Source organism: Anastrepha obliqua, chromosome 2 (assembly GCF_027943255.1).
Source record: "Anastrepha obliqua isolate idAnaObli1 chromosome 2, idAnaObli1_1.0, whole genome shotgun sequence".
NCBI lineage: Eukaryota > Metazoa > Arthropoda > Insecta > Diptera > Tephritidae > Anastrepha > Anastrepha obliqua.
Window position 1 is genome coordinate 47,714,519 of NC_072893.1, and position 143,007 is coordinate 47,857,525.

Sequence of the window (143,007 nt, forward strand, 5' to 3'; positions counted from 1 at the left end):
CTTTTGTACCGATCTTCGGAGCTTTTACTCAGTTCAGATAAAATTAAAAAGAAACTGATATTCAGTTTTCGAATATTGAATCTGTATACTCTTAGTTTAATTTAACTTATTGTTCAGTATATACTATCCTTTGTAAGATTGTAAATATTATATACTGAAATAAATGAAATGAAATATATGGCAACCATTTCGTCGGCGTTTAGTTACTCACTTCGGCACGGAGGTCTAAAATACAACTGTGGCATTCATTATGGCTTACTGGCTATGTTAAATCCCCAAAGCAAAAACTGAAATATTACGGAGTGTAATAATTTGAAATATGTTTCCACTAAGCTCTTCTACGAAGCCTTACATTGATTTAATTTTAAGTCTATTATCATCATCAACATAACATCACAGTACGGGGTGAACCATTGCTTTCGTTACAATTCGCCTCCTCGTCACTCAGTCATGAGCTTTTCAGCTTAGCTCCACAGTCGCCTTCGATGTCATTTCTCCATCTCGTTTTCTCGGCCAGCCTCTTCTTCTGTCGCCTTGTGGATTTGTTTCGAAGATATGTTTTAGAGTTCTATCGTTGCTCATTCGTAAAATGTGACCATATCATCGAATCCTTTGCGCTTTGGCGTACCTGATGGCATTTACACCTCTGATAAATGTGTCTACTTCGTCGTTGTACCGAATGCGGTAAGTACCGTCTTCAAGTCGTACTGGTCCATATATTTTTCTCACAATCTTTCTTTCAAAACATTTTACTTAATTGATCGATTTCATTGGATTTCAGAACCCAAACTTCGCACTAAATCCATAGTTCCTGATTACTGGAAAGTAATCTCGACTTCATCAACTTTCTATGTCAACAGATGTATCTTTTTGTGCGCTCAGCAGACCTCCAAGATACCTAACTTCATTGACCATTTCAAAGTTATAGCTACCATTTGTACAGAGTTTGGCACCCGAAGTGTAACCAACTTCAGACCGCTCGCTGATGCGCAGCTGTCTGTTAGTTGGCTAAATGACAGCCCAGAGTATTGTTTACAACCGCGCGGATGCACGTAATAGTGTGATTGTATTAGATTTGGCTGAAAAATCACAGCCAGGGCTTGTTCATGAGCACGAGCACCTTACAGTAAATAAAGTTTTTGTTCATCGTATGATTACTCGTTACAATGATACTGGTAGTATCGCGAGATGGTCATCAAAAGACTGCAACGTCACGTGAAATGGTTCAAAAAGTGAAGAAACGACTTGAGAGAAATCCCCAATGAAAATATCTGACCGTAGCATCCGCCGCATCCTGAAAAATACTCTCAAAGTCAAGCCTTACAAGATATAAAAGGCACATGACCTCACACCAAAGCAACTACAAGTCAGACTTCACAGAGCGAAGGAGTTGCTTCGCTTGGCCAAAAGCAGTCAATTTCCGAACATTGTGTTTTCTGACGAGACAATTTGTCACATTGAGCATTCCCAAAACGATAGGTTTATTTGACCCAACATTCATACGAGAATTTGAGTCATCGATTGGCCACCAGGAGGCAGAACCCGCCACAGGTAATGGTTTGGGCCACTGTAACCGCAGATTGGCGCTCTCCAATCGTTTCCATTGAGCCTGGCGTCAAGGTAAATACGAAATATTATCGGGAAAGTATTCTGAAGGTTGCTTTTAAGCCGTCTCACAAAGCTCGAGTGAACCAAGAATAGCTAAAAAATAACGTTCCGAACTTCATAACGTCCACACAATGGCTCTTAAATTCACCAGATGCAATTCCATTTGGGCCCTTTTGGAGAGCAAGGTCCGAACTAAAAGATTAACCAGTCTCGAGGCCCTGGAAAAGCCCATTGGCCGCGAGTGGGCCAAAATACCTGCAAGTCACATTCGGGCAGTTTGCGATTCGTTTCTGGATCGACTGACCGTCTCAAGGCCATAGTCAAGACAAAAGGTGGTCATATCGAGCAAAAGTAATTTTATTCTTAATTTTGTGTTATTTTCACACATTTTTACTTTAAATTGCATAAAAGTAATTTTCCAAACTAAATTTATGTCCTTTTATGTGTTGCGTTGCGCACTGTACCTTCCGTATATTTGGTTTTTTCTTCGTTGATGATAACACCTACCATCTTAGCGGAGTCCTAGCTTAGTCTTTTAAATAAGTCAAATAAAAAATGCTAAGAAAACACCTACCATCTTAGCGGAGTCCTAGCTTAGTCTTTTAAATAAGTCAAATAAAAAATGCTAAGAAAACTCAAAACAAACTTTCTCTATGGAAAATCTAATACTTTAATTTGTGTCATGAATTTTTTTATATGAGTGTATATGTGCACGAGTACATGCATGTAGCAGGGTACGTATTAGTATATATAACCGAGTCACAGCGTACGAATATTAATGTAATGGAGAATTTGAATAATTTTGCTATTAACAAAGTCCCAAAACAATTTATATCCACACCAGACCACATTGGTCTCGGTGGCGTATTTACGGGTAGACCACGACTATAACAGTTTTTGCTTATTTATCTATACTACTCGTATATATGTATGTATATCGTCATAATTTTCTAGATACTTGACCTTTTCACATGCATTTTAACTGCAGCGGCAACAAAAGTTTTGCACTAACTACAAATGACCATAGAAATGCTTATATTCGTATATCGTGAAATGAAGTCATTTTGTAGTAAAGTTGACAATGGAAATACCCTACGATAGGAAATTCACTTTCAGCCACTTATTTGTGTCGAAAAATAAATTGGCTTTCCCATAAACGAGCCGTACCGAAATGGATTAAAACAAGCTGTACCTGAGTATCGGAGCAAAGTTTGGAGTACTGAATTACATAATATCGGTAAAAAGTATCGATTATATTCAAGTGATGGTGATGATTAATTGCTAACGTACCGATCACGCCGTAAAAAATAATTTCCATGGGTGTCGGTATTTCAGCTTTTCCCTTAACTTGTGTCCATGTCAGGTTTTCCTCTATACGATCTAGGTCATCTATTCCGTGCTACCTCCTTGTGTTGCCAGTGCAATGATATATTATTTTATGTAATTCTGAATGCACGATTTCGCGAGTTTTAGCAAGCTGTTCGGCCTTTTCTCAGCAATATCCTTCACAGAAGGAGGAAGCTGGCGGTTATTGCATGATAATGAACCATCTAATCGATCCCATTCTTGTGACTGATTTTTTGACTATGATAGAAATCGCATTTTAACCATCACTCACTAACCGTATTCGCCTGATATGGTTCCCTGTGACTTGTACCTATTCGGAAAATTGCATTTGGCCACGAAAGGAAAACGTTTTGCGTCTGTAGATGCCATCCAAAAGGCTTGTACCGACATCCTGAGGAACATTTCGGTCAATGACCTGAAACACTCTTTCGAAAAGCCTTTAGATCGCGCAAAATAGTGGATCGAGGGTCGAAGTTATCAGAACAAAGCTCCTGTCGTTTCTATTCTAGCTCAGTCTTGTTTATTCTGGACTTCACCTTGTATCATATAAAGCCTTAAGAGCACTGAATTCCTTCTCAGATTCTTTAGCCTTTGATTTATTTTAGTCTAATTCTAAATTTGTAAGATTCTTAAATGAACTTTACAGTTAATTTGATACTTTCAATCTGTAAAAATACGTCTCCTTCTAAATTAAGGAAGACTAATTTTAGTGTTACATTAATTCTCGTAGTTTAAGCACAGAATTGTCAATAGTTTGTAAATGAACAATTGTTGGATACGGCTTAAATATGTAAATAAATATCTGCGGACTTTGCATGACGACCGACTGGTCCAGGTCCTTGAGGCAGTCATTTCCTAGACATTTGAAACTCATTCTTCGAAGGGCACATGGACTCTAGCTCGTTCTGATCTCTACAGCTCCTGCGGCAATTGTCATGCGAGGCTCCGAGCCTAGCGACCGCTGGTATATCAGCACACATTTTTTAGTTTGTTTGATCCCAAGATTAAACACCAAAATCCTGCATTTTTCAATGTAGCCCAGTGTTGCATGCCTTAGTATGCACTTGATTAGCTACGTTTGACTTACGTTCTTTTATATCTGTACAATGTTTGAGCATTATGAATATTTCACATTTTAAAGGGCAATTTTTAATTGCATTTTGGTGAAAAATTTTATATAAAGCGTATCTGCGCTTTTTATCGAATATCAGATTTTCTTCTGCACTCAATTAAATTAATATACGCCGCATATATGCGGTTTGTAGGGAGCAATTGTTATCGGTATTGCCTTAAAAACTGCTGCGCATTATAAAGTAGAAAAAAAGTAGCGACCAAAAAAGTACCACTAAAGTGCAAGGCGTCGTTGCCAGCGCGTCGCCGTCGGGTGGCATACTAAAGTGAAACCTTCGAATAATTTAATTTGCTGTTGTAGTTTTGTGTTGGTTGTACATCACTGCACGCATAGCCATGTTAGGGCAGATCAGTCAAAAAATACCGATAGTTCGTACTAAGCAAAAGTGCCATTGAATGCCCTGAAAAACTCTTTCGAAAGCTTTAAAACCCAAAATTCTTTTCTTTTTTTTTTTTGGGATTTCCACGGACAGTCGTTCATTTCTCAATACTAATGTCAGGCAATACATTACCCATGGAGATCGCTCATTGCTTATGGAGCGCAATAAATACTTATTTACTATCAAGAGCTCTTGAGTCGTGACCCGATTGTCAGATTTTTTGGGCATTTATATTTTCATTTGTAATTTTTTTTTTCTACATACGCTCAAAAAAAAAAACATTTTTGTAAGTATTTTGAGTGTATTTCTGCCATGAAAAAGCTCCTCATAAAAATATCTGCCGTTTGGAGTCGGCTTCAAATTGTAGGTCCCTCCAACATAAATAGGAGGAGGAGCTCGGCCAAATACCCAAAAAGGGTGTACGCGCCAATTATATATATATATATATAATTAGTAAGCACCTAAAAGTATGCAATCTGTAGCTTCATAATTAGGCGTAAATAATTAAAAAGTTACTAAAGATCAACAACAAATTGTTAAAACAACTTTAAAAAACATAGTATTACTTTCTTTTGTTATTAAAATTTGTTTAAGCCAAAAAAAGAAGCAAGACAAAAATTTTGGTTTTTTTATTACTTTTATGTATTAAACTTCTTGGGTGTCTTTAATGGTTAAATTTATTTTTAATAGAGCTCAAAGTATCATTTGCTGTGGCATATTGGAAGAAAATTAAAAGAGGAAATAACAGAAATTTTCATTTTTGCTATGAGAAACAAATTGAGGGTTGGCTTCAAGAAAAACAATTTTTTTTGCGGCCGTCCTAATGTGCATTTTAGGGCGGGTAACGTTTTTTCTCGACTTTCTTCCGTGTCTAAATTATTCTAGTAGCAATTCTAGAATATTTCTGCAATAGATTTTTGTTTGGAATAAAAAAATATGAAGAAAAAAATTAAAAAGAAAAAATGATCAAGAAAGAAACAAATTTTCGACCATCCTAATGTGCATATTAGAGCGGATCAAAATTTGTGTCGATTTTTCTCCGTGGTTGAATTATTCTACTGGTAATTCTGGACTATTTCTGCAATAGCTTTTTGTTTGGAATAAGAAAATATAAAAAAATATTTTAAAAATATTTTAAAAACAATTTTTAAGGAAAAATTTTTAAAAAGAAAGAAAATTTTTCGTGTATTTTAAAGCAAGTTAATCCATCTGTTTTGATATGGATCGCATTTTTTGAGCCAATTTTTGTATGTCAATTAATTTAACATTCGTCTTAAGATCGCCTGCTACAGTAACTGAGCGGGCCGATTGGGAATTACTATTATTTAGTTTTCTATTTTGCTAATCAAAACTTTAATACTATTTTAATAGTTCTCAAACTCAACTCATATTTTTTTAGAAAAAAGTGTGTTCGGGAAGTTTGGATAAAAGAAATCCATTATTGATGGTTATTTTGCTCAAGAACCCCCGGCAAAAGGTGTCGCAATGCAATTTTGTTTGCACTATTTAATTATTTTATAGAAGAAAAACTAATAAATCATAATTTCTTTTTCATATAAAATTAATTTTTTGCAATAAGTTTTGTTTGAAATAATTAAAAATACATAAAAAAATAAGAATTTTACTGAAAATAGAAAATGAAACTATATAAGTATAATATCGCGTGCTACAAGATCTCAACTATATTTTTTTAAAACTTTTAACCATTTTTACAATGCATAACTTTTCGTAAGTTTCTGGAATCTTTCTGTTATCGTCAATCAAAATCAGTGTTGGCCAGCAAAAGGCAACTGTTGGTGGGCCCACCCTAACGAATACCCATATTTCTGTTTTTCCGCTCGTTTTGTTTTTATTTGTTATTTGTTTACTTGCCGGTTTTTATTTCCTTTTTGTCGCCACCACGAAACTACGTAATAAAATGTTATTAATGCATTTTGAGTTTAAACATTGAAGGCGCGCGCTCTCTGGTATGATACTTTCTCATTAAGGTATATGAAACTGAGTTGCAAGGAGAAACAATTAAGTTTAACTTCTCTGTATGTGTAGTGTGTAAAATTTGTGTATTCGAATATGGGAGAAATAATAGGAAAATGCGTATAACCCTCAGCAACTATTTGAATCAAATTTAAAGTTAATGCAACTGGAAATTTTTTTGCACGTGGTAAAGTTTCCCATGGTAAAGTATTCGCAGAGCTCCCTTTGATAACCTAAGTGTGAAATAAGCCACCTCACTATGCCATAATACATCTGATACTTGACCCAAAAATTAGTTTTGAGTACTCAGAAAAACAAGTAGACTCGAAACATAATTCGAATAAAGCCAAGAGCTTTTGATGATTCTAATGGTTAATGAAAAAAATAAAGCTGTTTTGAAATACTATGAAATTTTAAAAATTTTAGAGTTGTTTGCATTAATTACTGCATACTTTCCATAAGCTTTAACTCCAGCTTTACGTAGGTGAGATGCCTCGAGATATCGTCCATATGGGAATATGCGAGTGTACCGCCGATTTTCAGTGCCACATTTTTAAGATGAGAAGTCATTCCGGACGAGTTTTTTTAATGCAAGTTTTCTAAGCACCCCGAAAATATTTCAAAATGTAAAAGAGTTACTTTTTGCAATTTTTTGTTATTGTTTCCCCTATTTTATGTGCGAATTTCTCAATTATGAAACGTTTATTGGACATCCCCCTGAATGCAGAAATTACTTAAATGCGTGGGTCGTTTTAAAAGTCCGTACAAAAATAAAAACTGCTTAATTGTTTTGGGCAAACATTTTTTTTATTTTTCTATAAATTCTCCTTCTAGGCTTATACACTGCGTTCAATGCTGGTACAGTTTTTTGAACCCTTCCGAATAATAGGAATTGTCCAAGTCCAAAAAATAGCCAATCGCTTCTGCAATCTCCACCTCGTTTGAATAATATATAATATTTATCCCGCGAGTCATTTCTTCAAATTGCGAATTATTAAACTAAATTCATTACACTGAGGGATCCGTGGGAGCCAATTCTGGAGAATAGGCGGGATGTGAAACGAATTGGCACCCAATTTCCATTAATTTTGTGACCACAACTGCTAAGTCGCGACTACAACTGGTGCTTTGTCATGATGAAACGAGAAAATCACTCGACTTCTTCGATTCAAACGAATGCCAAGCACAAATAAATTAATCGATAGGACTGAAACTTAGTGTGCGCTCTTCCTAGAGGTGTTACTAACTAAAGTTGTGTCACCTCTCTGACTTCACACGCACTTTCCAAATGACCTTCGCACGTAATAAATTCGAAGTTTGCTTCAACATTTTTGATTAGTTGATTTCTAGACAACAAGTAATTTTATTACATAAATAAAAATAAAAAATATTTAATAATAAAATAAATATAATCACAAAAAAATTATTGTGGCCCATGAGGGGATCGAACCCGCGACCTTCGCGTTATTAGCACGACGCTCTAACCAACTGAGCTAATGGGCCTGATTGAACAAATAAATACTAAGAACAGTATTTGTATGTGGCCTGATAGCAAATATTTATGTATGGGTGCAGATTTTATTTGCAGGCAAATTTGATTTGTTCACATTACACATTTAGGTGCATACATATCAGTGTATGTTTGTATAAGCGGTGGCGGTCAAAATAACAGCAATGCGATGTATGTAAAGCTTTGACTATTTATTTATTATGATATACATTTTTTTTTACTTTTTTTTTATAAAAAGAAGGTTTATGTTATAATAAAAGCCATATAAATCAAAGTTTACATTTTTTTAATTAAAAAAATTCGACGAACTTTCATCAAATCTAAAAATTTTAGTCAAAGTCTTTAGAAAAATTCTTGGTAGGCAATTCTGCAGCCCATTAAATTAAATTAAATAGTACAAAGCTTAAGTGGCACAAAACTCGCGTTGATTTTTTATATATATATTGTATATTATATATATTTTTTTTTTTGACGGGGTTATGCATTTTCTTTCCCACAACGAATGCTCGAGATTTTACATATAGAAAAAAAATGCGCAATGCCACAAACAAACAATAAAAATAATACAAAATCTAGGGAACTTTCTAGCCAATTACACCAAAATTGAATGGGCCTCAAAACTGCATACCCAGAGTTTTTAGAAAAATTACATGAATAGAGTAAAAAAAATTAAATATTGATGTAAATAAATTTTATAATAATTCAGCATAATTTTATCTTTAGCACACTCTTATTTTTGCCATTCATTTTTTATTTAGAGGAGAGGATTTTCTTTAATACTCCGGCCAGAACTACACTATTTCTTAGTTCATCTCTCAAATTCTCTTAATGCTCGAAATACTCCTATTACTAAAGCCCAAATTGAGTTTAATAAAACCTCTAAATTTGTTGAGACAGATTTTTGATTTTCAAAAGATCGTGCATTGAAATTTTTGAATATTTATTATAAATAGTTTAATTGTCCTTTTTTCCATGTCTATTAAACTTAAAACGTGTCTACCTGGCCTATAAGAATCTAATATAGTCACTGGCTTAATAAATAAATAAATAATATAAATAAAGTTAGAAACATTGAGTTACATAGTTTTTGTTGTAATATGAACATTTATTATAAAAAATATATAATATGACATTTTTATATAAAATGAAAAAATTAAATCAAAAATTAATTGTCAAAACTTGCCAAAAAGTCGCTATTATTTTGACCGCCACTGTGTGTATATAAAAATATGCTAAACAAACGTTTATTAATATTATCTGCAAATTTTGCGATTAGAGTATAATTTTTTATACAAACAAATCGGTAGCTTATCACCTGGGTACTATACACAAATATCAAAGTGCTATAAAGTTATTTTACTTGCATATACAATGTATGATACTTATGCATCTGTGTGTACATACTTACCATTATGAAAAGATTTCAGAAGGTGTGGCCAACATCAGACCGTTAGCCGGCTCTCAGCGAATTTGAAGGAATCAAATGATTTGCTGACGTAACCAAAGATGTGGTAGCGGTTTGTTTACGACAAAACTTAGAATGCGTTGGTGATATAAGGAAGAATTAACGGAGCTATCCCAGAGGATTGCGCCCATCAGAGAGTGCGTGACGTCACTTTTGCCAAGGAGTGCAGTGTTGCCAACCTTTTGCTCTTCGCAATAAATTGAGTGCTTTTTTATACCCAAAATGCGAACATTTTTAACTTTAGTTTTTATTTTTTTTTTTTTAATTTAAAGCTACCTAAACTGTAATTTAAAAAAAAAACTATATTATCATACAAAAGAAGGCTCAAAAAGGTCACTCCGAGAAGATTTTACTGTTAATGAAAATTTTGTAATTCTAACCGCAATCGCGGGCAATGTGACCAGATATTAAAAAAAAGTAAAGCTAAATAAAACTGAGTGAATTATTGAACTAATTTTTAAAAAATATATATTTTGCAAAATTATAAACATAACAATTTAATTAGTACAGGCTAGAAAAATGTCATGAACAAAGAACTAAAACTCCGGGACTAAATTACAAAAAAAAAGCTATATCAAGTTACGAAAATGGTAATCTTGCCAATTGTGCTAATATGACGTCACTCATTGCCAAATTCGCTGAGAGCAAAGTAACGGTACCACGATAGGCGCCATCTCATTATTCTCTCCATCATGGGAACTATCTCCCTTATTACTTCGTTCCCATCTGAACAACGACTGATTGGAAAAGTGAAAGAATACGTGTGAATTCTACTACCGAATACCCGATGTTACTCTCACAATTTTGCTTCGGGTGGTCAAACCTTGTAATCTATCATTATTGCATACTCACACACATATACGCATGTCTTATTTTTTAGGCAATAATTATTTAATTTGTTGTAAAATAAATAAACCAATAAATCATTTTTAGCTTCCCCTCGTTTTATGAGCACTCTGCGCTTGAATTATTTTCAAAAGTTGGCATGAGATATTATATTTTCCGGCACAAAAATTCATCAGCATACAAATTTTTATAACCAAGAGAGAAAAGGTGTAAATAAAACAATTAAAAAATTTATTTATAGTATTATATTATCTTTTTCATGCATCTTTTCCTGCATTTGGTTTTTTTTTTGTTTTGCCTTTTTTTTGTAAAATTATGAAATACTAGCAAACCCGGCCCCCTTCGCTGGGCACACTAAAATAGAATAGATATGGTTTAGAACAGAAAATATATGATTTTCATATTATTTATTTTTTTATTCTTTATTCAAGCGCTTTGGCATAAACAATATTTTTTGTTTTTCTGTTTGTTTTTGAGTAAATATAAAATATAAATTGAAAATCAGGAAAAAAGAAGATTGTTTTTAAATTTCAAATCAACGCATATGAATAACTAAGAAACAATCGTCTTTTTTCCTGATCATCCATGAATTTTTCGTTTCAATTTATTTGTTTTATTAAGCATTGGAGCTTTTTTAACCATTATCCATTTATATTTTTCAAAAAAAAAAACGAAAAAAAATTTTTTTTCCACGAACACATAATTTCATTCGGATTTCACATTAAATTCTCAAATTTCGTAAGAAATTATTCACTGTTCCAAAATCCACTCCAAAAAAATTCACAAACAATTTTTACATGTTGCACTTACGTTTTTTCCTTATGGCATCCAAATCAGAAAGAAATATTGACACATTGTAACTCAGTGTGTCAATTTGACAGTTCAGTTCCGCCCCAAGCATTAAAAAAGTAAGCGACATTATGGCTGGATCAAAAGAACGCTGTACCCGTTGCCAGTGCTCCGAATTATGAAATATTCGTTAGCATATTTGGAATGCCGCTGAAATGGCCTCGGATGAAATAAATTTGGTTTATTCCGGTAAAGCAAACCTAAATGTAGTGGAAACGTGCCAAATTTAAAATGTTTTCAGTCCTTCTACGATTAGGATAGCAGTAAATTTATCAAATTATTTTAATTTGTCAAAACTACTTTCTCAGTATTTTTTACATTTCATGTGCAATTTTTTACATTTCATGTAATTAATGCGATCAGCTGAGTAAGACGTGTTTTTGTTTGTGCTCTAAGTGTTGGTATTTTTCTGAGACATTTACCAAGTGTTGCTGATCCATCAATGTATGTGTGTCCAATCAAGAAAACCTACATCTGCCTAAAAACATTTCTCACGCCTTCATCAGCTACATAGGTATATTGGAGAGAATGCAGAAAAAAAAAGAAGAGCTAATAGACTCAAACATCCAACAATTGACTGTAGTAAGGGTTCCATCAGAAGAGAGGGTAATGCAGAATATTGGCGAACTGACCATAACGGACATTGAGAAAAGAGTGGCAGATTCACAAATGTTTTGGCTCTTCGCAGTGAACTAGTTTCTGCTCAGTGCTTTGAAAGTAGTGCAGTATCAGCAGATGTAATTATTAACGGGATCCCTCCAGGAACTGATGAGTGTTTGCCAGAACTCTTCGCTAAGATTTACGGTGTAGCTCAACACAAACTTCCGCTTTGGCGTGTTGCTTTTCCGCTGCCTAGTGCAAAAGGCAATTGGCAAAAAAGCAGCAACAATTGTCCTATTGTTGCTAAACTTTTCTCTGCACATGTTCCCCAAGGCTCGATTGTGGGTCCGCTTTTGTTTGGACTATACGTCAATGATCTTCCAAACGTACTAAAATATCGTAATGTTCATATTAATGCCGATGATATTCAGTTGATGATATAGATGTCCTTTTGTGTCCCTCTATAAATATATTAATACCCTCAGCATTGACTTAGAAAACGTTAAGAAATGTGCGATAATGCGTTGCTTTTAAATCCAAATATAAAGGCTGTTTATGACCGCGTGTTGCTCGATGGCGGGCGAGATGCTGAGAAACAATTTGAAGTCGACTTTCTCTGTTTTTTCGTAGAGCTCGTGTGGCACCCAAGCTCCCATTTTTTTGGGAAATCCCACTGAATGAAGGTAATTGAGAATCGTTTTATGATCGCAGCTCATTTTTCCCGGCAATGCACGACTGGTTTGGCGACCGTTTTCCTTTAAATGTGATTTGAGACGTTCTTCATCGAATTCAAAAGGCCTTCCGCTGTGGGGCGTGTCACTGACATCACCGAACTTTTGAACTTTGCAATCCATTTCCGTGCTGTAGACCCGTCCATGATAAGTTCAAGCACTGCAAAATAACATTTGGTTGTGTGTTTGATAAACAAATAAATAAATAAATACACAATTTTAATAAATTATCACTGAGTCAGGATATGAATACCAAAATTTTCTCATTTGCAGCAATAGCTTAAACCATGTAGCTTTAATTTAGCTTTTCCCTGCATGGTACTACTCTCTACTCCCTCAATCATTTATCTCCCTTGAAAAACGAAATCAAATCTCCAGGGATTTGAGCTATAATGAGCCTCCAAACAATAACGAATATAAATACTTTACATATTCATAAAACCTTTATTAAAAAATTGATATGCATGCACAAACTTATGAATATATAAGTAAAATACACATCATACATACCGCCATAAATGGGTCACAAGCTCATAGGCCAGCTCACTGACACGCTACCCTCACTGCATTCGCTTTGTGTTTGTATGTATGCATAAATATTTGTCATATAAAAGTCAATTAGCGCCGTCGAGACGGGCCAATGCCAATTCCCATATTACAGGCTAAGGCTTACTAGAAATGTGGAAAAAATATAATAACAGATGCATGCATGTGTAAATTTGTTTGTGTGTGCGCTTTTATTTACCATCAAGATGCAGAAGAAGGGAAAACAATTACCAAAACATTTTAGGCAGCCAACCATTTTGCAGAAAATTCGCTGGCGCCCACTGTACGTGCAACGATACGCTTCGCAACAGTTCACTTGGGGGTCAAGTGGCACAAAAGTGTTCGCGCACAAGCTCTTGAGTGAAGGCGTTGTGGGGCGTGGATGGGGAGTTTATGGCTTTTGTTTGAAAACGATGAGTGTACGCAGATAAATGTGTTGTTGCTTAATTGCTTTTGAAGGGAATGTGTGTGGGCAATACAGTTTTCACTTGGATATTCATATTTGTAAGTGTGTACATGTGTATGTATATATGCGTGAGGAATATTGATCATTTGATCACGTCTGAGAAGCATAAACCTAGTTATAAGTGGATGGAAGGCTTGGTGATTTTTCAGTCGTTAAGATGCAGCCAGTGACTTCGCAAAAAGTATGTTGTTGTTGTTGTTGTAGCAGCAAGCACGTATGGGAAATGCTGCTGTAGTGGCGGTCGTTGGCCGGATATAAACCCGCATCGTTCCTGTAAGGTAGAACCGACTGTCCGCCCGGTCAATTGATGTCAAATTATTGGATCCGAATCTAGTTTTAACCGCTAAAACAATTTTATCGGATCATTTTAGTGCAAGTCGTTTTCCATCTCATTCAAGTCACGACATTTCGATTGAGATCTATCCGGCTATTTAGCTTAAAGACGGCCCCCAACTCTGCTATTTTAATATATCAGCATATCAGGGCTACAAGACCAAGAATTGGTTGAGATGATTCCTTGAGAGCTCACCAGAGTTTGCCCAGCGTCATTACTTTCATAAGCAGCTAATTTTTGCATCTTATGACCATAAAATCGGTATTAGTTTTAATCATTTGGTGAAATGTTTCAATTTGCATTGTCATGTTGTCCAAAAGATTCACACAGCTTCCCTGTTGACATGTCCGAAATAGAGTTAAGTCCCTACCAATTTGTGACTTAAAAACAGTCAATATGTAACATTTTAAGACATAAAATTCAGGGCTGTCAAAAGAAAGTCTGAAAGTATGGGTAAGCCAAGACGAGCTTAATCCAATGAAAGTTGTTCGCTGAAGAAGCACCTCAAAGTAAATGTTTCCCTGCTTTTTTTTTCATAAAGTCCAGTGATGCCGTAATAGTACCACTAGAGAAACTTAAAACAGTTAATTCTGAGTGATTGGCAACCAGTTTTTTTCCAATAGTTTTCGGAGAATTAAGGAAAACCAACTACAGAGAACGAATCATTCTTCATCAAGCCAAAGTGAGCTCTTACGTATCAGCTTACACCAAAGAGTTATCGAGCACTCGAAAGATCGAAACTATCAACCGCCTAATGACTATGATTGGGCACCTAATTATTTCTTTTTTCGCCAAACTTAAAAAACAGCGTATTCAACGTTTTCCAACCCCTGAAAGAGCTGGTGAAGGTTTTAAACAGCTCATTTTGGAGGTATCCACTTCTGAGTGGCAAAAGTGCTTTGAAAACTGGTTCAAGCGAATGTAAAAATGTGGTGACTGCCAAGGAAAATATTTTGAAAAACAATAAAGCGATTTTCATTATTATTTTACCTGTTTTTCCGTAGGCGCAAATCATAAAGTGCTACCTTCGTATTTGAGTACGGGGATCAGAAAAAACGTTGATGGAATTACGACTGGCTTTTTGTACCATTTAAGAAATTAGAACTGTAGATCTAGAAATTGTGTGAATCTAAAATTCAATAAATTTTCTTTTTAAATATTAGTCTCAAAAGGCCTTCAGGGGCTTCCAATTCTTATTATTTATGTGCCCTGATGTCTTTCGACAAATTGAAGGTTTTACAGTATTCTGCTGCTTCCGAGCGGTGGTTGAGCTTTTGCGAACAGCTTTTTCTTGCCGGATATGCACTCGGAGATTTAAATTTGACTTTCGAGCAGACTTTGTTAAAAAGTAACTTTGTTCTATTATTCTTATGTTTTCTATCCATAGCGAAGGTTCAACACAGAACTTATTGCCCGTATGTCATCCCAAAGCCTACTACAAGAGGTTTTGTAATTTTGAACCGTATCGTTGAAATAGCTTTTCCAAATATTATGATCTAGATCCTTCTATATGCGAATACTTTTCAAAGCTATTTCCACAATCTCTACTTCTTCGTCGAGCTGACAGTTGAAAGGGGTACATCTGTCTTAGCATTCCACAGCCTCCTATCTGATATGTGATCCACATACAGAAGAAATCTGACATTCATATACTGAATCCACCTAAGGGGTGTCATGAAAATCATTCAGATAAATCGAAAGAAGAAACAACGGCGGCATCGAAAACTCTGCCTGACAATATACTAAATTTTTCCGACATTTCTTCGCCTGTCCAGATCACAAAGTCTGTAGTCGGATAAACTTTTTCAATGAATTTTCCATATTTTTTTCCATTGAAATGACCAAATTGTACAATTTGTATAATTATTATTATTGATTGGCTATTTATGCCCTGCCACCTGATGAGATCTATTGTGCAGCCATGTAGCCTATTCAAACAATTTCAGGCTGTTAATAAATCCTATAACTGCTGTAGGCTTAATTTAATTAAAAGGTTTGAATCTATAACCGTGTTTCCCAGGTAATTTAGTCTGCGTCGTGCCATTGCTGGGCAATCGCATAGAACGTGTTCTGCTGTTTCTTGTGCCTCTTTGCAGAGTCTAGAGGAATCGTTTTCTATTACACCTATCTTTTTCATGTGATAATTAAATTTACAATGTCCTGTTAGTAGTTCACTGCAAAGTTTTATGTCCTTTCTGCTTAGGTTAAGCATTGCTTCTGCCTTTATCCGTTCTGGATCTATGAGTCTTTTCAACTGCCGCATGCCCGATTGGGCTCGCCAGTAGTCGATTAGGCCTCGTTGTTCCTGCTCACGTAGAAAGGCATTTTGACGGTCAGCATTGGAATCGTAAATCAACTTACATGTTTTTGTCTGCGAACCTTTGACGGTTTCGTAGGAGGCCCATGATTAGTGGATGGGCACAAAGTCCAGACACGTTTTTTCCACCATGGCACCAAGTCTGATTGAGGTTCCTTCTGGCCGGTGGAGATTTATTTGAAGACAGCGAAACTCCTCCAAGGGTACTATGCTTTTGGAGTGGAGCCTGGGACATTATTTCCTAGACTGGCCCTTCAGGCCCTTACCACCCTTTGTTGCCACTCCCCGCCCTTGGCTAAAGGATTTGAGCCCCGTCGTTGGCTTTTGGATGCTTATCCGTTCTCGAGCCGCTGCGAAAGTTGGTGGGACTGTGTCAAAAACTTTTTTTCTTCAAATTTAATGTGAATGATTGATATACAGCTGTATGAGCTTTACGACGACATATGTATGTGTAGACATAGCGCAGCGAATAAAGATCCAACGGGTTCGTTGGCTGGGTCATGTCGACCGAATGTATGCAAACGCTCCGGCTTTGAAAGTATTCGATGCGGTACCAGCTGGTGGTAGCAGAGGAAGAGGAAGGCCTCCTTTGCGTTGGAAAGATCAGGTGGAGAAGGACTTCATTTGGTGTGTGTAATTGGCGCAGGTTAGCTCGAGAAAGAAACGACTGGCGCGCTTTGTTAAACTCGGTCAAAATCGCGTAAGCGGTTATCGCGCCAATTAAGAAGAATAAGATTGATGTCAAGTTATCCGCCGGGGAGTACTTTTTCCAAAAACCTGCTTGGTGTTCTTTGATTAATCTTCTCTGGTACTCTCAAACCAATTTGTAAGTCTCTCGTTTAGTATGCCCTTTATATTCTCTTTGTATCCACTAAATTTCTTTGCAATATTTTTGCTACTACATATATCGAGTGCTTACTGTAACAAAACGAGCAAACAGCTATTTTACTCTTTGCAAGTGTGCCTTGTTGAACTTTATTAATAGTTTTACTTTTTTCTCATTGTTTCATTTATTTTAAAATTGCTTGTTGTCCTTTTGCAACAAATTGCCACATGTGTGAATGTAGGCACATACGAGTATCCATAAGTGTGAGCGAATGTGAGCGAGCGAAATACCAGCTCATGGAATTAATTACATAAAAATCGTTTGCTTCCAGGAAATGTATAGAAATAAATGTGCCCGCCTAGGTGTTTCTATGTAAATGGCTGCATGGTTTAAGATGTGCTTAGGTATTGTATTGTAGCTACAAACTTTTAGAATCTATGGATAATCCAGAGGGATGGTAATGGTCCCTATGACACATGCCTATGTTTGTATAGACATACATTATTTTTAAGCTCTTAAATGATGTTATCTATATGCAATAATTGAAGTATAGTAACAGTAGTTATTGAGAAACGTGATCATCATGATTAATTAATGGATAGTTTTAAATCCGTTCAAATCTCCGTCAAGATAGGAAAGGACATTTCCGAAACTTTTGATGACATGCGAGGTTTCAAACAAGGTGACCCATTGTCATGAGATCTCTTCAACTTTACTATGGAGAGTGTGGTTCACAGGCCGCTTTTTTACAATGAAAGTCTCCAGCTTCTTGCGTATGCTGATGACGTCGACAACTTCGGTCATACCAAGCGTTATGTCACTACCGTTTTACGGCTATTTGAAAAGAAGACCGGAGGATTGAATCTGACGGTAAACGAGGGCAAAACCAAAGATATGCTGGCATCCTGCAGGAAGTCGCGACGTCTTGTATCACAGATCGAAGTTAACAACTATAAATTCGACGTGGTAAAGAACTCCATTTATCTTGGTTCCCCTGCTACCAGCCACAACGATGTCAGACTTAAAATCAAGCGAAGGATAACTCTTACCAGCAGATGCTACTTTGTGCTAAGTGCGCAATTGAGTAGTAAAGCCGTCTCTCGACAAACGAAAACAACACTTTACAATACATTCATCATCCCAGTGCTACTCTATTGTGCTGAAGAATGGGCAGTCCAGCAATCAGAGGCAGACGCTCTTGGAGTTTTCGAGAGGAAAGTACTTCGCAAGACCTTTGGCCCTGCTCGCATAGATGTCGGTTACCGCATTCGAATGAACCACGAGCTTTACGGAGATATTGGCATAGTCAAACGAGTCACCCTGAAGGGACTAAGGTGACTGAAGGTGTTTGAAACGGTAATTAGCGGTCGACGGCGCAGAGGACGTCGTCGTGTCCGGTAGAAAGACTAAATTGAAAACGACCTGACTTCTCTTGGCCTAAGAAACTGGAAAAGGTATGCGGAAAAAGGAGATACCTGGCGAGACACGGATTGTTACGGCCAATTAAATGCGTTATAATTTAAATAGGAAAGTCAAGATGATTTCGAGTACACATTGAATTTTGGTATAATAAAGAGCAAATTTCGAGTGCCTCAAAAATCGGATTAGCTTTTGAATTTCTTTTTTTTGTTTGTGTTGCCATGATCATAAGATATGACTCACTAAAGACATTTAGCGGAAAGTAATGAATTTCAGAAAAATTTTGCCAATATTTTTCACCAGTATTTTAGCTATCCAATTACAGGTTTGACTTTGGCCACACCTTTGCATTCTGTACATCGTGATTTTTAAATGGTTTCTCTCCCGTACAGCTAAGTGAATGGAAACGCTTAAAATACATTCCGCTTCTTAAAGGTATGCAGCTAAAAATATATTTGAACTTTACGCACTCTACAGGTTTTTTGACTAAGCCGCCGGTTTCTTTTTATGCGCACACGCATCTGCACTCCCACCGCTTTCACCACATCCTCACGGAGCAGTTTTTCGGAATTTATGTCATACAAAAGAGGGTTGCGCACTAAAAAAGTATCTAAAGAAAAATTACCAGTTGGGAACTTCTTTGCGCCTGATCATCCGGACTTGGGTCGGGCGGTTGCGGGACTACATCAACTGTTCATGCGGCCAAAAGCAAGGCACAAAATTGTACCTGCCTACACATACGATTTATGTATACCAAGCCCATAAATGCTTTACCCTTTTTGTGACTTGTTTGCTTGTTGCCTTCATTTAGTTCTTTATTTCGTAGTCTCATGCGCAAGAGTGCTTTTTATCGAAAGCGCAACTAATTATGCCGGTGGTCGGTGTGATGTCACGGTGCAACATGAGGTTCAAGTCAAGTTCATAAATGATACGCGGCCATTGGTTGCATTAAAATACAGGATGAGGTGACTATTTTTTGCAGTTGTTGTTGCTACAATTCAGTTTGATGAAGTGGTTGCAGGCAGGTTGACAACAGTCGATGCGTTGGCCAGCTGCAATTGTAGGTAATGGCGTGTAATACATTTGCAAGTAAGACCTCTTCCTTTTAATCCAGTTTTTATTTTATTTTTTTAACTTTTAAGTTACCATAAATTTAGCAATTTTATTAATGTTGATGCCAGTTTTTTGTGATGTTGTTTTTTTTTTTTGTTGAGTTGTTTTTACACAGATCTACCAGCTTCTTGCATTTCACTTGCTGTGCGGTCGTTTGTCAGTTAGCCTGAGTTGGCGCGCCAACAATTATTCGAATATTTGCGGCGGCAGGCTATCGAATCAACCGCTCCCACTTGGCTCCTGTTACCTACTCTCGAAAACACACACAATTTCTCGGTTGTTGAACTAAATTAGTTGCTGTTTGCTTTCCCACTGACCAACCGCTTTCTCGTCCGTCCGCGCATTCCCATGCGATCTGTCGCATCAACGGGCCGGTTTTTGGTCTCTTTGTATTTCCCGATAGTTTGTCACTTATGTTCTTCTCATGTTGAATGTTGTTTTTTTATCTCTCCCTTTTTTTATTGCTTTTGTTTTTTAGTTCGTTGTTTTGATTCGTTTTTAATTGGCGGAGAGAATGTGCGGCGCATTTAGCCGGCAATCATCAACCACCAGCCAACAACAACAAATGATGAGCGACGACAATTGAGCCCAAGCGCATCGCTGCACCGCGCGTGCGATTCGTGGGCTGGCTATCTCGTGGCAAACCGCAACGCCTGCCAGCGCTGCGACATCGCCTTTGTGGCTGCTGCTGTGTCCGCGCCTCCTCAGCTCAACGCGTTCATCTGTCCGTCGTCTGCTTGCCTGCCTGCCTGTCCACTACAAATGTTATATTTCATGAAATTGCGCTTGACTTGGCACGCCGGCCACGGCAGCTGTCAACTATTGAGCCTCTGATTGTCTGTCTGTCTGTCTTGTGTTGCGCGCGCGCCTTCACCTTCATCTCCGCCCATGCGACTAGCGCCCAAACGGACGTCTAACTGGCAGAACAAGTGTTTTTATGTGTAGTTGGATTTTTTTGTGTGTGGTTTTTTTGTTTTTGCATATTTTTATTGTTATTACTTGTGTAGTTGTTGCCACAGTTGTTTTGGGGCTTCCTAGGCGCTTTTGAGCAAGTCAGCCGGCGCGCCCAGCGTAGAGAGTGAGTGAGTGAAGGCAGGCGGTATCTGTTATAAACCCCACCACTTCATGCTTGATGGTCCGTGGCACTTGTATGATTTTCATTATGATGTGTGGCTGTTGTTGCTTTTGCGCTAAGTTACTATGGTTTCTGGTGTTTGCTGTTGTTGTCGCTGCACTTACAGCTACTGCGATTGCCGGCCGGGCAGTCAGTAAGTCAGCCACCAGCTGATATGCGCGAGTCTCATTACATGCATACATATCGCTGCTGTCGCCTGCCTGCCGGCCGCAGTAATATGTAGCTTTTTTGTGGCAGCTGCTGTTGCTGCTGTTATTTGCTGTTTGCCTGGTATGCAACATGAATTATCATAATCATTTTGCTGCTGTAACTGCCATCTCAACACTGTGTTTGTCCAGTTGTTACTGTTTGTCTCCCATACAAAAAAAAAAAAACAATACAAAAAATTTAAAAGCATTGTTGATGCTGCTTGAAATACTCGTTGTGTGTATGTGTGTATTTTAGGTCGGGTGCTTGAAGTAACCGGCCACTTTTGATAATGAAAAGAAACACAAAAGCATTGTCCAATCAGCTGATGCTGCAGGCGGGAGCAACTCCTCTTCGTCACCTGGTGTTTTCCGGTTTCAGTGATGTGTTACGCATTTGGCGCTTATCTGCTCGTACAAGCACTTAGAATACTTTTTCCTTTTGTTAATACACTAATTTATTTCACAGCGGCCGCCCTAACCGAATGGATCGGTACATGACTACCATTAGGAAGTGTACAGGCTCGAAACCCCAGACTAGTTTGGGATTTCATTCAAACCTGAAAAGTCGTTCAAGCCGTGTTTGTATAAGAGGAGTAGCATCGTTGTTTTTGGTTAAGATGGTCTTTCCTCGAAATTGATTATTTTTAGTTCACTGGTCCGAGACGAGAGATAACTACGGCGCAGTGAATCCTTTGTTTCACGGGCTTTATAGCAAGTAGCGCCGTATTTATGGAACCAAATGTGCAACCGTGTGAAGATCACAAGCCTCAATTTTCGGCATCAAAAAGACGTTTATCAAGGCACGATAGCGTTCGCCATTCCCTGTTGCATTGACGCCAGCCTCGTCTTTGAAGAAATATCGGTCAACGATTCCTCTAGCCCATAGACCGCACCAAATGGTTGTTTTCTAAGGAATGGCTTCGGATTGCTCATCAGCTTAAATACGTCGATTTTGCTTATTGACATAGCCGTTAAGCGGCAAAATGGGCCCCATTCCTGTACACCATAAGTTGGCCTGAGCGCGCGATGAGCATTTTTCACAGAGCGTTGATTTTCGTAATACAATTGTACGATTTGTAAACGTTGTTAAGCCGGAAGTATTTCCATGATGAAATGTCAATGAATACTGAAAAAAATTATGTATTTAATTTCACAGTAGCCACGCTGGATCTGTCAAAAAATCCTATTGGAATCCTTTTATTTGCCACGGCGGCCACCGAAACCGAATGGATTGGCGTGACATGAGGCAACAAAATGGTAGAGAACGATTTTTTTAATAACGGTCGCCCCTCGACAGGCAATGACAAACCTCCGAGTGTATTTCTGCCATGAAAAAGCTCCTCATAAAGAACCATTTGGCATTCGGAGTCGGCTTCAAACTGTAGGTCTCTCCATTTGTGGGACAACATCAAGACCCACAGCACAAAGAGGAAGAGAAGCTCGGCCAAACGGAGCCAATTATACGAGTATAAGTATACTTAATTGTCAAATGGCATTGCACTATACCCAATCACGCATTCCGTCACTGAAAGTTTGCCATATTTCACTCTCGATATACTATAATATCCCGCTTTTCCAGTACTTTTATTTCTTCCTCCACACTCTATTTAACTTTAGTATCATCGCAGAATATCACATCATCCCAGTAGCTAACAGGTTGAGTTAAGAAGATTTGAGCGAAAGGTAACCGCTTTTCAAATATACTGTGCTGAGAGCAAGGACTTCTTTCGAGCAACTTGTCAAGTATGATTATACCTTTGCAAAACTTCGCCTACACTCATTTCTAAGCTCACTAACAAGGTTTCTCTTCGAAATTTGTATCGTGGCAGCTATTTTTCTCAACAAAATTCGTTGGTCGCTGTCAGATATTTTCCGTGGTCTTCCACTTGCATATTTTAGCTCCAGACAAACACTGAATATATTTAATAGCTTCGCATTGAGCTGTTTGAGTATTGGCAAATACATACCAAAAATACATAAATCGTAACTAATGATGCCTCCCGAAACAATTAATAAATCTCAGTAGATCAGCTGGGGCAATTAAATAATGGATTTCTGAGCAAGAATTGTGTAATTGAGTTGCTAAGCGTTGGCCAACAATTTTTTTAACAAATGTAAATATGTATGTATGAGTAGATGTAATAAAGCGTAAAATAGCGTGATAATTATCGGCTTAAATCAAATACTAATTGACAGATTTATCAACTAAATATTATCGAAACCTCTTAAGCTGAAAAAAACTAGATACAAATCATTCACAGCAGCAAGTCAACAAATCAGCTAGAAAAAAAGCATAGGTATTTCGATTGCTCAATAGTTGTGCGAGCAGAGCCAATTTGCAACTAATGGGTGACTCAAAATGAACTAACAACGTTTTCTCATTCTGAGATGGAAAAAATTCTGAACCCGATAAACAAAACCATTGCATTGAAATCAACCACAACAATTACAAACTAGATACATACACAGAATTTTGAATTTAACTTCTAAGTTAGAAAAAAATAAAAAAAAATGTAACCACTGCTACTACAAAGAGGAGATTTTTGAATGCACTTACCTTTGCTCATTTATTTTTATTCATATAAAATTGTTCACCTTCGAAAGTATGGCATTTGAGACATCGGAATGAAAGTAAACGATTTATTCGGAAATGAAAAACTCACAAATCGCAGCCTCCTCCTATTGATTTGCTCGTTATCGTTAAAATTATGGGGCTATACCACGCGAAAGACAGTAAAGACAATGGGGAATATAATCAAAGAACAAACTGAAAATACTCACGAGCATTCTCACAGGTTATTGCAGTTTGCGTAACCATCTGCATACACAGAGACTTCCGTCGTTTCTGCGACCAATCCATGGAGTCCACCTCCAGCATACCTTCTTTTCGAATGTGAGGCTATAGCACTTAGAAGTATGAGATATCTCACCCGGAAGAAGGGCCAACCTAACTCTATTTATGATTTACTCACTGAACTAGGCTTGGATGAAGTATTGTAATGAGTAGAGGCAAAAAGTCCACGAGGTCTAAATGTTAACCTCATTTTCATTCATTCATTCATCGTCTTGCTTTTCAAACCGAATCAGAATGCAGAGTGTATGCGAATATCTGGGCCTTCATTTGGAGCGTTTTCTATTTCTATTTTGGGCAAACATGAATTCAGATTGATCACGTGACTTTTGACTTCGATCTAAAGCTAGACGCGCCACAAAAGCTACAAAGGACTTGCCAAGCGCGATAGATGTTGACTAAACGAGGCTATTTCTGTTATCCGTGGGACCACAGTATGTGCCCGTCCACTTTACAGTGGCCAAACTTGTTCAATTCGGCTGTTTGGGCTTGGTTGGTGGATATATCCATAATAGTATCCACCATATATTATTCAAGAGCGCTAAATCAAGTCTCCCCGGTGACTTACACCCGACTGTTGTCTTTGTCTTATTGCCGTCGCGTGTTTTCCTTTTGACTAATTCATCCTCCCGTGGGGAACAAAGCAAGTCTCGTAAAATACTGTAAACTCCAAAATATTGGTTTGATCTTGGCTTGCTTTGGTAAGGTCCAGAATGAATTCTGTGGAGGCAGCAAAGTAAACTTGTTTTTCGAGGTTATTCCGTCGAACGGCCTTTACATGTCTAGGATGCAGGAGCCGACTGAGCTAATTAATTTTTAGCTACAATCACCAATTTTTAGCTGAAGAGATTTAAGAAATCTTCTCTGCACAAATGTATTATTAAAACAAAAATGAATTGAATATGTTTCAGTGGGAATATTTAGCGAATTCCCATTAGGTCTTACCTAAGATACGACCTACTCAAAGCATCGATGAGGCGGTAATTACTTACCAAATACCCTACGTACCAGTTTGGATAAGACCTATCTGACGCATTCACTGATTAGCAGGATACCTGTTCCCAGGTCAAATAAGGAGCTTGTGATATGCGGGCCTGAGAGCTTAGCCACTACGCGCAAAGACGATACTCATATAAGAGCTAATTCGCTCTGCCAAAAAATTCTAGCCAGATTATTCCACACACAGGCCCTCGCTGCTTTCCGACCGTTCCTGCTTGCAAGATTTACTCACTTTCTGATGCTGGCACTCATGAACGAGAGATGAAGGAGAATGCTAAAAATGCTTGCGGACTTATCGGAACGGCTTCTTTTGACCTATAATCCATGTCCCTTGAGACCTCTCGAAGTGACTTGCCCCAAATGTCCTATTTTGCATATGAAAAATATATTTGTTTTTTTTTCTCAATGTGAAACACCCTTTACAAAGTATTTACTATTAGTAATTAAATGAACTAAACTGTGCAGTAAGACATGCAGTCACCAAGAAAAAATTTTACGCCGTTTATTTTTACTTTTCTATTTAGTTTACTATTTTTTTCGTACGAATTTTTCTGTGTTAAACAGGGTGGTTCAAATATAATTATATCACGGACGATTCAGGCGATAACGATAATCGCTTTCAGGATCTACATTATTTCAGGATTATCTGCATAGCATTGAATTTTAACGACAACCCTCATTAGAGTTCTAACGCCGAACGGGCTAATTGACATCGCTAAGACACCCTATAACCCGATTACTGAACTTCAAAAGATCGATTGTTTGCTGATCAGTGTGATAAGATGTGCCATTCCTCTGAAACAAAGATCGTCCAAGTTCATATTCTCAACTTTCAAAGCTAATAAAAGGGCGCTCACCATGAATCTGTCACGGAAATGGCGTTCCTATGGCATTAAAAAACAAAACTGGCAATTGTTTTACAATATAAAAATTCACAAAAAACTGCCTCTGTGCAGGTATCGCCGAGAAGAAATACCTATGTTACTTTAAAAAAGGTTAAAAGCACCTAGCAAGGGAATACATCGAAATTTTATGCAGAGTTCTTTTCGAGTGATATGTCGAGTTTCCGAATATTCCTAGATAAATCAACAGGCTTTCAGCCACACTCTGACACAATTTTTATGTGCTCTAGCGAACAGCCAGCGCGATGTGAAAGAGTAGATTCAGTTTCTAGAACTACAAATAAGCCTACCCTGTAATTGTTCAGATTCGGTGCGACCTTTTCAGCATTCTGCAACTACTTAGATACTAGCAAAAGAACTTTTGTACTCCATACCCTTATACGAAAGTTGGTATTTATATTTCTGCCTTGAGTTCGTTTAGTGTAACATCTAAAGCTTCCATTGGCCATTTCTATTTGGCATATTATATTTTACCTTATTTGTCTCAAAAATTTTACCATAAAAATAAAATACAAAAATTCATTAATATAAAAATTCATCTCGGCAAAAAATGGATTTAAACCGTGCACATTTTCGTGCAATTATTTTCACAATTTTCGTCGGGAATTAGCAAGACAAGAATACATCGATTAACTAGAATTAAATTAGATTATGTGCCAAACAAGCATCATCATTTTTTACTATAAAAAACTGATAAAAAATTTTTTCGAGGTAGCTGTTTTCTCACCGACGAGTTACGTGTTACGAGTTATGATTTTGCGCGAAGTAATTGTGCAAGATCATCATGCCATATATCGTGTGATTGAGGCATCCTCCAGAGCATTAATATGACAAGCATCGAAAAGGTGTTGCATGATCACCCTCATCATTGTGACATTGTGAGCTGGACAACCCTGGTCGGGTCCTCGCCTGCGGCGGCATATGCCTCCAATTGTCTCGGTTTATTGTCCCAAAAAGCCTGCGTCTTTATCCACACCGTCAATCCATCTGAGCGTCGCTCGACGTCTGTGGCACTTTCCAAAGAATATTTGTTGGGGTGAGTAATCGGTATTAGCCCACAACATGTGACCTGTCATCTCCTACCTAGAAAGCGGCTCTTTAGATGATTGCACAAGGGGAATAAACGGCGGCCGCCATAAGGATTCTGTGGGCAATTTCTGCAGAAATTTCATTGTCATGATTTATGGTTACTCCCAAGTACTTAAATTCCTTCACTACTTCGAAGCCATAATCACGGATTTTGAGTATTGGACCCACATTATGTCTGACATAATCCGAAGAAGTTGAACAAAGCATTTTAGTTTTGGCTTCATTTATGTCTAAGTCCATATTTTTTGCTGCTCTTCCAATACCTTCGAATACTTCTTTCAAATTAGCCAACGATGATTCGATAATGTCTATGTCTAAATCCCTGATAACGTTTTCAAGAGCAATGTTAAAGAGAACACATAAGAGTCCAATCCCTTGCCGGCATCCGTGCAAGGCAGCGACTCTCGCAACAGTTCGTTTTGAACTCTTACGACGTTCCTTACATTCTGCATAGTCGTCCGCGTCAAGTGTATTAGCTTCGCTCGCCCATCGCTGAGAAGAGCTGGATTCCAATTATGCTGTCGTAAGCTGCTTTGAAATCTATGAAAAAATGATACGTCGTCATGTCGTATTCATAAGATTTTTTCAATATCGAAATACGAATTGACCAATACGAAAATTTGATCAATCGTTGATCTTCCTTCTTGTAATCCGGGATGGTAGCTACAAAGTATGCGCTTAGTATGCGGTTTCAGTCTAGCGTTTAAAATATATGTGGATATTTTGTAGATGCTGTTCAAAAGAGTTATGAGCCGGATCACCTTGGAATAAAAAGATGGGTCCCATAGCATTTTAAATGCACTCTGGAAACGCGACTGGACGCTTCGAAAACCGCCGTCAGTGCTCATTTTTCCATTGTTAAGCCTGAAATATAAATAGCAACCCTCGTAAATGTGATTAATGTATTAAGACCCTGGCGTCATTTGAAATGGTGTTTGAATGGGTGTTATTTCTATCTATTTAATGAAGTTCATATGAAGTTCATTCAAAAAGTTGTCAGCCTTCAAAAAATGGTCTTCACATGGAGCAGAACACATTTTAGAGAAATGAATTCCAATATTAAGTTATTTTTTTGTTTTTAAAGAAAACGTATTTTTCTGCGCCTTTGGCTGTAAACGCGAGTATTTGTTTCGCATTGTATTTAATTTTCATGTCTTTTTCTTAGATCTTTACTTATATGAAGGCACGTAATTGCGCCACCCTGTAGCATTCCTATTCACTTGCCATATTTTTCTACGAATCATTTGATATTTGTTACTACACTAAATTTGCATTTTTAGTGGTGCCACTACCACCACAGCAATGGCCACCGACCGCCGACCACCGGCCGGTCTCGAAGCGCGCAAATTCTCAGCATTACTCAGCTCACCTCTGTTCAGAGCAGTTCAATAAAACAGCAGCTAGTCTATGTTTGCAACAAAATCGCGTGCAAGCAACTATTCATTACATTTATAGTACCTGAATTTACATTTACATTTATGTGTGCACTGATATGCAGTCGTATGCAGAAAGTATGCAAGTTTACACATGTACATGCATGCATGTGTGTGTGTGTGCCTGTACGTGATTTTGGTGCATGATTTGACACCAATTTGTTTTTGTTCTAACAATCGATTTCAATTACTCGAACACTGTGGCATGCTTGTGACGTGCGGTCATTTGTGGCATTTGAATGTGATTCCAAGTTTATACAGGGTGCGCACGGTATTTGAGGGCAACTTGAGTATAAAACTATTTAGCTTTTATTTTGAGCAAAATTTAATGAAACTCACGAATTTTGTACACAACATTAACTTATTAAATACTCACAAAATCATTCAATAAAATTTCCATTTGCTGCAATAAGCTCTTCGATTGGCATACGGAAACGATTGCAAACCCGAATCAAATGGAGATTATTCATATTGACCATAACGGAATTAATTTCAGCCTTCAGAGAAGAAAAAGTGTTATCAGAATGCTGATTGGATTAGGTTGTGGGAAGTAGGTAGCCATAGGTAGGCATAGGTAGCCATAGCCACACTCGATGGCCCTAAGGCCCATTGTGATACCTAAATTCGATTTACATCCCCCAAGCTTAGTTGCTTAGATCCTTTTAAGAAGGTAAGTAGCCCCACCGGTAGGACATTTTGCAAATTTCCCAAGTCTTCAAAGAAATAATCGTAAGAATATTTGGTACGGCTTCTTCGAAATACAGAGCATCCACAGAGGAGGTGTTGTACCAACCCAATTTATTTTTCATCTTCCCAACTCTTGCAGAAGCCATTGTCAGGTACACCCATTCTACTGGCTAGGGTGCCAATAGTGCAGTGACCAGTTATAGCCCCTATGAGGACGCTGGTAGTTGATCTGTTGAATCCAAGCTAACAGTTTATTAGTTTATTTAGAGGAATACTTGTGTCCTCCATCACTTGCTGAAGCTCAGGATCAGAGCTTTTCTTTGCATACTCATCTGCTCATTCATTTCCCTCTACTCCATATTGGCCGGAAACCCAACTAAAGGCGGCATTGTGTTATTGGATAAGTGAGAGCCACCTCCTGTCTACGAATTTTCCAACTATTCAATCTTGTGTCGGCATCGCTTTGAGCGAAGGGGTAGAGTTTTGCTGACAGATGTGTGGGCTCACGGCTGTCTCTAGAACTCCGATATGTGGTATGCGGCAGAATTCACTCGAAATTATTGAGAAAAGAAGTGTAGTGGCATGATTTGTCCTATGTTGCTCACATCACCTAAAGCCATAACAGTGGCTGGAAGCTGCATGTGCATGGCAACAGCGACCTCTGTTGGATTGGAGCATAGCCATCTGTCATTTCTGCGATTGGTCTTTTGTTTGTTCTTGGTCTAATTTTGTTTAGAAGACGTTTAAATCGAATGGCTTCGCATAAACGGTCTTCTGTGTATAACGCAGAATTTATACCGACGATCTTCATGGACAATTCGACAGATAAGGCCCTCAGAAACTTTAAGATCCATCGCAAGAGCTCTCATTAATTTTGAGGGGTCCGCGTCATTGATCGCTTGCACTTGTTGAATAAATTCTGCAGAGCGGACAGTATCAGAACGTTCTTCGTGTTTTATCGTTTTGCAACAGATCTTGCATCGTCTCCTTATGTTTCCAATTGGCGACGAACCTTATGAACGAATGAACGGGCTCACTTAAGAGATTTCTAAATCGATTTGATTTGCACCTATAGCGTCTCTTCATTTCTTGGGTTAAGTTGTAGTCCTCCATGTCTTATCTGTTATAGCCACATATATGGATGTCCTCGGTCGCTGTAGCCGACTGGGTTAGTGCGTGACTACCATTCGGCAATGCGTAGTTTCGAATATTCGATATGAAACTTCAAATGATAGAAAAAGTGTTTTCTAATAGCGGTCGCCCTCGGCAGGCAATGGCAAACCTCCTAGAGTATTTCTGTGATAAGAACCATTTGCCCTTCGGAGTCGGCTTAAAACTGTAGCTCCCTTCATTTGTGGAACAACTTCAAGACGCACACCACAAATAGGAGGAGGAGCTCCGCCAAACACCCTAATTTATTTATTTTCGTTATGCATACCCTCAACTACCGTATGCACCCTGTATGTATGTTTGTGTATGGACGTGTGTAAGTGCGAGGGGTATTTGCATAAAATGTGCACAGCCTGAGTATTCATATCATTTTAATTAGTGGCTAGAGAGTGTAAAGGAAAATGCAATCAATTAATACGAAAAATTACTGCACGAATATTTGTTTCTTAATTTTTCACATTATTCTCGACACACTTGACATGCCTAATAGCCCCTTTTAAGCTCACCGAAGTCCTATTAAATTTGTGAACTCATTCATTTTAGCTGCACAATCAAATTAAATTTTCTTTATTTGCTTGTAATTATTATACTAATTAGCAAATTACGTACAACTACAACGTTTCTAAAACTTATCTTGTGCATTTCAAATTGAATTTACATGTGAAATATTTTTGGCAGCCAAACAAGCTACTTAAAAATTAAATTAAAATTTTCATATTGTTGCAATTTTTCTTGCTCGAGCTGATTAAACACCATCAATCATTTTGGTTGTCACTTGCACTTGTTCAAGCTATGAATGATGATTTTACGCGACGGAAAAAACACGTATTTAAATGCGAGGTATTTTGTGTATTAAGCTATATACATATGTATATTATAAATAATTCTTAATTGAAACACTTAATTTTTGTTCTTCTTAACGCAGGTTTGCAAATAATTTGTAGTTCTTTAACACAAGAACCAGAATCGCTCGCTGAGTCCGAAAATCCACATTTTTTTCTGCCAAGTAGTTTCGGTTTAAAGAAAAAAGGTAGATAATAAAGAATAAACGATTAAAACAAGTGATACATCAAATTAAAGGCAATTGTTAATGCAATATTTTATATTTCTCTAATAAATAATAATAATAATAATAATAATAGAGGCAATTTTTTCAAGGTATAGGATACCCGCATTACTGATATCCTTGAAACAATTTGAAAGGATCGTATACGTAAATTTATAAGTTTTCCTAGCATCTTCAAGGCGGTAATGTATGTCATCTGTCTATGAGCAGAGATCAACTTAGGCAGAAGCCTCCAAAATGAGCGAATTACCATTTTGAGCGATATTTAGGCGGCACTCGAGGCGTTGTCATCCTTTGCGCTCAGGGGTATAACTAGAACGAAGTACTCGGTGGATTGGTTAGAGAATCTGTGGTCTTGTTATTAATAGAGCCTTTCTTGTTATGGGACAACGCGCCATCAAGGAGAAGCTTAGAACGGACGAGCCAAGGCTGTGAGACGTGAGCTGGCACGAAATTATGCAGCTATTCCAAACGAAGTCCAGACGAAATCCTTACAAACGAGGTTCGGGCAAATCAAGGCTGCTCTAGGGCATTCTCACACGTCACTAAAGATTTCGCAGCCATCTGCACCGGTTGGGGATATGATCCACTGACTGCCGTCGTTTTCGCGATTAGTCTCCAGAAATTCCTAACACGTTCTTCTCGATTGTGATGCTTTAGTGCAAAGAATGCTGATATATCTCTACTGGTTACGATCGAAAGAAAGGCGCATACGCCCCGCGCAACTTAGCTGAATCTTAGGTTTATTAAGGGAACTGGGTTTGAATGAGGACGAAGTGCAAACCTCTTTTTCATTCACTCATGTAGTTTTATAATTCAAATTTATTATCTTCTTCTTCCTGATTGGCTATAACCTCTTACGCGTTTCTTTCTCGTGCTTACCGGCGCCAGTTGGACACATCAAGTGAAGCCAGAACCTTCGTACCTGATCGTTATTCGCTGCACTTTGTCTATGTCGACGTAAAACTCATACAGCTCTTTGTTCCATCGCCTACGATACTCGTCGTCGCCAACGTGCAAAGGTTCAAAAATCTTCCACGGAATCTTTCTCTCAAACACTCCAAGGAACGCCTCATCGGTTGTTGTCATCGCCCATGCTTCTACGCCATATGATAGCATGGGCATAATCAGAGGGTTATGAAGTGTTAGTATTCTTTGTCGATAGGGGACTTTACTACTCAACTGCCTACTTAGTCCAAAGTAGCACTTGTTGCTAAGAGATATTCTCTATTATATTTCAAGGCTGAAATTATTTATAAACAAAGTCTACAGTGACGTGGATGGCGATACACGAGTGCGCCGGTTATTTGTTTAATGGCTCTTTGTTTTTATGATCTACCTTTCTTTATTTAATCCAAAACCGATATCCCGAAAACTACAGGGTGAACGATATGAAGTGTTACCAACTTCACACTGCTTGTATCTGTAAAACAGCTCATGACATCAACGTCAAAATTATTCTAATGACAGTTGAATATATTGTTTATAAGCCATCGAAAGCATTTGCGTCTCAGTTTTTTTGAATTTTATTTTTTTGTGATGGAATTCAAACGTAATAGTGTGATTGCGTTATATTTGGCTGGAAAATCACAACCAGCCATTGTTCATGAGCTCAGTCACCTCAAAGTGAATAAAATGTTTGTGTATCGCACTATAAAACGTTACAACGAAATCCACGTCGAAGTGGAAGAAAAATGGCCAAAGAATTGAAAATATCGCAAGACAGCATTCGACGTATATTGAATAATGAGCTCAAGGTCAAGCCTACAAGTTCCAAAAAGTACACGATCTTTCACCCCAGCAAAACAAAGTTCGGTGCGAAAGAGCAAAGGAGTTGTTGCGCTTGCACGAACGTGGCGAACATCCTAACATTGCGTTCTCTGATGAAAAAAATTCCCAATTGAGCAGTTCATAAACACTCAAAACGATCGTGTTTACTTGACCGAACGTTCATACGAGAATTTGAGCCTACGTATGGCCACTCGAAGCAATTTCCCATCGCAAGTAATGGTTTGGGCCGCAGTGACGCAGTGGACGCTCTCCAATCGTTAAAAAATCGTGTTCCACACTTCATTTCGTCCACACAATGGCTTTCAAATTCGCCAGACGCAAATCCGATGGACTATTCCATCTGGTCCATTTTAGAGAGCAAGGTGAGGACTATAAAATATGCCAGTATGGATGCGCTGAAGAAAGCGATTATACGAGGATGGGCCAAAATACCTCAAGATCACATTCGTGCAGCATGCAACTCATTTTTTGACCGTTTGAAGGCTATAGTCAAGGCAAAAGGTGGTCATATCGAGCTAAAGTGAATATATATTAAAATTGTAATCATTTTTCAACAATTTTGTCTTTGAAATCAATAAAAACTAATTAACCCACAAAATAAAAACTTTTCAGATTCTCACACGTAATTCACGCACTGCTTTGGGGTTTTCTCTGCTTAATGGCCTCAAAATGTCGACCATTCTTTCCAAATTCCAAATTTTGCCCGAAAGTATCTCTCACAAACCTTCTATTGGTCCGAGCTGATCGCTGGCCACTCTAAAATCGATATCTATCTCGATAAAAGAAACTCCTTCGCTGGGCGCGCAGTGGGAATTGATCTAATGTAAGATTCAGGAACCACGGCCTGGGTTCCCAGCAAATTCTCTTAGACACCCTGAACTGCTTGCGCTTTACGATTTCCAAAAAAAATATGGTACAATTACTCCACTTCTGGACAACGTTTGTTATTTGTCACCAAACTTTATGCCCGGAACTTTGCACCCATAGGTTAGGTTAGTCCGGTTGCGTGTCTTGACTCATGTTGATATCCGCATTTGATTCACATCCCCTCACTAAGTTGCTTCAACCACTAAGATCTTTTTAAGAAGGTAACTAGTCCCTCCAGTGAGATATTTTACAAATTTCCGTGGTATTTAAAGAAATAATCGTAAAAATATGATATTTGACAAAATGCAAGGCATTCACACAGGAGCTGTTGTACCGACTCAATTTCTTGCACCCATGAACGATTCAAATTTTCCAAAAAAATCTTCGACAAGCAGTTGTATACGATTCATTGGCCTTAAGATACGCTGCGATTGCGAGCGCACGTTGTTCGTTGCGACATCGTGAATAAATAACACACACGCATAACGAAGCTGATGCGCTCCCCTCGCTGCTCATAGCTCAGCGTTTAGCGAAAAACTTTAAATTTAAAACCTAATTCAGCCACCGCAGCAAAGACTTCCCAGCAAAACCGAGAGCTGCCTACATCATTAGCGATCCCCCAACGAGATTTCTTTTATAGCGAATTTCACGGGAGTACATACTTATGACAGCAATCAGGACTGCCCAAATAAAATTCGCTTAGGACACAGCCTCTCGGAGGTCATACTTAATAAATTTATTTTCAGTCACAATTGGACTTTACTTCCGAATATGTTGAGATGTAAATGAGTTTTGATCTCTAGGCAAGACATTTTTTTTTAATTGTTAGGCACCGAATTTCACTGTTACACCATTCAACCATATCAGACGGTCTTGATTCTACCATAGCTAATGGAATTTTTCAAAAGATTATAAATAGTATTTCTATGTCGATTCACTCTAACTCTGATAAATGGGCAGCAATTAGATCTCTAATTCAAACCCAAATATTATATAATATTTGTGGCCAAAATATTTTGCCGAAAAACGTAAATCGACGTGGCACTTCTCTTCTTTCACGCTTTAAATTGCTTGGTTCTAATATAACCGCAGTTTGAGAGCCTCTCTGTGATATTTATAATTCAAATGTTGTTAAAATTTTAAATTTGTTACGAAAATCTTATTTGAAAAACCTATTTGGCTAACTCTTAAAAACAACATGAACAGTTTAAATAAAATTAAAACAAATATGAAACAAAAAAATGTAAATATTATATATTCATGTGTACTCATAAAATGTATATATTCGAACTAAGTAAACTAAGGAGCTTACGACAGCAAAGAAGGTGATTGCAAATATTTAACAATGAAAAAAGAGCTATTATAAAGGGTGGATCAACAGCTGGTTTCTCTTTATAAATCCCGAAAACAACACCGTTTAATGTTTTTTGATGATTTTTGCTTTAGTGGAGAAAATTTTTCGAATGGCGCTCACCGTAACTGAGCGGATTTATGCATGACTACGATTCGGTCCAACAAAATGGTGCGGAAGCACTAGTTGGATTCTGGAAGAATCACCACAAAAACCAACCATTCGGTTCCAAGTTCGAAGCCCACTAGGAACAATAAAAATCAAATTTTATAAAAAGTTGTTTGTAACATCGGTCGAAAGCAATGGCAACCCTCTCGCATTTGACATAAAAAAGCTTCTCATAAAAACCAAAAACCAATTCCGTTCCCAGGCAGCATAAAAATGTGCAATATAAAAAAGGACACCAGAAATCGAACAAGAAGTTTGGTAAAGCACTCAATACAAGCTTGCGCAAAATTATTTCTTAATTTTCTGTTTGAATGGCTTTCCTAGTAAATACAACCAAAAATGATAGTAAAAGTTCGAATCTCCTGGCATGAAACCGCAAAATGATAAAAAACAGTTTTTTCTAATAGCGGTCGCCCCTCAGCGGGCAATAGCAAACCTCCGAGTGTATTTCTGGCGTGAACAAGCTCCTCCCCATTTACCGTTCGTAGTCGGCTTAAAACTGTAGGTCCCTCCATTTGTGGAACAGCATCAAGACGCACGCCACAAGTAGGAGGAGGAGCTCGGCCAAACAACTAACACAAGTGTACACAGCAATTATTTATTTCGTTTTATTTTTTATTTAATGACTTTATGCCATTTAAAAATATTTTTTATATCTCGCTTCGTAATGGTTTTATATGGCCGTTTTCATCTCACTGTCGTCCGAAAATCTTCAACCCCGTAACTTTTTTTTTCAATTTAAAATAGAAAATAGTTACTGGGAGCCAGGTCCGGATTATAGGGTAGAAGATAAGTTTATATTAATCTCGTAGCCTTTAAGCATCTCTCGAAACCCCATCACTGCCCCTATCAAATCGTCGCTGCTTGTCAATCGATGTGTACATTTCAAAGGCGCCTAGTTTTATTCAAGTATAATTCCTTAAATTTGCTCTGCGCAAGTCCATAATTCTTTTACTAACTGCCACAATTTAGTTCTTTGGTCGACCATGACTAAATATTCAACTGTTTTGGGCATTTCCGTTAGTCACTGCCGTCAACTGGCAGTTCAGGTGATTGAGGCGACTTCTGGTTTAAGAAGCCGAGCTCATTTCTTTACCAGATCCGGTTGCAAAATCCCCAATAACCAATGTTTTTATTCAAAAATTTGTTTCGGCGTAGATTGAGACAATTTCCGTTCATATAGTTTTGTTACTTCTTCCTGGAATATCTAACTGATAACGAACAAAAGAAAAAAAACGGGTGTAATTTAAATCAGCAATAAGTTACACATTTAGTGTTACCAGGAATGAGATGATGAGTACTCGCTAAGTACCTTGGGTCGTAGTTATATCAGCCGCCACTCGCACCGTCCGAGTGCAAACCAGTTCTTCAAAAACATCTTGTTTTCAAAGATTTGGTGTAATCAAGAGGATATGAAATGGGGTTTTTGCTCATGTTTAAGTAGCTCCAGTTACCCGACTACCAGTTAACTAAGCGCATCAAAGAGTGACTGTTAAATAAGTCTTATGTGACCTGGAGAGCCATCTTACTGAGACCCAAGTTCAAATCGTCAATTTCAGCCCACGCAAATTTCGTTATTATGGCTGCAACTACCGAAATAACGTCTCAAGCCTGCTTCGAGAAAAATTGGCATATAATGACTGCACTCCAAAATCGAACCGCATTGACTTTTTGGCAGTCGCATAAGGATTCCTTGACCTAGACGCAACAACTGCGTTTGTAAATATCCATAGATAGCTGACGAAATGAAATTATTATAGAACTACACAGTCTCACAGTCTTTGGTATGAAGGCATAATACTGATATCCTACCACTTTTCTTGAGCATGAAAAAGATGTCAATATCAGAATAACAAGTAATGAAAAAAGAAACCAGCCGATGGATCACTCTTTGCATAGTTTAAGTTTGTATGTATAGGAACATGTAGATGTCAATACACTTGTGCAAACAAAAAATAGATATTCGAAAACAAAACTACGTTGTGGAGAGAGTGAAAAACGGACGAAAGCAGGCGAAACGCTAAAATTTACGATTTTTTGGATTAGTTTTTCTAATGTGGCATTTCATGAAATTAAATTTAGGAAAGTCAATAATTTGTAAGGCAGATCGCAAAGATGCTCGACTCTACATAAATATTTTCACGTATGTATCCATACATACAAACACATTCGAGTGCGCACGCCAGCGAAAAGTCACTATCCCATGTACTTATCGTTGTTTAACGTTCTGCCACATTCAACTGACACACGTCATTTGCTTTTGTCGCCCCGTAGTCACCTCCATGGCTATGTATGTAGCAGAATTATGTCCACACCTGCCTCAAAAACTTTTGCGACATCTCTTAACCAGCAAATCGTCGCATATTTTGTCGTGAGAAAAATTAAATTCAGTTGTGTAAACTTTTCGTAATCACGCACATGACTGCATAGGCATATTTACATGTACATATGTATATGTGTGTGAATATGTTTTTAACATTCACGTTGGATTTTCATTAATTTACCTGCGCCAATTTTCTACAAGCAATTGACATTGTTGAAATACATAGACGTGTTGGTTTGTACATATGCATATACAATATAAATAAATCTGTTTATGTGCCTTTCACCGAAATTGTTTATTTCCATTTTACTCTTCTTTTAATGGTTAACATTTTCAATTTTAATTTTAATTTTAATACTTGATTTGTGTTCATGATTCCGTTTGCTCGGCAGGATTAAATGCTGGCCTTCACTTGAAACACATACATACATATTTCGACATCAGCACAGCGAGTGCATTTCTCGTATTTTCGTGTTTAGAAATTATATTTCCAAATATTTAAATTAATAATTTTAGAATTAAATCATTTCAATGTATGCATATATGTAAATTTATGTATTAATATTTAATTTTATGACAGGTGCTTAGATAAACATAAATATTTTGAGAAATTTTCATCAGCCACTCATATGCCATAAATTATTTACAAGTACAAAATAATTTTAAGCAAGTATTTTCATATTTATTAAGTAGAACACAAGCAAGAAACACAGACAAATGGGAGGTAAAGGAGATAAATATTATATTTCGCCTGCTGCAGCAAATACCTACGACCCCCATGCCCGAAATCCCAGAAAACCTGCCTCTTCATCTACACCGACAATCCATCTGAGCGGCGAGCGGCCCATTTTTCAATGCTTGTGGCACTTTCCAAAAAGTATTTGTTGAAGTGGGTAGTCAGTATTATATATTTACTTATTCATTAATATCTAACAAAATTCAGAACAGACATTTAAGATATTAATTCAAAAGTAAAATACAAATTTCAGTATATTTAAGGTAAAAAGTGTAATACAAGGTGAAGTCCAAAATAAACAAGACTGAGGTAAAATAGGAACGACGGAAGCTTTGTTCTGATAACTTCGAGTTTAATTATTCCAAATAGTTCCCTCCGGCTTCGGTACACTGTTTTGCGCGATCTAAAAGCTTTTCGAAAGAGTGTTTGAGGTCATTCACTGGAATGTCCTTCAGGATGTCGGTACAGGCCTTTTGGATAGTCTCTATGGACGCAAAACGTTTTCCTTTCATGACCAAATGCATGGTGATTAAAATACGATTTCTAGTCAAAAAATCAGTCACAAGAGTGGATCGATGAGATGGTGCATTATCATGCAATAAGCGTCAGCTTCCTCCTTTGCTGTATTCAGGGTGAATTCGACGATTGCGATGCAACAACCGCTTCAAAACGCCAAGATAGGAAATTGCATTGTCGGTTTGGCCCGTTGGGACGAACTCCTTGTGGACAATTTCCTTGGAATCGTAAAAACAAATGAGCATCTACTTGATTTTTGACTTCTCGAAACACGATTTTTTTGGGTGGTGGCTGGTCTGGGGCCTTCCATTCGGCACTTTGACGCTTAGTTTCAGGTTCATGCTGGAAACACCAGGTTTCATCACCAGTTACAATGTTGTAAAGAAAGTTTTCGCCTTTTCTCGCCTCTTTAATGAGGCCTTTCGAATGTTGAATTCTGAGCAATTTTTCGCCCTCAGTTAATTTGTGCGGAATGAAACGTGCACAGACCTTTCAACTCCGATTCCATGAATTTCAACGATGATTTTGGTTAGTTTTTGATAAATTTGCGAACCCTTTCGATGGAGTTTTCGGTGATTACTGATTTTGGGCGGCCTATATGCTCATTGTCATTTGTGTCCTCACAACCATCTCGGAGACGTGTTAAAAACTCATGAACTCTGGCACAAGATAGGCAATCATCGCCATAAACTTTTTTCGTCAATTCAAATGTTTTGGTAAAAATGATTTATCGATTTTAAAACAAAATTTGATATTAGCACTTTGTTCGAAATTCATTTTCATACCGATCACACACACATACTGACACTTTAAACGCAATAACTTCGCTTCCACTGACCCGAATGTCGCCAAGCTTTCATTGCGAGTCAGTTAGTGATGTAACAATTTTATTTATTTTGGACTTCACCTTGTACAATTAGATATCAACATAAGAAACGATTAAATAGCTAAAAAATATATTCAAGATAAAATAACAATTATTTGCGAAGTATTCTTTTGATTTGTTACATAGAAAATAATTTTTTACTTGCATTTGAAATACCTCTTTGGCCTCAAAAAGGACCAAATCCAAAAAGGTTGAGGGAGTGGCGCACTAGCAACAATATAATGTCCTACTAAAGCCAACGCGGACAATCTGAAAACGACGAAAATTTCTGCAAGCAACATTAAACTGTATTCTTTCTAGGAGGTCCGGGCATTCAATTTCGCCATTAACGAGATAATTGATACTGCCTGAAGAAGGTATCTAAATAAAGGCAGCAGAATCTAATTTGGACCGAACAAATGCAGAGTATAATATCTTAAGTTCATGATATATGGGTCAGTGGAATGCGATGAGTAACGTCTTACAAAAGCGAGCATAGCAAGTGAATTGGAAACGGCATAATTTCAGTGCCTGATAAAATTGAGCTTAGAATCAAAGAAAATCTTTATCACATCAGACAAAGCAAGATATGGTATGGCAACAGGTATTAATGGGGTTTTGAATCTTAGAAAATGGAATTTTATGGCATTTTTCAATGTAAGGCACCAGGAATATAAATTATTCAGCTTAGACTGTAGAACGGTTGAATCACTAGAATTTCTTATTTAAGCATACAATTTTAGATCATCAACATAGGGAAGAAAATTAGCACAGGAAGAACATGAACAAATACCATTAATAAACAAAACAAATAACAAAGGGCCAAAAATACTACCCTGAGGTACACCAAAGGTGGGAATAAGCTATTTCGAAGAAACCTGTGTGTCAATGGTGTTTCAGAAACCATAAAATATGCTTCAGAAACCGTAAAAAGTATTTCAGAATAGTTAGTTGTAATTTAATACAAATATTGGCATTCCAGATACATTCGTTTTTGAGCAAAGACTCTCGTGACGTGGCAAAAGCGACATTTGTTGATAGCAATTGTGGTAAAACCATTCAACATTTTACCACTTTTCATACATATGTACTTATTAGATATGCCAATTGTTTTATAATTTAAATCTACATTAATTAAGTAATTACTTATTTAATTCTTAAATGGGCAGTCTGAGCAAACTACTTGTAACTTGAAAAATATAATAAATATAAAATAATAAATATAAAAATAATATAATATAATAAATATAAGGTGTGAATATAAAATTTCCTTCTTTGAGTACAATGTAGAATACTGAATAAAGATGAACCTGAAAATAGATGTCTTAAAGGAAAAAAGAAAAACCCAATATTAAATAGTTTTTTTTTAATTATTTAGAATATAAAAATTTTTTAAATGCATATTATATGAAATTTTAAATAAATGAGTTTCTTTAATGACTGAATTAACTTAAAGGGTCTTTAAACACCTGATTTGAATTCTATGAACAATCTTGGTTGAGGGAACAGGCCTTGCACGAATTACATAGTTCATTCTACCCGAATTGTACTGCATCTTTTTTTGTTAAAAAATTACAATGTGAATATTTGAAACGTTGAAACATCGCGATCATTTGACAAATTTCAAAACCTACTTTATGTCAATAATAACATGAAAATTTAAGCAATGCCTTATTGAGTATTCAGTTTTTATTTCGACTCCTTCAACTAAAAGGAGATTCTTAAAGCTTTACAAAAATATCTACGCTCAAAACTGCCATTACGTATATGAACCGCTGATATAAATAAAACTCATGCTACACAAAAAACAACAATCTATAAAATATGGTGCATATGCATTAAGGTGGGACATTAGTATATGAACATTTTTTCTAATATATATTTCTTTGTAATTTTTTTTTTATAATATAATTTTTTTTTTTTTTGTAAAAATACAAATTTTTGTTGTAAAAAACAATAAATAGAAAATATTTAAAAAAAAATATATATTTTTTTTTTAATTTTAGTGGCGTATTTTTTAACAATGACAATATCAATAGCATTTGTAAGAATTAATAAAACTCACAAAATATTACCTTCTTAGGATAATCAAATTTGGGAAAATAGACGAAATTTTACCCAGTTGTTAATAAACTTTACATTTCAAAGATTTTAATGTTTACGCTTGTAAGTTAACAGTTACGCTAAAATAAAAGCAAAGTAAAGTAATTATAATAATTTTAGTAATAAATAATACACACTGACGCGAAACATCATCCACACAGTAAACTTATCACTGAAAGTGCACCAACGCATCAACAACAGTAAACAGGTTTATAAGTTACCTTAGAAGACCCTGAAAATGCATATTTATAAATGAATGCACGTAGGTACATACACAATTTTGGGTAGGAAAAATTAGAAAGCTCTAAAACAATCTAAACATTTCCCAAGATTATTTCAGAAGGCGTCAAATGTATTTCAGAAACCGTAAAATAAATTTCAGAATAGCCAACTGTACTTCAGCAACTGTAAAATGTATCTCAGAATATTCAATTGTACTTCAGAAGCCGTAGCATGTGCCTCAGAATAGTCAGCTGTACTTTAGAAATTGTAAAATGTACTTCAAAATAAATATAAATATAATATTTGCATTCCAGCTGCATTTGGGCCGGTCGTTTTTCAGCAAAGGCGAGGCAAAAGCAATAGTTGTTGGTAGCGATTGCGGTAGAGCCCATCAACATTCTACTACTTTTCATTCCGATGCACTGCCGTTATTAGATGCGCCAGTTGTTACATAATTTAAAACTGCATTTATTAAATAATTATTTCATTCTTAAATGGACATTGTGAATAAACTATTTCTATGTGCTCGTAATTTGAGAAATTAGTTACCCTATTGGAAGATTTATAATTTGCAAATGTCGGCGTACGTCAATCATATTTAAAACTTGTGAATTAGACAGTTGCAGTATACAAATGCACGCAGTTACGTGCATAATTTTGGAAAGTGAAAATGAAAATGTTGATTTTAAGGTTTTTTTTTTCAAAAATGTAATTTTGACCTCTTAACATACGATGAGGCAAACAACATTTTGCATTGTTATTTCTGGAATAGAAAGCCAACTGTCTGCAGGTCTGCCAAAAGCGATTCACAAAAAATTTCTCACCACCCTAATGTTCAAAAAGGTCGCCTGTCTATTCCAATAAGTTGCATGCAACAGCTACCAGCTCAGTCACATGAGGTGAATTTAATATCCCCTAAAACGCTCATGTAATCTTACCAGTTAGTATTAGAGAGGACGAAAGTGAATCTAAAATTACATACACACCTACATAAGTTTCATATATTGTTGTTGCTACCCTCTTGCATGGTTAAAAATAGTGCCTTAGCCTTCCCCTACAGAACTCTACGGCATTGCTGTTGCTCTCGTATGACTAGCGAAGCGTTAAATGATTCCGACACATTGCTTTACACCAACAAATATAAAAACTGGAAAATGCTTGCGCAAACATTGTTATTAAATTTTTTCAAACGAAATTATTTTTAGCTATAAAAATGGAGCTGGCAAGCGAATACATAGTTGTGGAATGGACAAAGGAGTATGATATTGACATTTTTTTAAGACTTACCAATTCGCTTTAGTACAAGCGCTCAATATAAGCGCTCATGGAGAAAGCAGGATGTGTATTCGTGTATTTTATTTTATGTGCATATGAGCGACGGGCACGTGGTTTCGACCGCTCCCCCGTTCAGCATTCGCTTGTCGGTTGCCGAGGTCAACGTGAGCATTTTCACTTCGATTGAAAGCGTTCGAATGTTCTGCCACTCACACATTGTAAGAATCCAATTGTGAATAAATCCATTTAATTTTGCATTCATAACCCAAAGAAATTTCTATTCAACTAATAGGCGAGCGAAAACTTAGTGAAGTGAATAACTTCTGTCGTTTTGAATAGCAATAAATCCAGGAATGGGTAGCAATGCGGAAGTGGACTCGTAGTTGAAAGTGGCAACACAATTTTGGTTAGTTACAATTTATTTTTATATTTTTCACTCCCACAAGTGTCGTCAGTAGCACGAGAGTGTGCGGCTGTTCTCTCTATTCGACAAGTGGGATTGTGATAACAAGATTAATGTCGACGTTTCTGAAACTTCATATGCAAAATAACTTAAATCATGACAATGAAATTCTTAGTCTCATACTTTACCCCCAAAAGTCTGCTCAGTGGCAAGTTTTTGTTTTTGTTTTAAGTAAGTGTCCTATGGCGAAGTTTTGGCGCAAGTTTACACAGTCGTACACTTGCATAAATTTTCAATTCTCAACATTTTTGGGCACTCAAGATTTTCTTTTGCATTTACATAAATCTACAGTTGGTGCCAAAAAAGTAGCAGCATACTCATCAATTATTTATGAAATCAGCTTTTATTTCAAAATTGTGGCAAAGAAGGAAAAATATTGGATGCTCATAAAAAATTGCTAGTATAACTGCCATGAATTTCTAATATTTTAAGGACAGTTGCTCAACAAACGAAATCGCATGATTTCGTTTTGTTAATAGTCAAAATTATGACAGTAAAATCTACTTCTTAATATTAGGGGTGTTCATCTAAACATCCAAGTGAACGTTTGCTCTAACATGCTCAGTGATGGTAAAAATTCCTTACTTTTCCCTACGCTTACAAAAAATTTTCCCTACAAAATTCCCTACATTTTTTTCTCCTTTGTTTACACTATAATGAGGCACTTGCCATGTAAAAATTTAATTATTTGCTTAAGTTTTGGACTTGGTGCTGTTTTGACACTTAAAAAACAAATTTTATTTCAAATATATATAAATACACATATTTATTATATTATAAACACATATGTATATAAAGAAAAATTCAGCAAAAAAACTAAAAATTAGACTTTTTTTATTACATTCAGTTCTGTTTAAAACAAGACAAACTTAAAAATAAAACATAACAGAGTTTTTAAACTAATATCACAAAAGTTACATTCAATTCATTTTCTAAGGCTAAGTTACTAAACAACAAAATTCAAAGGTTGTATTTTGTACTCAATGGCGTTTGGCTAAGGAACATAGTTTCAATATTAAGAATTCATGAGATACTGCACGTGATCATAGACTTCTGCAGATACCATTTTCTTGAAATGAGATTGCATTGAAATGTGCAGCAATCTTGGCTTTCGTATTGCAAAAAAAAGAACGGATAATGCAGATCGAAGTTAAAACTTGATGACTGTGCTTATTCCTTTTTTTGTGCAAACATCTGTTACGATAGAAAAAATTCTCTCGGAGTTTGCATTACCATGAGGTAAAGCTAAAGCGAACTTCCCTAATTTAGCCAAAATAGGAAAAACAAAATTGTCATTGAAATTTTTAAGTTTACAGACTTCAATTCCCTTCTTTAAAAGGTTAGATTTTTCGTCTTCAGAGAAATTGAACTGAAACGTTCTCCACTCTTGTAGGGGAGAGTTGACATCCACTCATACTATATATTTTATAAATGTTCTCAAATGTGAGATCATTTCTGTTTCCCTTTACCGCCATTGCAACTTCTGGATTTGAATAGCTCAGTTTTGAGCGGAAATCTACTTTGTAACTCTTCCAAAGCAGTAATATCAAACTGTAGCCAATCTGTTCTAATTTTGTTTGCAGCCGTCTTTGGAGCAGTTTTTAGGAGCACGTTACATTGCCGCAGCTCAAAACTTTGTCGCACGCAGCGCATTTGCATTTGAATGGATCGTTAGCCACAGCTTCCATCTACACACTAAAATTGTCCGATACTTGCATTGTTTTTCCTGGTGTTGGTGTTCCTCCGAAGAGTCAGTCGAAGAAGAGGAGCTCATTTCTGTAAAATACATATATAGTATGCCTTTTAAATATAAAAAAAGCTAAAACTATAATAAAATAATTGCAAACTTACTTCAAAAGTGAAAAGCACCAGAAAACGCGAGACAACTAACAATTTTCGCGCTAAGAAAAAATCGCGTTAGCGTTAACGCAGAAAAAATGGCAATGTCGCCATATTAACGCTTTTAAAAATATGCTGCCATAAAGAAAAAAAAATCTGGCATGAAATCTTACTGCGAATTTTTATTTTAAATGAACGTTTTTAATTTTTCCCGGTATTTTTTAATTTTTTCTGCCCTTCTTGAAAATTCCCTTCATTTACAGAATTTAAAAATATCTGCCCTTCTTTTCCCTACACCCACATTATTCGATAAAAATCCCTGTAGGGAATTTTCCCTACATTTACCATTACTGAACATGCACCGTTATATGAACGCACTTCGAGAAATATTTATAAAACTCCATTCGACAGAGTTGCTTTAGGCATTTGGTTAATTTTACACGCTGAAATCCTCGCTTAGACTTACAAAATTTCCGCAAACCAATTCTCATACAAATTTTGGCAATTTTATGAGGTTGAAGTAACTCATAGTAGCTCATAAAGCATTTATATGCTTACATGAATGCTCTTATTGGAAGTATGACTACTCTCAAATGAATAGCATCACTTGTGTCCACATAACTAAGTAATTTTACCTTTCTAAATTATTCGCCATATTTTTCGCACTAAACTTTTTTCATAAATTGGTTATAAAAATATAAATCATTTTCTACAAAAAATTGTATAAATCCAAGTTACAAAATTGGTGCATAAAATAGAAAAAATTAAAATAAAAAAAATTGTCGTTAAAATTTTCAACTTCAATTAAAGTGTAAGTTTGAGATCGCTCAAAAATCGCGTTTATTTTTTAGAATTTATTTTGTTTTTTTGCATACGATGCTGAGAATTTTCTTCACATATTCGGAGGTATTTTTATAAAAAATGAAAAAAAAAAAATTTAGCATGAAAAATATTGAGAATGTGAGCACAAGTGTATGTGCCTAAAAGTAATGGGTGGTTTTGACCATAAGAACTTAAGATGATAATAAAAATCAGAAATATTTTTGGAATACATTTTTTTTATAACCCGGTAGATAATTTCATGACATTTATTTTTTGAATATGATGTCCGGCATATGTCTGCATGGTCCATTCGAGCAGTTCAATTTTGACCGTATGGCATCAATGGTGGCTTAACTATTGCATGCTGTATGGCAAGTTGCTCCGCCTTGTTGGAACCATATGTCGCCGATGTTTAGCTAATTAATTTTTGGAAAAAAAATCAGTCAGCATGGCCTGATAGCGCTCCTCATTTACTGACGGTAGCTATTTTTTATGACGAGCTTTTTCATGGCAGAAATACACTCGGAGGTTCCATCGCTATTAGAAAAAACTTTTTCTTCCTTTAGGTGTTTCACGGAGATTCGAATCAACGTTCTCCGGACGTTAGTATTAAGAACGTGTCATAATTTTGCAAAAAAGCTTAAACGGCTTAGGCTTACAGTTTCCAGCGAACGATTTATGAACCATTGCAATAATTCATTAAAATTGCCCAGAATTACCCCGATTAATGTATAATCGCTGTGCAGTAAGGCATTGGGAAAATTCATTTAGAAATTGTGTTCCTCGAAGTGTGCTATTTCTACATACATAACTGTACATATTATGTGAATGCCTACGCATACTTACTTATGCTTGAGCTCCCTCAAATTCATAATTCTGCCAGCAAAATGCGTAAAGTTTATGCTTTCATAGCGTCTCAAACAGGAAACGGAAGTGAGTGAATGCGTGTCACAGTCAATGGTGGTTGGGTTTTTGCGGTCCTTAAACTTTCGAGTAAAGACAAAATGCGAAATAATAGACAATGGAGATTAGCAAAAAGAAGTACGAAAAGTAGACAAAAGTAAATAAATAGTTGTGAAAATTTAATTGAAAATTCAGCAGTGCCACTTGTAAATACAAAACAGTTGAGTTGATTTTGTTTTCGCATTGTCAAAATAAGATTTTTCCATTGCATCATTTGTGTTAATTCTCTCGTACATATTTTATGACTATCACAAAATAATTTTTGACTAGGCTATGTATGACAAATTCTTTTGCTCCTTCAATCATCTGTGAACATAAATCCGGAATATTTGCAGTAATTTTTTACTATCTCTAGACACATTAAAATACAACAAGGTATGCCCAATTTTTTCTTTTTTTTGTGTGAACCGGGTTCTTCGGCTTCGAAAAGAGTTTGTATCCAACAATCGGCCATCATCAGTTATTGGGATGCAAATATATTTTGTTTTTGGATTACTTGCAAACTGATAAAACAATAAATTATGAATATTATTGTAAACTTTTAGAACAGCTGAAGGAAAAAATTCATGAAAAAAGATCCAGTTTGCAAAAAATTCATTTTAATCAAGACAATGCACCGAGTCATAAGAGCACTTTGACAATGGCTAAGATCCTTGAATTAAAGTTCGAATTGTTGGAGCATCCCCCGTATTAACCAGATTAGGCCCCTAGCGACTCCCATCAATTTTCAGACCCAAAAAAACTTCATGCGTGGAAAACATTTTCCATCAAATGATGAGGTCATAACAGCTGTGGAAATGTAATTCGCAGCCCTTCCATATTCTCACTTCAGGGATGGAATTCATAAATTTGAATCTCGTTGGAACAAGTAGGGAGACTCCTTATATACTGAATAAAAAAATGTATTTGTGTTTTTCTTATTGAACCGCAAAACTTGTTGAATAACCTAGTATTATGTTTGGAATAAATAAACAAACAGTGATTTTAAATGGAACTTTTCCATGTGAATAACCTTTAAAATACATAATCTCATATTATTCCTTTAATATGAAGATTATTTTGGTAATTTTCTAAATTTGCATAATTTGTTTGAAATTTCTACGCCAGCTGGTGAGCAAAGAAACTCCGATATGTTAAATATAGCCCTGCAGATAATCCTACATAGAGAAGCACAGCAGAGCAAACTAGGCTAATAAATCATTTAAAGAATTACGAAATTTTGTGAATAAAAAATACATGTATGTGTATAGTATGTGTGTATATGTAGAAATACAAATGTATATACAGAAAGAAATATATGGACACACTAAATTTATATACATAAAAATCGAGTATCTGCTCGTTCATTTGCCATATTGGCAATCCTATGTCGTTCACCCTCTTGAAATGAATATTTCGTGAATTCCCATTCAGAAATTAATGTGTACTATATGTTTTAGTTATTATTATTATTATTATGAGTGGACTTAGCACTGCTATCTGCAAGATCTATTAGGCACCCTTCATGGATTCAGAGTGTTTCTCTGAACCCAAATTCCTCATATAAGATAAATAGTATAGGGTTATTTATTAAGAGGTGTTATTTTGATATTCAAAGAAAAATGCTATTTTTTTAATATAAATGGTCGGATGTTTATTTCATTATAAAGAGGAAGGTATAGCGTTAATAGTGGAAAATAACATCAGGCAAATGACCACCACGCCCACGCTTACAGGAAAATATCCTTTTCATGAAATTTTCCATAACCGAATTTCAAAGTGGCTGCCCTATATCCTCGATAGCCTCAATAATTCCATCTTTGAGGTCTTGAATCGCCCCTGGGCTATTGGCGTAGACCTTCTCTTTCACGTGGCCCCAAAGAAAAAAGTCACGAGGTGTTAAATCACAAGATCTCGGTGACGAATTGTGATCACCTCTTCGAGGGATAACACGGTCCGGAAACTTTTCCCGTAAAAGATCAATGCTTTCGTTGCTTGCGTGGCACGTAGCGCCGTCTTGTTGAAAATAAACATTGTTCAGATCAATACCATCTAATTCCGGCCATAAAAAATCGTTAATCATCTCTCGATAGCGCAATCCATTCACCTATAATACCTATTATGAAAAACCCCTATATTTGTATGGTATGGTAAAATATGTTTACCCAGGTGTTTGTCCCGCTTATGCTTAACCTTCAATGCCGGTTGTGATGCCACCACATGTTTGGCGGTTTCATTATCTTCACTAAAGAACATGTAAGTTCCATGGAAGTATATTCCCTGATTTGTAAGACATCAATTCAATCTTTAATGAAAGACCTGTTAAAATCACTGTTATGATCATCAAATTATTCTTATTTAACCCCATACAATTTGTGAATAGGTTGATGTTAAAGCCAACTATCATTGATTTTGATTGCGAGAAATCCGTTATATTTTTCCGGTTCGATCTTCTTAGCTTTTCTACTTTCTGAATACGAGAAGAGACATTACCCTTTCCTAGGCCATAAAATAGCTCTGTGTCTATAAATGAGGAGGCTGCCCCTTTGCTGGCTAATTTATGTGTCATAATTCCTATGTGGCCTAGAACCCATTGGATACGTACTTGGTTGTTCTAGTCTGAGATATTCAACTTATTAAGGCATACCAGCACAAGTTTTGATCTAAAGTGGACAAAATTGTGACCCTTATTGCTACCAGCTCTTAGTAAGGGAAGCTTAGCTTCTATTGTTATAGTTGCGTTTTAGGTTAAAGTGAGCGCATCCTTCTGTTGTGCAGGCCTCTGTTTGAAATATATTCTATTCCTGTTAAAGTGAGCGCATCACTCTATTGCGTAGGCCTTCGTTTAAAATATATTGTATTCCTGCCTAGCGCTTCCAAGTATATTTTCCCCAAGTATTAGTTAAATAAAAGGAACTGTTTTTTTTACAAAGAAATCGCTAGGTGGCGCTAACGTCCATTTATTAATTTGGGGAAAACGGAATCCATTATTTTTCGGTAAATTTTTGTGCAATGGTTTAGAACTGTTTCATGATCGATCTTTAGCTCCTAGGTGATGCTAAGACTACTTCGATTATATCTGTGATTTTATCGATATTTTCCACATTATCGATATTTGCTTTAACATCAAAAATGTCTGATCGGAATCGACGAAATGAAAATTTGCTGTGAATCACCATAAACACGGTTCACAATTGCAGTGGCCTGGCCTGCATTTCGCCTTTATTAAAAAAAGAATTCCAGATGATTCGATAGATCTTAACCATCGGAATTAACCGCCTTTCTAAAGTGGTTTTATCAATATTTTTTTATGGACATGTTAGAATACGTATCCGTGATTCTAACGGTAATCAAAAATCTACTTTTTATAGCCTAAAACTTAAAAAGCTCTTAGGAAAAAAAGTGTATGAGAAAAGTTTTGGTTGTTTTACCGCGCTGTTTTTCAAAATATTAAAGTGCAGTTTTTAAGATTTAAAGCAGCTCTTGATTTTTTAAGGCAGGGAGGTAAAAATTCATGTTACCTATACGAGTATAAATACTTTCTCAATGCTAACCCACTAAAATTGATTTTTAAATTTCAACCTTTATACAAACATTTGAAAAATTTTACAACTTTTCACTTAATTTGTTTACTTTTTAATCAGAATTTAAAAAGAATTGGGTACGCAGTTTTATAGGGCTTTAAATTTAAATACAACAAAGTGCTAGTTTCAGTTGCTAGAAAAATCCGTTCTTTTTTTATATATTTTTTTTCTTGTTTTTCCATTTAACAAACTCGAGAAATATGTTTTTAAACAGAGAAAAAATCGTCAAAAATTAACAAGAATTTTCAACAACTTCAAATTGGTATTTTATTATACTAATATTTAAAGGGCTATAAAAGGGTATACCCAATTTTTTTTAATTTTGATTAAAATTTTGTATGAAACTTTATCGAATTTTCATAAATCTCGTACAAAGTTTGAAGCTTCGATTTATATGACATTTATTATAAAATGAACTATATCTTTATTAAAAAAAAAAAAATAAATAAATAGTCAAAACTCGGAAAAATGTTAAGGTGCTATATTTTTTTCGTGGACTGTAGATGTAAATATACAGCAATTAATACTAAATACACATCGGAATTTTATATAGGGTGTTTTTTAGCTGCATGAGAACTATCGATATCGATAACTATAATTTGACAACTGAGAATGGCAAACTGTGCTTACAACAAGCTTTGGCAAGTCATCATGAACCCATTAACGCCAGAATAACGCTTGAGTCAAACCACGTCAAGTGGGCCCCGAATTTTCCATCAAATTCCCGATTTTAAAATCAAATGCATTTTTGGATAGAGAATTTGTCACATAATAATTGCTGTGAATAGTTCTTTTTTATTTCGCTTTTTGTTTATGTTATTAGCAATTGAATTTTTTTGCATGATATTCTTGTAAAATCAATATCTCAGAAACTACAATTGATAATTTGATGAAATTTATTTCGGTTACCGAAAAATGTTTACTCTACCGATTTAACGCTCCAAGACTGTGTATTTGTTGAAACAATAATTTTTAACAATAATTTTTATGAAAAATCGCAATTATTTTTGCGTTCTTCACGCTCTAAATGGACAATATTACAGTCAGATTAAGCGCACAATGCTCACCTTTAATAATCTGTAAAAAAAACTTTGTTCATCCAATCCGTTCTGAAGATATCGAATTTTTTGTCAAACTGTGTAAAGTTTTGATGCGCAGTATAGTCTGGTGCAACGCGACGCGCTTCGCAGTTGGCCTTGCATTGTCCCATGGGATCATACGCTAAAACGTATAGCACTTAAAAAAGACATACAAAAGGATTAAAGATTCAAAAATAAGGTGTTTCATTACTAGAATTTTTATTACATACATCCATATCTACATGAAAACATACAAAATTTAATTAGTAATAATAGTCTCGAAACAAGATGTGTCCTCGGAGAAGATTTTACTTCGAATCTTCTTGTTACATGCACGTTCGAAGTGATGAAATTGCCGCTTTTTTTTTGATAGCTATTGCCTCATTGAAGCATTTGGAAATTTTTTTTTCATGTGCATCATGATCTGTTTGCGAAAAAAAACAAAATCTATCGACTTAAACGCACCTTTGGCCCACTCGAAAAGAGCTTTAGCATCGCGAATATGATTTCCAGCCACACGCTGCATACTTGCTTTTCCGGCTAACCTTTTAACTGCTCCGCCGACCCATCGCACGCTCCCTTGCCATGGGAAGTCGCAAAGAAATTCCATTCGGCTTCGATTCCGAAATCTTTTTTAGGAAATATAGGTTCAAAAAGTTAGATTTATTCTTGTACTGTGATGCAGCTCCATCAGAAAAATAAGAGAACTTTTTTATATTTCTGGATCCAAATTTGCTTTTAAGATATTTAAAAAGTCTTGTGTTGAATAAGTGAACCGAACTTGTATCGAGGGTTAGTTTTTCAGAAATGATGACAAGGCTTAAATGATGCTGTTTACCATCGATACAATAGTAAATTACATACGGGTGAATGGTCACTTTTTTCACGCATTTGTTTCGATGTTACCTCATCTGGTACCGTTGTTAAAATTTGAATTTTATCATTTGTATTTTTTTTCTCACGTAAAGCAGACTTTATATTCTCCACAATTTTTTCCTTGTTTTCTTTCCTTTTTCTTCGTTGATGATTTCTGCTATTATCTCTTTGACATTCATATCACTTAATTTTGAAAAATGTCGTTTTTTTATTGGCGGTTCACCAAGTTCCTGTAAAATATTGTTCACCTTTTCTAATTTTAGGTCATTCTGAATTTCCTGGTTCTCAAAATTAGCTTCACTATCCGAACATTCTTCTGCATCAGAAGAAACTTCAGACTCATCGTTTTCTGCTCTTGGTCAGCACTAGAAAAAATTAATCAAAATTTTCTGTCACAAATTTTGAGAACTAATTGACTTTATTTGCCTAAATAATAACTATTCAATGCACAATATATGTATATAAATATTAAGATTATACCCACTGTGGACTTGGACGTATATACGCTGCACTTTTAGTAACACTTCCATCTCTATATATCTTCATACGACATGATTTGCAAACGTATTTACCGATATATTGTTTGAATTTTACATCCCAGTGAGCGGTTATTTAGAATAAATTATAACGTACGCAATTATGACCTTTTTCCCCCAACGGATTGCAACACTCATCAGGTCGAACCATTTTCATAACAATACATAATAATTTTTTTCTAACCTCAAAGCATAGACAACATACTAGGAATCACAGCACACTGACACTAGAAGTTGCGGCGACTGTACGACTCTGCAAAGCCATGTTCATGCAAGTTCGTTTTCATGCGTAGTGCCTCGACTGACAAAAAATTCGATATCTTCAGAACGGATTGGATGAACAAAGTTTTTTTTACAGATTATTAAAGGTGAGCATTGTGCGCTTAATCTGACTGTAATATTGTCCATTTAGAGCGTGAAGAACGCAAAAATAATTGCGATTTTTCATAAAAATTATTGTTAAAAATTATTGTTTCAACAAATACACAGTCTTGGAGCGTTAAATCGGTAGAGTAAACATTTTTCGGTAACCGAAATAAATTTCATCAAATTATCAATTGTAGTTTCTGAGATATTGATTTTACAAGAATATCATGCAAAAAAATTCAATTGCTAATAACATAAACAAAAAGCGAAATAAAAAAGAACTATTCACAGCAATTATTATGTGACAAATTCTCTATCCAAAAATGCATTTGATTTTAAAATCGGGAATTTGATGGAAAATTCTGGGCCCACTTGACGTGGTTTGACTCGCTTCCAATTGTAAAAACTTATTTTGAAAAACAAATAAATAAATAAATCTGTCGCGAAGTTCATAAAGCACTGGCGGCATCAACGGTTATTATTTCTTCCGAAATGAGAAAGGAGTTGCCATTACAGTGAATGGCGAGCGCTATCAGGCCATGCTGACTGAATTTTTTGTTTTCAAAAATTTATCAGCTAAAAATCGACGACGTTTGGTTCCAACAATGTAACACAACTTGCAAGACATCGCCTTTAACAATCGATTTGTTGCGATATTCAAGCCACCATTGACGCAGATTTATTGGTTGTAAACAAAAATTGGACTAAGCGAATGGACCATGTAGTTCGTAGCCACGGCGTATATGTGCCGAATATCATATTCAAAAAATATTATTAAATAAATATGTATGTATATTAAATTATCTACCAGATTATAAAAAATAAAAAAATGCGTACCAATAATATTTCAGTTTTGTATTATCATTATAAGTTCGCAAGCACTAAAAAAACACATAACATATTTAAATTTATATTCCAAGGTATTATAAAATTGTACATTATTAAATTTGGGTGCTTTCACATTACAAAAGTGAATGCCTGTCTTGAGAATTATATAATATTTAACGCATTCAAATAATGTGCCATTGGACTACGCTATCGACTATTGCGACATCAGCATAAAATCACACTTGAATTACATTTCTACCGAAGTAAATTTTCCTCACTTTAGCCTCGACAAAAAGAATGAGTAGTCTACTGAAAGTGATTTTTCGAATTTATTACTGATTCGGAAGAAGAGAATGAACATGAACTAGTCATGGTCCTAAATTCACTAGAAGCGCACCTGTTCAGAAATAGTAGATTTCACTGCATTGTATTTATTGAAATCGTTCCAATACTACGAGCAGTCGCCATGAAGATGAGTACAGATCCCTATACATACATAACCACATATTTGTATAGATATCAACAATATTTGGGATGAAAATCGCACGCATTCCGCAAAATTTCGATGCAGCCAAAAAACATTATTCGGGCATCACAAACAAGCCTAGTATTTTGATAGATTTGATGCTGACAGAAGAAGAAAAAGATATAAACATGGAAAAAATTGTATAATTTCTCGATTATACAATATGTATGAACATAGTTGATTGATGTGCCTATGTGATATGCCAGAAAAATTTCACACAACATTGAATAGCAAGGAAAATAATTTTTATATACATACATAAATATACTATATACCTACATAGCAGGTATATTGGTTAGGAAATAAATGGCCACGAAAGTTTCCAAAGATGTGACGAATAATGGCAATACAAATATTTATGAGAAAATAAATTTAAAATAATATAAACATTAGAGATGTCCAAATTTGTATGGAAAACTTCAAAGCTCTGTCGATTTTCGATTCAGTGATTTTTTCAGTTCCTTACTTGTCAACGCTATTTAATTCAATTTTTATTCCGATCGCTGGGTACACGCGTGAGTTAGAAAATGAAAAATATATGCTAATAAGCATACGTACAGCTGGCGCAAAATTAATCACCCTAATGGAAGATTTTCTTTTTTTCTGTTTTCAAATATCTTTGACACTTGTGAACTAGAGAGCTACAGTATACAAACAGTCACGCAATAGAGGTCAAAATAAAGATTTCCATAAGTCGTTTTCTATTTATTTAATAAAAACAAAAAAAGTTATTCAAAACCATATGGTTTGGATGCATGATTAATTTTGTGCCACCTTGTATTTAAATAAATACATAAATAGTAATTTAATTTTGTCCCATCTTGATCTCGATCTCCATCTCTACCATCCGCCTCCATGTGTTTGACGGTATTGCTCTGCGCCGGCTGCCTTGTGGGTTCCACTCAACTGCATTTCTGGTGATGTCGTTGTTTGATATGCGTAAGGAGTGGCCAAGCCAGTTCCTCTTACGTTTAGTGATTTCAATTTCAATCGTTTTTTGCTCTGTGTCTTGCCAGAGCGCGATGTTTTGAATTGTATTTGTCCAAAATATGCGCATGATTTTGCGCAAACAGCGCTTTACAAAGCTTTGAAGTGCTTGTGCATCTTTCGCTCTAATGGGAAAGATATGCGTAAAACACAGCCACTATTTTTCAACTGTCAACCTCACCTGGTGTACCCAGCTAAAACAAACGAGGCTCTGCCGACCGATAAAAGGCGGTATCACCTACAAACATTCAGAGGAAATTCCGAACCAAAGCCTGTCTGAGGACGCAGCTGGCAGCTCCAGCACTCAGACTGCCTACTTTAAACTCAACAAATAAGAATAAAAACTTTGACATTGAAACCACCAAAATTAACGAAAAAGAAAATAAATCAGCTATTCTAAAGAGTAACACCACTTTGAATGAATTCATCTTATTGAAAACATTACAAAAGAATTCAAAAAAATATTTTAACTAGCGTAACTCAGTTTTAGACTCACGTCTTATGCATTAAACCTAACCCAGAAATGTTATGGAGACCTCAAATTTCTACTATTCAGACATATCTGTATTGTCGAATATGTTAACATATGTATGTAAATATGTTATTAACATGAACTGTCAATCTTCAGTGTGACTACTCACCTTGACAGCTTGTTTACATATACGAATTCAACGAATTGATTTGCTTGGTGGAATTTTGAAAATGAAGTATGAAGATGGCAAATATTGGCATGAGAAAACGAAATAAAATTAAGACACAAAAACGAGAAATATTAAGACGCGAATTGTGGAAGGTGTAGACGATCAGATTCAAATTTTACATTCTAAAGAGAACCAAGGGAGCCTAGACATCTAAAATTGAAGACCTTCGAAAATGAAAACAACCTTAATGTCATAGATGGGAATGTAGGTGGATATTATATTTATTTAATATTGAAAAAGCATTTGTATAAATATTGAATTAATTTTATTTCTTAAATGCATATACATATGTACTGTGTTTTAAAAATTCAAAACACTGTCAAAATTTTAAATGCATAATTCTAGAATTTTGAAACTCGGTGAGCAGATTTTAAATTTATCTACAAACTCACGTATACAGAGCTTTTACTCAAGTAAAAAGCGGCCGCCGTAGCCGTATAGATTGTTGAGTGATTACCACTCGTAAGTACACAGGTTCGAAACGCCGGACCCGGCACATCAAATTATAGAAACAAGTTTTTCTAATGACGGCCGCTCCTCGGCTGACAATCTCAAACCTGCGAGTGAATTTCTGTCTCCTCATAAGAAACCATTTGCCTATCGGAGTCGGCTTATAACTGTAGGTTCCTCCATTTGAAGAAAAAAATCAAGGCACACGTCACAAAAAGGAGGAGAAGATCGGCCAAACACCTGACAGAAGTGTAGGTAGGTAGCACAGAAGCGCCGTTTGGATACGATTATGAGACCTTCAACAGGCAAATATCTACAGCCAGCCAGAGCTGTTGATATAATGGAGAAGATTGATGGGATTTAGGTTGGCGCACTGCCTCAGGCTGTCGAAGAAAGGAGCACCCGGTGACCTTAATCGTCTAGCTGCCAAACCCGGATATTTACAGAGAAAGTACCCAACAGTCTCCTTCTCTGAAAGGTCCCTACAGCTTCTGCAATGTGGATTAAATGGTAACCCTAGGTTTTCCGTGTGTGTGCCGATCGTCCTGTGACCGATAAGCACAGCTACGAGTTGTAAAATTGAATGGCGAGGAGTCCAAATGACTTTCTGAGTCCTTCGTATATTGTACTGCGGCTAAAGGGTTTTCGAAATAGCACATGAATAATTTGAGCAGTTCCCCTTTAACAACTGTCCGGGGGATGCTGATAACCGACTAGGAGGTCTCTGAGGCTAATTCGGTTCCCATCCTGGTAAACTCATCAGCAACTTCATTTCCCTATGTCCTGGAACTCAGATCAGAGAAATGTTACCTGCACACCCAAGAGCTTTAATCTCCTCCTTACAGGAGTTTACCAGTTTCGTTCTGCATCATGGCGTCGTCAGTACCTTGGTCGCGGCTTGACTATCGGAGAAAATGTTAATATCTCCCTCGCTCCCGCGTTCCCAAAGCATTTTGCATGCCTGCAGGATCGCAAAGACTTCTACTTGAAAAACACTAGCAGGGCTCGGCAGTTTAAAGGAGATAGATAAATTGGCTGATTTAGAGAAAACCCCTGCTCCGACTCCCGATTCCATCTTGGAACCGTCAGTGAAGACAGAGGTGCAAGCTTCGGTACGGACTTTCCCCTCGATCCAATCCCGCCTATTTGGAAAGATTGCCCTAGCACGACCCTCAAACTCTAGTTTGCGGATAGAGAGAGCTGTTCGAAGTTCGGAGAAATGCGGTGTTAACTGCGTGAAAATGCTACCATGTCCCTCCAGAGGCCAACCTCCTTTAACCTGATTGCACTTTGAGCTGCGATGGAAATAACGTAAAATCCGATGGGAAGTAAGTAAGGAGAAGTACGGCTTTTTCGTAATGTAACTTTTGATTTTCCATTTTTAAAATCAATAAATTTGGAAGCCATTTTTCACACGTTTGATTTTGAAAAATAGCAAAAAATCAAGAATTTAGGTGCATGGAAAGTGTCTCGTTTTTTTTTTGTCTTGGGTCTGATGACTTACCAACTAGGATGCCTTCGTCCCTTTCTGCATTTCTTAATCGTTTTTATGCAGATCTTGCGAAGTTAGTTTAGTTTATTTATTATAATAAAACTGTAGGAAATCCGGACGATCGGCAAGTGAAGATGCAAGAACTTGTTCAGAATTGCCCGTACACGGGCTTGCAGCTTCCCTGAAGGAAATGTAAACTCACCGCAATACACTAGAGAGCAAAGAACAGTCTATAAGTATATCGTGGATTTCTCGTTGTAAATTGAAGACGAAGGCCAAGGGGAGATTTTTGGCCAACAAATTCATTGCGATGGTTTTTAGGACGCTTAATCGAATGGCATCGATTACTTTAGGAAGCATACAATTTTCAACGGCGCATATTATGTACTTCTAGAACTATTGGATCTGTTCTGAAGTAAAAAATTAACTCATTAAGCGAGACAAAATTTTCTTCAACCAAAAAACTACAGTCGGAATGGTAAACTTTCAAGATGTAGCTTATGATTTGCTCTCTCTTTCAGGAAATTATCTAGTTTTAGCCCTTCTACGACCGTTTCCTGTTTTTTAATGTAAAGAAATGACTTGACGGTAGGAAAATTTGTCCGCAGTACTTTAAAATGTTGTCTCTTATTGTATAAATTTAAAAACAATTTCCAGAAATGTCCAATAAGTACAACAAGGAAAAGTAGCAAAATATTATGAAAGCCTTAAAAAGCATCAACAATGGTTTTTTTAGCTTTCGGTACCACTGTGTACGCATATATGGTTTTTTTTTTTCAATTCATTATGCTGCGACTCATAGTCAGTCACCCAGTGTTAGTCCGCTGCCATTTGAACGAGCGTACACTCAAGGTTACATCAATCTAATATGAATTATAAACTTAAAATGATTATAGTGAAATTATGTTCCTTCTACGCATTGAGAAGAAAAGGAAAGAGAATAAAGTGGGTGAAGATTGTTGGCAAGACAGCTTGTCTGTCAGTTGACTCAAAGTCACTTATGACCCAAAGTGACACATGAAGGATTGGCAAATTTTCAATATTAAAAGCGAATATTAAGGCAATTTAGTAAAGGGTAAATGGCGGCCGTCATAGTCGAATGGTTTAGTGTGTTTTTTACCATTCTGTAGGAACCGAGTTCGAAACTCACTGTTCGCAAGAAAATATTCGAAACGATGCAATGACAAATGCAAGTGTACTTCTGCTATGAAAGCGCTTCCAAGAAAAAGAAATCCATCGTTTCCTCGGTAGTTGGCTGTAGTGATCGATATCTCGTTAAGTGTCGATCAAACAATTTAAAGTTTATGCTTGTTGGGATTTCACTCTAAAAAAATATTTTGCTGTTCTCTGCTTGTTCCATTCAGATATGAGTTACAGGGTATTAACAATGGATAAGATAAAGGCGAAAATGGCTGAAATTGTGAATTGTGTGCTAATTACGTCGATTCCGATCAGGTATTTTTGATGATAAAGAAAATGTCGATAAAATCACAGAAATAATCGAAGCTGACCGAAATATTGGTAATCGTAGCATCGCGTAGCGAAAGATCGGCCATAAAACACTATTTGCGCAAAAATTTTACGCAAAATAACGGATTTATTTTTACCCTAACATATACAAATATGCATTATACATAAGAGCTGTGTTCAAAAAATATCGCGAATTTTGAATTTTCGCAGGTTACGTATATTCGAATTTCGATTTTTTTGTGGCGATATGTTGGTACTCATGTCTCTCACTCATGCCGATGAGTTCTGCAATTTTGAATATTCAGTTAATTGTTGACAGCTGCTTTACCTGCACGAGTTTCGGCTCGTCTTCGATTTTTACCTATTCAAAAAGATGGATCAAAGAACCTGTATCAAATTTTGTGGGGACAACGAAATTAAGTGCGCGGATGCATTACGAATGTTGACTGTGCCATACGGAGAAGCTACTTTGCACCAAAGCAACGCTTGTCGGTGCTACATAATGTTCTCAGAAAACCGAGAAGATGTGAACGACGAAAAGCGTGACGGACGCCCGAGCAATTGAAGAACAGGCGAAAAAATTGATGAAGTAAAGAAAATGGTATTGGCCAATCACCGTGGTCGAATCACCGTTAGAGAAGTTGCTGAGGACCTAGACATATCGATTGGCTAGTGCAATTCGATTTTTTTCAATGATTTGGGCATGAGACGGGTCGTCGCAAAATTCGTACCAGAGGGGTCGTAACTCCAGAGGGTCATAACTGGTGACGAATCGTGGGTTTATGGTTATGACATGGAATCCAAAGCTCAATCATCTCAATGGAAGCTACCGCACGAACCAAGACCGAAAAAAGCGAGCCAAGTTGGGTCGAATGTAAAAGGTTTTCTTCGATTGCAGAGGCGTTGTGCATCATGAGTTCTTGCCACAGGGTAAAACGGTCAATAAGGAATATTACCGGCAAGTTATACGCATTTTGCGGAAGCAATCCGCCAAAACCGCCCGGATTTGTGGAAGAACAAAAATTGGCTCTTGCATCACGATAACGGCCCTGCTCAAACATCGTTGGTTGTGCGCGACTTTTTGTCCAAAACCAACACTCTAATGATGCCATAGCCACTGGCCCCCTGTAACTTTTTCTTGTTCCTGAAACTGAAGAGGTCCATGAAAGAACGTCGCTACGCTACGATTGACGAGATAAAGACGGCATCGAAGGAGAAGCTGAACAAGATAAAAAGAAATGATTTTTTGAAGTGCTTCGAAGATTGGAAAAAACGTTGGCACAAGTACATAATATCTCATGGGGGTTTGACAAAATAGATATTAATGAATAAATATAATAAATAATTTTTGAACAAACACAAAATTCGCGATACTTTTTGAACACGCCATACATATAATACATAGACGGAAGCGAGGAAAATATGAAGAAAGCTGTGATTGCCACAACAAAACAATTACTAATGGAATGTTCTTATTCTGACAGGGAAGATGAAAGGGAATTATTTTGGGCCAAGTGAAATCCTCTGATGCATAGATTTCAATAACCAAGAAGTAGAAGCATAAAATACAAAAGATACCTTCAATGCTTTTGATTTGTATTTCGAAAACTGCAGCAATGGTGACTGGAGGTTGTGGTTCAGAAATTAATACCTCTAAATCATTGGGCTATTTAATACAATACATATATTACTTCAAATAAACGTTATGAATTTTATATACCTATATATAAAATATATTTGCAATACTTATATTTTCCATTTTAATCGCCATTTTTATTGAAGTTTAGAACTTTGCCTCAATTATTAAACTTCAATTTGTGTTTATGTTTACTTTACGATCAGCTGTTTTTCTCAGTTGAAAACTCTTACAAGTAAAAATTTATTCTGTAAAAACTTGCACTCTCACCTCAAATATCGATTTGCGCTCTCACTTTCGCTTACTTTGCAAGTTTCTTGGACACATGAACAGCAAACCTTGGTAATTTGTGACATTTGCTTCATAAACAGACCTTTTGTGCCGTCAAAAAGTGACATAACCGAAGCGAGACTAAGACTAGTATTTTTATTTTTGTATTATAGAAAAGTATTTGCTGCAAGATATGTATGATACTTCCTTATTTCATCAAAAAAGTCAGCCAATCAATGTTATAATAAATCTTATATAACATATTATAAATAAGTCTACTCAAGAGCTCTTCAATACCTTTACATATATTTCTTCTGGCTCTATTCATCTACTTTATTGCCTGGCTGTGAAAAAGTGTTTTATGTTTTGTTGACTAAGATTTACATTTAATATTAGAAATCATGTTGTTAATTTCATTTAATTTGCTAATCTGACATACGCATTTCTGGCAGTGGCCAGTGGGCAGTAACAATTGTGTGTGAATGGACCAGAATGGCAGGCGGAAATTACCAAACAGCAAAGAGCAAATCAAATATTTATTTATACACTTTCATGCAAAATATTCCATTAGCGCAGCAGAATTATTAACTCTTTCCATTTGCTTTACGTATTTCCTTTTTTTCTTCGTCTTTGCAGTTGCCACACAAGCAATCGGCATCCTAGGCGAGCTTGAGAACAGATTACAGCCTTTAGTGGCGCTTTAGGCGCACTCAGCGCCCCGCTCACTACCCACCTTGAGATTATTGAAGTGCTCCGTGTGTTTGCACATATTTGCAACACCTCAGCTGTCATCGCCGCCTCCGTCGCCGTTACCACGTGCTACCAGCTAGGCGGCTGGGCAATGCAAACATGGATCATGCGGTGAAAGCGACACGTGGCCGACCATGGAATACGCTGCGCTTCGAGAACGACGAACTGGAATGCCTCTATCAACGTTACACGCTCAAACTGCAGCGCTTCTCAGTGCTGGGAGTGGTTGCGTTGGTGGTGATGTTGTGCGGTGTCATGGCCGCGCTGTCATTGGCCTACAATAATGCGCTCACCTTTCATGTAAGTAAATAGAATTTTTATTTGAAATGTCTGTATGTATGCTTATGAACTTAAGAACCGACAAATGTGGGCATTTAAGGCATTATTCCTTATTTTCTTTACCTTCATTATTTTTTTTTTATACATATTTACTTAACCCAATTCATATTTTCTCTTGCTTACTTATTCCATTTTGGTGCAGAATATTTTCAACTCCATTGTGTGCCTGCTATTTACAATTATCCTGATTCTACTGCCATGCCGCGTCATCAAGGATCATCACTTGCCAATTCTTTGCTATGGTATTCTGCTCTTTGCCGCCGTCATTTGTTTTGTTTCGATGCCGACACTGGGCAGTGTGTTTCCTGTGGACACAAAAGAGGTGAGCAAATTTCAATGAATTACATAAAAAGTGGAAAGTGTAACAAAGAAGAGAAAATATAAAATTAAAATTTTCAAAAATTAACTCATTTCTACTTCCAAAAAATATTTAGTCAATACTTTTTCATTATTTTTCAATTTATTTCACTTTACAGAAAGAGTCTGAGGTAATAATTGATATCCTTTTAAACCGAAAGCTTTTGATATGTAATTGCTTCAGCTTTTATTTACTTGTTGGTGCAGTAGTCGACGTAGTTTGTCCTTTATAGTCTGAACACATTAGGTGCCAAACAACGCAACTGTACAATAAAAGCAGTTTTTTCTGCGTTATCTGTGGCCAAGATTACGGCTATGCGGACACGAAGAACGCGCCAGCTAAGGTTACAGTTCGAACAGTGCATGGAGTTCATCAAATATTCATTGATATTCCTTTGAGTAATTTCGCCATGGTTCAACACACTTATTTCAATGCTTCTTCTCCTCTTCTAAGGCCGATTTTGGAATCGCTTTCAGTTTCTTCTGCAAATTCTTCACTACGCCGTTAGAGATCTCAAATTCGTTTTCCGCGAAATACCAACTAAGCTTAACCTTGGAACGTCATCCTTATTTTTGGAGCTCTGACGTCATCCTTCATCATTTTGAGTAGTACCCATTTCAGAACAATATTATAAGTATCCTGTATGTAAATAATGTCCACATGGATGTTTTTTTTTATTTTTGGCTACTTTTTAATAAAATTTAAAAGAAATGCATATCTTTTTTATTGCTTTTATTACTTACAAATTCGACAAATTCTTTTTAGACAACATAGAAAACTTGTAAATAAGAACGCTCGTCGTCGTTTTGACGAAGAGTGAAACAGTCCAGGGTTAAAAGTGCCAAGTAAACAAATGAGAGGTGAAAAAATGGTTTTAGCAGTTTTTCCTTTAATCGAGAAACTCGTGTTCCTTTTCAAGCAAAAATTCACTTGCTAAGAAATTAGAAATAATGGGCCGCTGGGAGCTTCTTTGATTAGCACCTCGCCTAAGTCTATTATCTTCTTTTTAATTTCAAGCCGAATAACTACGCGAAACATAAAAATTGGAAGATATAAATTGAAATAAAAATATTAGCAAACTTGCCTCAGCTATATTTGTTATGAATCTAATTCTGAGCGATTCCATGTCAAGTGATGTACAGAAGTATTTAGGGCAATGTCGTAAGTTGTTCTAAAAATTTGTTTACTTGTTCGCTTGGGTACTTTCAATATACTGAAAAACCAATTATTTAAAATTTAATAATTTTGATATTTTTTCTTAATTTTTTTCAAATCTATATATATAAAAATGAAATGATGTTCGTTTGTCCGCATTTTTTTGGGCCGATACGAGGCCAATTTTATTCGTTCTTTTTTCATATTATAGGGATCCACTAGGGGAAGGTTTTTAGCAAAAAAAAATTTCTTTTAAATATTTTCTTCATATAAAAAAAAGAAAAAATCAAAATATTGTCCAAAACAAAACTTGCTCGATTGTTAGATTAAAGTAAGTTTCGAATCGACATTCATTTTATGTGTAATTTTATGTGTACAACTTTTTTTGAATTTTTTGTATTTGTATTGTGATACAGAAATGTATTGTATACAGAAATTTCAAATGATTCGAATGAAAATTTTTTTTTTTTTTTTTTATTTCTTCCATAAAATATTACACCTGTCGTTAGACAATAAGTAATTTGATTTACAAAAAGATGGAATGAGAGTGATATTGAAGGGCCAATGCCCCCAAGCTCATTTAGAAGAAATATATACATATTATTTAAAAACAAGTGGTTAACAAACAATGATATATACGATTAGTTGACAATTGGTTACAAGGATTTTGCAAGATCTGTTGGTGTTTGACGGTTAAGCCGACTTTGGGTAGATTTTTCTTTATTTGGTAGTCTTCTCATCATAGGATTTGTATGCGTTAATAGTCTATTTATGTGTCTTCTGCTAGCGCTTTGTATTGTTTCATCAATAGTATCGATGTCAAGGTCGCGATGAATATCTGCGTTAGGTATGTACCAAGGTGCATTAGTTAAGGTCCTAAGTATTTATGAAAATAATGTTTCAATTCAATTGAGCAATGCTTTCTTTGACCAATTCTATATGGAAATGAATGCGTTTGCAAACGATGTTTTCGGCTATGAACAAATGTTGGAATCGAATGAAAAAGGAAAGAAACGCGAAATGATAAAAAAAATTCTTGGAAAATTTAAAATGAATGGTGCTTCATTGGAAAAATTCAAAGGTAATAAGAACATACACAAGATAAAGTTAGAATTCGAATTTTTAGATTTATTTTGTTTATTTCTCATTTTTTTCAGAAGTATACCACACAACAACTCATTCCAACTCTGATTTTGAAATCCTGTTGGAATTGGTGATCGATAATTTTGTCACTATAATGGTCAATGGAAATTTGCGTGTATCAGACCCTGCATATTATTTACCATATCAACTTTTTATGGAACATATGGACCAAATGAACACAAAAAAATAATTTAGTTTTGTTTTGATTTTTTGCAACAGTTTGGTTTTCAGTTAATACAATAAAAACAATACTGTTTTTTCGTGAACACAAAATTCTAAATTTATTACGTTGTTTGTTTAGAATTTTTTTAGAAAAAAAGTAAATTTTTTGGTTTTGAGGAAATTTGTTTATTGTTGCTATTTGTGAAAGCGTAGATATTTGTAAGTATTTGACTATAATCCTAAAAGTTAATGGAATACCACTATGACACATAGAAAACATTTTTTCAAAGGGGGGTTTTTCGAAAATTATAAAAAAAATTGTTTTCAAAAATTTTGAAGAAATAAAGTAAAATAAAAAAATTTCGAAAGCACGAAATTTTTTCAAAACCAAATTTTCCTCAAAAAGATAAAAGAAATTTCTTCGAAGAGGTGTTTTTCTAAAATTACAAAAAAAAAATTTCAAAAATTTTAAACAAATAAAATAAAATAAAACTTTTTCAAGGGTATGAAATTTTGTCAAAACAAAATTTTCTGAAAACCAAACAAAATTTAAAAAAAAAAGGTGTTTTCAAAGCATTTCATATTTCACTATTAATAGAGAATACATTTTTTCGAGGGGGTGTTTTTCAAAGCGAAAAAAAATATTTTTTAACAAATCAATTTAAACTTTTACAAAAGTATGAAATTTTTTCAAGAACAAAATTTTCTTAAAAACGTTAAATTAAAAAAATAGTTTTTTCAAAATATTTAATTTTCAGCAATTAACTGAGAAGAAATTTGTTAGAGCGAAGTGTTTTTCAAAACTTCAAAAAACACTTTTTAACCAAAAAAAAATAAACCTTTTTTCAAAAACAACAGGAATGATAACATTGCCTAACAATTTCTGCACTTTTGCACAGTCTAAAGAGGCATTGATACAGAGTGTATTTCCAAACATAGTTCAACATTACAAAAACCATGATTGACTCAGCGAAAGAGCAATTTTAGCTGGGAAAAATAAGGACGTCAATGATATAAATTCAGCTATTTTAGATCAAATACCTGGTGACATAGTTGCGTATAAGTCAATGGACACTATTACTGATCAAGATGAGGTCGTAAATTATCCAACTGAATTCTTAAACTCACTCGATTTGCCAGGATTACCACCTCATAATTTACGATTAAAAATTGGAGCACCGATTATTATGCTGCGCAATAGTAATGTGCCCCGACTTTGCAACGGTACCAGACTCGCTGTGAAGAAGCTAATGGGTAACGTTATCGAAGCAACAATTTTGAAAGGGAAGTACAAAGGAGAAGACGTTTTGATACCCTGAATTCCACTGATTCCGACGGATTTACCATTCGATTTCAAACGTTTGCAGTTCCCTATTCGCCTTGCCTTCGCTATGAGAATTAGTAAGGCGCCAGGACAGTCTCTACAAATGTGCGGTATTAATTTAGAATACCCAATTTTTTCTCATGGACAATTGTATGTAGCTTGCCTACTCAAACCATCGTCATTATTTATTTACGCGAAAGATAGAAAAACCAAAAGCGTTGTCTACCAAAAAGTGTTACAATAAAGTTCGAATGAAATTGTATCAAAGAATTTGCTTTGTTTCGTATTAATTTTATTCTCTTTCAGCAAATCATTGAATTTATCGTCTAGCGAAGCGGGCGAGGGTACGCTAGTTATAAATAAAAAGTAAACTGAAAAAATTAAAAAACAAATTTAATATCTTTCCGATTTATTCAGTGCGGAAAATGTAAATAAGAATAGACTGAAAAAATGTTGAAAAAAAGTTTACTAATATTGAGATTTATTCAGTGTAGAAAATTATACATAAAAAGTAAACTGAAAAAATTTTGTCAAAAAATTGAATAATTTGAGATTTACTGTGTTGAAAATTATACATAAAAAGTAAACTGAAAAAATTCTGTCAAAAAATTGAATAATTTGAGATTTACTGTATTGAAAATTTAAATAAAAATTTTGAATTTTAAAAAGAAATTTAATGATTTGCAAATCTATTTAATGTTGAAAATTATGAATAAAAAGTAAACTGGTAAAAATTGAAAAAAATTTAATAATGTTGAGATTTATTCAGTAAACTGGAAAAATTTTGAGAAAAAGTTTACCAATATTGAGATTTATTCAGTGTAGAAAATTATAAATAAAAAGTAAACTGAAATAATTTTGGAAAAAATTGAATAATTTGAGATTTACTATGTTAAAAATTATAATAAAAATTTTAAATTTTGAAAAAAATTTAGTGATTTGCAAATCTATTCAATGTTGAAAAATAGAAACAAAAAGTTAATTGAAAAAATTTTGAAAAGACACTAATAATTTAGAAGTTTACTTAGTTTTGAAAATTAAAAATAAAAAGTAAATTCGAAAAAATTTGAGAAAATTAAATAATCTTGAGATTTATTCAAAGTGAAAATTTTGGTGTGAGGTTTTTTATAAGAAATATTCTTTTAACATTTTTATATTTCTTGTTTTTATATTTGATGATAAATTATTATTTAAAAAACAAATTTGAGGAAAAAAAATTATATTTTCCTGCTTCAAATCTTCGATTTACTGTACGTATTTTGCATATAAATCAAGTTATGGCGATCCCATTATAAAGCTTGCAGGAGTTTTTGTACATAGTCACAGATACTAATAAATATAAAATTCTAAGGGGGGTATTTTTGAAAAATTTTCAACAAAAAAAATTAATTGTTTTCTCAATTTTTTTTTTGATTTTAATTATTTTTTAAAAATTAAATAACAAAATTATAAAAATGTTTAAAAAAACCGAAGATATATCTCTTCAAAAAAATCTATAGGAAAATATTCAGCATTGAATAAATCTCAAACTTATTAGATTTTTTTCAAAATCTTCTTAGTTTACTTTATATATATAATTTTCAACCACGAATAAATCTCAAACTTGTTTAGTTTCACTTTCAGTTGCATTCTTATTTACAATTTGCAAAACAGAATAAATCAAAATTATAAATTTTTTTTTTCATTTTTTCAGTTTACTTCTTATTATACTCAACCGTATAAATAAACCTATTTTTATAAAAGTTGGATAACTTGACATGGAATCGCTCTTACATATGTATGCAGACAACCTGTGATCTATTTTCTTTCGTTTTCCATGTGTTCAGACTATAACGAATAAGTTTTATAGAAATTTCAGCAAGTATTTAATATTTTTTCAAAAAGTAGTTCATGAAAAATGCATACGAGGTTTGTTAAAAAAAATAAGATGAGGGTTTCAAATTTCGGGGGCTACGTACATTCGACTTTCGATTATTATTATTTTTTATGTTGGTACACTCGTCATAAATAAGACAAGTGTTTGGCGTGCTCGGCGATTTTCTGCTATCGACTCCTGGCTCTCCTGGAATCTTCCATTGGGACGATTGGGTTTTGCTTTCGTTGTGATAACCACATACCCATGATTCGTCACCAGTTATGGCCCTTTTAAGCAAATCTGGATCATCGTTGACGTCATTCAACAATTCTTGAGCGATGCTCATGCGACGTGGTTATTGATCAAAATGCAGCAATTTTGGAACGAACTTCACTGCCCCACGTTTCATGCCCCAAATTTCCGAAAAGATTGCATGGAATGGACCAATTAAATGGCCGACATCCTCAGTAACTTCTCCAATCGTCATTCGATGATTCTCTATAACAATTTTCTTCACTTTCTCAACATTTTCATCGGTTGTTGATATGCTGGGGCGTCCAGGACGAGCGTCGTCATTCACATCTTCTTGACCTTCTGTGAAAAGCTTGTACCACCTGCAAACATTTTTTTGTCTCAGCGTACTCTCACCGTATGCCAACATGTATGCTGTCAACATTTCAAGTATTTTTGAGCACTTAATTCCATTTTTTACACAAAATTTGATGCAACTTCTTTGGTCCATTTTTTCGATAGCAGCAAATCGCCGAACACAACACATGTCTTATTTATGCCTTTCACAAACAAACTAAGTTTGCTATATTGCTGAAACCGCGAACATATCTTCGAGACGAGTGTACCAACATAAAAATAAATACCTGGCACGCGAAATGTGAAAATTCACCTTATTTTTTTTTAACAAACCTCGTATTTCAATAATAAAAAATGCTCCTGGCATTTTCATTGACGAGTGCCAATTTTGGTTTAGCTTGTTCTGGTTAAAGCCTGTTTTTGTTATTAGTACATTTTTTGTATATTATATATGTATGTATGTATGTAACACCATTAACTTTCATACTCACGAAAGGGGTTTGAACAAAACAAATGATTCAGAAAAACAAACTCTTGTTATTGCTATGTAACTCTAAACCCCTTTGACGAACTGGTACAAGGCCAAGTAATTTCGCTAAGCAGAGCTGCAGAGCGGATTAGAACTGCATTCATTGTAAATCCATTTCATTATAAAGTTCTAGTTTAATGGCCCTATCAACAGAGATCCAAACAAATGCAGAAATCGTTTGCTTCTTATTATATTGGATGTGCGTAGAATTAATTATTTTGCTTACTATTCAACCGGCTCACAACTTCCGACGTAGCAACCAAACACGCATGTGAGGGAAAGCACCCACCTATTATGAGAAAGCAAAACTTGGTGTGCTCATTTCGACGTATGATATTCGATTTGAAAACTTATCACGTACCTCAATATCTGCTCATAAGAAGATGCAGCTGCAAAAGAGGCAGAGGCGATTGTTTTCGAGAAAGCCCCTCACTTTATAAAGGGTTTTTCAATAAGGGCGGGTAGATGTTGAAATGGAATAAATGGCGTTTGCAGTGTGGCACGTAGGGCGGTCCTGCTGGAACCACATGTCGTCTAGGTCCATATGGTTCAATATGGGCCATAAGAAATTGGTTATCATCGTTGTGTAGCGCTCGCTGTTGACGGTGACCGCCTCACCAACGTCGTTTTCAAAAAAGTACGGACCAATGACGCCGCCGGCCCAAAATCCACACCAAACGGTAACTTTTTGAGGATGCATTATCACCTGGTGAACCTCGTGTGGATTGCTGTCGTCCCATATACGGCAATTTTGTTTGTTAACACACCATTCATCCAAAAATGCGCCTCGTCACTAAAGATGATTTTTCGCCCAAAACTGGGGTTCTCTTCCAAATGATTCGAAGCCCAGTCAGCGAACAAACGGCGTTGTCTATGGTCATCAATTTTGAGCTCCTGGGTCAGTTGAATCTTGTACGAGTGTAGGTCCAAGTCCCGACGCAAAATTCGCCAAGTTGAAGTCTGCGAAAGGCCAAGTTCTTATGCACGGCGAGGAATAGACTGCCTAGGGTTCTGCTGTACACTTTCACGGACCGCGGCAATGTTCTCGGCTGATCTTGCGTTCCTTGAACGTACGGGTGTTAACTGATTGTTTACTGACCCGGTCGTCTCAAATTTGGCCACCAAACGTTGAAGAGGCGACTTTGAAGGGCCACCACGTCTACCGAAAAATGGGCGCAATGCGCGCAACGTTGCGTTAATGAACACTCATTTTGATAATAAAGTTTTATCATTTGAACGTGCTGTTCAATCGTGTAACTTGCCATGATGATTTGGCATAAGCAACTGAATAATAAACCAAAGATTTGACAGATGTCACCAAAACAAAATGGCTGCCACAGGGCGCCAAAGTCGACCCGCGCCAATTGAAAACCCCTTTAAATATGTTCGTATGAAAATCTCAAGATCAGCCACACAAAAACCACCAGTAAACATTAAAATTACGAAACACATTTTATGAAGCGGCTTATAAAATGTAAAGGTGGTGGAAAGTGGGGTTCTAAGAGTGGGCTAAGAGCATAACTTATATGTTAACTATACAAAAAAACATTACGTAATTTATCAGAGCATAAAAAGACGTTTTAAATTTCGTTATACAAAAAAAATCATATTTCTTGCAAAATTCAAAAAGTGTTTTTATTGAGATTGCTGCCAACATTCCAATGACTAGTCTGTGGTACCTTCAGCTTTACTGATCAACCAAAAAATCTAACGATAGTTCAATACGAGGGTTGCATTTTATGATCTGTGCCAAATAATGAAACCACAGTAAAATAATAATTCAAATGGTTTCACTGTTTTTCAAGATATTCTCTTGAAAGTCAAAATCCCTCGGCATTCGCTTTCACCAATTTTCAAAGCACTATTGCCACTAAGAAGTGGGTACCTCCAAAGCGAGCTGTTTAAAGACTTCAGCAGTTTCTTAAGGGCTTGGAAAACGTCGACCTCGTTTTTTATTGTTAATGTTCGCAAACAAAAAGAAATCAAACCAAAAATCAGGACTATAGGACGGGGTTTTGAGTGCTCAAAAAGTCTTATGTGTGAGCTACATATCGTATGAGCTCGCATTGTCTTGATGAAGATTGACTCGTTTTCGGCGGTTGGTTTTCCTTATTTCTCCGAAAATAGCAAGTAAATGCTTGTCACCGCGGTTCAATTTCTTCAACATCTCTTTACACCAATCGACAATAGTCCTTTTCTGAGCAATTGTCTAATTACAATTAGGGAACAAATCTTCTTGACGACCAAATGTTTATGCGGTATTGAACACTAATGGCTAATGTTGCCTCTGTCTGACGATCTTTTGTTATCAACTGATGTGCATCATTTGTGCATCGATTGTTTCTGGCACAACAACCGTTTTTGGTCCTGCAAGGATTGGCGGCCACGTTGGAACTCGTTGGACCAGTGTTTCACTATGGCTAAGTGGAAACTTTAACGCCAAAGTCGAAGTAAATTGATCAATGCACTTCTGTCTAGTTAATCAACGTAGAAAACGTAATAAGTAATCGCACAAAAATTTTCAAATTTTCAATTCCATCTTCTGGGCGAGATCATTTTTTCTAACTCATTAGAAAAAGAACAAATAAAGCTCGTAAGTGAAAACGTTATATCTAAGTTGGTGCTAAAATTTACCAAACTCCTCGATAAAATATCGAATTACAGCTTGTCAAACGTAGTATGGCAAAGGCGCAAAATACTTACATAAAAGCAACCCTCGTATATTCTCCTGACTCCTCTAAAGCAATCCAATAGCAGACTAGCCGCACTGTAGGGAATTCAACTGATTTTGAGCAGTACTTGTTCATCTACATCAACATCTACACGACTGTGAAATGTCGCTTCGAAAATTGAGCTCTGAACGAAATTAGCTTTTCAATCACCCCTTTTACTCATTTCTTGGTCATAAGTAATCATTACTAATTTCATTTATATCTGCCTACATATGCATTTACATATTCACATATTCCTCACCTTACTTCCAGGTCATGGCTGAGGGTGTGTGGCAAATTGTCTTTGTCATCTTTTTGGCATATGCCATGATGCCGCTACAAATATGGGAGGCAGTTTGTTTTGGTATTATTTTGCCATCAGTGCATATTAGTTTAACGGTGTACAAAATTATTACGGATTCATTTCGTTACTTGGAATATAATCAGGTAATGAATATATACCCATTTTTCTGTGTTTTTTTATTTGTATATACGGATACGTATGTGTGTATGTGTGTGCCACAAATTTCATCAAGCAGCCATACGCTTTAGTGAACATGTAAATTTCCCCAGTATCATTTATTTGGTCTCAAATTTTAATGGATTTCCTTTTCCCCGAACTCAAACAGCTTATCGCCAACATTGTAATGTTTATCGGTGTTAATGTTGCCGGTTTGGTCGTAAATATTATGATGGAACGTGCCCAAAGACGTGCATTCCTAGATACACGTAACTGTATTGCCGCCCGCTTGGAGATTCAGGATGAAAATGAGAAACTGGAAAGACTTTTGTTGTCGGTTCTACCTCAGCATGTTGCGATGCAAATGAAAAATGATATACTCTCACCTGTTGCTGGCCAATTTCACCGAATCTACATACAAAAACATGAGAATGTGAGGTAAGTACACATATTTTTTTTTCCTTGCTCACTCCTCTCGGGAGTATAGAGCCACGACAAGACTCAGTCTTGCGCTGGTTTCGTTAATCTACATATTTTGATTTCTGACAGGGTAAGTGATTAGCCTGCCACTACCGGTTCTAAATAGTGGAAATGTCCACCTGTCGTTGATTAGGAACAACGCCTTTTTAATGCTAGGAGCGCCATCTGTGTTTCACATTTTTCTGCCAGAACGATCGCACAGATGGTTGAGGACTTCGCTAAGTTTGGTGTGTCTGCGCTATTACCGCGGTTGCTCGCTTCCTCTGGCTGGCACCACTGATGCAATGCTGAACGCTTACAAAATTTATTTACTCACACTTGCTGTGGCTAAACGACCAAATATTCTGTCAAAAAGTGACCGGAAAATGAGAATTTGAAAAGTCCGTTAAAAGAATTATCAAAAATCAAAAAGAGGGTTAATAAATAAAAAAAACGTTACCTGGGCTTTAAATGACGTTTGAGAGGGAAAAAAAACGTTGAAGTCAGATTGTGGGAAAAAACTCACAAATTTTACAACGTCAAGACTGTCATTGTGAACAACTTCTATATTCTTCTGATATGGATCCGGCTGACCGTTTTCGCTTTCCAAAACTCAAATTACCGCTTTGAAGGAGTCGTTTTCAGTCGATAAAAGATATAAAAGAGAATTTCTGTCTAAAACCGCAGTCAGTGCCGGAAACTACATTTGAAAAAATATATTAATGATTGGGTTATTCGTCCATATACTTCGGAAGGGGTCTACTTTAAAAGCTATTGAATACACTTAAATTAATAAAAAAATAGTTTTTGTTTCTTACCAACTCTCGGTTTGGACAGAATGTTAGTTGGTTAGTTGTTTGCAGTGGTTATTCTATAAGAATCCAACTCGCACTTTCGGCACATTTTGTTGCCACATCCTAGCTACCAACAAGTTACACGGATTCGCCACAACTAAATGCAGTCTGTGCGGTGGGGAAATCTTTTAAGGTTGTTTACGTCTATACCAGGTAGCTCTTCTCAAAAAACGGTTTGCCAAGGGTTAACATCCTTGCCTGGCATAGAACAGGGCATTCACAGAGGAAATGGAAGATAGTTTCCTTTTTCTCCGACTAATTACAACTATGACAGTGTCATTTGTGGGGATACCCATTTCGTCTGCTTTCTCACCTACGGGCCAGAAGCCAATTATGACTGCGGAGAGTCTTCAGGCATCCCTTCGTTTCATATTTATCAATTTTGATACTTGTTTGTTGTTGTAGGTGGGCCATAACTTTCAGAATGTATATATATATATATGTATATATAATTGGCGCGTACACCCTTTTTGGGTGTTTGGCCGAGCTCCTGCTCCTATTTGTGGCGACCTACAGTTTCAATCCGACTTCGAACAGCAGATATTTTTATGAGGAGCTTTTTCTTGGCAGAAATACACTCGGATGCCATTGGCTGCCGAGAGGCGACCGCTATTAGAAAAATGTTTTTCCTAATTTTGGTGTTTCACCGAGATTCGAACCTACGTTCTCTCTATGAATTCCGAATGGTAGTCACGCACCAACCCATTCGACTACGGCGGCCATTCAGAATGTATACTCGTCCAAAAATTTAGAGAATTTATACAAAATAAAATGCCCGTATTCCCGGGTTCCATACTACAACAACATTACCCGGAATTTTTTAAATCCTCTAGACAAGGCTCCCCAAAGCAGTTTCTTCGTTCGAAAAGATTGTTTTGGCTACGGAATGGAGAGATTCAGTTCAGAAAAAGTTTCTCATGCTAACTAAGCCATAACACTGGGCATTTTGAAGATCTCAAGGTTAAATTAGAGGTGCCATAACCATATAAATCAGCTGTTACATGGTATTTTGCAGCAGTAAAACTTCAGCAGCTGTAATACTGTGCTTGATTTATGGGTTCACTTGAATAGAGGCACTAACCAAATAAGAAAAAATAATAACGAATATAGGAAATTTGTTTTTTTTGCATTTATTATTTACAACTTAACAGTTCGTGCTATCATCTTATTATTAAAAACCACTTCGTAAATGCGTTGATGAATGGATTTGCATGAATTCTCCTAATGAAATTTTGCACCAGGCCGTTTTAATGGCTCCAATTAAAGCGTTTTTGTTATTCAAACTGCTGCCGATTCCCATAAACACTACGAGTAAGTCATCCCCATAGATTTTCAGTAATATTAAGATCTGGAAAATACAGTGGCCATGCAAAAGTTTTAACGTTTCGGGGCGTAATCGAAGTTTTGACCACACTTGAAGTGCGTACAGGTGCATTATCCTGCTGAAAGATCCAACTAATAGGTGCAAATGTTTCATGAATCTCGGGAAAAGATGATTCCAACAAAGCTTTATAGCTGTTTTCCGCCATTTTGTAGTCTACGATTTTCAATTCGAACGGACCATAATACGATATTGCACCCCATACCATAACACCATTTTCACGGCTGTGATGTCGACTCAAATACCTTTCCTCCTTTCTTAAGTCATGGAAATAGTAATTGTCTTCTTCCAGCCAATCCAGATTCGTTTAGATTTCGGTACTAAATACTAGTTTTTCCATTCATCGGGATTGTTATTTGTAACAGAACTCCAAGCCATGTGGTCCTCGCAAATTCGAGACGGCGTTCTTTGTGAAATTTATACAAAGATGGTTTTTTTTGCAATTTCTTATGCTTCAGATCTGACGCTTTTGGAATAACCCATCGAACGGTGGATTTGTTGACTGCACAATTGACCATTACTTTCATTTTTGTTGTTGGAAGGGCGGAATTTGATGTAATCCTAAATATTTTGCGTGTTCCCTTCGGTTTCAAAGGCATTGCAATGCAGACTTTGTAGTTCTTACCATAAAAGGCACCTTGTTTCACGTAAAGATCCACAACATTTTTACTTGGACCAATATTTTTGGGCATTTGGCGATTCGAAAGCTCCTCTAAGATCAAAATATCGATTTGTCTTTTTTCGGGATCTGTTATCATTTTATTAGAATTAAGAAGTTTTCGGTCAAACACAATGAATGCTTAAATAAATAAAAATTAGTACTTCTTTTCCCTTAAACTGAGTGAACCAATAAATCAAGCACAGCATTACAGATGCTGTAGTCCCACTGCTGCGAAATACCGTGAGATGAAATCAAATTTTGTTGCATGTTTATTTTTGCGCAAAGTACAGTCTTCACTTGAATTATCGAAAACTCTTGTGCTACTAGATCGAATACGGTTGCTTTCATAACCATTTTCTTCCATAAAAATGATTGCTTCTAATCAAGTTGACCGGACTGTATGTTTAAGGGGCTTTTCCGGAACTGTCAACTTACCCGAACGTAAGTAGTCTTACAACTACGTTTGGCAGTTTTCTCTCCTGGGTCAGTATACAGAGCCACAACAAAGTTCTCGTTTTCCGCCAAATTAGGGCGCAATGAACTCCTGGAGCTGTTCAGTTTCTGCTGCAGTGCCACTGAAGAAATTGTATCGTCAGCTGCTTGAAGCCGAGCAGCCTTAGAGAAATGTTAAAGTCCATTTCTATGAGCTCACAAAACGAAATCTAAAAATATATGGCAAATTATTTGTGCTCAATACACTGCAGACATGCATTGAATGGCATATACCTAGACCACCTTTCTGTAGAAACCGTGGTCAACCATAACGATCCCGATCGTCTCTTTATATGCCACATAAAAAAATTGTTTTTAACGATTGAAACCTAATTGGCTGAGAATTTCATGTGCTTGTGGCTTTTTCTGTCCTAAAAACTTTAGATATTTTAATGCATTTAATTTTAAATAAATACATTTACCAAAAATCCGCTTTCATTGCAACCTATAAAAGAAGATCTATTGAGGAAAATGTTTTTATGGAAAACACATTAGTGGTGACGACAGACTAGACTCATCAAATTAATGTAATCTAAATTAAGCAGAAGACAAAACGGAAGAGTCGACAGAGGGAGGTAAGACCCAACCAAGCAGTGAGATGTTATTTAAAATCTAACTACAAGGAAATTGATTGATGTGTGCCTTTCATCATTGAATTTTCGCAAATATTGGAATGCATTTTGAATTTCTTACGTCAATGAAACTTGTTGGCATATACCCAAATCAAAATGTCTACACATTGACATTAGTAGTATTTATGTAAATGTATAAGAAAACAGAAATACTGATTGCATGAATTGTAAATTATATTTACATGAAGTACTGTATAGGCAATAAAAACAAAAACAAATTACTATCAGATTTTTCTCGCTTCAGCTGAAGCAAATGCGTCGATAATCACGTTGAAATACAAGTTCCAATTCGGCTTCAAGCAGTTAGTAAAGGGTGGCCAAATAGCAATGGTAGTTTTTTTCTCAATTTTTATGTTTCAGCAACTGAGACAATATTCGGTAAAGTTTGTTATTTCATAATTGCCGAACGCGTAGAAATGATTAATAAATATCGGGATTATTATTATTTTTTTTTTTTGAGCTTGAGAACTTAGTATGATAAACAAAATGGGAATATTGTTTGAATGATTTTTTTTATTGTAATCTTCTAGATAATTTCATGGCATTTATTTTTTAATATAATCTTCGGCGTATGTCCGCTGCGGTTACAAGTTACATGGTACACTCGATCAGTACAATAAATCGCTTGTTAAGCGCACTGTTTGGCCAGTAACTCCGTCTGGTTGAAACCAATTGTCGTCGAGGCTTAGCTGCTTAATTTTTGGTCAGTCAGCATAGCTCGATAGCGCTCGTCATGCCCCGTAACGGCAGCTCCTTTCTCATTTCGAAAGAAATAAGGGTCGATAATGCCGCCAGTGCTCTATGAACTCCGCGAATAGAGTTTTTTTTTTCGAAGTAAATTTCCACAATGTCGAAACGTTGTTCTCGCACTAAGCGAGTCACGATGAATTGCTATGAATGAATGGCACTCTCCACGTAGCACTAAAGCGCCATTTTAATACCATTGTAAGACCTCTAACAGGCATGATGTAATGGACAAAATTGATGGGATTTAGGTTGGTGCACTGTCCCATGCTGTCGAAGAAAGGAGTCCGCAGGTACCTCAATCCTCTAGCTGCCAAACTCGGACATTTACAATGAAAGTGCTCAACATTCTCCTTGTCTGAAAGATCCACACACCTTCTGCAATGGGGGTTAAATGGTGAACCTAGCTTTTCCACGCATGTGCCGATCATCCAATGACCGGTATACACAGCTACTATTTTGGATATTAAATGGCGAGGAGTCCCCAGAACGTTCTGCGTCTTACGTCTATTGCACTGTGCCAAAGGGTTTTCAAAATAGCACAAGAAGAAATGGAGCTGCATCTGATCTGTGCTTTACTGAGAAATAAGTTTTGTTATTCCCCTTTAACAACAGTCAGGGGGATGCTAATGACCTGGTCCTACCAAGAACCCAGACCAGAGAAATTTTATCTACACACACAAGAGATTTAAGTTCCCCCTTACAGGAGTTGACTAGTTTGGATCTGCATCATACTTAGTTTAGAGAGATCTGTCCGAAGTTCAGATAAATACGGTTTTAACTGCCTAATCCGGCTACCACGTCCTTTAAGAGATTTCCACACCTTACTAAACAGAAATATCAAGACAGTTTGTCATTCTCAGCTGTCAAATCATAGTTATTAATATGGATAATTCTCATGCAGCTAAAAAACACTCGATATATCCACACTCCGGCTTAGTTGTAAATACGCAACGTGAATTTTGTTGCGAGATAGGTCGTCGTGATGGCTTCAGTATGTACGCCGTTCTTGGTACCGTAGAAAAGTTTTAGCCTGAGTTCTCTCTTTTGAACCTCAGGCTAACTACCAAATAGAAATTTGAGCGAAGTGAAGGAAACAAAGCCGCGTGGCCGTTATTGAAGAAGACCTCGAAAAGTCTTTTAAGTGTTGATCAGCTGCATTGAACATCACCAGAGAATCAATCCGACTTATTTTGCGGTTAGATTTGGATTTGGGCCTAAAGCCATATTTCAATTGTTGCGATACAAGAATTGAAGCTGAACGACCATAGATAGCGCCATCAATTTCCCAACTGGACTTTGGAAATATTGGTCGGAGATCCAGAATATTATATTCTTGTATAAGGACCATTTTTAGATCGACGGCTATGTCAACAATGAAAATTTCCGTTATTGCAGGCAACATAATCTATGAGTACAAGTCCAAGTGTACGACCAAGAGGACTTCATTGGACTTTTTTTCTTTTGAAATGAGAAAGAAGACACCTCCTACCGCTAAGGGTCATAGGTATATAGCGATATTAACCAACTTTCTATGGTCGTAGCGCGACAAAGTCGCTATACTCGAGTTTTGTTTTCAGCAAGACGACGCTAAATGCCAGACAAGCTACATAACGCTCGAAGTTGTGCAGGTTAAATTTGAGAACAGGGCCATTTCATGACGAGCGACTTGAAACCCCGCGATCAAGGACTTATATACTACGCTAATAGACGTTCCGATATGATAAGTGGAATTTGCAAATTCTTGCAATGAACGAATGTTCGCCAGGCTTCTTTGAAAGGTCCGAGTCTCAAGGGAATATATCCTTTCGCTTCTCCTCCTGAGAAAAGGACACTTTCCTTCCTCTTATTTTTAATAGTCTTGGTATATAGAGCGGCCAGTAATATTAATACATTTTCTATATTTTCTCAAATATTTATTGAACTATCCCAGCGTCAGCTAGTCAGACCTTAGGGGAATGAAACTACTGGTATTATTTACCATTAAATTAGTTTATTTAATATCATTCGTTCAAGGTAATATTAACCAGAAAGGCGGTGAATGGCAATATTAGCCAGACATTGAGAAAATGGACCCTAGTAGACCCTTAAAAAGCCATACACTATCGTCTCACAAAGGCTCTCTTTTCTGAGACTCGAAAAAGATTAAGTAGCGCAGCAGGTCTTCTTCACTACCTGGGCTTTCCAGTTTTGATCCGTCAGAACTGTCCTTCAAAGACATATTTTAATTATTTATCTAAGCATAAACTCCCTCCTACGATAGGAGATTCACAAATTTTAAATAATTACAGTATTTAATATACGATAATAAACATTTTACTACATATTTCTCATTCCAGTATATTGTTTGCCGATATTGTTGGCTTTACGGTACTGTCATCGCAATGCAGCGCACAGGAGTTGGTAAGGCTGTTGAATGAACTGTTCGGGCGATTCGATCAATTAGCGCATGTAAGTGAATACACAAACTCTTTTATTAGCCTAAGTATCTACTTATATATGTATCTCGAGCGATATGCTGCGCGAACGATTCGTCTGCAGACGTTATCGTCTCTGCTTGCAACCTTATAACTCTACCCTTCGTCTTCGTCTAGACTGCCATGCAACTCGACTACGAAGACTCCGGCGCGAATGATGTTTGCGAATGAAATTTTCATGCATTTCAAAGAGTTTTTCTTAGATTTATAATATTTTTAGTTCAATGAGAGCGGAGGTATTTGTGTATTACGAACGTTGACTAATTTGCATCTGTCTTAGCCGCTTTATGCTGCTGATGAAGTTCATCAAATTTTTGATATCAAGGCCTGCTATGTCAGCAGGCGTAGGAAAGAAGTGAGAACCAAAATATTTAAATCTTAGTCCCGCGAGTGTGGGGCATCTAAACAGCAGGTGCTGAGATGAATTCACCTCACCCTACATACAGCTACCACAAAAAGGACTCGTAGTATTTCCGAGTCTCACCCCGCGGTAGGAGCCAAAGAAATTTGAGATCTGAGATTTTGTCATCCTCACTATATCCCTCGAACGCCTCCGATCTACTGTACTTGCCCAGCGCTCGCTGAGTTGACGCGAAGCCTATCTTTCTAGGAGTAGAGCGCAGGTTGTCAAGGGGATCCCGACTCTCTCCTTTCGCGGGGACAACACCTCACAGGTCCCTTGTCTGGCCAGCTCGTCCGCTTCGCAGTTTCCCGCAATGTCATAGTGACATAGGTACTCAGGTTAGCCTGATGTCAAAGAGTTCGGGTGCAGTCGAAAATGAAACCTGACATTCCCTGACCAGTTTCGAGTGCACCATGATAGATCCCAGGGCCCTAATTGCCGATTGGCTATCGGAATAGGTGTTTACATCCTTAACGGTTATTTCGCAAGTAATTAGCCAATCAGCTGCTTCTTTGATTGATTGTTTACATAAAAGCTTAAACAAATTTCTTTTCAGTCATAAATCTAAAAAACGAAACTATTAAAAAATAACAAAATACTAATTCTCCCTTAAATCTAAAACAGTCTTAAATATAAAAATTGACTTCAGTCCAAAGTGAGGTTAGAAACGTAATAAATAGGTTGGAAGCATTGCAAAGTTTTTTCTGAATTGCGGATTGCCCTTCTACTGCAGCAGTCAGCCTGTTTGTTGCATGCACATGCAACATTCATGCCTCTGACATTTTTTTGCCCACTGTCCCTTCCTATTTGTAGATCATAGCGTCTGAGTAGGTGTAGGGCGGGTTATCTGTGTGGTAGAAATCACTGGTCCTACTGGCAGTTGTTGGCTGTGCTTTGCAAGAGATTGAATATTTGACAGCGATTCTAAAATAAGTAGAGGCATTAGATTACTGAAATCGGCGTATGTCTTAATGTAATTGAGGTGGCCGGCGAAGGAATGCTCTGCTGTTCGAACCTGCTGACTTTTAAATAGCAACAAGGTGACAGTAAGAGAGCGAACCATGGTAGCTCCATGCATTTTCACCAATCTTTTTCTTTGTCCGACTTTTCAAGTCAGACCATATCTTGAAATCTTAAAAGACAAAATGCAATACCTGTAAAAATAGAAATAATAATTTGAGAGTATTTAAGTACGCCAGGATAAGTGTAGAGATTTATTGCACAGAGCTAAGCATCAAGCGGACATTTAAGCTCCCTAAGCACTGCAGTATCCTTCAAGCAGAAGTCCGCAGAAGACATGAAGCAGCTCCAAAATAAATATTACATATATATACGTTGATAGTCAAACGGCGATAAAGGCAATAAACTCATATGAAATTTCATCTCAAAACGTTCTTAAGAGCAGGGAAGCCATAGAAAGACGAACCGCAGGCAGATGGCTGCAGATCTATTGGATACCCGGACATACAGGCATCGTTGCGGACATGAAAGGACGGATAGACAGGAGGTGGAACCATCTAACAACTCGCAAAACCCTGAAAATCATTTATACACAGAATGCAGCTCTGTCTAGAAAGGAAAGCAGAACTATCGTAGATATACTGGCAGGCCACAATTTGCTAGATAGGAATCGCAAGCAATGATAACTGAAGATTTTACAATGAACTGGAAGAGAGGGAAACTCTAGAACACCTTCTATGTTCTTGCTCTGCATTAGCTAGGACCCGAATGAAATGCCTAGGAGCTCTGCAATATGAGAGGTTAGAATGTCTCTAGGGGCCCTCGAGCTGGCTTACTTAGATTCGCAAAAGATGCAGGCTTATTACAAGAAGTCTCCTACAAAGAAATGTAGTACACTTTTTCGATCCGATCTAAACACTGCCACACCACTGGCCAGGTGGGGATTTCCCTCAATTTCCCTGAGTAAAGCCTCAAGTTGAGTGGATATTGCTTTTTTTTCTGCGCTTTAAGCATAAATATTAATATTTGTTCTAAAATAAAGTAAAATTGTGTATTTACTTACTTTTCTCGGCAGAACCCCCCATCTTAACGATCAAAGCAAACCTTTCGTCTGCACTAAACGTTTAGCGTTTCCCTTTCGTCTTTGGTTCCAGTTTAGAAATCCAAAACTAAATGATAACTACATAGCGGCCAGCTGTTTTCGTGTTGCCGCACGAAATGAAAATTACACTGTACCAAGGCACGCACGAATCGCGTGGCTGACGAAACGAACATTCGCTTCGAAATAGATGATTAAGCTGTATATATTATACTATACAAGGTGGCGCAAAATTAATCATCCAATTTTGTTTTACTCTTTTAATAAATAAACGCAAAATATTTTGAGTGATGGACGTCTTTATTTTGATCTTTAAACGCTCCATTGTCGTACGATGCCATTTGCAAAAATTATACCATAAATCTTCCGATAGGGGGGGATTAATTTAGCGCCACCTTGTACATACAGTTAAAAAACATAGCATCTTAGCATTTTGACTAGTTTAGACTAATTTTCCTTTTTTTCTCAATGTTAATTAATTTTTTATATAAAGTATAGTTCGTTGTCTAACAAAAACCACATAAATCCAATTTTTAGACTTTATAAAAAAAAATTCTCTTTTTATAAAATAACAAAACATTTTTTTGGTATGCAGTTTTGTGGCTTATTAAATTTTAATACAATAAATTGGAAAACTCCAGTTGCTAAATATCCGATTGATTTTTTATAATTTTTTCCTGTGACAATTTTTCATATAGGGAAAATACGCAACACCATCAGGGAAAAAAATTAGCAAATATCATCGAGAGTTTTAACCCACTTCAGCCACTTCAATCACTTACACTTAATTGTACTAAAATTTACCGCGTACCCAAATTTTTTTCGGAAATTCTGTTTAAAAAGTTGGAAATTTTTATGAAAATTTGTTGAGTTATTATAAATCTTGCACAAAGTTTGTAGCTGAGATTAATATGGGTTTTGTTATAGAATGAACTGCGTTGTTACCAATAAAAAATAAACTAAATAAAAAAATTACTAAAAAACACTTCTCAAAATGTTGAGGTACTATAGTCTTTTCGCGTACTGTATGTGCATAAATTTTGTGTTGAGCGGCGAGTCATTAAAAAACTAATTCTCTTTCTTTTTCAAGGACAACCACTGCTTGCGCATTAAAATTCTCGGCGATTGCTATTACTGCGTTTCAGGTTTGCCCGAGCCACGCAAAGATCACGCCAAGTGCACTGTCGAAATGGGTCTGGACATGATCGATGCCATTGCGTAAGATTCTACTTTTTCATAAAATTCAATGCCGTTTATGTAGACTACAACATATTTCCCTTCTTCTCCTCCAGCACTGTGGTAGAGGCCACCGATGTGATATTGAATATGCGTGTGGGCATACATACAGGGCGCGTGCTTTGCGGTGTACTTGGCCTACGCAAATGGCAATTCGACGTTTGGTCCAACGATGTGACATTGGCCAATCATATGGAATCGGGCGGTGAACCGGGACGTGTGCACGTCACACGGGCTACACTCGATGCTTTGTCTGGTGAATACGAAGTGGAAGCAGGACATGGCGATCAACGTTCGTCGTATTTGCGCGATCATGGCGTAGATACGTATTTCATAGTGCCACCACCACATCGGCGAAAGGTGAATGACGAGTGTACACAGATGCTTGAGGCATTAAAGGAATTTAATTTTTTTTAGGGAGTGCTTTTTTTTCTCAAAAAACTCACTTGTACACAGTATATTTTCAGTTTATCGATGAACATCATTTACTTACTCATTGATTTTGTTTTTTCGTTTGGTTTTTTCCCCCACTTTATTGCAGCCATTAATGCTAAATACGCTTGGTGTACGCTCGGCCATTGGTAGTCGTCGCAAATTGTCATTTCGTAATGTCTCGAATGTTGTGATGCAATTATTGCATACGATTAAATTCTCGGAGCCAGTACCTTTCTCCAACATTGCCACCGGGTCGTTTCCCTCATCGGCCGGCAGTGGTACAGGAGCGCGTGGCAGCACGGCCGAAGGTGCCGGCGGGGATAAGAACACGCGTAAGGTGAGTGTCAAATTTTGCGATCTATTTTTTTTTGATTTTAAAAGCTTTTTTTTTATTTAAATCCCGCTGTAAAAAATGTTTATGTTAGTTTAATAGTTTAAAAAAAATTAAAATTATTTTATTGTATTATTTGAATATATAAAACTACATATCAAGCAGTTAAAAGTAAAGAGAATAGTTTTTGTAAATATAATTAGGAACTTCCAATCGGTTGTTGTAGTTTTAGTTGAGTTAAGTGCCCTCACCCATTTAGCTGAACAGTTAAGTTAACTCTTGCATGACCAGCTGTGTTTCAAATGACCGCTTAGCTTTTTCTGTTTTTTGTTTGTAATCAAAAGCTTAAAAGATTGGCTAACATGTGCAGACAAAACTAACAACTTACTCGATTTAACTCTCGCCTTGGTTTAAAACTTATCAAAAGCTTCACTAACTTAATCCACCACACACTCACCCCTCTGACACGCACACAGTGACAACGTTTACCAGTTCAATGGGACTAACAAAACCAAAATCTTAAAAAATGTGCCACTAAAAATTGTTATTAAAAATGCGTATTGCTTTCGTTTATAGTTTTTGTGTGTATTTTACTTTTAATTTGTTTTATTTTTATTTTCAGGATGCGGTAAGTGTGTTGCTCCTATACTTAGATCGTAGCTTACTTAGTATTTTTATTGCATTATTTTGTAACTTGTAACTTGGGTATGTTATGTAATTTGTATGTAATTCTTAATTGTAGCAAAAAAAGAGAGTATCTAACAAATTCTGCGGTATGGATGATTAATTCAAAATTCTAAATTCAATATTTTATATTTCGATGTTGCTTTATTTGTTCCTCTTCTTTATTTGCTTTCTACTCATTGGTCTCATCAAAATCGGTTAAAAATTATCTGTATTAAAAACTGTGTGTAATAACTATATGTATTATTGTTGTAATTAACAAAAATTTATTAATGCTAAGCGTAGGAGATACTTAGAAATTAATTAAGTTTTAACTGCTAGCAAATGGATTGTTTACAACTTTGAAAGCGTTGCGCTGCTTATGAGCAGGCAAATGGCTGGTTTATTTTTAAAAATTATATTGTATAAAATTTGTATTTCATTAGAAAGCGTGACGCCTTCAATTAATTGTAAAAAATATACAACTTAAAGCAAATGATTGGTCTTGGTTGGCGTTGCGCCCACCCGCCCTTTTAATGCAATTCTCCAAGCCTATAGCGACAATTGCTGACTGCATCTCAAGAAAGGCTTACGCGATATTCAGCTTAGGCGTCTACCCCTCATCCAAGAGAAAGCGCAAAATGTACTTCAGAACAGTCAATTTTGCTTCAGAAACTATAAAATGTACTTCAGAATAGGATAAAACTAAGTAGCTAAAGATCAGAAACAATCTACCCTTTTTGGAAGAGTATTTCAGCGTCAAATTTATTTCAGAAACCATAAATAATATCGCAGAATAGTCAAATATATTTCAGCATCTGCAAAATGTATTTCAGAATAGTCAGTTGTACTTCAGAAACCGTAAAATGTACTTCAGAATAGGATAAAACTAAATATTATTGCTAAATATTAGAAGCAATCTATCCTTTTTCGAATAGCATTTCAGCGTCAAATGTATTTCAGAAACCGTAAATTGTATTTCACAATAGTCAAATATACATCAGAAGCCGTAAAATGTATTTCAGAATATTCCATTGTATCAGAAATCGTAAAATGTACTTCGGAATGGCCAATTGTACTTCGGAAACTATAAATGTACTTCAGAATAGGATAAAACTAAGTAGCTAAAGATCAGAAACAATCTACATCTTTTCCAAGGGCATTTCAGCGTCAAATGTATTTCAGAAACCGTAAATTATATTTCGTTAACCGTAAAATGTATTTCAGAAACCGTAAAATTCATTTCCGAACAGTCAATTGTACTTCAGAAACTTCTAGAGAAGTTTCTGAAGTACAATTGGCTATTCTGAAATATCCAGAAGTAGTATTTTCGAGGGAATGGGCAACACTCTCAAATCGTCAGTAACCTCTGCACTCACTTTGGAAAAGAGGTTTTCAATACTTGGAAGTGGAAGCATTTCTGCCTGCGGAGATATGGCACTGAGTTTCCACAGCTTTTTCAGTGTCAAAATACACTTTAAACTAATGACTAATGAGCTAAACAAAAGAACACAAGCGGTGTGGAGCGATTGTGTCTACAAAATCAACGACAAATGTGACCAGTCGGTTCTGCAGTGGCTCTAGAATTGTTTAGTAGTTTAAGCCTAAACCAAAAAATGACAAACATTTCCTCTAAATTTGGTATTTTCATTGTTTCGTCTACTTAAAAAAATAGAGCAGATTTTGTTAAATTTGTGAAGCTTGCGGGCGAATAGAGCTCAATTACAAATTTCAATTGGATATTAAAGAACCCGAAAAGCACATTGAATTTCGACAACTCAAATTATACAAGAAAACCAAACCCCTTTACGAGGTTTTGCTATTAAGCAACGAGACTGACTAAAGGGGTTTATACCAAAGGGGTCCAAACGTCAAAGACTGTCAGCTTTTTAGCGTGAAGCCTTCTCTTTCCAATGTAGCACCTCTCGCTCTGTAAACAAAATAATTCTTATGAAAGTTTACATGAAACTTGTAGAAATCGCAACTGAAAGTTGTAATTTATTGAAAAAAAAAAATTGTATGGCAAAGAGTGCCAATCGCTAAAGGTACAAGATTTGAATCCGTTAGAGCTGTGAATGAGAAAGCACCTCAGCACGCGCGCTGAAGGAGCTGACAGAAGAAAACTTAACGCACTGTTTCGCGCAATGCAAGATTCGACTGAATGGTTGAAGGGATGGAAAAGTGGTGTACTAGATTGTTCAACAATTTTTCCGTTTCAATAAGAGAGACCATTGGTACTAGCCTAATTTTTTTTTATGTTGAACGAATGTGAAGTTTTATTTCAATCTGTAAATTTTCTACAATGAACGAATATTGAAAGTGGTCCTTATAAAGGGTGGTTAAGTTTCGAGGGCCGGTGTTGATTTTGAATAAAATACAATTTTTTTAAGAAATTATTATCATTTCTATTTATTATGATAATATTGGTATGGCTCAATTACGTATGGAACAAAATATCGAGCAAATGGCCTCGGCGGCACACCTCCATCCGATGGTCCAAATTTTCCATGACGCTGAGGCATAATTGAGGTTCTATGCCGTTAATGTGCCGAATTATCTCATCCTTTGGCTCTTGAATTGTTGCTGGCTTAACGACGTACACCTTTTCTTTCAAATAACCCCAAAGAAAGAAATCCAACGGTGTCGTTCACATTCAACATCGCCCCTTGAAATTTAACCACCCTTTACATTCGCCATCAATAAGTTTAGTAGAAAGAGGGCTACTGAATTTAAATCTGGTCGTACAAGCCTTGAAGACGATCCAGGTCAAGGACGTCCAGCAACAGCAACAACACCAGAAATCGTAGAAAAAATAAAGGGTATCGTATTGGAAAATAGTCGGGGGACTGAAAGAGATTTAATAGAAGCCCTAGACATCTCATTGGGCAGTATAAGCATTACTATGACTGAAGTATTGGGTTTCAGAAAGCTGTGTGCACAATCGGGGCTTCGTTTGCTAACAATGGATTTTGTGCATCGATTCGTCTCTATGGAAGAGACTTGGGTCTATCACCATGATCCTAAAGCGAAACAAGAGGTGCGATCCTGTTTTTTTGGCTTCGAAACGAGTTCTTGTCAAAAAAGTTGCCAAGAAGTTGTTAGCATCAGTTTTTTGGGATGCCAAAGGTATTTTGTTTGTGGATTACTTGCAAATTGGTAAAACAATAAATTCTGAATATTAGTTTTTAACCTTTTAGACCAGCGAAAGGAAAAAATTCGTGGAAAAATACCCAGCTTGCAAAAGAAAAAACATATTTTTCATCAGGACAATGCACGGTGTCACAGGAGCATTTTATCAATCGTTAAGATCCATTAATTAATCGAATTGGTAGAGCATACACCGTATTCACCAGATTTAGCCACTAGCGGCTTCCATCTGTTTCCAGATCTAAAAAAGATTCATTCAAAGGGTTTCTCATCAAATGATGAGGTCATAACAGCTGTGAAAGCGTATTTTGCAGCCCTTCCAGATTCTGGCATCAGCGATGGAGTTCATAAAATGAAATTTCATTGGAAAAAGTGTATTGACGTTCAGGAAGACTATATATATACATATATATGTGTATATGTAATTGGCGCGTACACCCTTCCACCTCCTATTTGTGGTGTGCGTCTTGATGTTGTTCCACAAATGGAGCCACATGCAGTTTCAAGCCGACTCCGAACGGCAGATATTTTTTATGAAGACCTTTTTCATGGCACAAATACACTCGGAGGGTTGCCATTGCCTGCCGAGGGGCGACCGCTATTAGAAAAAACTATTTTCTTCATTTTGATGTTTAACCGAGATTCGAACCTACTTTCTCTTTGAATTCCGAATTCCTATACTGCATAATAAAGTGTATTTCATACCAACCAAAATTATTTTTTTCTTATCGAACTGCAAAACTTGTTGAACAACCTAGTATATTGAAGGTGGTAATAAGTGTGAAAGCGAGAGTATTAACATTAGCAAAACAAAAAGTTTACGGCGTCAATCTCGCAATTTAGTAGCCACACCTCGTGTGTCATCTCATTGGCTTATTTCAAATGGGTGTACGCGCAAAACAAAAAGACTGATGTTCATAGTAAGCAATCCATGTAAAAAAAATTTTTTTTAGCAGTCACTGTAGTCACTTTATATTTTTTAAGTATTTTTGTGTAAGTCAATGGAATTAGTTCATTGTTAAGTATTTGCAGTTAAAGTATTTTTATAGTAATTAGCAAATCCATCAACTTATGTATAATGCATACATATACATATATACGTTCATATGTATGTATAAGTATAACATTTAGTTCAAGTTGAGCTAATAAACGATTGTAATTACCTACAACTATTTTGAATTTAAGTGAAATCTAGCGATAAGTTATCAATTTAAATTTACTGCTACCACCACCCGTCAAATGCCAATATACATAAATACATACAAACTTTGATTACTTTCGCCTAATTTTCCTTGAATATTTTCTATCACACTTTCTGTTTTACGTGTATTTTCTTTATGTTCTTTTATATTACATTTCTTTATTTTCCTCTAGGTTATACGACTGCAAAAAATTTTACACGCCCCCACACCACCCGGTGGCGGTGTTACAATCTCAGTAGGAACTACTCCTAACTCCACGTCGAATACGATTAGTCGCATTCACAGACTTAATCAAAATAAGAATAAAGTGAGAATGAATTACCTATGCAATATTTGCACACTGACGTTCGTTCTTGTGTTGCCATTATTACGTTACGTAACTACTCGTATTTTCCCATAAGCATACTCGTACCATTAGAGAGCATAAAGCATAACGTGCCGTTACATTTCGTTACATTCCGTTTAATTAAGTTGCGTTCAGTTGCATACCATTGCGTTAAGCATCGCAATATCAAATTACGTTCAAACTAATTTTCGTTCGATTTGCTTTAATTGCTACTTACGTACTATGTATGATTATTAATCAAAAATCATTTACTGAATGCATTTAACTGTATTTTTTTCATTTAATAATATTTTGTTTTTTTTTTTTTGGCTCAACCAGTGTTTACAATTTTATTACAACTACATAAGTTGTTCGGTGTTTTAGTAGCTCCAGTGTTTGGTTATACATTTTAAGCTTACCAGTTACATACTTATAGTCACTAGTGTTCATAAGAAATTCGTTCAAAAATTAAAAAAATAAAAACAAAAAACAAGCAAAAAAAAAATGCGAGTTGTAAATAAAAAATCGCACTTACTAAAATATATGTATTTCTAAAAATTTTCAACCCCAAATTGGTGCTACTATTTTTTGGTGTTAACTCTCAGTGACTGCTTTTTCCATGCATGAATTTCGGCTTAAATTTTTCAAATGTCCAGTCTTACCCAATGTCGACTGACTTCTTACATTCTGCTTCAATGATGATGTGATTTTAAGTAACGTTAACTTCAAACTCATCCTTTCACATTTTCAATGCATTAGCAGGGACCGAAATGATTTTGTTTTTACTTTTTTCGCATTGAAACATAGTGCATAGCACATATTTTGCATATTTAAATACAACTTTGATCATAATTGACATGTTTTTTTTTAGTTTTAAAAATTTATGCATATCAAAAGTTTCTTGCAACCAAGAAATTTACAAAAAACGGTAATACACCTACAGTTCGGATCACTTGAGATTAGAGGCAACAATTTGTATGCAGGAAAATGGTTACTAAAGCAAACGTATTTGATCTTGCAAAACAAGAATTTCTGATGTTTCAAGTGGAGACTCCACTTTGCTCGAACATACATATGTACATCAAGATTTTCCAGCGGCAGGCTAATCACCTACCCTGTCAGAAATCAAAACAGATTAACGAAACCAACGCGAGACTGAGTCTGGTCGAGGCCCTATGCTCCCGAGAGGAATGAACAAGGAAAAATCAAAAAGAAAAAACATCAAAATTTTATTCCATCTAACGGTACTTCACAGCCATAAAACTTCAGCAGCTGTAATATTGTGCTTGATTTATTGGTTCACTTGACTAACATTGTTTGCGCATTAAAGCTGTAGAAAGGGATCATTTTTTAAGGGGTTACATACGTCCAGCAGCGCCAAAAATGCGCTAAAAGAAAAACTGTTTTTAGAAGGGATAACAATGGAAATAAATATTAAAAATTTGTATACATCATTTATTGGTCCTTAAACTTTATAAAAAAAGGCAAGCCGTACTATGTGTGCATATTTGAAGTAAAATTTAAATATTTTAATGAGGTTTGAAATGATTTTTTATGTGTTACGAGATCAAATACGTTTGCTTTAGTAGTCCTTTTCTTCTATAAAAATTATTGCATCTAATGAAGTGAACCGAACTGTATCACGCCGCCTAGGTGAGTGTGAGTGCTGACCGCTGAGTGCTCTTCGTCTCGACAGATGCTTAATTCCACTGCGATAAATTGCCAGAAAAAGGGCAATAAAATATCGTAAAACTACTCAATCATTGTACACTAAAGAGTTAAATGCTAACTTAAAAAACTTTCTAAATTCGAAATCTCACTCTCATATATGTAAATTATAAATCATATTATAAAATGTTTCGGTCCTTGCATGCTGGCATGTAATTTGAAAAATATCCCTTGTTGGTGAAATATTCATAATATACATACATACATCAATACATATGCACACATACGTAAGTTGTAAGATTGCGATCGATCAGCGAATTCCTCCGTTGGGCATCCGCGTCAGACAAGACTTTCTTTTTCGATTTTGGACGTAAATTTAACATATTTCTACTAAAGTCAACGACTTGAGCTTCCAGGTAGCTTCCTAAAATTTAGTTTTCTATCGATTTATGGATATAAATTTTTAAAAAGAATCCTCGAACAGGACGAAAAAAGGCCAGCCCGGGTGCCCAATCGAAGGTTTTAAAAAGGGTGTCCCACGCAAGGCTAATTTGTAGATATTTTTCACTTTAAATTGAAAAATTGCGTTCTTTTTTGGTAATCTAACTTAATTTCATAAACGAAATTCGCAAGAAAAACTAATACACGGTGGCGCAAAGTTAATCACCCTATCGGAAAACACTTGTGAACTATACAGCTGCCGAAAGTTGAAAGGATTTCAGCTGTGTAGAGTTTATCTGAACAAATCCAGCAACTACGTAGATAACGGTTCCTTATTGGCGTCATTACGTTTTTAAGTGCAACATTAAAATAGCAGTGCCTTCAGTTTTTTGAGGTTTTACAAGGAATATTAATGAAAATTTTCGCGGATTTAGAAGAAAGTACGTTTTTTTATTTATATTTTTATAATTTTGGTGAGTGTCATGCATATATTTTTTATGTATGGACTATAGTACGTCGAGCGAAACATTGAATCACAGGACAAGGAAGGCCTTACAAATAGATGAAAGATCTTACACAGAAATACAAAATATTCATTCATGTTAAGCAAAAATGGTTTCAAATGCAATGAAATTGTGAAAAACCGGAAGAAAGAGGAAGAAAACGAAAATTTTGATGATCACAGAATTATACGGTGCTCCAAACAGAATTCCATGAAGTCAGACATACGAATTAAAAAAGAGGTGAACTTAAGGGGGTAGTATGGTTAATTCTCTTAAGATGTTATAGAATAATTTAAAAAAAAAAAAAATGAAAAAAAAAAATACCATACTACCCCCTTAAATATTGGGCAAGTAGCGTGCAGTCCACGAAAAGAGTCACTGCCAACACCAAAACATAAGATTTTATGGACTGACGAGTCTAAAATAGTTTTGTATAGCAGCACAAATTCATGACAATACGAGTGTGTTAGACGTCCACCTGGCACGGAAAATCAGCCACAATACACATTACAAAGGATTAAACAAGGGGGCTAAAATAAAATGTTATGGAGATGTTTCTCATATTATGGCGCAGGCCCCATACACAAAATTGATGACACAATGAATACTAATATTTATGTGGAAATAACGCAGAACGTTATGTTGCCGTATTGCAGGGAGAAAATGCCAAAAAAGTGGATGTACCTGCAAGAAAATGATCTTAAACACACGAGTCGGAAGGCCGAGGATTGGTTTCGCGCAAAACAAATTTAGGTTATAGAATGACCAGCTCAGTCCACCGACCTCAATGCTATAGAACGTCTGTGGGGGAGCTTAAAAAGAGCTGTAACAAATGCCAAACCGAGTAATAATGAACAACTTTGGGAAATTGTTAAGGATGCGTGCCTGAAGATTCCGAAGATTGTTTTAGTGATATACAAAAAAAATTAACCAATGACACTTCATTGCTATCTGAGCAACGACAGAATTCGGCTGCCGAATGCACAAAACAGGTGGCAGTAAAAGTTTCCCTCACAATTTTTTTTCACCATAGCAAAACTGGTAGTCTATCATGCTTGGACTCAATGCACCGCGGTTGTGCTGCAGTAATAAAAAATTTGGGAAATTCAACTAAACATTAATTTCAACTTTGTAACTGCAAACTTTGTCAATGCAGTTTTTCGTTAATTATTTTTTATGAGCTTGGTGAAAATGTGTTACTTATATGGTCACTGCTATTATATTTTAATGTTAGCACTGAATTGTAACGCTATATGTCTAAAGAATAGAATAATATTTCAAAATAATAATAAAAACTTTCGAATCACACCATAAATTAAAATTTTTTTGTAAAAATCTAATATTTTTTTGCTACTGCTATTTTCGTGTTCGCAACTGTAGCTATGATCGTGCATATGTATGTATGTATTTTTATGTTTCTTTTGGTTTTGGTTCCTCTCGTTGAGTTTTTGGTTTCTTTGAGTGTAAGCTCTTTAAAAAGTCCATTAAAGCTATTTGTTTAAATTTCATATAATATTATATATACTTAATTTCTGTAATCCTGCTAGCTTTTAAAGAACTTCACTCAGTACCAGTTGACTTACTCTAAGCCTAATCATTCATAGATATTTATATTTGATTATTAATTAATGTATCGATGTATTTGTACTGCAAAATGCAACTAATTTTACTCGATTTTTCTTCCATGTGTCTTGCCATGTCTGGTGCTCTCTTTTCTCTTTTTTTCTCTCTCTCTCGCTCTCACATACACACGCACTGTCGTTATATCCTGTTCCGTCCTGTGCGTGCATCATTAAATTGTTTTGTACCAACCAATCAACAAATACCTCAAAAACAAAAAAAAAATCTTTAAAAACAAAAACAAAAATGTGCCAAATCCACTGAAATAAAAATTATAACAACAATATATGCATCACATCACTGCACACAACCGTAAACAAATACCTGTAAACAACATCAATACCAACACCAACACCAACCCTAATACCAATGCCAACACCAACCAATCAAATGCAGTCAAAAGTAACGGACAAATTTAAGCGTCCCTTCCGCAAACGGCACTCCTCAATGCACTATCAACCGACCAATCGCGTCAATCGCTTCCTCTCACAGGCGATCAATGCACGTTCCGTCGATTGCGATAAATCTGAGCATGTCGATCGCATTACTTTGCGTTTTCGCGAGAGTGACAAGGAGCGCGAGTATCGTAAAGATTTCGATTTGGGTTTCACCACCGCCATGGGTTGCTCGTTGTTGTTACTAATCTTGGGTGCAGCACTACAAGTGTCAGCTTTACCTCGAACTCTTATCCTTTTACTGCTATTCTTGACCGCTTTTGTCTGGATTAGCGCCATCCTGATGCTGCTGCTGGCGGTGCGTCTCAAATGGATTGTATGGGATTTGGCACGAAGTTTTACGCTACGTTTAGCTATCACTATATTCACCATAGTGCTGATCTATTCGGTGGGTCAAGTGAATGTGGTAAGTGAAGGATGCCGTGTGAAATTCGAAATACTGCTGTGGGCGACTTACTCGCATATCCACTTACATATTATTGCTGTGATTTTCTTAGTTCACTTGTGTTATGGATCATCCCTGCGCTAGTAATGTTACAACACATACACCCACTTTGGAGGAAGACTTACTCATATTGGCCCATCATAGTGAGGCGCACCGAAAGTGCTCGCTGCCGCAATATGTTTCGCTATCGGCCACTTTTGCATTTTTGTCAGTTTCAGTATTTTTACGGTGAGCAAAATAACTAGTAGAATCATTCAAAATATTATTAATTTATAAATATTCCACAGACCTTTTAAAGCTTTACTGCATATATAAATATGTATATATGTATGTATAAGTGTATTTACTCGCTTTCTTACTCGCTTTACAGATTGCCAACAATTTTCAAATCCTTGCTGATACTGCTGATGGGAACCATTTATGGACTTTTTATTGAAATGTCTCATATAAATATTTTCAATTGTTATGACAGCAGAGTCAAGTAAGTACAATTTTATTCACATGTAAATATATTCTATGTAATAAAGGGTGGTTAAGTTTCACGGGCCGGTGTTGATTTTGAATAAAATACTATTTTTTAGGAATATATTATCATTTCTATTTATTATGATAATATTGGTATGGCTCAATTACGTATAGAATAAAATATCGGTCAAATGGCCGCCGCGGCCTCGGCGGCACACCTCCATCCGATGGTCCAAATTTTCGATGACGCTGAGGCATAATTGAGGTTCTATGCCGTTAACTTGCCGAATTATCTCATCCTTTAGCTCTTGAATGTACACCTTTTCTTTCAAATAACCCCAAAGAAAGAAGTCCAACGGTGTCAAATCACATTATCTTGGCGGCCAATTGATATCGCCGCGACGTGAGATTATTCGGCTATCAAATTTTTCGCCCAAAAGAGCCATTGTTTCGTTAGCTGTGTGACAAGTGGCACCGTCCTGTTGAAACCACATATCGTCCACATCCATATCTTCCAATTCGGGCCATAAAAAGTTCGTTATCATCTCACGATAGCGAACACTATTCACAGTAACTGCCTGACCGGCCTCATTTTGGAAAAAATACGGCCCAATGATGCCGCTGGCCCATAAACCGCACCAAACAGTCACTCTTTGTGGGCGCATTAGTTTTTCGGCAATCACTCTTGGATTATCATTCGCCCAAATGCGGTAATTCTGCTTACTGACGAATCCACTGAGGTGAAAGTGTGCCTCATCACTGAAGATGATTTTCTTCACGAAGTGCGCGATATGCATTTTGATTTGAACGCCCGTTTTCATAATAACCCTGAATAACTTTAACGCGTTGCTTGATTATGTATCTTTCAATGGTTCAAATTGAGTTAGTCTGAAATTGAAAAATGTCGAATGAAATGCAGAAAAAAACTTCACGTTTAGGTGTGGTTTACATTCAACATCGGCCCTTGAAATTTAACCACCCTTTATAAGACTCTACTGTACTGTTGTGAAACATACACCTACCTTTCTATTCTAGCCGGACACTAATTTATTTTTATTCTAGCTAAATATGTATAACCATTACAAGTACATACTAGGTTGTTCAAAAAGTACTCCGGTTCGATAAAAAATGGCGTTGCTACTAGCCTCATTTTTTGTTTTTGTAATGTTGGTATACTCTTCATACGAAAATATGTTTACAAGCCATTTAGTATCGACCTGTCACAGTATTTACAACAATGGAAAAAATGAAGTATCGTGCAGAGATAAAATTTTTATTTTTGGAAGGTTTAAAAGCAAAGGAAATTTATGAACGAATGTTGAAAGTGTACAGGATGCGCCATCTTTTATGTCGGTATGTAAGCGCTGAATAACTTTGTCATTTACCAACCGATCGACTTCAACATACATACATGTTTTCGATACGGAAATTCAGTACAATTTCAACCATGGATCCGTTTACGCCGAAACAACGCGCTAAAATAGTGACGCTATACATCGCAAATAGTCGTTCCATTGTTCTAACTCAACGCGCACATCGCAAAAAGTATCGCGATAAACAGACGCCGTCTGACAGTATTATTCGTCGTTTGGTGTCAAATTTTTTTGAGCATGGAACAGTAGAAGATCGTCAACCGTTCATCGACGACCAAGATGTTCCAATGAACTTGTTGAAGCAGTGAGGCAGAGCGTTTCTCAGGAGCCAACAGTGTCGCATCGTCCTCGCGCTCAGCATTTTGGTGTTAGTGAAACCACAATGCAGCGCATTTTAAAGGATGATTTAAATTTGTATCAGTATAAAGTGCAATTGACACAAAGAATATTGCCGACAGACCATTCACGTCGCTTGGAATACGGCCAAACAGTCGCTCGAATGGCTGACACTGAACCCAATTTTTGGAAGCAAATTTTAATGACTGGCGAGGCACATTTTAACCTCTCTGGCAGCATGAATAAACAAAATTGCCGCATTTGGGGAACTGAGAATCCACAAGAGATCCATGAAACACCATTACATGAGCGGAAAGTAACTGTTTGGGCCGGCATTTGCGCCAAAACGATCATTAGGCCATATTTTTATCGAGAAAACGAAACGGTCGATGGAATCCGATATCGATGGATGTTGGCTCATTATGTCTGCCCGCAAATGGGTGAGAAAGGTTTAGGCGGTGACTGGTTTCAACAAGACGGTGCGCCATGCCACACTGCGAATGCAACAATTGAATTTGTGCAACGAAAATTCCCGAGGCGTCCAGTGTCAAAAAGAGACGACATCGACTGGCCCCCCAGATCACCTGGCTTAAACCCCTGGATTTCTTTTTGAGGGGTTATCTGAAAAGTAAGAGTTACGCCAACAACCCGCAGAGTATTGACTAGCTTAAGGCAAACATTTGTTCCGAAATGCTTGACAAGGTGATCACAAACGCAGAAAAAAGATCGCAGTTTGTGATTGGTAATAAAGGCACTAGATTGATATTGTATTCAAAAAATAGTTTTAATAAATGACCAAAACAAATAAAAATACCTCACTTATACAAATCAGTTGTTTTTTTTTCAAAGTTATTCAATGTTTTCATACGCACATAAAAGATGACGCACCCTGTATAAAGACTTTTCGCCATAATAAGTGCACTAGAAAGATGGGTTGGTGAATTTAAACTTGGTCGTATAAACCTTGAAGGCAACCCAGGTCAAGGACGTCAAAAAACAGCAACAACACCAGAAATCGTAGAAATAATACAGGGTATCGTATTGCAAAATCGTCGGGTGGCTGAAAGAGATTTAATAGACAAACAGCCCTAGACATCTCATTGGGCAGTATAAGCATTACTATGACTGAAGTATTGGGTTTCAGAAAGCTGTGTGCACAATCGGGGCCGCATTTGCTAAAAATTGAACAAAAACGCATTCGAATGCGAATTTCTTAGCAACATGCAGAGCGTTTTCGAAAGGATAACGTGGATTTTGTGCATCGATTGAGCACTATGGATGAGACTTATGTAGGTCTATTACCATGATTCTAAATCAAAAGAAGAGACTGAAGAGTGGCGTGAACCGGGTTCTTCGGTTCCGACACGAGTTTGTGTCCAGAAATCGGCCAAGAGGTTGTTAGCAACAGTTTTTTGGGATGCAAAAGATATTTTGTTTGGGAACTACTTGCAAACTAGTAAAACAATAAATTTTGAATATTATTTTTTAACCGTGTAGACCAGCTTAAGGAAAAGATTCGTGGGAAAAAGTCCAAATTTGCAAAAGAAAAAGATTCTTTTTCATCAAAACAATGCACCGAGTCACAAGAGCAGTTTGGCAATGACTAAATATACGAATTAAAGCTCGAAATTTTTGATCACCCATCGTATTCACCAGATTAGGCCCCTAGCAACTTCCATATGTTTCCAGATCTAAAAAAGATTCATGCGTGGAAAGCGTTTCTCATCAAATGATGAGGTCATAACCGTTGTGAAAGCGTATTTTGCAGCCCTTTCAGATTCTTACATCAGAGCTAGAATTCATAAAATAAAATTTCCTTGGAAAAAGTGTATTGACGTTCAGGGAGACTATATATATATATACATATTATTGGCGCCTACACCCTTCCTCCTCCTATTTGTTGACTCCGAACGGCAGATATTTTTTATGAGGAGCTTTTTCGTGGCAGAAATTACACACGGAGTTTTGCCATTGCCTGCCGAGGGACAACCGCTATTAGAAAAATGTTTTTCTTCCTTTTGGGGTTTCGCCGAGATTCGAACCTACTTTCTCTCTAAATTACGAATGGTAGTCACGCACAAATCCATTCGTCTACGGCGGCCACCTATACTGCAGGGGGCCTATTCTGCAAAATAAGGTGTATTTCATACCAACCAAAATTGTGTTTTCCTTATCGAACCGCAAAACTTATTGCACAACCTAGTACGTACCTATTTGCCCTTCAACTTAATCAAATTCATATTTTTCTCACCTCCACAGCTCATCCATTCCGCTCCATTTGATCTCATTGGCACGTATAATAATTTTTATGATTGCAATATTGGTGCATGGACGTTTGGTTGAGTGGACAGCACGCCTGGATTTCCTTTGGCAGTTGCAAGCCTCACAGGAGAAGAAGGAAATGGATGTTTTGCAGGAATCAAATAAGCGGATTTTACATAATTTGCTGCCAGCTCATGTGGCTGCACATTTTCTCGATAATCAATTTCGTAGTAATATGGTAAATAATTTATTGATTGTTGCTTTAAAAGAAAATCCCCGTTATCTTGTACGTTTATTTATGTGAGTATACAAATGCATGCCTGAGATTCGTTGCTCTTTTTGTTATTTGAAGAAACCCAGCAATTATCTTTTCCAGTTCCCGATTTTCAAAGAGCATAAACACATCTAAGCGATTAGCACGCCGGGAGCAAGGGGCAACATTACACACAGACACAAGCACACACACATGCAGACACTTCAGCCAAGCTGACACTTTAACTACATACATACATACATACATATGTATGCATACATATTTATTTTCGAAACTCACCTAGCAAGGCGAAATAGGACCACGCTTCAAAGGCCTACTCACGAAGATCGCTACTTCAGACGTGATTTTTCACCGATCTAATTTATTGATTTTCTTAAATTTACACAAATCAATATTTCACAACTGCACTCGAATCAGTTTCTGTTGGTTCGAAACATACTCCTACATACATATTTTGTATATCTATACATATTTTACTACCTTTTTTGCTGCAACGACTCGCCCAGTTTTTCACACGCGTTTGGCAGCATTTTGCACTTCTTGCAATGCTTTTATGTGCTACAAAACACACATCGTTGTATTTGTATTTTTTTTTTTTTGTTACCAAATATTTCAACGATTTTTGGAAATTTGTGTTGTGTCGTGTCGTTCTGCCCGGTTGTCGTCAGTGATGCGACAATGGGTGTCAAAACTTAGTGTGTTGCCAACTCTCTTATCCCCTGAAACTTTTAATCAATCATTTTCTTGGCGGTTGTTGTTGGTTTCTTTTGTTGCTAAACAATATAGGTCAATCCCTCACAGGAACTCTATCATCAAAGCTATGCCAAAGTTGGTGTCATATTCGCATCGGTGCCGAACTTCCATGAGTTCTACACAGAAATGGATGGGTCGGATCAGGGATTGGAGTGCTTGCGGTTGCTGAACGAGATAATTGCCGATTTCGATGAGGTGAGTGAGAAAAATTTATAAGCTTTTTTAAACACAGTAGCAATTTAACATAAAATCATTTCTATAAATGTAACAACTTTTCACTAAGAGGATATTGACTGATCACATTGTAAAATATTCCTGTATGAACTCTCTCGGGGTTAGAGCTTCAGAGCTTACTTAGATTCGCAAAAGACGCAGGTTTACTATATTACAAGAAGCCTATTACAAGGAAACGTAAGGGTCAAGCTGCATCTAGTACCACTAAGGACCAATAGGTCTATGTGATGGCTTTCAGCCAGCCAGGTCAACCTAACCTAATCAACCTTCCTACAATAAACATCATTCAGCCTCATCAGAACTCTTGTTTTACATTGCTGGATCTTTTCGGGCCACTAATAAACTTATCGTAAATCGTTGAGAAAAATTCGTTTTGAATATTTTTTAATTTTTGGAGTAAGTGCGATGGCTATAGTTACAAAGAGAATCTTGAATCAGAATCTTGTCCTATCTTAGCTAAATAACAAATATGATAAATTACAAAGTCTTGCCATCTGCAGCAAAATTGTGAGAATAAATACAGCTGCCATGTCAGCGGGAACTCGGCACCAGAATTCTGGCCGTTCATTTTGTGTCATTCTATCAGTCATTGTTCAGACGGGACTGCGCTGATTTTTTCGTTTATCACCAACTCTAACTCAGTTTTTTCGTAAACAAATCGCTATCGTAATCCCGGTTGCGTCACAAAATCAGCTGACTCCTTTTAAATCGCTGAGGGCCGGTTGACGGTCTGTTGGCAACACCTCTGTATTCTGCACAACGTGGCTGAATAATATTGTAATTTGCATCCAACAAGTAAACAACTGACTTTTGGACCCGACATTGGATTCACTCATTGGTCTACCACCACTTGATGCTTTCATCCAGGGAGAGGCCCTGAAGGCCATCTGCAAGCTGAAATACAATAGGAACTGGTACGGCCCTTGTCCGGGATTAAAAAACAAAGAAGGCATGGACTTCGATCCAACGATTCTCTCCATGCCCCTTGACTCCATGCCATCAAGGGTCGTACTTCAAAAGAGATACAGTGTGGTGCTGCCAGAGGCTCAGTTGTGGTCAAACTCTGAAAATATGCCCGGAAAACACTGTTTTCGCATTTTCACGGATGGTTCCAGGACCGAGCACGGACCGGATCCCGGGACACGTGGTTATCGTAGGTAACGAGACCTCTGACTCCTTAGCTAGAATGGGCTCTGAGCCCAACTTCTTTAGCCCGGAACCCGCTCTGCCACTCCCTTCTGCAGCCATCAAAGCCACGGTTAGCAAATGGGTTACTCTAACCCACAAGCGAGTTTGGCAGGCTGAGAGAGGCAGCAAATGGACTGAACTGATGTTACCTGTCATGTCCGATCGACTGCCGCAAGTCCTCCTGTCATTTAGCAGAAGAGACTGCAGACAGCTGGTTGGTCTGATGACTGTCTACTTTCTGTGGGCGAAGTACATGGAAAAGGTAGGCATCTCAGACAGTGTACTCTGCCCAGCTTGTAAAGAGGAGGATGAGACGGCGGACCACTTCCTGTGCGTCTGCCCCTTGGCTCCTTGGCACCACAAAATCTATTCAGATTTCTTCGGAGATCGGGTAGATTTGAAGAAACTTAAAAGGGACTGAGTTGTGTCTGAGTGCTGCACTTGCTAGTTGTCCTCCAAAAAAAAAAAGACTTTAAGACCAATCAAAAAGTCGCTCTGAGGGAAAATTTTTTGACGGATGAAAAACGATTTAGATACCTAAAGTTCTTAAAATTAATTTAGTAGCGAAAATTCGAAATTATTTTACTGCATTTGAAAGCTGGCGGGAATATTTGCGAATCGTTGCTAAAATTGCATTGTCCCAAATTACACAGGGAAAAATTTAGAAGGAAAACATTTTTTTCGTTGGAGAAGGACGGTCGGCGAAGAGAGAGGCGCTTTTGTTTCCCGTACTGGCGACACGTTTTGTGCTTCTTAGTCGTATTGTCAAACTGAAAGAAGTCAACGCGAATTTAACACTAAAAGAGAATTTCCAGTGTCTCCCTTCCAGATGTCTCTGTATGTAAATGGGGTCATTATGATGATGATGATTAATTGCTATAGCGCCGATCAACTGGCTAAACATTGCATTATACTCGTACACAGTGTTAAACTTAACATAGTGACTTATTACAAATTTTAGAAATTTATTTGTTGCTCATTTAATTTTAATAATTTTATAATGAAGATATAGTACATTCTCCTATAGAAATCATATAAGTCCAATTTTCAAACTTGGTGCAAATTAAAAAAAAAAATCTACAATTTTTCATCAAAATTTATATATTTTTAATCATATTATAATTACAAAAAAAAATTTAGTATCCAATTATAAAGCCTATTGAACTTTGATGTAAGTTTGAAAGGACCCGAAAATCGCGTTACTTTGTTTTGCGGTTTGGGGGGTGTCTTCCAAATAAAAAAAATGTGCGCATTGTGGAGAAAGAGTCCAAGAACTCTCCAAAAAAATATCAAAAATGAAAGTGGTTTTTGAGCGACTTCATTTTTACTTTATGACACCAATAAAAAACACTATAAAACTGCGCACTCAATATTTTTCTAAAAATTCTGATTAAAAAGAGGTTGTCTGTAAAGTCGGTTTACTGACGATACTTTAACGTGACAACGTCATAAGAAAATATTGATGAAATGGTTGCAATTTTCAAAACAAAATTTTAATTTTATTTGTTTGATAGATATTTTGTATGGATATAGACGAGGAGGTAAATGGAATTGCAATGGAATAGGTCAAGTTACATTTACACAAACGTGAAAAATGACGAAACATTTATCAAATTCATGAAAGATATCTTCAATTTCGATTATGCATCAGACGTTAATAAGTCAACAACACTAAGAGGCACCATCATCGATTTGCCTTTTTCAATACACTTTACACTCGAAACACTCCCTTTCATTTCCTACTTTTTCTATCATCGTCCTATTCTCAACAGAGAAATGGTTCATTACCATGCACACAGGAAGAAGGCATATGCAAATACAAGTATGTGAATTTATATACAAATGCGCATATACATACATATATACGCTCACTTAAGTAGGAGAGAGCAAGATGTCGAACGTTGCCGAACGCGGGGGCCGATTGTGCTCTTTGTCGTTCGTTCCGCGCTCTCGCTTGCAGTTCATTCAAGGTAACGGCAATGAGCAAGGTAACGACAAATGAGCAAGGTAACACTAATGAGCAAGGTAACGACACATTTTTTCGTGCGTGCAGCCGGCTAAATCGAATTATAAGACGTTATCACGTCAAAAGTGTGAAATATGTATTTATCAAATTTTGCGAACATTTTATTTTCATTTGCGCAAAGTCTGAAACTTCGATTTATATGGTTTTTGTAGGCGGTTGTACTACATTTCCATTATGGTAGATAGGTAGGTGAAATGGTGGAAATACTACTCTGGCACTCCCCGACTAGCACTAAAGGGCCGTTTTAATACCATTGTGAGACCTCCAATAAGCAGATATCTATAGCCAGCCAAAGCTGTTGATGTAATGGAGAAGATTGATGGGATTTAGGTTGACGCACTGCCGCACGCTGTCGAAGAAATGAGCACCCAGTGACCCTAATCGTCTGGCTGCCAAGCCCGGACATTTACAGAAAAAGTGGGTTTTAAAGGGTTTAAATGGTAAGCCGAGCTTTTTTGCGTGTATGCCGATCCGCTAGTCTGAGGAGAGAGAAATCTGAACGAAGTTCTGAGAAATGCGGTGGTAACTGCCTAAAAATACTAGCATGACTCTTGAGAGATTGCCTCCAGCGGCCAACCTCCTTTAACCTGATTGCACTTTGAACACCGATGAAAATAACTGAAAGTGCAAAACTGTTCAAGAATGTAAAAAGAAGCTGAATTCTATATGGGTTCCAGCACACTCAGGGGTTCAAGGACACGAAATTGCCGATGAATTGGCCAATCGCGGATCAGCGGTGCCCCCACAGTCGGAATCAGTTCCGCAGGAATCGGAAATTGGATCAGCGATTATGTATGCAATTTACATAAAGAGCGATAGTCCGGTCTAGAACGCTGCAGAACTGCAAAGGTTTTTGTGATAAGTCCGAGTAGAAAATTGTCAAACTTTCTACTAAAACTTGGAAGGAAAGACGTTCGGTTGATGGTCGGTATCATTACCGGACACAATCCATGGAGTCAGCATATGACCACCATTGGAATCGATGAGGACCCAATGTGCCTGTCGTGCTTGGAGGAGGCGGATAGCACTGAGCACTTTCTCTGTGAGTGTTCTGCCTTTGCTAGAGCACGGCTACGAGTTTTGGGTTCTGATGTCGTGAGAATGTGTAATATTCGTTCTCTAAAACTAGAGGATATTTACAAATTTGCCAAAGAATCTGGAATATTCTCACAGGACGAACTATCTTTATCTCTGTCTCTATTCTTCCCTATCTCTTTCGCTGATACTTTTCTCCTTCCCTCCTTGACTATCTACCCTCTTTCCAGAGCTTTAAATTCAACGGACTTTTTAGCCTGAGTGTTTTAGGAGCCACCAAATCTCCTCGAACTTTTCAAATTTCAATTTCAAGTGCAAAACGACAATAAGGGACGAGTTCTACATACTTCATAGCCCTGCCGAAGAACTTCCCACTAAACCAGGCGCATCTGTATTCATTATATTTATACTTATTCTTATTCTAAATTGGTGCGATAACCGCTTACGCGATTTTGGCCGAGTTCAATAAAACACGCCAGTCGTTTCTTTCTCATGCTAACCGACGCCAGTTGGACACACCAAGTGAAGCCAAGTCCTGCTCCACCAAATCTTTTCAACGCAAAGAAGGTCTTCCTCTTCCACTGCACCCACCAGCTGGTACCGCATCGAATACTTTCAGAGTCGGCCGACATGGCCGAGTCAGCGTAGCCGCTGAATCTTATTCCCTGCGCTATGTCTATGTCGTCGTAAGGCTCATACAGCTCATTGTTCTATCGCCTACGATACTCGTCGTCACCAATGTGCAAAGGTCCGAAAATCTCCGCAGAATCATTCTCTCAAACACTCCAAGGGGCATCTCATCGGATGTTGTCATCTTCCAAACTTCTACGATAGGACGGGCATGATGAGAACCTTATAAAGTGTTAGTTTTGATCGTCAAGAGAGGACTTTACTACTCAATTGCCTAATCAGTCCAAAATAGCACTTTTTGGCTAAAGAGACTCTGCGTTGGATTTCATGCCTGTCATTTTTATCGGTGTTGATGCTGATTTCTAGTTAAGGGGGGAAGCTGGTCTAGAATTTTGAAAAAATCGAAAAATTTTTTTTTGTCTTAAAAGGTGCTTTAGGGTCTTAGAAATAATATACCAAATGAGGGATGCCAGCAAAAATGTCTAAATTCCCAAATTTTTCATTCGGCGGCAGTGCCTCGCAGGTATGATTTTACAATACTTACAACTTTAAACGCGTTTTTCTCGAAATCACTTTTTTTAAACTGGCCGAAGACATAACTCGAACAAATCTTTACCGATTCTTACGAAATTTTGACAATACATTCGAAATACCTTTCTCCGGAGACGTACGTTGGATTTTTTATTTATATTACATAGTTTTTTTTTTAATCAACAATTTTATGTCGTTCTTTATAGTGAAAATTGTAACTTTTTGTTCAAACGTGCACCATTTCGCGAAAAAACAAAATATCGAAAAAATCCTACGTACGTCTCTTTCTGTTGTTATATAGAAACTAAAAAAATTTTATTTTTTGATCCAGGACAAAAATTAAGGAGTTTACGTCTTCGGCAATGGACCCACTAGAAAAAAAGGCGCCTTAGGAGAACTGCTGGACAGCGGCCATTTTGAAATTAATTCAGACGAAAAATTTTGTATTTGTACCATGAAAGCTATATTATTAAACCTATTTCACAGATTTTCGATTGATTCCTTTGTTGAGTCAAAATAAATTCATAAAATATGCCCATTTTTTGCGCTCTAGACCAGCTTCCCCCCTTAAACGAAGTCTCTAACAACCTCGAAATCATAACTTTCTATCTTTCTCTTGCTATTTGTCTTTACTTCTACTAGAAGTAAGACGCCCACAGTCACTATTCATTAATAGGTATCATCATCCTTACAATGCATGGTTTGGTTTACTACAAAGATTCTAAAAATTTAATTGTGGTTTTAATTTATTTCGTATTTTCTTTTAGCTTCTGAAAGAGGATCGTTTCCATGGCATTGATAAAATCAAAACTGTCGGCAGCACTTACATGGCTGTTGTGGGCCTTATACCCGGTTAGAAGAATAAAAGAAAGCATAACAAGAAGAATAAAGAGTAATAATTATATTTCATATTTAAATTTGAACTCTAGAATATCGCATCAATGCCAATGATCCAAATTCGGTGCGTCGCCACATGACTGCTCTAGTTGAGTATGTGAAAGCAATGCGTCTATCGCTGCAAGAAATCAACAGTCACTCGTATAACAATTTTATGTTACGTGTTGGTGAGTGAAGAAATTGGCTAAATTTTCTCAAACTATTTATAATGTACACTAATTTTCTGTTTGCGCTACTGTAGGCGTCAATATTGGACCTGTGGTGGCTGGTGTGATTGGCGCGCGCAAACCACAATACGACATTTGGGGTAATACCGTAAATGTAGCGAGTCGCATGGACTCCACCGGCATACCAGGCTACACACAAGTGACGCAGGAAGTTGTAGACAGCTTGCAGGGTTCACATTTCGAATTTCGGTACAGCAAATAATTTGCATTTTTCGTTATAAATTTTTGTTTAACATCCACACTTCCTCCTAACAGCTGTCGTGGCACTATCAAGGTCAAAGGTAAAGGTGATATGGTCACATACTTCCTGTGCGACTCCTCGAGCAATGGGCTTAATGGTGAGGTGCGCAATGCTATGATTGCCAATCGCGCTATCACACAGAATGGCAATGGTTTTGCAACACAACAGCAACAGCAACAACAGCAGACTCAACCAAATGGTTTGCCATCAGCCATGCATGCACATCCAGCAGAATACTATCAAAAGCAATCACAGTTCCAGGATAACAGTTACCAGTTGAACATGAACAGTGAGACGTACAACATCAAAAAGGATAATTACGGCTACAACAACATAGACACAAACCAAATTTTGCTGAAAACCTCACCCAATGCACTGCATGAGGAGCAACAACAATTGCTAATGCATCAGCAACAGACGCCGCAACAACCATATCAACATCATTTAGCGCAACAACAACAACAGCGCTTGAATAGTAAATTGCAAAAGCAACCGAATTTCATCGCCAACGGTGGTTTGCCGAATATACGCGAAAATTGTCATAACGGCGAACACAATGGCAGTAATGGCGGCAGCAATGGCGTTGGTGGTTATGCCTACAATGGCTACCATCCGGCGCCACAACTAGCACAACAAGCACAGCAGCAACAACAGCAGCAGCAGTACAACAATAACTATGCACATCATCAACGATCACATTCCTCCAGTTCGATGGGTGGCGGTAGCATTGGCGTTATGGGTGTGATCACAATGGCAGCGTCATCTTCCCCAGCCCTACCCACACAACAACAAGTTCAACCAGTTTCAGCACAAGCCACCCCCTCCATGGTAATGTTGCGCGAACAATTTAATATAATTGAAAATCCCGGTGGTAATCGGCTTGAGTACATTAATCATGACCCCTACGCACAGGTGGAGAGCTATAACAATTTATTTGGTAATGGTAATGGTGGTGGTGGTGGTGTAAGCGCTGGTGGTAGGCGTGAACCGCATGCCGCACGCAATTACCACCATTTGCATCACAATCAACAGCATTCGTCGTCGTACAGCACGAATAGTAACTGTATGAATTATAATAATTGCCGTGAAAGTGAACCATTGTTGCATGCCGCACCAATTGCCAAGGTGAGTGAATATGAGTATACATGGAATGAGGAGATACTCTTATGATCATCACTGCAATCCCTCTCATCCACCGATGTTTGAGCCCCCTCAATGCAATTATTGGCCAGTGGGATTTGCTTTATGATCCGTGCATGTATGTTGATCCCATAACGAAAGCCCACTTGTAATGTTTTTCAAAACAGTCTTTTATTTTATTTACTTTGGAATTGTTATTAGACCACCGTATTTTGTAACTGTTTAATGTAACGTTTGCACCGCAGCTTACTTTGGGGTTTCCCGCTAGCGCGTTTAAGCGCGAACACCAGCCAAAATATAATACTTGTCCACCCGCACACAAATATAGGGTGGGCCATGTAAAATTTGCTTTTTGAATCGGCTATAAAAAAAACTAATCAATATTTTTTCAAACTTTTTTTTTTATTTTGAAGGTTGAACATTGTCATTTATGAATGAAAAATAATATCGTTCAAATGACTGCCACGACTGACTTTACAATTGGCCATTCGATCAACCCAATTTTTAAGCACATTTTCGATTGTTTGGGCTCCAATTTAATGAATGGCAACTTCGATTTCGTGTTTTAAAGCATCAATCGTCTCTGGATAGTTCGCAAACAGTGACTCGTTGTGGATGCATTTGCTTCTCTACAGTAACGTGTGGATTTTCTGAGCCCCAAATCCGACAATTTTGCTTATTGACGTAGGCGCCGATGTCAAAATGAGCTTCATCAGAAAAGAAGAAGAAGACTCACCACTTTGGAAATAGGTTTTCAATATTTTCCAATTTTGTTCAAGCGTATAGCGTCCCATTTCGTAAATTTCAAACCTTTAAGTAAATTATGAACACATTTGACATGGCATTTGTGTTACCATTCGCAAAAAAATAGGTGGTTCAAAAAGCAAACGCTATATGGCCCACCCTGTATCATAACCCAAACTCAGTTCGAAAGCATCTCTGAAATCGAAAGCAATTTTAAATATTAAATGTTGGCAATGATGTTAAATTACGTGACTTTTTTCTTTTGTTGTTGCATTCCTATCGAAATATGGCAACAATGTTTTGCAGTTTATCAATATCGAAACAATTTAATTGACTAGCGGAGTCTAAAATTTAAATATACCGACAAAAGAATGAAAAACGTTTTAAAGATTTTTTTTCCATCGACATTTGGCGTAGCCCGAGGATGATAGGTATGGTGAAAAAAAATTTTTGAGAGAAACTTTGGATTCTACGTCATTCGTTTTGTCTTTCACAAAATTTAGCTTCAGCATAGTGAAACACAAAACGAATGACGTCGGCATATCTGTCAAATTCGCTCAAAGCCGAATAACGGTCTGCTAGGTAGTACACCTCTAAAAATCTTTTCACCATGGTATTACTCGGCAGCCGAATTCTACCCCCTCGTTTCACCTCAGTTAGTAAACAAACCAATTCATAGCTTCTGCTACGTCAGTCCATCAGCTGATTCTGTCAAATTCGCTGAGAGCCGGTTAACGGTCTGATATTGACCACACCTGTCAAAATCTTTTCACCACGGGTGTAGCCGCTTATGAACCACAAGTGGATACAGTGGCAATTCTCTCAAACGAAAGCACGCAAACCCTGGGTTTGTCTTTGATTGAAACGTATAATAAAGGTTGTCAGAAAAGCTCAGAAAGCTCTTTTCACGTGCTAACACGTGTTTGATTAATTGTTGTTTGCTTTTAGTCGTTCGTGAGTTAGAGCGTCGCAAACATGGAGCAAAATAAAGAGAAAATACGGCATATTTTACAGTACTACTACGATAAAGGCAAAAATGCATCTCATGCTGCCAATAAAATTTGTGCTGTTTATGGACCCGATACAGTTTCCATTTCCACCGCACAACGATGGTTTCAACGTTTTCGTTCTGGTGCAAAGGTGATCGAAGATGTGCCACGGTCCGGAAGGCCTGTCGTCGAAAATTGCGATAAAATCGCTGAATTGATCGAAAGAGACCGGCATAGTAGCAGCCGTAGCATCGGCCAAGAGCTGGGCATGAGTCATCAAACCGTTATAAACCATTTGAAGAAGCTTGGATTCAAAAAGAAGCTCGAAGTATGCTCGGTGCCACACGACTTGACGCAAAAAAACATTTTTGCCCGTATGGATGCATGCGAGTCGCTTCTGAATCGCAACAAAATCGACCCGTTTTTGAAGCGCGGATGGTGACTGGCGATGAAAAGTGGGTCACTTACGACAACGTGAAGCGCAAACGGTCGTGTTCGAAAAGCGGTGAAGCTGCCCAGACGGTGGCCAAGCCTGGATTGACGGCCAGGAAGGTTCTTCTGTGTGTTTGGTGGGATTGGCAGCGAATCATCCACTATGAGCCGCTCCCCTATGGCCAAATGCTCAATTCGGACCTGTACTGCCAACAACTGGACCGCTTGAATGCAGCACTCATGCAGAAGAGGCCATCTTTGATCAAAAGAGGCCGAATTGTCTTCCATCAGGACAACGCCAGGCCACACACATCTTTGGTGACGCGCCAGAAGCTCCGAGAGCTCGGATGGGAGGTTCTTTTGCATCCACCGTATAGTCCGGATCTCGCACCAAGTGATTACCACCTATTTCTGTCCATGGCGAACGAGCTTGGTAGTCGGAAGTTGTCCACAAGAGAGTCCTGTGAAAATTGGCTCTCCGAGTTTTTTGACAATAGGGAAGCGAGCTTCTATAAGAGGGGCATTATGAAGTTGGCATCCCGTTGGGAACTCGTCATCGAACAAAACGGCGCATATTTGACTTAAATCGCATTATTATAACCAATTTTATGAACAATTGAAAATTCAATAAAAATACCGCAAGACTTTTCTGACAACCTTTAGGCGTAACCCCGCTCTTATCCCATATTTTGTAGCTCGATTTGAAAATTTTACGAATGAATAGCATCACTAGCTAAATTCCGTAGGATTGCGTAGCTCGTGTTTAAAAAGCTATAAATATCGAAGATAGTACGCGAACGTGGATTTCTTAAATCAATGTTAAGTTTTAGTTGAGTACAGTAGGTTCTGTTTTTATGCGGCTTTTTTTTATGCGGTTTTGAAATAGTGCGGTTTTTTTTTTAAATTACAAAATGCATGTCGACCTATCGGGAATTATACATATAAACAAGATTCTAAGCCAGCTAAGCAAAAACTCATCACTGATAACATCAGAAATGCTAACCCTACAGGTATGGAACCGCCTGCATAACTATCTAGATCAGACGTGTACATTTCCTCAAGTGACGAAAGTGATTTTACGCCAAATCCTAAACGAACGCACAACATGTGGGTATTGTCTGATTTTATTTCTGACTTAAATTTATTTTTCGATTCTGACGTTTCTTAAATAAAGATATAATTTTCAAAAATACAATATTTTGTTTATGCGATTTTATTTAATTATTTCAGATTCATGCGGTCTATGGAACGTATCTATAGTAATAATATGGGACTGGTGCCCTTTTTTATGCGATTTTATTACATTATTTCAGACTTATGCGGTTTTAGCACTTTTGAAACGTATCTATAGTTTTACTATAGAACTAGTAGCTTTTTTATGCTGTTTTTTTTTATGCTGTTTCTTGCGGAACGTATCTACCGCATAAAAACAGAACCTACTGTATTTCATGCTCACTCGTCTGCGGCCGCTGTTCCTCTTTGGAGCACCAGTTTTTCAGTACTAATTGAACTGTGGTGACTTGTTTGTAAACACTGCTATAAAACCTTTAAAGCAAAGTTAAACTTGCACTGGAAACTGCTCCTTAAATTCATCCGAACTTCATAAAACTATTTTAAAAGTTTCGCTATGATTGGTCTTCGATTCTTCTTCGGCATAGTGCAAATTCTAAATGTTCAAATTCAAAATGTCCCCACCCTTGCTTTGTCAGCTATGTTAAGAAGCTGTGTAGATGGTTCCTAACCAGGTCTATGTATATTCCTACTTTACTAACCCTTCTGACTAACATGAAATCATTTGTATTTAGCAATTTATATACCTATTTATATGTATCCTGCGAGCTTTCTATTCATTCATATCTAATGTGAACCATTCAATTGTGTTATCTCTTTGCATGTATTCGTTATCGACATTATACACTCATACAAACAAACAAACACGCAAACAATACCCACTGTGCTATATCGAACGCCATGATTATGTCAACCGACCGCCTACATGTACGCCTATCACATCTTCATCTTCCGAAATCAAACATCCTACACTGAAAACAATCTCAATCAAATGCAAAACGGTTAACGGGTACCATTACATTGTTGGTGTATTCATTGTTCATTGGCTTCCGCGTTGATCGATGTGAACTAACATATGAAATACAGATATTGCCAATGCAACAATTTCCACCTAAATATGAACCTCCACGATACACATGTCCCAATACCATAATGCTGCAACAGCAGCAACATTTACAACAACAATTGCAACTGCAACATCATCATCATCATCAGCAGCAATTGCATCAACAATATCCACTATACTCCCAACATCCTCAACCGCCATTACCAGTTCCACCACCCAAACCCTCAAATCTAACTGCATCCTCATTAGCCACAGCCTCAGTGTCAGCCTCAGCCTCAGCATCACTGAATCAGAATACACCTCTCTTACGCACTACCTACATGAAGCCTCTGCCGAAATTGCCGACCGAAATCGAAGAGAACCGTGAGATGTCTTCCACCGATGATCTCAGTTCACGTCCACATTCGCCATCCATGAGTTCCTCAGATGAAAGTTACTCGAAGACTACCGAGGGTGAGGGTGACGAAGACTCACCACGCATTACAGCAATGGGTAACCATAATCATCATCAGCGTAACGGTGCTAATCCTTTACAGTGGCTATATCCATGCGACATTCAAGTGGATCCCACATCGCCCGTGGTTGACATGTCAAATCTAAAAGATTTCGAAGTGAGCTCGACAACCGAGAGTCAAGGTCAACAAACGAATACCACACACAATAAAGGCGATTCCTGCAATAGTTTTGAGTATCAAGATCGCGTTTTACTTGCCGCCAACAAAAAGCAATCCAGTAATGGTGGCGGTGGCGGTGGCGGTAGTAGCAATGGCGCCAATGGTGGTGGGGGCAATGGCGGTGGTTCCACATCCGCCAGCAATTCGGCGAAATCGCCATTCGAGAGGGAACTGCAAAGACTTTTGAATGAATCATCACGTGCGCGTGCACTTGCCGCCACCTCCTCGTCCGGCGGCAACATTACATCCGCTTCGAACTCCAACACTAATCCCGAAGGCAACACGACAAGCAACAGCAGCAGTCGCAACAATATTGAATTAAGCTACTCGGCGAGCAACAGTAAATTAAGCTCAAATAATGGACTAGCAGCCGGGGGAAGCGGTAGCAATGGAAACCTTAGCGGCAGCAATTCGATGAGTGGCAACAACAACCAAAAGTCGTTGACCACAACAATATTGGATGAGCTGACTTCGCCGACAACGGGCCGTCAACCGTCCAAAATACCAATTAGCACGAGTTTTATGATCGCTAAACATCCTGTTGGTTTGGAGGCCATAAAGGAGATAACGCGTAATAAAAATCCATCAGAATCAAGCCAAATGTAAGTTTTGAATAAAATGTAATTTTCAATAATCTACTAAAATTCCAATATACCCACCTTACTTTTTAGGCAAACTTCCGATACAGAATCCTGTGAAATTTTACACGAGAACTGTAATCAATTAAATTTGAATATACTAGACGCAGTCAACAACCAGTCATCCACATCAACGGGCACAAACTATCGCGACTCAAATCAACCGCAGCAGCAAGCAAAGGATCACAACTACCGACATCGCCAACGACCGCGTTCCAAAGAGCTCGACCAAAGTCGTGAAAGTCTTGATCAACTGGCCGATGGGAGCGAGCAGCAGCAACCTCAGCGGCATGTGCGTCACCATCATCATCACCATCATCACCACCATCAACGGCCACGTGTGAATCATACAGCAGCGTTGAGTAACGACACCGAACGTGATGATACCGAAGATAATTTAGCCGATGAGGAATTCGAAGATGATGAGGTGGGACGTGATGTGCGAAAAAAACGTTTGGTGACAATTTCGACGGAGGAACAGCATGCCAATAAGGTGAGCGCTGGTGTCAATTGTTACGAAGATGATGAAGACGAACACGAAGGCAGTGCATATAACCATAAACATGACGATCATGCGGACTATGAAGATGACTATGATGAAGAGCGGCATGTCGAAATGAATGTGATAAACGATGAACTTAAATACGGTGCAGGACATCACAATCACCAGTCGATGGACTCGAATCCTTTGGAAAGTCAATCAGAATGGTCGGACGATGATTGCCGCGAAGAGGCTACAGGTAAGAGATATAAAATAATTGAAGTTTTGCGATTGTTTAGGTTAAGGTAAATGGCTACCCACTTAAACAAAGAAACAAATGCGTCCCTTGTGATGCCATGTAGAGCAAAGCATCGGGAAAAGAACAGAACAGAGAGAAAAGAGGAGGTTTTGGATTAGAGGAAGGTGACAACCAAACGGTGACTAATTACAATTGCGTTAGTTACTGATGAAATTTATCAAGTGTGATATCTAATGCTGCTGTAACAGCAGGTGTAGCAAAAAATGTGTGCCAAGATGCCTGAATCTTAGTCCGGCAAGAGCAGGGCAGCTGAGTAGAAAGTATGGAGATGATTCCACGTCATTCTCCAGGCAGCTGCTGCAGAAAAGACTTGAAGCAGTTCCAAGTCTCACTGTTTGGATACCTAACAGACAATGTCCGGTGAGGATGCCGCCAAGGTGCGAGAGCTGCGGCTTTGTTAGCCTTAGAAGTTCTCTCGAGCAGTCGTGATATCCCCGTGGCCAGAAGGATTTCGCAACTTACGCGATAGCGCACTAATTGAGCGCACGGTGAGTTCACGCAAAGCCCATATTTCCAGGAGCAGATCACAGGTTCTCAAGGGGACCCCAATCCTCTCATGTCGCAGTGAGACCATCTTGAGGGTCCCCTGTATTGCTATGTTAGCTAATGAGCCCAGCAGTTCTGGCTAGGCCACTGTAACCGGGCACCAAAATTAGCCTGATATTGAAGTATTCAAATGTAGTCGAGAGAGAAGTCAGCCATGGCCCTACTAATTTCGAACGCACCAACAACGAGCCCAGGGCTCTAATTACCGCCTAGCTGTCAGAAAAAATGTTTACCTCCCTTACTGTAGTTGCAGAAGTAAGCAGGGCTTCTTTGATTGCGGCTACCACTACAGTAGTCTGGTAGCCTGAATTCGAGCTTGATGAGGAAGTCCTCGCAGAATACTTCTCCACCAACTCTTCCATTCAACTTTGAACCATCCATGCCCTGTCTCCAAATGCTGCACCTCGCCCACTCCTCCCTGGAGGGGATCAAATGATCAAGCACCATGGAGATAAACTCAAAGTTTCTAAGAATACTAGAGTGTCCGTAGCTTAAGCCTAGCTTGTGGCCCGAACACTTTGAACTCAGTGCGGCACATGTTTTGTCTGCGATGTCCACGGGTACCACATGCAGCATTGCGCTAAGCGCTAGAGTAGGAGTGCTCCGAAGCGCTCCACAGAGTGCACAAAATACCAGATTCCACCATGGTGGAAACAGTTTTAGAGGTGTGCTCTTTACCAGACCATTATTCGGCTCTCAGGGAATTTGAAGGAATCAGCAGATTTTCTGGCGTAACAGGGGTTATGGCAGTAGTTTGTTTACGATAGAGGTCAGCAAAACTGAGATTATGTTGATGATAAGCGAAAAAATCAAAGCAGCCACTGCTCATGTTACTTCGTCGCCATCTGATTGGAAGAGCGTAAGAATACGTGTAACGTAACAGCCAAAGTTACTCTCAAAATTTTGCATCGGGTAGCCAAACCTTGTTTTCCATCATCCTTGGTCCAATCATATCATTAAAGATCACGTGGTTTCGTGATTATTAATTTTAGCTACCTAAAATTTCACCAACACAAAATGAGCGTCTCTCGAACGTCAAATGGGCGTCAACGAACTGTCACTTTGCACTCTGTGATGAATAATTTTTTTTTGTGTTAACGAACGTCTACTTGCAAAAATTGGGAATAACTCGTCCCCTTAGCATTAAAATAGCCTATAAATTTTTTGATATTTTGAGAAAATGAATTTCAAACTTTTTGTCGAAAGTAGCTCTCACTCAAATCCCGTTATGTCTGTAAATATTTATTATTTTTTGACTGACGTTTTGACCCACTTTGTGGAACTAGAATTTGACAAAATTTTGACCACATATAAAATCGACGATGGAGAATCCAAAAATTCAATAAAAAAAGAATAGCCTATGAGCACATAGGCTATTGTTATACTAAGGGGACGAACTATTAAAAACTTTTGTGCTATCGAGCGCACCAATAATTTAGAAATGAGCATTTTTACTGAAGCACCCCTTCCAAATATTCGATAATTAGATATTTAATGTTATTATTATTTTTTTTTTTTTCAAAATTACACAATTTTTAACTCTCTATTAATTACACAGGTGGCGCCGAATCAACGGGCTACATAACCGACGAACCGGGTTTGGAAAATATCTCATTACTAAACGAAGCCGGTCTCACAGATGCTGAAGGTGCTCTATCCGATGTCAATTCACTTTACAATGCACCCGATGTGGATGATACATCGGTGTCGAGTCGTGCCAGTTCACGATTGCTCAGCTTAGATTCGCTGAGTGGCCTGTACGATTGTGATTTGGATTCAAAACATGAAATGGCAATCGTGAATGTTTCGCACAAAATCACCAGCAAATTTGGACCACAGCAGCAAAGTTAATTGCATCGGCAGTTACAGGTGTTAAACGACTCAAAATCGAGAGGAGTAACTAAATCCAATTACAATACATAGTACTAGTACACACACACACACCCATATATGCATATACACATTTAATATTGAGGTAAGAATGGTGTACAATGTTATTTTTCGGTGAATATACTGTAGCCCTATCCCATGATGTATGTATGTATGTATGAAACTATCTACATAAATAAGTATTGGAAGGTTTTAGTAAGGAATAAGAAGAATAAGAAGAAGAAAAATTAAAGAGGTACTGATACTAATGACTTAAAAGTGAATATACATAAAGTGTACAGTTGAAGTAAGATAGGATGAAGGAAAAATTGGTGCCTCCGTTACAGTTAATACGAGTATAAAGCAAAAACAAAACACAAAAAAGAGAAAAGATATTATAGATTGATATGTGAGAATGAAAGCACAACAAGCAAATGATGTTGAAATTTAGAATTTAGCAGCAGGTGCGTAAGAAAGATACTTACAAACATGAAATTTGGTATGTAGAGTTGCCAAAGCTCTTTGTTTGCCTACAAATATATGTTAAGCGTAAAATAAGTATTAATTGTATGTATATTTATGTAGATATAAACATGAAATTGTATTGTGTGTAAAAAATACATTGCGTAAACGCACCTATCAAATAATGTTTTAAGTGAGTTTGAAAGTTTCAAAGAAATGCAGTGCTAAACAAACATACATACATATGCATGTTTTTGTGAAAAAGTATTGGAACTAATTAAAATTAGACTCCACACGCATTATTATGTATGGATAGCTGTGACTGGATGACTGGAAGAGTGGTAGGTCGAGTTTCTCTCTACAAGTCCGCTTAAGACACATATACATACATATATAGTATATGTGTATGATCAACTGGCAAATGTGGCAAACTAAATTGGGAGTTATTTGTATGTATACAAACATAAACATAAACATAATTGCAATTATCATAAATCTTATACATATATTTCGAATTTTGATTATTTACGTACGTAGTAAATCCCCTTCGAGTGTGTGAAAGGTACACAAACAAACATAATATAATTATTTACTAAATCGTAAAATGTTGATCCACTTACACTTTAATGTGAATACTTAATTAAGCTGCATATATATGTATAATTATACATAGTAAATGCGTACATACACACACATACACATAGGCGTTCAATTGTATTGGGCAACACTGAAGAAGTGCTCGAGATGAAAGTGTGCACTAACTTTTTATATTTTTCACTAACGCGAAGTGGGCTTTGAATGTAATTTTTAATTAAATATCAGACAGTATGTAATTGAAAAGGCGGCAGTAAACTTTTTTCGAAACCACAAAGGCTGGACCGACTATTGTAGTACATATTATAGCGCCTGGCACCCCTACAGAACCGTGCAGAAGTGTAATTTTGTGGAAAACACGACGCATTTTTTTAGCTAAAATGCCTAAAATTACGCTTTTCAAATAGTGCATATGTACTTATATACATATACTAAAAACGAGAAGATTGGGTAGTCTAAAAATCCAAAAGTCAAAGTTATAAAATATTTTTTGTCAATTTTTTTCATAAAATTAAGAAGTAAAAAACCAAATAGGTGACATTTGAAACTGACAACAGCCTCCGCTCCTCAAGCGTGTAATGCTGCGCACGACTCATCTATTAAAGAAATTCATATTAGTTATTAGTTATTAAATGCACTATCAAATTCGCTACTTACGCATATTCAATATTTTTCACTTACTTAAGGGGTGAAGTTTAGTCAGAGGCCCGAAAAAATTATGATTTTCACGAATTTTGTTTTGCTACTTAATTAATTTATTTAACAAAAATAAAAACATAGCATAAAAACATCATGTTTTAACTTGACTTCACCAAAATTTCAAAAAAAAAATTAATAATTGCAAAAGTTATCGCTGTTTGTGTGAAGCCCGTTTCTCCAGAAGTCCCTTGCGGTGAACATCACAAGTCCTTGCAGATTCATCTAAAACCAATCGGACAAGAAAAATTAGTTTTATTAATAGATAATCTTGTGCCTGATCGAAACTTTTTTTTTTTCAAAATGAACAAAATGGCGGCCTCAGAAAATTTTTTCCAGATTTAAAAAAAAAAAACCAACAGTTAATTGTTAAAAAAAAATCGAAATTTTTCAAAAAAAAAAATCCTTCGATCAGGCACAAGTTTTTTATGTTTTTCAAAAGCTGTATAAATTTTATTGAAATCTACGTAGCGGTTTTTAAGTTACAGTGTTCACCAGTTTGAAAAACATAGTTTTGAGAAAAACGCATTTAAAGTTTTGCTATCGGCTCCGGAGCGGCCGAGCGCCCTTTGTTAATTGTTGAATAACTTGAAAAGTATTTGTCGGATTCACTTCAAATTTTTACACAATATTTTTAAAACATTATACTTTAAGAAAATGCAAAAAAAAATCGATTTTTTGAAAATTCTGACTACCCCTAACCCCTTAATAAAAATACAAGAGCTAGATGGTACGTATGTGTGTATTTTAGTGGCCATGCAAAATTACACTTAATGAAAATAACCGTATCCAACCAATAACGTAACTTAATATAATTTAAAGGTCTGTTCATGAAGCAAATAATTTGTAACAGTTGCCAAAAATTATCAAGTTTCGCTCTCCAAGTATCCAAAAACCTTGCAAAGTAGGGGAAAGTGAGAGAGTAAAATTACATGCATTTTGAGGGCAAGTAAGTTTTTACTGAATACATTTTTACTTGTAAGAATTTGCAGCTGATAGCAAAGTAAAAATACTTATAAATTAAAATTTGCGAATTAAATCAAAATTCTAAATTTAAATAAAAGTTGTAGATATTAGAAATTTATAAAGTTTATTTGAAGTCATATACTATATGTATGTATGTATTATATTAAATAGGAATCGGCCAATGATATATGGGTATGTACTTCTGAACCACAGCCTCTAGTCACCGATGCTGCCGAAATACAAATCGTTGAATGTATCTTTTGCATTTCATGCTTGTGCTTCTTGGTTAATAACTAATTTTTCAATACATATTATATACCTATATGTATAGTGTACATTCGTACATAAACGGAAGCCAGAAAAAAACTGAAAAAAAGCTGCAATCGCCACAACAATACAACTGCTAATTATTCATGCTTGTTCTTCAGGTGGCAACGAAATAAAACCATGTGATGCTAAGCTCGTTATTTTGCATTTCATTTACTGTTACTGATTTTGCGTTAATGTATTTTTTTATATTTTTTTCTCTTTGAGAGCGAATTCTCAGAATTGAAATTACTGTACAAGTTTTACATGAACAGACCTAATATATATAAATTCACTCAGTAATGTCAATTGCAAAAAAACGGAAAATTTCTATAATATGTTAGGTCTCAATTTTGCCTAACGGCACAAGGAAATCAATAGATAAAGACAGCGTACGTATTTTAATGCTCTCATGGGCACATCGTTCTTACGCCATTTCCAGGAACTTCTTGTTTTACAATTCATGAGTTTTATGAGGGAACCAGTTTTCTAGATCTGTATTAAAGTCAACATAACTCGGTGAAGAAAGTTTTGCAAAGACCGAAACAAATGATAGACTGAGTGTACACGATCAGGACTATGGGATGGATGAACCATAATTTTGCAGGCAAACACTCTCGGATTCTGCTGCGTCATCAAAAATGTATGTGGCCACGATAAGCTTTGCTTCTAACCATAGACAATGTTGATGACAACACTTAATGAAACATCAGCCTAGGCAGGACATAGTGAAACTGCAGCTAAAACTCAACAAAAGTAGCAACAACAGCCACAACTGTTACTCTAGTATTCCGGCATTTTATTACCGAGCCTTTTTTTAGACTATCTAATATTATATGATTTATAAATACTGTACAATAACGATCGACAGACATACATACTATAATATGGCATAGAATATATACACCAATTTTTCTAAAAATTACAATCAAGCGCGACTTCGAAAGCTCCAAAAGTTAATTTCGCCTAGCAGCGTTTTTTATACATTAAAGAAATAATGGCATCTAACTAATTTATTATTAACCACGAAGTAGAGAGTCATTCTTAATTATTATCAACGCAACATTTAGAAAACGTCAATTAATAAATGAATAATAGCAACAACACGACACGTTCGACTCTCGTTTATAGTACTCGTATAGCAGTTTTAATAGGACTATGAATAAGTTCGTGCGGTTTTACTACAGATGTCGCAACTTAATTATTATTCCATCGATCCACATTTCCAAACATTCATTGGAGAGCTACTGTCGTAAGGCACAAACGTCAGTATAAGTTTTTTATTTGAAGCGTAAACAACAATATTTTTACCACACTTGAAAATGTCGAATTTCGTGCCAAATAATGTGTTTTTGCGGGGAATTCTTCTTCATTATTTTAATATGAAGAAAAAAGCAGCCGAAAGTCATCGTATCTTGGTGGAAGTTTATGGTGAGCATGCTCTAGCTGAGCGAACGTGCCAGAAGTGGTTTGCACGCTTTAAAAGTGGTGATTTTGGCTTGGAAGACGAAGAACGCGAGGGTGCGCCGCCAAAGTTCATGGATACCGAATTGGAGGAATTGCTCGATCAAGATCCGGCTCAAACGCAAGAAGAGGTTGCAAAAACTTTGGGAGTTGATCAATCAACCATTTCCAAACGTTTAAAAGCCATGGGAATGATCCGAAAGGTAGGCCATTGGGTGCCGTATGAATTGAAGCCAAGAGACGTTGAACGCCGTTTTATGGCATGCGAACAACTGCTTCAACGGCACAAAAGAAAGGGTTTTTTGCATCGAATTGTGACTGGCGATGAAAAGTGGGTCCATTACGACAATCCAAAACGTCGGGCAACGTATGGATACCCTGGCCATGCTTCAACATCGACGTCGGCGCAGAATATTCATGGCCTGAAGGTTATGCTGTGTATCTGGTGGGACCAGCTGGGTGTTGTGTATTATGAGCTACTGAAACCGAATGAAACGATTACGGGGGATGTCTACCGACGACAATTGATGCGTTTGAGCCGAGCACTGCGAGAAAAACGGCCGCAATACGCCGATAGACACGACAAAATTATTTTGCAACATGACAATGCTCGGCCACATGTTGCACAAGTGGTCAAATTTGTAACCATTTTACGTCAATAAAGTTTCAAATTTCGAAAAAAAACCGCACGAACTTATTCATATTAGTTATACTCGTATGAGTCCCCACGCAAGAATACGATTCTCGCACTCTCTTGCATATACATATGCGGTAGCAAGGTGAATTGATTATTCATACTTCTTGATATGGTAGGATTGCAATTGGGGAAGGTGAGCATTTCCAGTTGCTCTGAGCGCCGTAGAAAAAAAAACTTTGTTTATCACAAAATGAGCTTCACCATTTTATTTTATCTTTTTTGCTCTATGTAGCATAAACTCGCATACTTTCATCCCGATCACTTGTTGATGATGCCCAGTTTAGATATAATATGTATGTATGTATGTATGTTCTTTGGAAAGTGTGAAACGCCAAGCGTTTTTAGTTAGTTTTGTAATTTATTTGCAAAATTCTTAATACAAATGTACGTACTTGTACTGTAAGTAGTGGCAGTGCCAATGTCAAATGATAATACATAATCTTAGTAAAAGTAGAAACAACTCTAAATGAAAAATGTCCTTGTCACACATCCTCCAATAATATTTAATTGTGATCAATTTTACTTTTACTATGATTATATTTTATCTTTTGCTGGGATTTATTTTTGCGGGAATTCGAATTTTTTTCAAAAATGTATTTAGTTTACAATTTTTGTTTGTGTGACGTCGAAAGTAACGATTTGCTATTGCATATCTTAAGTTTTATAGTTAATATTATTTTTTATAATATTTTATACGCTTCTTTAAGGTATTTAAATTTTTTTGTTTTTGTAGGCAGCAAGAATAAATATCATATTTAATTAGGCGTTGTACTCATACGTTATTCACTAAAAGTCATATTAAACAAAGCAAGGCTCTCATGCACAACTAATTATGAAAATTATTTTAATTTTAATTGTAAGCGAAAAGTAAAAAGTAAAAAGTAAAATTACACAGAATTTCAATTATACGTTGTATATACATTACATATGTACATATATACCTAAAATGAAATAAATAAAAAACTATGGCATTAAATAAAAATTATATGGAGTGTGTGAGTGCATTTTAATTAAATAATTTGTCTGCCTTATGTGGTTCTTTTTTTGTGTTGAGTCGAAAATGTCCCTAATGTCGACCATTTTACGATAATGATTTCAGGTAGCTTTCGAAATGTGGCAAGCTCCATGCATTTTTTCCAACAATCTGACATATTGGAAATAGTTTTAAGTAAGACTGGCGACATAAAATGTTTCCCTAGCTGACTTCCAGTGAAAGCTTGATTACATTCGGTTAAGTGGAAGTTATTGCGTCTAAAGTGTCAGTATGTTTGTGTTATTGGTATAAAAATGAGTTACGAACAAAGTGCTAATGTCAAATTTTGTTTTAAAATCGGTAAATCGTTTACCGAAACATTTGAATTGATGAATAAAGTTTATGGCGATGATTGTCTATCTCGTGCCAGAGTTCATGAGTGGTTTACACGTTTCAGAGATGGTTGTAAGGACATATGTAAATGACAATGAACATATAGGCCGCCCAAAATCAATAATCACCGAAAACTCCATCGAAATGGTTCGTAAATTTATCAAAAATGAACCAAAATCATCATTGAAATTCATGGAATCGGAGTTGAATATCTCCAAAGTATCGATTTATCGCATAACTGATCATTTACGAAAGGTCTGTGCACGTTTCATTCCGCACAAATTAGCTGAGGGCCAAAAATTGCTTAGAATTCAACATACGAAAGACCTCATTAAAAAGGCGAGATGAGACGAGAACTTCCTTTACAACATTGTAGCTGGTGATGAAACGTGGTGTTTCCAACATGAACCTGAAACTAAGCGTCAAAGTGCCGAATGAAAGGCCACAGACCAGCCACCACCCAAAAAAATCGTGTTTGAAGAAGTTAGAAATCAAGTCGATGCTCATTTGTTTATACGATTCCAAGGGAATTGTCCACAAGGAGTTCGTGCCAACGGGCCAAACCGACAATGCAATTTCCTATTTTGGCGTTTTGAAGCGGTTGTTGCATCGCAATCGTCGAATTCACCCTGAATACAGCGAAGGAGGATGCTGCCGCTCATTGTATGATAATTCACCATCTCATAGATCCACTCTTGTGACTGATTTTTTGATTATATATCGCATTTTAACCATCAATCACTCACCGTATTCGCCTGATATGGCTCCCTGTGACTCCTACCTATTCGAAAAATTGCATTTGGCCATGAAAAGGAAACGTTTTGCGTCCATAGAGGTCATCCAAAAGACTTGTACTGACATCCTGAAAGACATTCTGGTGAATGACCTGAAACACTCTTTCGGAAAACTTTTACATCGCGCATAACAGTGTAGGCTAGAGAGGACTATTTTGAATAAATAAACTCGAAGTTATCAGAACAAAGCTCTCGTTGTTTCTATTTTAGCTCAGTCTTGTTTATTTTGCACTTCACCTTGTATATTCAATGAAATTCAAAAGCAATAATCAAAAATAATTAAAGTTATTAAAAACCGAATTATTTTTTTAGCTACTTTTATTTATTTCTGTAATAATTATTATTTCATTTAATGAAGGTTAGATATACATATACGCTGATCTGAATAGATCTCACATAGATCACAAGAGTCCATAGTGTTACCAGTGTTGTTGGAGTCGTGTTAAACACGATTCGTGATACATGCCTTGGCGAGTTTTAATTAACAGTTTAAACTTGTGTCAGCGATATCTTTCAGAGATGAGAAGTATACCGATCCCAAGCAGTTGTAACGAGTTCTGCTTAGAGCAGGGCTATGGATAAGAAAGTGTTCTAACGTATCCCTTTCTTCTTCGCATAAATTGCACGCATCGTTCTGGACCAATCCTGTTTTAGCTGCGTCATATGGGTGAAAAATGTCCCGTCATTACTCCAACCAATATTTTACATTCCTTCCTTGGGAGTAATAAAATAAAGTTGGTTGTTTTCGTGTTGCAAGTTCGTAGAATTATTTTGTTTTAATAACAGCTTGAATATCGATGAAGATGTTTGTGCGAGTGTCGAGGGGAGGGAATTCCAACGCTAATTCAGCTGTTTTAGTCACAAAATAGATCTCTTGAATTATGCTGCAGTAATTAGGAAGCATGCAAGACTTTTGGAAATCAAACTGCGGACAAAAGACAAACGCTCCTACTCCTTCCATCTTTTTGGACCGATCTATAAAGAAATTTTATACGTAGTAATCGGACTCTAAGCCCTTCTGCCATCCATTGTACTCTACTACAAAACCAGTGTGACCAAAAAACCGTTGTGAGAATTGACCAGTCAGTCACCTTCAGTCTTTGGATTCGTATTTGATTGCCACTGTTGTAGATGTTAAAATGTTAACAGTTAAAATGCACAAAAAAAAAAAAAAAAAAATAATACGCGCTCATGAAGTTGTTGCGGATGACATTGGTGCTTCCAAGTATATGTACTTTGATCGGCTGTTTGCAACCTGCTTTATCGACTGTAAGTATTAAATTAAATGCCAACAAAGGCCTCTTCTTTTCGCCAAGACTTAGCAAGTGGCGAATAGATGAAGCAAATGGTACAAATGAACATATGTCGCCAATGCGGGAAGAGAGCCGCCTTAAATTACATGTGTTGGTAAGGCAGTGCGTCTAATGAGCTATAGTCATACTCACTAGCGGCAAATCTTACTCGATAACTTTGTTGTTGCTTTCGCATGCAAATTTTTCGTCAAGTTAATCGAGTGTAGAGAGAACAAGCGGGGAAGTGGTGAATAGAAGAGGCCTACTTTAAGAATTCTGAAAACGAACAAAAATTGTTTGCTCTAATATTGTTGCTAAAATGTCGAACAATTGCATCGCGTCCCAGAAGATTTCATCTCAGCAAAGGCAAATATTTTCTATGGAATGCTTCTTCTTCAGAAATATACATTTTTCTCAAAAATAAAAAAGATATTTTTTCTGTAGACCTTTTTTTAACTGATTTGCACAATTGTGGCAATTACCGCGGGATTTGTCTTCTAAATATCGCCTTTGCTAGAACCTAAGTGTATTGTGTGAAAGGCTGAAGCCCACCATGAACCAACTGATTGGACCTTATCAGTGTGGCTTTACACCTCGAAAGTCTACCACCGACCAAATATTCACAATACGCCAAATCTTGGAGAAGACCCATGAAAGGAGAATCGACACACACCATCTTTTCGTCGACTTCAAAGCTGCATTCGACAGTACGGAAAGGAGTTACCTGTATGCCGCGATGTCTGAATTTGGTATCCCCACAAAACTAATACGGCTATGCAAGATGACGTTGCTTAATACCAGCAGCCCCATCAAAATTGGAGAGGACCTCTCTGAGCCGTTTCATACCAAACGAGGTTTCAGACAGGGTGACTCGCTGTCGTGTGTCTTCTTTAACCTGATGTTGGAGAGCATCGTACGAGCCGCAGAACTTAATCGCTCAGGCACAATTTTTTATAAGAGCGTACAATTGTTGGCGTATGCCGATGATATTGACATTATCGGCCTTAACAACCGCGCTGTTAGTTCTGCCTTTTCCAAACTGGTTAAAGGGCGAATGGTTCTCGTGGTCAACGAGGACAAAACGAAGTACCTCCTGTCAGTCATCAAACAAACAGTCGACGCACTCGCGTATCGGCACCCACGCCACTGTTGACAGTTATGATTTCGAGGTTGTAAAAGACTTCGTTTATTTAGAAACCAGCATTAACACAGATAACAATGTCAGCCTGGAAATCCAACGTAGAATCTCACTTGCCCACAAGTGCTACTTTGGACAAAGTAGGCAAAAAAATAGTAACGACGAACAAAACTAACACTCTACAAGGCTCTCATCATGCCTGTCCTAACGTATGACGCAGAAGCGTGGACGATAACAACATCCGATGAAGCGATGCTTGGAGTGTTTGACAGAAAGATTCTGCGCAAGATTTGGACCTTTGCACGTTGGGAACGGCGAATATCACAGGACATAGCCCAGCAAATAAAGATCCAGCGGCTACGCTGGCTGGGTCATGTCGGCCGAATGGATACAAACACTCCGACCCGGAAAGTATTTGATGCGGTACCAGCTGGTGGTAGCAGAGGACGAGGAAGGCCTCCTCTGCGTTGGAAAGATCAGGTGGAGAAGGACTTGGCTTCACTTGGTGTGTCCAACTGACGCCGGTTAGAACGAGAAAGAAAGGACTGGCGCGCTTTGTTAAACTCTGCTAAAATCGCGTAAGTGGTTATCGCGTCAACTAAGAAGAAGAAGAAGATTGGCACAATCCTATCGACCGGAACAAAATTGCAGTGACACATCGAGTAACTGCTTGATGGGTACTGATCAACTAATTCACTTCCGGCGGAAAATTCGGTCGGTTAAACACAATTGCCACAAAGACGGTAAACACTATTGCGGCCGACGGGACGGTTTTCAGCTGCCATTTTGTGGTTACAATAAATATAATTTTGTAGTGAAATAATTTCGTTTGCTATATTTCAAGGAGCTTTCATTAAAGGTGGTGGCACTAGAACAACAACAATGTTCTGTACATTTGATTGTCAAAGCAAAGTATTGAGAAACCAGAAAACAAATAATGAGTTCGCCTTGTTTCTGCTGATTTACAAACACCGCCTTTAATAGACTCGCCTTGCTATATTTGTAAAGCAACTCGTTGAAGCTCATTGTTACAAAAAAATTCTTTCTAAATTATAGATATTTTGTGGGTTTTCTTGTACAAATCAAATAAATATTTGCTTGTTAATTACCTACTATTGCTTGTAAACAAAAAATTGTCATCAAGTGACCAGAAAAACAACTCTGATCCTTCAACCCGGCGGAGAAAATAGAAATGAATGTAGTTATTTCCCCTCCAGCAACAAAACCGTCCACACCACAATTCGGTGCAATTTCATGCGAATGAATGTATTTTAATTTTGGCAGGAGGTACCCGTCAGCTCGTTAACTGCTGTCCCCTGCAATTCTGTTTAGCACATTAATGAAGATGATTCTAGTTGTTGTTGTTGTAGCAGTAATACAGACCCCGTCAGTGTTAGGTCGTCTTCGTCTAACTCATCTAAAGGTAAGCCCAGGAATCATGCTGTTTCGACAGGTTGGGTCCAGAAAGAGAGGGGTGTTAGATGAATAGGTTTTAAGGGCCATGTGAAAAGGTGGTTAGTGTCGTGCGGGGACCTTCACATGCCGGAGATGATTCTAGTCTAATAGGTGTGTCAATGTGTCACAATTTTGTATCGCGCAAACTTTTATTATATCAAATTAAATGCAGAAAATAAATGGAATTTAAATTAATTGAGTATATTCAAAGGCGCCCTTATATTTTTGATAAAAGCTTGAAAGAGTAGAGAAAAGACTAGACTTAACCAAGTTGTCCTGAATATGCGTCCTGCCGTCTACGACTACCATAAATTCTATAAAAACCCTCTTTCGCCTCAATAAGCATTAGTTTTTATTTCACAATCAACAAAACCCTATTTATACCCAACGAAACATAGCATTTGCCTTTAGACGACAACATCTGTTTTTCTTTTTGTTTATATGCAGCAGAACTTTCATTGTGCCACCACGGTACGTCATGTCAAAAGCGCTGCCGCAACGGACTCATTGTGACAGCCCTATAACTGAACTCAGAAATTCACATTCAAATTTATATTTTAGTATTCCTGCATCCATACATTTACTAAGAAGTATATACACTTTTTATAGAAATTTAATATGTATTTTATACAATATAATTTTTAAGAGGTTTAAAAGAACTTACGACTTTTGCTTATTGACACCTACAATCAGCTGACACTTTGCAATGATTTTCGCATCCAACTTCATGGTGTGTATTGGCGCGCTTTTTGTTTTCATTCGCGCACGATTTGACATTTTAAAAGCGCTGTGTAGGGTTTTCTTGTGTTTAATTGCATAGCTTTTATAAATTTTAATATTTAAAGGGTTCGGAATAATTTGTTAAGGTATGCAAAAGTCAGCGGTGAAAACGCCTACTACCAATAAAGGGGAAGGCAGTGCTGCAAAGAAGTTGAGCGGAAAAAAACTTGTGCAGGCGCGGCTGCCATTTAAAATAATATCATCAAGCCTCACCCCGGCTGCTGGAGTGTCTGTGCTCTCCAAGGGTACAACAACGCCTGCACAAGATGGGCGGAAACGCAGGTTGTCGTTTGAAGCTGAAGATAAAATAGAAACAGAAAAAGATGAGTCTGATGCGTTGCGTGGACGTTCGACTAGCAAAGAAAACTTGAGCGCAAAGAAAAAGAAAACAACAGATAAAGATGATGATATTATATTGTTGGATGATGATGATATCTTGGAAGAGGATGACGACAAGAAGGAAGAGTCGAAGAAGGATGATCTGAATATTATAAAACAAAAGCTGAACAAAAATATGGCAGTAGCATCTCCAAATACAACCAAATCAAAAGCATCAATTGGACATAGCGGAGTGAACTCACCAAACACACCAAAAACAAGAGGAGCCAAAGCGAAGGAGATCGGTACACCCGAAAATTCTAATGCGAAAACTGGTACACCCGGAAGTGCGAAAAATAAATCCAGCAGTAAAGCAGGTGGAAGTGCAACAAAAGTGCAAATAAAATTGCCACTTGGCAGTGCTAAGAGTAATAAACGGAAAAAAACTAAGGTAGAAGTAGAGTGCGTTGACGCCGAACTCGTTATTTCCAGCGATGAAAATGATGCAAATCCAAAAAAGCGGCAAAAATTAGAAAGCACCTCAGAGAAACGTGCTGAACAGGTATGTGTAAATACTTTAGTTGCATTGTTTATGCATCAGATAGGTTAGCTACATATGTATATGCCCCAAAAAATGAGATTACATTTATTGTTCGTTCATCATATCAGGGCGTAATACTGTAGGAAAACCAAAATGGTATTCACCGGCATAATTAGGGATAGGAAACCTGTACATAGAAACGACTATTGTATGAATGATACTGCAGAAAATTAAATACACTTTTTGAAGGCCCGAACATGGAATTGTGTGATGTACATTTTCTTGTTCAATGTGCTCACACACCAAATGATAACCCGCGCACAGACGGACGACGCTCACTGATATCCAATAGTTTGTATAGAATGTTCTCTGTTATTCCTACAATGACACCTAAATTAGTCGCTTCCTACGAAGGTTCATGCTATCTGAACTATCCATATTTAATCATATACTTCTCCCACAGCATGTATCCACCCAAACTTTCAGAAACTATTTTATATATTGTATAATTTTACAGCAATAACAACAGAATAGTATCGGGCGTGTGACAGCACGCTTTTCTTGAATGATGTATATATCCCACTGCTAAAGCATTTTTGGCATATTAACCTATAAAGTCTACTTTTTTTATACAGGTTGAAAAAGTAATTAATTTGACTGCGGGGCTCAGTGACGCAGACACAGAGGAAAATGCGAATGGTTTGGTTCTTGAAATTGGTGGAAATGAAACAGATGTTGCCGATTCAGAGTTAGACAGCAGAAGTAGCTCTATAAATATTAACTCGAAAGGCACACCATCGAAAAGGGGTACTCATACCCAAGTTAATAATGATATTGCCAATAAAAATGAAGAATCTAATTCGGTAAAATCTCAAACCACACCTCAACATTCAAAGGAACTGCGAAAAAGGGGCGGCGATAAACAAAATCAGCGTTCAGATGATTCTCCAGCAAAGAGTAATAAAAATGTTATTTCGAGTTCCAAAACTAAAGTGGAACCGGCTAAAGCTGAAGGGGGACAATGTCGGAATATAAAAACATTGCCGACAGAAGAAACTAAACCAAAAGAAGGTGTCAATCAAAAGTCTATGGATACACCTATAATTATAAAGGATTCTTTAGGCTCCGAAAGTTCTTCATCTTCCAGTAATGAATCCAAACCGCACGGTGAGAAAAGTGGTCCTAAAATGATTGTTACTCCAAAAATCAGCAGGGAAGATGCAAATACGACATCAAAGAAAAATCTCACACCGAAGCAGATAAAATTAATGGAACAACGACGTAAGGCACGTGAAGAGAAGGAATCTCGGTTGCAAGAAGAAAAAATGCAAAAGCAACGGGAGAAAGAAGCGAAAGAATTGGCAAAGAAGCGAGAGCGAGAGGAGCGCGACGAGCAACGTCGTAAAGAACGAGAGGAGAAAGATGAGCAAAAGCGTAAGGAACGCGAAGAAAAGGAACGGAAGCGGCTGGCAGAGCTTGAAGTGAAAAACGAAGAAAAACGGAAACGTAATGAAGCAAAAGAGGAAGAGTTGCGTAAAAAGGAAGAGGAGCGAAAACGGAAAGAAGGTGCAGATTTGAAAGCTAAGAAAGAAGCTGAAGCTTTTCAAAAGTTCTTCAAAGCAAAACGCACATTAAATGCAGATGGTGATGCGAGTCAGCTGCAGGCACATCAAGACGAAGGTTATGATCCGGAAACCCTCGCTTTTCGTCCATTTGAGGTGAAAGGTGACATGAAATTAGCGCCTTTATGTCGCAAACAGTTATCTCCAGAGTGTAGGCAACAACTCGACACATGTGTAGGCGCGCGCACGGATTCCATGCCACAAAGTCAGGATTTGTATCTGGTGGAGCTGAGAAATGGTAAAATAACACCTGGCAAATGGAGACGTATATCAGTAGACACAAAAGCATCCGAAGATGATATCCAAATCATAGGTTATTATAAATTGTTTTTATCATATCGGTGACCCACTACTTTGCTGTTATTTTTGCAGATGATGATCTAGATCGGGCTGGCCTGGCAATTGTTGAAGAGACACATGCACCAATTGAACACTTCCGAGCCAAGTTTTACAAATTCCATGAGAATCGTAGACCACCATATTACGGTACATGGAGGAAACGAACGAGCGTTATCAAATCCAGGCGTCCCTTTGCGCAAGATACGGTACGTGTTACTTATTCTATATTAATCGAATAGCCATATTTGTACTATATTTTTGAAACAATATACAATACATACATATATGTTTCCTTTTCCAGAAGTGGTTTGACTACGAAGTTGATTCTGATCTCGAGTGGGAAGAGGAAGAGCCTGGCGAGTCGTTGGACGGCAGTGATGACGAAAAAGAAAAAGAGTCAGAGGATGACGACTACGAGGTCGACAACGAATGGTTTGTGCCACATGGCCATCTGAGTGAAGAAGAACTTCAAAATGAAGACGAAATTCTCGATGCAAATACACGCGAAGCTCAAAAGGCAAAATTGCAAGTTTTGCAGCAAGAGTTTGCACAGGAAATGAAAAAGAAAACCGAAAAAATTAAGCCGCGTCTTATCGGCTGCATTTGGGCAGATGAAAATGGCAATCAGCCCGCATTGTGCCCGAAAATTATCTGGGATACCTTAAACAGCCGTGCAATGTTATGTGAAGTTCCACCTCTATTAGAAGATCCCGAAGTCCCAGAGAAGAGTGAAATCGGCTCACCAACTTCTAACCGAAATGAGAAAACAGTGGAAAAGGTGAAGCCCATAAAAATAACCGAAATAATGTTGAAGGATTTGGTACGCCTAGTACATGGCAATCACCATTCCAAAAACTTCTTAATAAAAGAGTTTATAGCTTACTTGGAAGCTAACGAGGAATCTATAAAGAATGGCGAAGTTCGTGGACCGGTGAAATCGTTAGTAAGAGAAAAAATCGACGATTTCGCAGAATGGACAATTACAGAGTCAGATAATTTGTTACAAAATAGTAAGAAAAAAAATAAAAAACGTTTGTGCTGGATCGTATCTGCTGATGTATTAAAGAAAATGGATCTGGAAAATCTGGGATTGCGCAACACTTGGAAATATACGTTGCAACCAAGATCAGCAAACGAGGAAACCACAAAGGTTGAGGTTGAAGTTGAAACACAAAAAGAAACTGTCACAGAGGCGACAAAAACAGTGGCTAATGACGAGGAAAAGGAAAGCAAACTCGAAGGAAAGCCGAAAGCGAAAACAGCTAAAAATAAACAAGCCGGTCATCATCACAAAGGTAGAAAGGACAAAAGTAATTTTGAATTGACGAAGTTCGCAAAGTTGTTGCCAGCGAAGAAATCTCCTAAAATTACATCGGCTTCAGAGACAAAGAAACAAGATTTAAAAGCCGCATCTGGTGAGAGCAAACCAGTGGCGAAATCAGCAACTCTAATGCCCACAGAACCGGCTGCTAAGGTTAAAAAGCGAGTGCCGCTACTGATGTCTGTGGCGCGTGGACAACATATATCGCAGCCCGTAAAGAATGCGCTCATTAGTGAATTCTTACAGAAAAGCTCCGCCGAAAACGGGGCGAGTTCTAGCAAAAAAGCAGATGTTCCTCCTACGACCATTTCAAAAGAAGTCAGCGAAGTTGTCGAAGTCGACTAGGCTGCTTGTAGTGATTAATTTAGTTTTATTTTAATTTTACTATTGTACTCTCACATGTACCGTTTACCCTGTCACTTTACCACGTTCTTGCGTACATACATATTCCAACGTACGAATACTTAGTGTAAGTAATGTATTTAGTGTAGCATTTAGAGTCCAACAACATAAATAATAAGAGCATTTGTCAAGGACGTTTGTGTAATGTAACTACGAAGTATCCAAGTTAATGTTCTCAATCAAATACTTAGCTCAGAAAAATATTACTTCATCTGTTAAAGTGGTTAGTTTACTAAATTACTAAAAACTATTTTTAGTTTCCATATAAGGACATGATCAGATAGCGTAAAAAGTTGTATTTTCTTTATGTTGTTAACGCGAAATACATACATATGAGTTAAATCGAAAATAATTCTGCTTAAAGTCCATAAATTGTTTTCAGTAGAGAAATACATCCGGTCAAATTTGAATCGAATTTCCTTGGCTGCATTTTAACCAGTTCTCGCTGAAAGGTTTGGGCCCTCAAATCGGCGAAACCATTTGAACTTCATTAAGTGTGTATGAAACCACAAGCCACCCAGATACAAAATAATCCGAGGTTTCTCTCCAGATCTTCTGTCGGCTTCTACAAAGACCACATCACCTGCGAGCACCGCATGCATCAAATGGACTACTCCGGTAACGATGCCAGTTATAGCCTGAAATTTTGAGTAACCAAAAAATGGATGTTCCGCAGCTTCCTCGATTATTTCCACACCCTTTAAATGAATTAAATATAGATCCTTTTCTGCATGATACATGGTAAGTATGGCCGTTAACGTGTAACCAAAGCATGCGAAACCATTCCAAATCATTTCGCTGACCAATGTCGGATCGTGATCCATGCAAATATTTAAACAGCCAAAAAAACTAATGCAAGTGAACACAGAAAATATAGTGATGTATACATATAAATCTTGAGAGACGGCCACATTTAGAAATCCTTCAATTTGTATCCCCATACAAAGGCAGCCCAGGCAACCTTCAACCAATTTGAAACAAAACCAGATGCTACGCATTTTCTTGTTTATGCTAAAACGTTTTCAGAGAACCAGCCAATTCGATTTGTTTACGCAATGAAAGTTTTCCGATTACTTTTATAGTCATTTATATGACAAATTAATTATACAGTAAATTCCATGATTCAATTATTGTATAATATTATAATATAATTGAATCATGAGTAAATTCTACAAAATAAAAAAGTATTTACTGATGCATATGGATTTATATTTGAAAAAAAAAATACCTACAGTGTGAACAAGTGGTTCTCAACTGGGCTTTTGAAGAACTAGCAATTGGAGATCACATGGTACGGAATCATACCAAGCCAAGGACTGTTACTCTTGCTTGGCAGTGCACTACTACTACAACAACCAAAACCATAAGTCGGTTGAGTTCATATGTAAAAGTTAAGACTTTGCCTGGCACAAATATTGTTTGATTTGCAATGGTGGACTTTTGTAGTCTTTTATATAGATTCCGGTGGTTCGAGGGCGAAACAGGATGAATGTGAATCTTTTATATCTAGCTGCATATAGGCTAGGCTTAAAATTTTTTTTCTATATGGTCGAGATATTTTTGGTCAAGAACAGCACCATCTAGCTATACAATTAAGAGTTCTATAGAGTTGTTGTTGTTGTAGCAGCATAAACATCCCCCATACATATACGAGGAATGTTGCTGAGGTGACAGTCTATGGCTGGATATAAGTCCGGGTCGTTCCGGTTACGTAGAACCGACTGTCGTGGGAACGAGTTCTATAGAGTCTTTAATGCTGATTGTAAACGTGGAAAAGTTATTTGACGAGAATTAAAAAGATAACAAAAATCAAAGGTGAAATTTTCAAAGCCAAAAGTACCTGTAATCACCCGTTCAAAATACTAATTAAGCCATTGTAATTAAAAAAAATTTTATTTTATGTAGGTTGGGTTAGGTTAGTCTGGTTGGCATTAAGCCACGCATAGACCTTTTGGTCCCTAGCAATACCAGATGGCGACCGCCCTCTATGAATACTGAAAGTAGACATCATGTAGGATGGAATCTCCCAGACCCTCATACAATGGGGTTCCCAGGCATTTTAAACGCGTTTTTAATAATGCCAGGCAGGCGCACAGAAGGTGTTCTAAAGTTTCCTCAACATCCTCTGCATTTCCTGCATTTATCCGTATTAGCAATCGCTATGTTGTTGTTGTTGTAGCAGTATCTTCAAGCTGTCAGTGTAGTGTAGTTACCGATCGTCTTCGTCTAGCTCATCTAACGGTAGGCCCAGGAAACTGGCTGTTTCGACGGGTTGGGTCCAGAGGGAGAGGGGTGTTAGATGAGTGGGTTTTATAGGGCATGTGAAAAGGTGGTTAGTGTCGTGCGGGGTGCCTTCACATGCCCGACATATGTTTGGTATTTTGGGGGTCGATTCTGAATAGGTAGGAGTTTAACCTGCTACAGTATCCAGAACGTAATTGTGCCAAAGTTACGCGGGACTCTCGGGGAAGCTGGAGCTCTTCGTCTGCGATAGGTGGTGGTTGGACTCCGATAACGGCATTCGGGCGTCGGGAGCTTAAGAAGGTGGTAAGGGTCTCCCGATGAATGTCGTTTATGGCCTGTCTGATCCTGGAGTGGTCTGTCAGTTTTTTCCTGGAACTCGTCCACGTAATTAAGGATATGTCTCCTGATGTGGCTGGGAGGTGGCTCAGGCACAAGCAGGTGTCTGCATGGGTGAGGCCTGCGGTAACACCCTAGCAGAAACTGCTTGCCGAGCATTTTGTTGTGCTCCTTTGCAGGGAGCATGTGAGCCTCGCCGTGCAGGTGTTGGATTGCGGACATCAGGAGACATCCTGTCGCGGTCCTAATAGCAGTATTTTGGCAGGTCTGGAGCTTCGTGCACTGCGTATCACTGATTCCAGGCGACCAGACAGGCGCAGCATAGTTTAGATCCGGTCGGCCTATTGCTTTGAAAGTCGACAGCAACATTTCTTTGTCTTTGCCCCCAGTGCTGCCGGCAAGCGACTTGAGGACCTTGTTGCGATTCTGTGCTCTCGTTGCAATAGCGGTTGTGTGCGCTGAGAAGGAGAGCAAGCTGTCAAAGGTGACTCCCAATATTCTTGGGTTATTTACCGTCGGTATTGGGGTATCATCGACGTGCACCTGAAGTTAGCAATCCCTATCTTGTACGCATGTGCAGCCAATAGATTATGACCTGTCAGCATACCTATGATAGTTCTGCAGTCCTTTCGGGAGAGCGTAAGTACGAATTGAGTCAGTTTTTTCTCGTTAGTTCTACACATAACTTTTGCTGTTTTGCATGTGGTCAGGTTAGTCCACCTAGCTTCCACTAGTTTTTCCATGTAGTCGTCCATTTCGTTGTATATTACATTTAACGGTTTTAGTATGTCGTTGTCTTGTTCCAATGTTAGTCTAACAGCACTTTTTGCTATCTCATCTACTATTTCGTTCCCCATAATGCCTTTGTGACCAGGTACCCAATAGATATGCAGCCTTATGTTTGCGGCTAGCCTTTCTATGGCCTCCCTACTCCGTTGAACATTTTTCGACTTACACAATACAATATGAGCTGATTGCTTTTATTGCTGCTTGGCTGTCCACGTATATATTAATTATTAAATTCTTTCTGGTTCTTGTGTAGACTAGCTCCGCGGCTTTCCCCACAGCAAAAACTTCCGCTTGGAAAATATTGTTGTTGTTGTTGTAGCAGCAAAAACATTCCCCATACATATATGAGGAATGCTGCTAAAGTGACAGTCCTTGGCCGGATATAAATCCGGGTCGTTCCGGTAACGTAGAACCGACTGCCGTGGGAACCTTGGAAAATACTGCTCTGGTCTGGCAGCTTGATAGACTGCCTAATACCTAGTTTTGAGCAGTAAATGCCCACTACCACTCCGTCTAACGTTTTAGAGCCGCCTGTGTAGGTAAAAACTCCTATGGCCAGACTTTATGCCTTTGTGCCATCCCTCCTCTTCAATTTTAGTACGAAACCTTATCTCCCAATTAAAGTACGGAGTCATGTAGTCTGTGCAACCTGAACTCATCTTTCCTATTGAGCTATGTCCGAAGGTTCTACAGGTGAATACTCCAGCAACCACTAACCTCCCCGCGGATATCGCTGGCAGATTTTCCTCCATAAGGTCAATGGTTGGCATGCTAAGTATCATTTCCAGCGCCACCGTTGGTGTGGTTTTCATCGCTCCTGTTATGCACAGAACAGCGAGTCGCTGAATCCTTTCCAGTGGCCTCATCGCTGAACTCCATAAGTTTTCGTGAGCACTTTTCACAGAGCGTCGATTTTCGTAATACAATTGTACGGTTTGTAAACGTTGTTGAGCCGGAAGTTCTTCCATGATGAAATGCCAGCGGATGCTGAAAAAAAAATTATATATTTATAGTAGTTTGACAGCAGTCGCGCGTAATCTGTCAAAAAAACCCCCTATGGGAAAAAGGACCTCCAATCTGATCAGCCTTTACATTGTTGTGCAGAATAAAAGCAACAAATCTAGTTTCATCAAAGTTGTTGCTATATTTGTTTAAAGAAAAACTTCTACGAATTTAACATCAAGTGCATATATGTTATGGCCTAATTGAAAAATCGAGAACTTAAGCTCCTCTGTCCCTGTGATAGTCTTTAATCAACTTCGATGTGTGTCTCAGGTCGTTGTCGTGCTGAAGTACTACAGATGCTTTCCGTTTCAATTCAACCGGGCTATTCGGGTCACGTTCTTCGATTTCGATGTAACTCAAATATGTTGCTCTCTGGTCAAAATAATGAGACACGTATTTTTTTGTTCGCCCGAAAAAATTGTTTTTCAAGAGTAATCGGCAATTTTGTTCTTCGGCTCAAAATCGATTTTTTTCCATTATATAAGAATTTTTTTTTTTTTTTAAATGCTCATAACTTAGTCAAAATGAACCGATTTTAATGACTCTGGGTTCAAAATGATCGTCATTACTTACCCGAATGACTTCATGTAGAAACAATTGCAAAAAAGTAGTTGAACATTTTTTATTTTCCAAAAAATAAAAAGTGCGAAACAGGTTTTTTACTCAAAAATTCATTACTCAAAAATAACTCATTTTAGCTACTGGGCATTCAGCTCAATTCAAGTTTGAGGTGTCCTCTTGATTTGGAAAAAGTTATAAAAAAAAAAAAATACACTTTTTGAAATATTGAATTTCGAAAAAATCTCAATTTTTTTTCTTTTTTGCTAAATAAAAAATTTTCAACAACTTTTTTGCAATTGTTTCTACATTAAGTCACTCCTGTAAGTAATGGCGATCATTTTGAACCCAGAATTATTAAAATCGGTTCATTTTTCACTAAGTTATGAGCATTTAAAAAAAAAAATTTTTCTTGTATAATTAAAAAAAATCGATTTTGAGCCGAAAAACAAAATAGCCGATAACTCTTGAAAAAAATTTTTTTCGGGCGAACAAAAAAATACGTGTCTCATTATTTTGACTAGAGAGCAACATATTTGAGTTACAACGAAATCGAAGAACATGACCCGAATAGCCCGGTTGAATTGAAATGGAAAGCATCTACAACAAAGCGGCATATTTCATTACATCATTATTAATTTATATGAAAATCTGACCATTATGGCATCTATTTTTAAAAAAGGGGCCCCGCCTCTTTCTGAAAAACGCGTCCACACTATAATTTCGCCACCTGAATCAAGAAGTTTACCTTTACTAAGCCGGAAGGAATTAACCTTAATATGGTTTTTTCTTTTGATTCATCGCTAAACAAAACTGTTTTCGACATGTATTATAAATAGTCCAATTTTAATGTATTCTCACCGAATTCAGTCTGCAAAATAAATATCAATAACTTTCTTTCTGCACAATAAAAAAAGTGTAATAAGCCACTTCACCCAGTTACTTTTTTATAGACAAAAGTTTTTTCGCTGGTCTGTAACTACTCAAACTACTACTTTGTTTTCGTCTGCTAATAGTTTACGCCCTAGTTTTTATTTTACTTTTTATTTTTATTTAAATGGCGGGATGAAAATCCACAAAACGCCCGGGTATTCCACCGTCCGTGAGATCACTGGTGTGTAAGGAAATGCTAAAATTCAAAGTTAGCTGATTCCATAAACGAAAGCGAAATTACTGTTTATCTTTCATTTGCATGTGATTACCCTTATTTAAAGTCATTATAACTAGTTGACGAATAGTTTACGTTTACTCCTTATTGGATTAAGCCTGACACAATGAAAAACTTGGTGTGTGTAAGAGTTTACCTCGCCGCACTCACACAGCTCTGAACCGAGGGCTGTAATCATGTCACTGCCGTCACAGGTGTGGTCAACCAATATTCTGTTGATAGAGTAAGTGCGGGTATTGTGGTATAGGCGGGTAATGTGGTATAGCAGCTTTATTCGAAAACTAAAGACGTGGAAATAATGGGACCAAGTTAGATATTTCGGCATTCTCAGAATCTTAATAAAGCGTGATTTGATTTGTGTTTTGCAAGGCATGCAGTGAGTCAGTTGTAAAAAAATCGAGTGGTTGTGTGGTTGGCATTTTTTTGTGCTCAGTGGAAAATTTCTGGCAAATTAAAATCCTGTGCTTTAAACTGCATTTATTCATCGGGAAGTAATAAGTGAGTTTAATACTAGTATATGCTTCAATATTTTTGTATATTTGGTCGATATTTAATTATTCAAAATTTGTTCAAACTTTAATGCGGCTATTGTGGTATAGGTAAAGGCGGCTAAAGTGGTATAGTGTATATTACCCTCTCGATCAAAAAAATGCCGAAGAAAGGTGAAATACGAAAATGGAGAGCAGAGGATATAAAAAAAGCTATCCAAGCGGTTAGAAAAGGTGAAATGGGTATTCTCTTGGCTTCCAAAGACATTCAGTGTCCTCCATACCACTCTGCAGCGCATTTCAAGAAGCGAGAAGTCCATCGAGGAGCTGTTGACAACTAAACTTCGCCGGGCTCCGATTTTAACAGCGGAAATTGGAAATGATTTAGTTAAATATTTACTAGAAATGGAGTCAAGGTACTGGGGATTAACACGCGCAGACGTGCGGTCATTGTGTTATCAAATTGCCACAAGAAACAACATTCCCAATAAGTTCTCCATTATTAAAGAGTGCGCTGGCAAGGATTGGCTAAAAAGCTCCTGTAAACGGCACCGAAATGTTCTGAGTTTTCGAAAGCCAACTGGAACAAGCGTCGACCGAGCACGTAGTTTTTCTCGAGAAAATGTTGATATATTTTTCAAATTGCTGGAAGAAGAAAACGCAAAACATAATTTTCCGCCTACTCATATCTGGAACGTTGACGAAACCGGAATATCAGTAGTTCCTTCGCAGCAGGCACAAATAATCGCTCGGAAAGGAAAAAAAAACAGATTGGAACAATGACTTCAGCTGAGCGAGGATCGCTTGTTACAGTCATCACTTGCATGAGCGCAGGAGGTGTTTTCGTACCACCATTTTTCATCTTTCCACGAAAAAACCATAACCCTCTTCTAATGAAAGACGCTCCCTCTGGCTCAAACTCGGCGTGCCATTTGCCTGGATGAGTTCAGATTCCCATCTTCACGAAATGGTTCAGGCATTTTTTAAGCGTAACGAAACCATCTCCGTCTGAACCTCTGCTTCTTATATTAGATGGGCATTATAGCCACACACGCAATATAGAAGTTATTGATCTAGCTCGCGAACACAATGTGACTATACTTTCTTTGTGCCCCATTCAACACACAAACTTCAACCGTTGGATCAGGCTTTTATGGGACCTTTTAAGAAGTACTATAATGACGAAATAAGACGATTTATGCGTGAACAGGGCAGAAAAGTTACACATTTTGATATCGCAGGACTATTTACTAAGGCTTATTTGAGGGTTCAAACTGGACAAATTGCAATAAATGGTTTTAAAGCCACGGGGATTTATCCGTGTGACAAACATATTTTCACAGATGCAGATT

The 143,007-nt window shown here is 37.1% G+C and overlaps 3 protein-coding genes and 1 non-coding gene across 8 annotated transcripts; 2 read left to right on the forward strand and 2 right to left on the reverse strand.

Annotated features, from left to right (window-relative positions):
* Positions 1-7,869: 7,869 nt before the first annotated feature.
* Trnai-aau (transfer RNA isoleucine (anticodon AAU)) lies at positions 7,870-7,943 on the reverse strand. The gene has a single exon. It is a non-coding gene; the product is annotated as a tRNA-Ile (tRNA).
* Positions 7,944-62,706: 54,763 nt separating this feature from the next.
* LOC129236831 (Ca(2+)/calmodulin-responsive adenylate cyclase) lies at positions 62,707-119,161 on the forward strand. Of its 5 annotated transcripts, XM_054871080.1 has the most exons (22): positions 62,707-63,116; positions 63,298-63,477; positions 73,254-73,427; positions 73,610-73,878; positions 81,003-81,114; positions 84,693-84,820; positions 84,895-85,198; positions 85,380-85,610; positions 90,789-90,923; positions 95,570-96,034; positions 96,126-96,301; positions 96,444-96,554; positions 100,507-100,747; positions 101,585-101,731; positions 107,948-108,032; positions 108,110-108,244; positions 108,319-108,493; positions 108,560-109,373; positions 109,458-109,670; positions 114,008-115,263; positions 115,333-116,039; positions 118,204-119,161. In XM_054871080.1, the coding sequence occupies exons 1-22, from the start codon at positions 62,916-62,918 to the stop codon at positions 118,494-118,496; spliced, it is 6,552 nt and encodes a 2,183-aa protein (XP_054727055.1). In that variant the 5' UTR covers positions 62,707-62,915; the 3' UTR covers positions 118,497-119,161. The 5 variants fall into 5 exon arrangements, with proteins under 5 accessions (XP_054727055.1, XP_054727054.1, XP_054727057.1 ...); XM_054871079.1 differs by having other exon boundaries at positions 108,560-109,670; XM_054871082.1 differs by having other exon boundaries at positions 108,560-109,670; positions 114,314-115,263.
* Positions 119,162-130,490: 11,329 nt separating this feature from the next.
* LOC129237834 (chromatin assembly factor 1 subunit A-B) lies at positions 130,491-135,419 on the forward strand. The gene is made up of 4 exons (XM_054872786.1): positions 130,491-131,404; positions 132,019-133,318; positions 133,378-133,550; positions 133,646-135,419. The coding sequence occupies exons 1-4, from the start codon at positions 130,613-130,615 to the stop codon at positions 135,008-135,010; spliced, it is 3,630 nt and encodes a 1,209-aa protein (XP_054728761.1). The 5' UTR covers positions 130,491-130,612; the 3' UTR covers positions 135,011-135,419.
* LOC129237835 (uncharacterized) lies at positions 135,354-136,198 on the reverse strand. Its single transcript, XM_054872787.1, has one exon. The coding sequence runs from the start codon at positions 136,063-136,065 to the stop codon at positions 135,499-135,501; it is 567 nt and encodes a 188-aa protein (XP_054728762.1). The 5' UTR covers positions 136,066-136,198; the 3' UTR covers positions 135,354-135,498.
* Positions 136,199-143,007: the final 6,809 nt, after the last annotated feature.

What these genes read in the sequence shown, in the direction of transcription:
- LOC129236831 (XM_054871079.1), top strand. Translation starts at nt 62,916, where the DNA reads ATGGATCATGCGGTGAAAGCGACACGTGGCCGACCATGGAATACGCTG. An exon ending in TGTTGTGGGCCTTATACCCG is followed by an intron (nt 108,033 to 108,109) that starts GTTAGAAGAATA and finishes TTTGAACTCTAG; the next exon opens with AATATCGCATCAATGCCAAT. An exon ending in CAATTTTATGTTACGTGTTG is followed by an intron (nt 108,245 to 108,318) that starts GTGAGTGAAGAA and finishes GCGCTACTGTAG; the next exon opens with GCGTCAATATTGGACCTGTG.
- LOC129237834 (XM_054872786.1), top strand. Translation starts at nt 130,613, where the DNA reads ATGCAAAAGTCAGCGGTGAAAACGCCTACTACCAATAAAGGGGAAGGC. An exon ending in AGATGATATCCAAATCATAG is followed by an intron (nt 133,319 to 133,377) that starts GTTATTATAAAT and finishes TTATTTTTGCAG; the next exon opens with ATGATGATCTAGATCGGGCT. An exon ending in GTCCCTTTGCGCAAGATACG is followed by an intron (nt 133,551 to 133,645) that starts GTACGTGTTACT and finishes TTCCTTTTCCAG; the next exon opens with AAGTGGTTTGACTACGAAGT.
- LOC129237835 (XM_054872787.1), bottom strand. Translation starts at nt 136,065, where the DNA reads ATGCGTAGCATCTGGTTTTGTTTCAAATTGGTTGAAGGTTGCCTGGGC.